The following is a 144,179-nucleotide window of genomic DNA, read 5'->3' on the forward strand; positions in this document are numbered from 1 at the left end:
TGATTTGATCAGGCCAAAATCCAAAGCTCACCAGAATCAGTGTTTAGTGATCGTACCATTATTTCTAACTCTTGAACCTGCATCTGTCTATTGTAAATTCCATCATTGTTTTACCGCAGGAGCGGGATTCTGCCCTGTCCCGGCATGGTCGATGTATTTAAATTTATGGTATTGTATTCTTTTGTAAAGTATGAATTTCATTTTGAGTGGACTGTGCTGCTCCTCACGATCAATTGTTCACAGATCACTCTTACCTCACTTTGACACCACGAGATCCTCGCTTTGAATATGATCGATTTCATTTCATTTTCTGTTCTACTATCAATAGTATTGGCAGAAAATTTTCACAAGTTTTATGACATTATAGGTTACAAAAGTGGAATTTAAAATTAAATGAAAAAAATAATTTCTCTTCTAATTATCTGCACTATATTCTTTAACATATATGAAAACTCATATATATATAGATAGATATATATCTACTGGTCACCGTAACACATTATTTCAGCTAATTGTATACAACTTTGAAATTCAATTGCGTCATACAACACAAGCATGATTTACCATTTTCAATTCATAAAATAGATTTATCATTCAGCCATGGTTAAAAATTGTTATCCTACAATCCTATCTGCATCAATCATATGCACCATTGTTCTTCAAATTGACCTTTACGAATCTATTCAGCCATGGTTAAAAATTGTTATCCTACAATCCTATCTACATCAATCATATGCACCATTGTTCTTCAAATTGACCTTTACGACACCACCGAGGATATTAACCTTATATATTTGAAATACCATGGTATTTAATTTTACATTTACAATTTCATTAGTCAATGTTTTAAATGTTACTTTTTTATTTAAGTTTAATCAATCTTAATATAATTTTAATTTATGATTTGAGTATGTCTTAAAAATGTTTTTGTTTGGTTAAAAGTTCATTTTTTTTAAATGTAAAGAAACAACTTAACCGTTTAAAACTGTTTCTTTCGTGACTAAAAACCTGTATCTTTATGGACCACTGGGAATGTCCTCAAACTATCTTGGCACCCTATTTGAAGTAGAACAAATTTAATATTAACACATAAGAGTCCAAAGTATTAAAAAAATAGAAAGAGTATTACACCAAATATAAGTAAGGAAATATCATTCTGAAATATAATAGTAATCATTAGGGATTATATTTAAGACTCCTTAAAATATATATATATATATATATATATATATATATATATATCATTATATTTTATTTTTTAATACATATATACATTTTTCTTTTTATCTTACAAAACAAAATGCATCCTTTATTTATTGTAATACATTTTTTATTTATAAAAAAAACTTGCTCCATACAATACTCTAAATTAGAGATAAGTTAACTTGACATCACTAAAATTTGGCAAAGCTAAACTATAAAGAAATCTCATTAAAAAAACCAGATCTACAAAAAAAAAAAGGTGGCTTCTTACCCGATTAGAAGTAATTTGATAGTGGATTATAAAAGATCTCTAAAAAACAAACAAGAGCAAATTTGCGGTCCACGTTGTGATACCATGTAAAAGTGCAAAAAACAACTAAAGACCAAACTACTAAACTTAGAAGACCTTCTATGAAGAAGAGAAATGATTGAAGAACAAAAGAGAAATCACTTCATTGTTTTTCAAAAAATATAATTTATAAACCCGTTGGAAACTTACAACAATAGCTAAAAAAAACAACACATAAAACTTCTTTAATAGAACTCTAACAAGGTTATGATTACTAACAATGTAAAATTAAACATAGAGTATGATTGCATACTCTACAGTATGAAATCATACTCTAATTTGGAGTATTGAAAGGAGCAAGTTTTTTTTTGTTTTTTTTGGCTTTTTTTTTTTGTTTTTTTTTTTATAAATAAAAAATGTATTGCAATAAATAAATGATACATTTTGTTTTCTAAGATACAAAGAAAAATTAGTTTATATATATTTTTAGGAGTCTTAAATGTAATCTCTAATCATTACTATTATATTTCGGAATGGTATTTCCTTACTTATATTTGGTGTATTTGTATTTTTTGTTGTTGTATTTTTTAATAATTTAGACTCTTATATGTTAATATTAAATTTGTTCTACTTCAAATAGGGTGACAAGATAGTGCGAGGACATTCTCAGTGGTAGCACATGTAGCATGACCTTGTAGTCCACTAACTGTAGGAATAGATAATGAAGGTTATAAAAGGGCTCTTTAAAATTGACCATCGACCACTATTAGTTTAATATTGTCCAATGAAATTTACAATATTTATTTTTCAAAACCAAATATTTTTTCAATATTTAAAAAAAATTAAATTTTAAATTAACATTTTTATAAAAGTACATCCCATATAGTCAGGCCCCTTAGCACACTAGACCTTTTAAGAGGTACCTGACCTTTGAACCCCTTCGACCAATCAATCCCTCACCTCTAATTAGACATTAGAAACCCTTCTATTTCAAATGCTATTGTATATATTTTCGGATGGTAAAACAAAACCTAAAACACCTCTTATAGATGTAGAGTTGGTGAAGAGTGGGGACTTGATGAGTTCATGGATTAAGCAAAGCATAATTATAGAAAATCAATGCGATATGGTGCATGTCAACATTTCCATATATGTCTTCTTCTACTTTCGTCTCACTATTTCAAAAAATTTAATTTCTAAGCCTTTACTTGCTTGATTCATTGTCTTCCCTATTAGTTTGTGGCTATCTCTACCTCCTCATTGCTTCTATGAAGGCATTTGATTGCCTCAACAAACTCCTAAGATTGAGATAACCCACCCATGTCCCACATGCAACCCTCTACTTTACCAATTCCTTTCCATTCCCCCCACCCCTTGTCTCCTAATTCCTCATGCCTTCCACTTCCACATCCTTGTTTCCTATAGTGCTACTTTTGCATTACTCTACATCCATCTACACTTCTATCGACATGTGTTTACCCCCTTTTGGTGCAAATGCTAGTATATAAAGCAGAGATATAAATACGATATATGGCCTACGATATACTCAATATGGATACATAAAACAGATTGAGGGCGCACTCTAGTGCATCAACAACAACAAACGTGTAGAAATTTCTCAATAGATCAACTAGCTCTGATACCATGTAGAAATTCTGACTGTAGATTAACCTGATTGTGCAATATAACTAAAGCAAAATACTTAATCTACTTCTACAATCAAACTTGCGGAAGCTTAATCGATTTGAGCAAGATCAAGCGGAACACATATAACCAGAAGAAGAATCAATGCACATGAAACACAGAAGAATACTCAGGGGAAAGCCTCAGCTAAAAACCCCACTATCTGTATTATCATACAAGGTGGAAATACATCAAGATTACACAAAGCTTTAGCTCTCACAGCTAGCCAGCTCTGAGTACAATCCTACTGTATGCTTACAGGCTAACAAGGCTTCTCACAAACCTTCTCCTCAACCCTCCAAGCCTCCTATTTCCTTGCGCTGTTTCTCCTGGGTGATCCTACTATTACCAAGTGTAACACTGATCACTCACACTGATCTCACACCCTGTAAAACTGTGCAATCCTCAAGGAACCTTGTTCCTTCTGCATGGATGAGTTTCCTTTATAGGAAAATTCCTCCAACTGATAGTACACTGTCCCTATCTTTAATCTCAACTGGGTCTTTGTCTGAAATAACATGCATGAGTTATTTATGAAAGAATCTTTAGTTATCTGGAGTACACTAGTTGCATGCATGCATGCATTAACTGATTGAACTCACAATTAGTTCCTCAAACTGTTTGGAACTAATTTAATTAGACTTAACTCAGTTAACTAAGCTAACTAATTACAACTCAATTATAACTCATCCTTATCTCCTTAATTAAGGGATAATCTCCCCAATCAAAGGAATACCTGTTGCATGACTTCACAAAGACTTCTAGCTTGAAATTCTCCAACTAATTAACTCAAGATGAATTGATTAATTATTTTTCCAAGCAGCTGGTGATACTAAATTCGAATTTTAATTCAAGGACAAACTAAATTGGAATATACTAAATGCTATTTTTAACATTTATATTTTTAGAATTTCTTGTTGCTATTCTCAACACTTCCTCTCAACAAGAAAGGAATTCAACTTGATCCTGAACCTAAACCTTTGGAATGTTCTACATGCAACACTTCTCTCTAGTGTTGTTGCTCTAGAACCTCAGAAACAAAAAAAATATATCTAACCTAAATCAGTATGATGCATCTGTCATCAAGGTCTCTGACTGCTGTTGCCTTTGTCAACTAAAAACTCCGCGCCTCTGCTGACTCAACCTTTCTGCACTATTGTCAATCCTTCTCTGCACTCTTCAGTGTTTGACTGCTCTAGCCTCTGTCACTTTTATCTCTGACTGCATCAATCCCATTGATTCCTCCCGCTACTATGTACTTTGGGCTCCCATAGCAAGTTACAATCCATGAGATAAAACCTCTCAATGGACCCTGCCCAATTTCAGCCTTCATGGGACTATCACTTCACATCACCCCACCTCACACCTAGAGGGATGGCTGCATGTGATCCCTTTGTTGACTTTTCCAATTGTGGCTCCTCCACAATTGTTTGAGACTTCTTCTGGCATTGCATGTTGAGAGGTAATTTACTCTCCCCCTCAACCACCAAGTCTCTAACATTTGCCTTGCTCCTCAATGCTTTGCATGCATCTTGAACCTTAAGAGAATACATGTTCTTAACTCGTGAACCGATCTATTTCACCTGTCCCGTGGTGATGTGTCTAAGGAAAACATTTCCCTTACTAAAAACAACATCGTAGCCTTCGTCCTCCAACATCGCGATCGATACCAAATTCTTCTTCAGTCCATGCACATACTTCACATCTATCAAGGTGATAAGAGCTCCATGCTCCCTCTGAAAAGCAACCGTGCCCACTTCTGAAACATTATACCTTTCATCGTCACCCATCTTTATGCACATCTTGAGGTCTTTCTCCTCCAAGGTATTGAATAAACTTTTATCGTCGGTCATGTGGAATGAGGCTCCACTGTCAAGATACCAACCACAACCCATCATCGATGACACCATGCATGCGATGAGGGTAAAGTCCATTTCGAATTGAGAGGCTAATGCCTCACCTTCAGATCCTTTCGAGGATCCCTTCTTGGACTTCTTCGATGGGAAATTAGTCGCATAATGATCCATCTCGTGACAATTAAAGCATCTCACTTTAGACTTGTCAACCTTCTTCCCTCCATTAGAAGAATTTGATTTGGAATGAGAATCCTTCTCCTTCCCTTTCCTTGCCTTAGCTTCTAAGGCCAAATTTTCTTCATCATCCTTGGATGAAGAACCATTTCGTGTGCTCCTCCTGCATGAGATCTGCCATAGTCGTTCCCAATCAGACAATTTCTCCCTTCCATTCATAGAGTCCTGGTAGCTATTCCAGCTCTTTGAAAGGCTGAGGAGAGCGAGGCTTACCATATCTTCATCAGCAGTAGTTATTCCCACACTTCCAAGCTCATCTCTATAGGTGGTGATCTTGTTTAGATATGTGGAAATAGTATCGCCGTTCTCCATCTTGATTCTCTGAAGCTTATCCTTGAGCGCCAGTTTTCTCTGGTCGCTATTGTTCTGGTAGAGGTCCTTCAATGTCTTCCACATTGAATATGGAGTATCCTTCCCATGGAGACTCGAGACAATATGGTCTTGAACTCCCTCAAGGATGATTCGTCTCGCCCTCGCCACACACCCACTTAGCCAACTCTTGTGCATTAGTTTAAGCTGGCTTTGGGATTTCTCGATCAATGAAATCCTTCAAGCCGTTGTCTTCTAATACATCCTCCATGCAATATTTCCATGCTATGTAATTCGAGCTGCCATCCAAGGCATACTTGAGTCTCAAGCCATAGAACGCCATTGACCAACTTGAAGTATGGGATGAATTCTATTTGTACCTGCAACCTCGTACTTCAAACTTCGAATTCTCTTCTCAGTATACTATTCATAGCTCTGATAAACTCAGCTCCGATACCATGTAGAAATTTCTCAATAGATCAACTAGCTCTGATACCATATAGAAATTCTGACTGTAGATTAACCTGATCATGCAATATAACTAAAGCAAAATACTTAATCTACTTCTACAATCAAACTTGTGGAAGCTTAATCGATTTGAGCAAGATCAAGCGGAACACATATAACCAGAAGAAGAATCAATGCACATGAAACACAGAAGAATACTCAGGGGAAAGCCTCAACTAAAAACCCTACTATCTGTATTATCATACAAGGTGGAAATACATCAAGATTACATAAAGCTTTAGCTCTCACAGCTAGCCAGCTCTAAGTACAATGCTACTAGATGCTTACAGGCTAACAAGGCTTCTCACAAACCTTCTCCTTAGCCCTCCAAGCCTCCTATTTCCTTGCGCTGTTTCTCCTGGGTGATCCTACTGTTACCAAGTGTAACACTGATCACTTACACTGATCTCACACCCTGTAAAACTGCACAATCCTCAAGGAACCTTGTTCCTTCTGCATGGATGAGTTTCTTTTATAGGAAAATTCCTCCAACTGATATACACTGTCCCTGTCTTTAATCTCAACCGGGTCTTTGTATAAACTGACATGCATGAGTTATTTATGAGAGAATCTTCAGTTATTTGGAGTACATGAGTTGCATGCATGCATTCATTAACTGACTGAACTCACAATTAGTTCCTCAAACTGTTTGGAACTAATTTAACTGGACTTAACTCAGTTAATTGAGCTAACTAATTACAACTCAATTATAACTCATCCTTATCTCCTTAATTAAGGGATAATCTCCTCAATCAAAGGAATAACTGTTACATGACTTTACAAAGACTTCTAGCTTGAATTTCTCCAACTAATTAACTCAAGATTAATTAATTAATTATTTTTCCAAGCAGCTGGTGAGGCTAAATTCGAATTTTAATTCTCAATTTTAATTCAAGGACAAACTAAAATTGGAATATACTGAATGCTATTTTTAGCATTTCTTGTTGCTATTCTCAACAAAACGTACCAAAAATATTAGCGGCCAAGATTAAATATGGGTGGGAGGGGGGGGGTGTCCCGCTATTGCAGTTCCACCTAACCTTGGCAAGGTTCCATAACTCATCATTCGAAGCCATGCTCAACCCACCTTCGCAGCCTCACATCGCCATACTATCCCGACTACGCAACTATGCCACCATGGTCATCGTGGTTGTCATCGATCTATGGCTTTGAGGGCTCGTGATTCATGACCTATGACCCAATGTGTGCCATGTGCACAATATACAGTGATGTGTGGTGAGACGGTTGGGTTCATTGGGTGAAACCCACGAGGTCAGGGTTCAAATCACATTAAGTATATTGTCCTCCTATGGTGTGCGGCTCAAGGAGTAGAGTCCCCCCTAGCGTGAGTCTCAACTCTTGTCAAAATAATAAGAAATTAGTATATCTGGCTTGCAAGTTGTTGAATGTACTCTTGGTGTTATAGTGGCAGCTACGAGAATTGATCCTGGATCTTCCTTAGATTAAGTCTGGCAATTACCGATTCACCACGTTGTTAAAAAGAAAAAGATTCCCAATATAAATAACTATGATTTTTAAAACTCCACTATATGTACCGTTGTAACTCCCTTTCACATTACATTCATTCCATATGAAACATCCCATGTGAAATGGATAAGGTGCTTTATAAAACATTATCGTGGACGTATATGTATTACACCATATATAAACCTTAGCATAACTTTCATATGTAAATACACCTTCGCCCTCATTCATATATATATATAAGTACTTGATTTGAAGGTGGAAGGTATATGGAATATGTAAACACTATATCACATGAACATTACCCTTTTAAAACAATTGATAATATAAAACACATCATGTATAAACATATAAATTATTGTGTATACATCGATCACCACTGGCATGGTCGCATAATGTTGTTAATGGAGTTTGACGTAACATAACACCATTTATCTAAAATACGTCACATATATACAACATTTAATTTAATCCGCTTCTTTAACGATATTCCCTGCCGTTTATATATATTAATGTGTATACACACTTGATGGAGAGGATGGATATAAAACAATATATTACCAAAAAAAAAACATGAAACGCTAGCTCATACTTGTCACGACCCTTAGCACCTCACACCAAATTTCGCCCGAATTTCCATGCTCCCGCTCTAACCTATGCACTTGCGCAGATAGCTAATTATAATTATCTTTTTGATTAGTGTTTATAAGAAAATGAACATTGCAAAGATAAGAACTAATTTTCATGAGCTAGAGTGAAATTGGGCGTTAGTCTATTCCCAAAACACCTTGGGACAAAAGAATATGTTCCCTTTGCGATACTAAGAGAGTTGAAGATGAAAAGAGCTTTCTCTTGGATTGACCAACCCTTACTCACATCCTCTCCCATTTTCAAAACTTTTGCCACACTACCAACCTTATTGACTTGTTAAGTAAAAAAATCTGCAATGATCTCAGAACGCTTCTCTCCCTTCTTTTTTATCATAGAACTACACTATTAAAGAGTCCTGATTGATCACTTACCTTCTTATGATCCAATAGACTATATTGATCTTTGATAATGTTAACCATCATCATATATACACCTCCTCCCTCATATATATAAATTGCTTGATTTTTTCTTACATATAAATTATAATTTCATGTCATTTCATATATTTTCCATATATTATCCTGCCCATTACATAAATGTAGAATCATCATTCCTGGCGACCTGACCTCATTTCTAACTAGTACGAAGAGATCTCAAAGCATACTTTAAAACAAGGGCAGTCAACACATCCTGTTGCCCCATATAAGGCTCAAAGATTAAGACATAGTGTTCTCTCTATCCAACCAATACAATTTTAGAAAAATATTAAAAAAAAATTATACATAACTTTAACTCTAGAACTTAAAAAAAAAAAATATTGTATTGTAAAATTAATCTACCAAGATAGATGTTATTTGTGCTAGGGACATAATAAAGTATTTAAAACTGATAAAAAGAGGAAGAGAAATAGAATAAAAACTAATTAAAATTTAAAGGGACTAAAAGTGCAATAAAAGGGGGATAGTAAAGAATGTAAATGTGATTAAATCACAGGTTCAAGGGAGATAGAATGAAAGGTAATAAATGAGAAGTAAAGGGAAAATTAAATATATGATTGGAATAGGATCTAATAAATCTAATCTAATATAATATAATACAATAAAACAATGTTAGAATAATATATAATTAGATTATAAAATAAAAAATCTAAATAGAATGCGAAAAAAGTAAAATTAAAGGATTGTGGATAGAATTAGAAAAGAAAAAGAGGGGAAAATAAAGGAAATGATTAATGAGGATTAGATTAGAAAAGAGAAAAAAGGTGGAGGGTGGCAGTAAAATAGAATGGATAAAGATAAGATAAAAAAATATCCGGGAAATTTTTGTGAGTGCTTTTAAACAAAAATCTCCATTATACAAGACCTTTTACTGACGCTTATTTTCATGTGAAATCATGAGCAATGTGAATTATTAAACAACACTTCAAAGAACCATCAACATGAAGCAAGAAATGAATAAGAAGCAATCATAAATGCACAACCATAATTGAATGATATGATAACGAAGTTCATCTAGTTTGGACTACGTCTCGAAGGTCGATGTCAAGAGTGGGGAGGCTACTTCATTAATTGTTGCAAGATGATGATGAGTACATGATGTATTATTTCTAAATATAATGATGAACCCCTTTTACTAGAGTGGCATGTCACTCCAAGAGACGTTCTTCTATAAGAATTCTCACTCATGAAAGCTCTCATTCAACATGAAAAAATAATTGTCTCTCACATAAAGTGGCATTCAAGGATCCTCTCACAAAGTGGCATATGTGGATCATAGAATCGAATCATCATCTCAACAAAATCAAATGAAGATATGGCAACAATGCATCTTATACCTCCAAGTCTGGGGACAACCTGAAAATCGGCTACTCAGATGAAGGAATTGTCTACTCCATTGCGTTCCTTGTGAAAAACTATGAAATTCGATTGTAAAATCAACCCCTTTCTAACTCGGTCAAATATGGGCTCCCCAAAAAACTTTTAGATTCCTCATAAGATTTTCTTCTATATATGGGTGAAAAAATTGCCACTTCGATTAAGAAACGGACTACACCATTAGACTTACGGAAAAAAACCGGTTCAAATAAGTATAAACATGGCATAATTGTAACACTTTCAAAAATCAGCCCCCAGAAAATCTTTAAGATTCCTTAATGATTCTTAATAAAAATGTTTCTTAAAATATTCTAGCGCACATTCCTCTGGAATATATCGTCTCAAAAAACATGCCCTGCCTAGGTGCGGTTCCCTTTATTGTTGGTTCCGCTCCTTTTCCTCTCAACTCTATTGTTCATGCCCCACTGAATGAAATGAATACATTTTAAAAAATCTTGGCCGTTGTTCGGTCCCTATACTACTAGTTTAGCCCCTTATTGTTATTAGTAGAACCCCTTATTATATTGTTGTGCCCATGTAGTCCCCATATTGTTATTATTGTGCCTCATAGAACCCCACTATTGTTATTATTGTGTCCTTACATTATTATTGTTATGTTAGCTCTGATTATATTATGTCCCCTTAGACTCCTATATATAGAAAGGATGTCTTGTCATTTGTATCATCCAAGAATTATTCATTTATGTAATGTAAAGGAGGTTGCCCCCTCGAAGAGGCTGATTTCTAAGGCGTTTATCTATCTTTTCTATCTTTTTGTGAGTTGGTTTCATAACATTTGGTATCAGAGCTTTGGATTCTAGGGTTTCGCTGCTCCAAATAGGTCATCGTGGAATTTTCATAATAACTGTTTTGTTGCAAAGTTTCAGAAGCTAAATAAAAAACCCATTTGACAAGAAATCGGTATGAACCTCAGGTCCGAATTTCAGATCTTGTCTCACTATATTTTCGGAGATATGATATGAGAAAGTTAGGGTTTTGCAAGCTCCAGAATTTCATCTCAAACAAGTCATCGTGGAATTGTCGCTATAAATTCTTTTCTACGAGGGTTCAGAATTTGAAATTAAAACCCATTTGATCTGAAATCGTGGTGAAGCTCGGGCCCAAATTTCAAATTTTTGTTCGATATATTTTTGGAGATACGGTCCAAGAAATTTAGGCTTTTTGCAAGCCCCCAAATTACATCCCAAATAGGTGACCTTGGAAAAAGTGTCATAACTCTCTCTCTGAGCATCTGACTCAAATTTTGTAAAAAGTGACAAAGCTCAGACAGGCTGTAGTTTGTTGGGTATCATTTTCAGAACCTAAGGTCAAAACAGTGATAAGTGACACGTCGTACAAGTTTGCTCTACTGAACAAGTCTATAATCATGTCATCATGGGAGATTTGACATAAATCTTCGTTGGAGAATAAAATGTTGATTAGACTTATGGGTTTAGAAAAAGGACTCAGAGGGCTACCACAGGACACAATTTCAGACCTTAGAGATCCACAATTTCAGAGATACAACAGATTCAAGATCGAGGTCCTAAAAGCATGAAAATGAATGACTCAAATCAAGAAAATATAAACACCTAGTAATCAAAATTGGATGGATGATTTGAAGAATGCAATCGAAGCTAAGATAAATATTTTTATCTATTCCATGGAAGCTGATATTGATGATATGAAATCATATTGGAAGAAAGGCATGGAATATTTGAAGAAAGACATGGAAGGTTTGAAGGAAGGTGGGACAAAGCTGCTACAAGAAAGGCCTCCTAATGGCGAAAAGGTAGTAGAGGAAACTCATGATGAGAAAAAAAGTAATGTTAATCATGATTTCATAGAATCTAATGTTGGATTGAAGACCCAGCATATTCCAAAGGTAGATATGAGGAAGTTTGATGGCAAGGATCCCGTAACATGGATACTACATATGGAGAAATATTTTGATCTACATAATGTGCAAAACACAAAAAAGGTACATATTGCATCTTTATATTTAGAATCGAATCAATTTGTATGGTATAGAGGGATTTGTTCTCGTAAACAACTTGTCACCTGGTCAATTTTCATGGAGGAAATGATAGCACATTATGAGGATACAAAGAGCAACACCTTCTTTAGCCAAATGATAAATCTCAAACAAAAGGGTTCAATGGTAGAGCACATTGAGGACTTCCAAAAATTGAATATAAGGGTAAATGATATTCCAGAGAAGCATAGGATTGAAGTCTTCATAGGGACTGTAAATGATAACATCCAACATGAGGCTCGCCTTTGGGAACCTAATTCATTGGCGAAGGCTTACAGGTTGGCAAGAAAAATTATGGCAACAAGGAAGCCTACCACTCATAACTATAAAGATAGAACTGTTGTTGCTCTTATCCTTTCACCACCTACAAGGTTGACACCAAAAAAATTGGAAGAAAAAAGAGCAAAAGGGCTTTGTTATAATTGTGATAGAAAATACACTAAAGGTCATAAGTGTGCTGTGAAGAAATTAATTTACATAGATGGGGAAGAGGAGCAAGAAAAGGAACAAGAAACATCAAAAGAAGAGGATATACACCAGGAACCAATCTCTGAGAAAGATGAAATGAATCTAGCCATATATTGTAATGCATTGACAGGAATTACCACTCCTCAAACTCTCAAGATAGAAGGGCATATCAAGAAGAAAAAGGTAATAGTGTTGATTGATTCCGATAGTACCCATAATTTTGTTCATTGTAAGATAGCCAAGGAATTGAATTGATTCCTATATCCAACACCAGAGTGCCAAGTGATGGTTGCAAGTGGAGGAACCATAAATTTCTCTGGAAAGTGCCATAATATCAAGTTATCCATGGGAGAATATGTATTGAATAGCCCAATGCTTTCCATTCCAATGGGTGGTGCTAATGTTGTATTAGGAGTCCAATGGCTACAATCCTTGGGTACAATAGCTTTTAATTTTCAAGAATGTTTCATGAAATTTTATTTGGAAGGAAATGAAGTTGGATTAAGGGGTATCACAGGGAAATAGGGAAAGATAATCAACTCTAACGAAATGACAAAGCTTCTAAAGAAAGAACAACAAGGCGTAATTGCACAATTATGTTTGCTAGAGGTTACCACATTGAAATCATATATTTCTCCATATCTCCAAAAAGTCTTGGACAATCATTCCAAGGTATTTGAGACTCCCAAAGGCCTCCAACCTATTCGTGATAATGATCATGCTATTCATTTGATTCCAGGAAGTGTTCCTACAAACAACAGGCCTTATAGATATCCATATGCCCAAAGGAGTGAAATGGAACGTATGGTTGCAAAAATTCTAGAGGTTGGTATAATTATCCAACCAAATTCGATAAATGAAGCAAGGGATGAATGGAAGAATGAAGAAGCAAGGTGGGAACTCATTCAAAAGTTGCAGAAGATCCCATATCAAACAGTATTGCGAGAACTTGACAAGGATGGAAAAATCATATTGGAACCTTAAGCAGTCACAGAACCGAGAAATCAACAGCTATGAAATAGATCAATTTCAGAGTATCTCATAAAGTGGAATAACTTACCTGCTGAAGATTCCACATGGGAGGACGAGAATTTTATATAGAATCATCCAGAACTAATCAAGCATTAAGGACAACACTTTTTGAAGGAGAGGGGCATGTTAGGTCCCTATACTACTAGTGTAGCCCCTTATTGTTATTAGTACAACCCCCTTATTATATTATTGTGCCCATTTAGTCCCCATATTGTTATTATTGTGCCCCATAGAAGCCCACTATTGTTATTATTGTGCCCTTACATTATTATCGTTATGTCGAATCTGATTATACTATGTCCCCTTAGACTCCTATATATAGAAAGGAGGTCTTGTTATTTGTATCATCCAAGAATTGTTCATCTGTGTAATGTAAAGGAGGTTGCCCCCTCGAAGATGCTGATTTCTAAGGCGTTCATCTATCTTTTCTATCTTTTTGTGAGCTGGTTTCATAACACCGTAGAGTTTTAAAAACCCATGTGAAACCCGCTCCGTTATTTCCATGTTGTATTTGCTATAGTAGTGCTCTCGGGGTTTATAACCATATATTGTTTTATACCATTGTATAACTGTTCGTTATTTTATTTTGACATATAACATGTTTTAATATGGTTATGTCAACCATATAACAATCTCACCCCATATGGTTACAAACCATTTAATATATAGTTATAACCCATAACAAATATGCTCAACCAAATGGATTCATTGAACCATATTTTGTTTTATGTGCCCCATATATATATATATATTTTTAACCATTTTTCCTAATGGTATATGGTTATATTTTTTTTTAGTATATTTGTTTTTATGTGATTTTTTTAATTATGTTTTTTTTTTGTCTTTTCTGTAGGGCAAGGAGGCCAATTTTGGAGTGCCACGTGTCATTGGCTAGTTGGCCAATTAGTCGCCACATAAGCTTAGTGGAACCTACTTCTCTGTATAACTTTCAAACTTTTGTCGATAATAAGTTGGTCATATAGACTCATATTTGAGTGTCGTTTGTGCCACTGGATTCAAAACGATGAGATCTACAACTTGGACTTAGTTTCACTGAGAGTTGAAGACTTTGGTTTTTGAGCCTTTCTAGAGCCACTTGGATCAAAAAAGGAAGAAGATAATAAAGGAAAGGGAAAGAGGAAATCTGGTGATGAGAGAAGGTGGAGTGGGGTTAACATCAATGTTAGGAGAATTAGGTTTAGAGGAAAAAAAATGGATAGTAGGCTTCCAAGAAAGGCTAATTTGATATCCATCTTCATGATTAAAGTTGTTAGGGTGATTTTTGATTTCAAGCACTTCCCTAGTGATGTGATTCGAGTGCAAGGGGGCAGAGACCATGACTTTGGTTTTATCAAAACAAATTAAATTCTTGATATTGTGGGAGTTCTTGAGGATGGTGGATTAGTGACAATAGTAGGTGTCAACTATATGTTCTTTAAGGTGGGCTTTGAAGGATCTCCTTGTTTGTCCTATGTAAGACATACCATAGGAGCAGGGGATCTCATAGACACCGAGGTTGAGCATAGGGTCATTCTTGTTTTTGGCTGACCTGAAGAGATGGCTAAGGGTTTTGGGGGTTTGAACAAAGCTTGAATGTTCTTTTTAAAAAGGAATTTGAAGATATACTCCTTAAATTTAGGGAAGGGAGACTTTGGTTAGGGGCAGAATGCTAGGAAGGTTTTTAGGTTTAGAGTCTAGAGTGAAGTGGAAGGAGAAGCTCCCATCATCAAGTATGAGTTTATATCAAAGTATTCACTTCACTTAAAATATATGTTGGAAAACAATGAGATTATATGCCATTATTTTTTCATTTAAATAATATATGGAAAAAGAATGAACTTGTCTAAGTTTCAAAAATGAGACGATGACGCATATAAGTTTTATTTTCACATCAATTGTGTACATGGGGTAAAACAATATCCATGTCTTGGAAGCACTAAAATGGCATATTAAAAATAATGAGGTTATGTGTAACCTTTATCTCTAGCTAAATAACATGTTAAAAAGGGAGGAGACCATATGAAACGGTTAGCTCCACCTAAAGTACATGTTAAAAAGGGTAACATTGCATAAGTTGGCAGGCCTTTCAATTATTTCCTCGCTACTTAGTAGATAATTGAGAAGTTATACATTTAATTGTCAATTTGGTGTTTATATGGAACTTGAGAATTATCGTGCATCATATATGCTACTACAATTTTTTAAGTACTAATGTGGTTGTAGTACTAACTAATTATGATGGGGATTAATGTTGATGTTCTATCACAAGTCACCAAGTAAAGAAAACCACTCTTTCAGGAATTGAAATTCCACACCTCACACTTACAAGAATTGAAACTTTTTGTAGGGTTTCCACAAAATTCTCCTTGCACTCCATGCTTTCATTCTAAGCTACTCCCTAGTAGACCCGAGGGGTGCCATTTTGACCTATAACACTCACATCTCTCTTGAAGAAAATATGATTTTAATGGAATGAAGAGGATACTTTATCATTCTCACATTTAAAATATGTTATGATGTCTACACCACTTTTGGCAACCTTTAATTTTGGTAAAATATTCATAGTGTTTATAGATGTATTAATACAAGGAATTAGAGTAGTTTTTATGCAAGAAGGGGACCATTGACTTTTGAAAGTTAACGACTTAAGGAAAAAGATTTGGTGGAATCCACTTCAGGAAAAAAAACAAAAAATAACTACTTTATATGCAATCAACAAATGGTGACAATAGTTCAATGCAATGAATTTTAAAGTCAAGATAGAACATAATAGTGTTAAGTACTTTTTGGAGAAAAGGTTGTCTTTAGGGAACAACAAAAATGGGAAGCTAAAATGCAAAAGTTTGAATTTAAAATACTCTACATAAAAGGGAAGGAGAATGTGGTTGTAGATTTCATCCAAAATAGAGAAAGCATTCAACAAGAAGGAAAATAAAATGTATAAAAGAATGGAGAACTCTTTGGAACATTGGGATTGTAAGAGAGACACCCCTTAGTACGATGCTAAAATATTTATGTCTTCATCAAAGTTTAATAACCGAGTATTGAGTTTCATAACTCTCCCATGGCATGACATTCATGATTTCTTAAAACATATCAAGTGTGAAAAAGAATTTTGGGAAGGAATGAAGAAATATGAACAAGTAATTTGTAAGAGAATGATATATATGCCAAAAAAAATAAAGCAAATATTATCGAGACTCTAATGTTACTTCACCCCTCACCCCTCACACATACTTAAACAAAGATGGGAATAGATATCGATAGAATTTACTGTTGGTTTTCTACAATCAAAAGCTAAGGATCACATTTTTATGCCCTTGGATAGAATCACAAAATATGAACATTTTTTTGCAATTCAAAGTGTACATATACTGCAAGCCAAGCAACAAATTTTTTCCTGAAATAAATTCATATCTTTCATGGATTTCGTAAAGTAATAGTAAGTGATAGAGATCCAAAATACATAAATAAATTTTGGAAAGAATTATGGAAAATGACACGTGAAACATTAATCACAAGTTAAACATATCATCGATAAACAAATGGTTAAGAAAAATAGTGAATAAATGTGGAGAGGGTTATCTTCATTTCTATTCTTCAAGAAACCCCAATGGGCCAAGTGGCTTCCTCTGGTAGGATGGTGGTACACTATGACCTATCACACAACTACTAAGATGTCTCCATTTCAAGCTCTTTATGGATATCTAGGTCCTAGCATCACATCCTTTTTGTAGGACTAATCCAAAGTACAAGCAATTTACTCACCTATTGAATAAACTAAATTTTTTTTTACAAATAATTAAAGAAAATCTTCAAATGGCCCAAAACAATTTGAAGCAACAAACATATCAACATCAAAGTGAAAGAGACTTTGAGGTGGGAAATTGAGTATATCTAAAACTCCAACCATATAAGCAATCCACTCTCAAACAAAAGAAGAATCAGAACCATTTCTAAAATTTTATGGACCTACAAGATCCTTTGCAATATCGGAGAGGTTGTTTATGAGTTAGATCTTCCTTCTTCATGCATTCATAAGGGTTCCCTTGTTTCCTTCCTAAATAAAGTTATAGGACAAAATGTGCCAATACTATTGAACTTCCAAAAATAGATGTAAAAGTAAAAGTGATTCTTAAACTAGAGAAAGTTATAGATCAACATTATCTTTATCCTTAGAGTAAAACCTTTATGGCCCTACCTAATAAGGTGGAAGAATGAGTTTCCATAAGAAGCTATATCGACAAATCGACTATTTATGTAAAAATACCCTCAATTGCAAACTTGAAGAACAATAATTTTTAAAACATGGGGCTATGTAAGTGTCCTATTGTAGCATGTACAACAACCCTCCATTATGATGTGAATTATCCCTTCAATTTTTTTTTTCTTTTTTCTATATATTTATACTTATTTTGTAACTTTTACGATTATTATATTAATTTGTTTAATGAATTTTCCCGAAAACAAGCTACTCATTTAATCTATGGTTTATTGTGTGGAATATCATAAATTATAAGGAAAATGCCTTTTTAAATGCAATCTTATTTCATGGTTTAATGGGATAATAGTACTAGATATCGAATGCCCAAATGTGGGTAATCTAGATTTGGATTGAATAATGTTAAATTATATTAAAAAAAGACTGAACGTTGGAAATTTTTGTTTTCATCTAGTTCCGGGTACATTTCAAACATCATTGGTTAGGTCGAGGTAAACATTGAATTAATTATATTTGAATATGAATGGAACTTGATAATTTCATGAGAAATCCTTCGAAATCCAGGATACTGTATGATGATTTTGCAACTTTTTCCTTAATTTTTATTAGACATGGTATTTTGTCATATTTTTTTAGTTTTATGTATAAATTCGATGATATTTCATTCCACGTGGCACTTGCTCACCAAATTTCAATGATGTGTCTAGTCATATGTATTGGTGAAGTGTCATCAAAGGAAATTTTATCTAGATCTAGAACAAACCATGTAGAACTCATATTGAACTCCTTCAAATGCCTGGATGTCCAAATTACATTTTCAATGAGCAATTAACCCAACATTCGAAGTTTATATTCCTCTCTTAGAAGAACTACATTGGAGATCTGTTGAACAGCTTTGGCATGGCCAAGTGTAATCCTTTAACTACTCCAATAGAACAAAATTTAAAGCTCACATCCATTGAGGGAAAATAATTTGAGGATGAAACAAAGTACAAACAACTCGTAGGAAGTCTCAACTACTTCACTACTACTAGACCAAACATTCCACTTGTTGTTGGAATCCTCTCCAGTTTTATGAAAAATCCTTGTGAGGGTCATTGTCCGCTGCAAAAAGAGATAAAGTACTTGAAGGGAACTCAATACTTTGGACTTGAATATACATAGGTGGGTGACTCCAGCTTGATTAGATACACTCATTCATATTTTCATGGAGATAAATAAACTGAAGTATCTACTTCAGGTTATGTTACAAGTCTTGGATCAGGAGTTGCTTCCTGTAGGTCATGCAAACAATCATTTCTAGCAAATTCCACCATAGAGGCAGAATATGTGGCAGCGGCTAAAGAAACAAAGGAAATTGTGTGGCTCAGGAAAATTCTAGAAGATTTGCAAGAGAAACAAGCACATTCAACTCCTCTTTTGAATTATAACACTTCTGTAATAAAGTTGGCCAAGAACCCAGATTTCCATGATTGAACCAAGCACATCAATACAAAGTATCATCTAATTCGACATCATGTTGAGGCCAAGACAATTTGATTCATGGAGTTACTCCCCTGGCCTGACATTATTACTACTTTATAATATGCTTCGATTGTGGAGAGAGAAACTGTGGGATGCTTATTAACACTCCAAACAATTGTTCTTGAACCCATACTAAATGAATACCCTAAAGTTGATTTATCATCATCCATGTAACTTTCCAATCTGAATCTATATAACCAATCAACTTGAAATCCCCTATAGATATGTATACTAAGCCATAAACAACTATACCATGCAAATATCTCAAAATTATTTTAGTTTCCATCCAATGCAATTCCTTAGGTTTTGACATAAATCTAGATAACATGTTAATTTCATATATCTAATTGAGTTGTAGTTAGGTACATCATACTTCCAATCAATTGAAAATATAGAGTAACATTCATTAGATTGGAGTCATCATTGTTGTATAACTTCAACCCGACTTCCAAAGGAGTTGTTGCTTGACTTGGGACATAAAAATACCATATTGATTTTGTCATATTTCAATACCCAATAAATAATTCAATTCACTAAGATCTGTGATTTCAAATTCTACAATGATATGTGACCTAAAATTTTGATATAATTCAAAATTGTTCCTTGTGTAGATCAAAACATCAACATAAAGTGCAATGATAAGAATGTCTTGACTTGTAGTATATAAATATTAGGTTCATATGAACTCTTGGCTAGACCACGATCTTGGAAATATTTATCAGTCCTTGAATACCAAGCCCTCATTGCTTGTTTAAGACCATAAAAATCTTTCTTTAACCTGCACAAACAATATTCTTTTCCTCAAAGCTCACAACCTTTAGGTTGCTCAACATAGATCTATTCATCTACATAACCATTCAAGAATGTTGATTTAACATCCATTTAACAAATTATCCACTTATATTATGCAACAAAAGTAAGAACCATCCTGATTGTGTTGTTCTTGGCTATTGGAGCAAATGACTTTATATAATTAATCCCTTATTTTTTAGCATAAATTTTGGCAACTAAATGAGATTTATGTTTATCAATTGAACTATATGATTTATACTTAGTCTTATACACCCATTTAGTACTAATTACATCCTTTCCTTGAGGTATTTTGACTAAGTCCTAAGTATCATTGTTTACCAAAGCATTGAATTATGCTTCCATGGGTTTGTTCTACTCTTTCTTCTTTGATGCTTCTGCATAGTTATATGGATCATCCATCTTCATTATTTTAGCCACAACTACAAAATTTACAACGACTTGAAAATAATCCTCTTCGAGGGGGAAACCTCCTTTTACATCACATAAATGAACAATTATTGGATGATTCAAATGACAAGACCCTCTTGGTATATATAGGAGTCTAAAGGGTCAAAATATAATTAGGGCCTACATAACAATAATAATGTAAGGGCTCAAAAATAACATTAGTTGGCTTCTATGGGGCACAACAATAACAGTATGGGGGCTACACTAGTATTATAGGAAACTAACATGGGCACAATAATAACAATATGGGCATACACTAGTATTATGGGGACCTAACCTATCCCTATCCTTCAAAAAAGTGTTGTCCTCAACACTTGAGTAGTTTTGGATGCTTCTGTACGAAATGCTCATCCTCTCATGTGGAATCTTCAACAGGTAAGTTCTTCCACTTTATATGATAATCTGAAATTGATTGATTCTGTAGTCGTAAAATTCTTGTTTATGTGATTGATTCAGGGTCCAATATGATTTTCCTTCCTTGTTAAGCTCTAGAAATATAGTTTGAACTGGGAGCTTGTCACCTATAACCTTCTTTAAGCATGAAACATGGAAAACTGGGTGTATTCTCGAAGATGCAAGCAACTCCAATTTGTATGCCATAGTATCGATCTTTTGCAACACCTTATAAGGGCCATAATACCTAGGTGATAATTTATTATCATTCCTAGATTTATTGAGGGACATTTGTTTATATGGTTGTAGCTATAAAAAGGCCCAATCACCCACATGAAAAATTCTTTCACTATGATGTTGATATTCTTGTTGTTTCATTTGATTATGTGACAAAGTCAGATTATCCTTTAAGAGTTGGAGAACTTGTTGTGATCTTCCACTTCTTGAACCTTAGAATTGTCTCTTAAAGACGATGTGATGTACAGTGGATGACATCCATAAAGAGCCATAAATGGGGTCATTTTTGCTACAGTATGGAAGGAATTGTTATACCATCATTTTACCAGAGGTAACCATTGAACCATTGTGTTTGTTTATCAGATACAAAGTAACGAAGATATCCTTCCAAACATTTGTTCACTATCTCAATTTTCCCATCAGATTGAGGACGATAAGATGAGTTATGAGATAATTGAGTACTAAGACAAGAAAATAATTATGTCCAAAATTTTCTAGTGAAAATGGGATCTCTGTCAATTACAATAATCTTTTGGTTTCCATGTAGATTTTGAATTGTTTCCACAAACATAGTAGCAATTGTACTGGCCTTGACAGTATGTGATAATGCAAAAAAGTGTGCATACTTGGTAAGTCTATCAACAACCACCATGATGACACTCTTTCCTTCGAACTTGGGTAAACCAATGATAAAATCCATTGAGGCCTCCTCCCAATGCTCATTTGGAATGGCTAATGGTTGTAAAAGATTTGGGCTCTTAATTGTCTCAACATTATTTTATTGACAAACCAAACATTTTTCCACAAAATTCTGAATACCAAATTTAAGGTCATCCAAAAAAAAAATCTTGACCTTGTGGTAAGTTTTTAAAAATCTTGAGTGCCCTCCTATATGAGAGGTGTGTAATTCCAAAAAGAATGTTTTGTTTGAGTTGGGAGTTCTTACATATATATAAACGACCATACCTATTTGTATTTCTTCCATTCATCCCTTGCTTCAGTTATCCAATAAGGTTGGATAATAGAAATGAAACAGAGCGATGCTTCCACATCCTCATCCCTTCTTGAGAGTGCATCTATAACAACATTTTGCTTCCTTTTTTTGTAGATGATTTCAGATTCATAACCCAACATCTTTGTGACCTATTTTTGTTGCTCTTTTGAAGATAATATTTGTTCCAAAATATATTTAAGATTATCATGAATTCTTTTCACCTTGAAATGTCTTCCTTCTTGCATTAAAACAACATCAATGTCATTTTGTGAGGCATCACATTCCACAATAAAAGTTTTTGTGAAGTTTGTTGTATCTAAGACTAGAGCTCGACACATTTCCTTTTAAAGATGTTCAAAGGCCTTAGTTTCTTTTGGAGTCCAAAAAAATTCATCTTTATTTTGTAATGTTGTTAGTGGTGTTTCTATTTTCCCATAATTCTTAATAAACTTGCGATAATACCCTGTAAACCCGAGAAATTCTAGAAGATGCTTTAAGGAAGTGGGAATTTTCCATTCCTTTATGGCTTTGATTTTGTTAGGGTCTACCTTAACACCCTCATGAGATACAATATGACCCAATTTTTTTTTTACAAGAACGGTTATGGGATTTCATTAACTGATTGGCTAAAAGCCCCAAATTTGGTTACAAAAGGAGAAGCAGATTTCTGCATAGCTTTCCAACAAGAGGAATATAACGCCTACTCTAATCAGGTTCCTCTTTTTACATTTAATATAATGCACTTCTGCTGCTAATTTCCCGAGCTGAAAGATACAGAAAAACTGTTGCAAAATAATGCAATAAAACATGGCTCTTTAGGGGATTGGTTCCCAAAGGATTTCCTTATCTCTGAGAATAGTACCGGCAGCTAAATGGACTGCCTTGTTTGCCTCAATGTCTGCTTCTCTGTTATTGGTTCTCAAAACATGAAAATATTTCAGATTTAGGGACTTTGCCATGCCTTTGATCCTTGTAATTATCCTTGCTAACTGTAGGTCTGTTGGATTAGAATTGGTCACCACTGCTTTGTTGATAACCTGGGAGTCCCCAAAGACATTTGCCTCCTCCAGGCCCAACACTGTGAGGAGTTTGATTCCTTGAAAAAGGGCCATCGCTTCAGCTTGTATGCTTGAGGAATGGCCTAATCCCCAAGCAAATCTGTGCGAAGATGTGTCATCTGGGTTTATGATGAGCCCTCCAGCTCCAGCAATTCCTGGATTCCCTTTGGCTGCCCCATCAAAGAAGAGAGAGGGAATTGATTGATTGGACAACCAAGAATGAAAATCTTCTTCGTTTTTCCTGATTTGCCATTCTTTGAGGGTTGGCGGAGAGTTGTTCAATTTTTGGAACTTGAAATTGAGGGCAATACCCAAATCTATGTCCTGTTGGCTTAGATTTGAATCATCCCTGTTGGCTTAGATTTGAATCATCTCCTTTGTCTTCCAGCCACTCAACTAGCTGAGATTTCACTAGAATATCCTTCTGTTCCTTTCTATCCAGACTTGCCAGCTAATTAATTTTGGCAGAGCACTCCACGCTGTCCTGATTGTTTTATTTTTAGGAACTGAACCTGGATATCTGGCCATCCAACCCGCGAATAGATCTGAAACTGAGGAGGGGAAGATGAACTTGTAATTCCAGGAAACAAGAAGCTCCTGCCATATAGAAGCTGCGAACTTGCACTCGATCATGAGATGGAAGGCGGATTCTGAGTTTTCCTTGCACAACGTGCATCTAGAAGGCCCATAGAAGCCCCGTTTCTGAAGCCTGTCTTCAGTGAGAATCTTTTGATGGCAGAGAAGCCAACAAAAGTGGTCAACTTTAGGAATAGAAGGGATTTTCCATATGCCTATCCAGGGGGCAGGGTTGGGAGGCACGTAGGGTCGCTCTAGACATTTAACGTATCCCTGAGCTACCATGTAGCCTACCCAATTTGTGCCCCAACCTCTCACGTCCTGCCTGCGCGCATGGATAGGAGCCAACCCGTGCATCTTCAAGGTGAGCGTTTCCAGCTCTGATCGCAATTCAGGAGGAATTGAAAGCTGTTTCCAGCCCGTCCAAGCATTGTCCTTCCAGTTTGAGAGGTCCCACAGTGTGTTGATGCTAGCATCTGACATCCAACGTTTCAGCTCTGTCATGTCTCTCGATTCTGCCAGCGGAGGTCTATTCAGGATACTGTCGTTCCACAGGTAGATATGTTTTCCATTTCCTGGTATCCAGAAGGAGTGATTTCTTATCAGTGGCCCAATTCTGTTGATGAACATGCTGAAAGGAGTTCTGAGTTTATTTTTGGGCTGATCCAGGCATCTTAGTCTCGTTCCTCTGAAGTATTTCCTCCACAGTGCAACTTGTACCCAACTTGGATTAGGAGCTATTATTTTCTAGATCAATTTGGCTCCCATGGAAAGGTTTTGAGCACTGATATCTTTGAAGTTCAGTCCTCCCTCCTGTATTGGTCTGGTGACTGTTTCCCAATTGACTAGTGAAATTCTCTTCTCGTTTTGTTTGCCTCCTTTCCAGAAGAACTGTCTGATTTGCTCCTCCATCTTTTTTATGATTCCCACAGGCGCCAGGAGAACAAAGAATTTGAATAACGGAAGGCTGCTGAGCACTACTTTAATGAGGATTGATTTTCCGGCAATGTTGAGCCAAGAGGAACCCCAGGCTTGCATTTTTTCTTTGAACTTGTCTAGCTGAGGATACCAGTCTTTGCTCAAGGCCCTCTTGTGAAAGATAGGCATACCAAGATATTTAAATGAGGACCAAGAAGTTGAGGCTGCAAATATGAGGCATCTGGAAATGGAGCTAGCAGTTGAAGCATGAATATTCCAACAGTAGATGTGGCATTTTCCATTGTTTAATACGCTGATTGAGACCTTACAGTAGTCTTCCAGTACTTCTTTGAATTTAATAGCTGAATGAAGAGAATCAGCGCCCCAGCAGCAATGTATCATCAGTGAAGAGGGCATGGTTGATGCTTTTTACCCCTCTTACAATGCTTAGGCCAACGATGTCTTGATCTTGCTGCTTTTTATCTAGATAAAAGTTGAGGACCGAGGTTTGAAGGACAAAAAGGAGGGGTGAAAGGGGACACCCCTGCCTCAGCCCTCTAGAGGCTTTGAAAAATTCAACAGCCCTACCGTTCACCAGGGGGACAATCCAAGGCTCTGAAATACATGCTCTGATCCACTTGATGAAATTTTGACCGAACCCCAGTTTTTGCAACACATCAAACAAAAACCTATGTCTAACATGATCAAAAGCATTTGCTAGATCTAATTTAATAACCATACCTTTTTCCTTTCGGTGTAGGCTAGAATGAATCGCCTCTTGAACTAGAACGAAGTTGTCCACCAGCTGCCTACCATGAATAAATCCACCTTGATTATCCGGGATGATTTTGGGGAGAATTCTTTTCAACCTGTTAGCTATCACTTTGGTTATCACTTTGTACCCAATATTGCATAAGGAGATTGGGCGAAATCTGCTGAAAGAGTTTTCTCCTTTCTCTTTGGGAATGAGGGCGAGAAAGGCTGAATTTGTGCAGCCTCCAATCTTCTGATAGTCTTGGGATTTCTGAATCATTTTGAAGAACTCCTTCTCAACAATCTGCCAACAGGTCTGAAGAAATCTAGGTGTAAAACCGTCCGGTCCCGGAGCTTTGTCGGGATCCATTGCAAAAAGGGCCTCCTTGACTTCCTTTTGCGTGATTTTGCTTTCAAGTGCCTGGTTCATCTTGGAGGTGATAAGACTAAGGACAGCGTCCAACTGAATGTCATTTTTCCCAGCTCCTAGATCTTCCCTATACAGCTTCTTAAAGTGCTCTGAGGCTGCCTTTTTTATTCTTGCAAAGTCCTTCAGTATGCAGTTGTCTTCTTTTATTTTAGTGATGGAATTGCGGCCTTTCCTGGCTTGGGCTTATTTATGGAAAAAGGAGGAGTTTCTATCGCCGGATTTGAGCCAAAGACTTCTGGACTTGAGCCTCCAATACTCTTCTTCTGCTAGGCAAGCCTTATGGAAACTTTGTTGAAGCTTGGCCTCCTTATCCAACTCGTCTTTAGTGATTTCAGCTGCTTCAAGATGTAGATGCTGACTTTCTAGAGCGATTTGTATTTTTTTCCTTTCCGCAGTAGGGTTGGGCAGGGTCTTAGCCCAATTTTTTAGCATGGCTTTAACCCTTCTGAGTTTTTCCTCCCAAACAAAAAAAGTTGATCCCTTGACTGGATCTTTCCAGCAGTCTCTGCCCTTTCCCGTGAAATCTGTCTCTTTGGTCCAGAGAGAGCTGAATCTGAAAGGAATAGGCCCTATATCCTTGGGGGGCAGCAGCTCTAGGCTAATAGTCTTGTGATCATATACACTGTTGTGACGGATGAGCATTCTAGCTTCTAGTCCAAGAAGTAGAAAGGAGCTTTGCACCAAAAATCTGTCAAGTGTTGCCGCTATGTAACCCAAGCCGACTCTCTTATTTGACCACGTAAACTTGCCAGTAGTCGGCTTAATGTCTATCAGATCCCAATCTTGCATGAGATCTTCCGCTAATTCTCTTGCCGGATCCCTGACGATACTGCCTCCTCTTTTTTCTGACGAGAGGAGGGTGAGGTTGAGGTCTCCGGCTATGATTATATTCTCTAGATTCTCTAGATCTACCAAGTTTTTGATGGAGTCCCAGCGTAATTTTTTCTCACTTGCATTTTTAGGAGCATATACATTGAACAGACAAATAATTTCCTTAGATTATAAGTGCTGCATTTTTAACAAAATCCAATGAGTGTTCAGGGACTCAGAGATTAATGAGAACTTATTTTGATTCCAGAGCGACCCAAGTCCTCCCGATGCTCCACGGGCAGAGGTTGCTTGCGCTCCATCTTTTTTCCAAAATTTTTTGCTTGCGTGGAGGAAGGCTGAATCCTCCAATTTAGTCTCCTGGATGAGAAGAATGTCTGGCGTTTCCAGTCTTATTAAACTATTCATTGCTTCTTCCTTAGCTTTAGTGCCCATTCCCCTACAGTTCCAGGAGACTATCTTCATCATTTACTTTTGTTGTGATGAGCTCCTTTGGAGCTCTGGGTTTGGATCCTCTTCATCTTTGGGGTTTTTGCTAGGAGTTTCTCTAGCGTTGGCTGGCTGCCCTGGAGCTTGTCCTTGTAAGTTTCTTGGTCTCTTTTTTCCTTTGCTGACATGCGCCCTCTTGTAGATCTTCTAGGGGTAGACTGTGATTCGCCTATTTCCCCTTCTTCCTCCGATTCCTCAGATTCTTGGGTTTCCTCTTCTTCTTCTGACATCCTCCCTTTGGATCTTTCTGGTACACTTTTGGATTTAGATGGAGAGATCTCCTTCGAGGCTTCTGTCTCTTGCGTGTTCATGATTTCTGATCCAAGGATCTCAAATTTATTTCCTTGGCTTTCCATGGATGGTTTTTGAGCAAGGCCCGCTTGGGGAGCTTTTGCAGATGCATTAACATTCTTCCTGTGTAAAGTTTTGGGTCGCTTTGCCTGATTCCATCCTTCTTCCTTCCGTTTTTCTTCTACCCCTTTGGACGGGCAGTCTTTGGCGAAGTGTCCGTAGACGTGACACTTCCAACATTTGAATGACAGCTGCTCGTCTAGTTTCTGTACATGCGTCCAGGGACCTACAATTATTTTGATGGCTTATGGTAGTTCGACCTCCAGATATACCTCCACACAAATTCTGGCGCAATCGTACTAATCTTTGCTATTGGCCTTGTCTATAAATTTCCCAAGAGAGTTTCCTATATGTTTCAAAGAGTCCCAGTTCCAGCAGGGGACGAGAAGATTGGGGAGTCTTACCCACACTAGGACCGTTGAAGGCACATCCACTGCCAGATCGAAGTCTGGCATCCATTTATTTAGATACAGACCTTGAGGGCCCATGAAGTAGGGGCCATTCCTGAAAATGAGATCCGTGTCCTCTTTTTCAGAAAATTCAAATAAGAAATATCCTCTTCCGAGGAAATAAGAGGTTACCTTGTTTTTATCCGAGGAGCCCAGTTCCTAGCGACCCAGTTTTCCGTTGATTTCGGGGAAGGCCAAAGACCTATAAATTGACCGACCAGAGCACGATCTGCCAGGGATAAGGCTACCTGAATCGGACCTTCAGGCAGAAGGGCGATCTCGGGGATATCTTCTAGCTTTTTCACGAACTTAGCAGCTTCCACGCATTTCTTCTTGGGCAGAGAGGCCAGTAAGGATCTGAAGGCCTCAGCGGCGGAAGGCAGAGGAGGGGAGGAAGACCCCTGGGGGGGAGTCGGCTCCTCCATGAAGGGCCAGCAGGTCCAACCAAAACAGCTGCAGCTTGAAGCGAAGCCCTCGGCGGACACGCCTGAAGGGATCAGAGTTCGCAGAGAGTGGGCGCGCTCACAGTCTTCAGATCGTGCAGAATGCGGATCTCGCCTACAGTATGACCCAAATATTACACTTCTTGTACCCCAAAGAAACATTTGGAGGGTTTTGCATACAATTGTTTCTCCTCCAATAGTTTGAGCACCCTATCAACATGTTGAACACAATCTTTCCAATACTTGTTGTAGATTAGTATATCATCAAAAAATACTAACACAATTTTTTTAAGGGTTTAAAAATGGAATTCATCAAATCTTGAAATGTGGAAGGTGCATTAGTAAGGCCAAAAGGCATGACCAAAAATTCATAATGACCTTCATGAGTTCTAAATGTTGTTTTTGGAATGTCTTCTATGTTCATTCTGATTTGATGATATCTTGAGCAAAGGTCCATCTTGGTGAAACAAATTGCTCCATGTAGTTCATCCAACAATTCATCAATGACAAGAATGAGAAATTTATCCTTAATAGTGAGCTTATTGAGCTCTTTATAATATGGAAACATATGCCATGATCCATCCTTCTTGTGCACCGATATTACTAGAGAAGAGAAAGAACTTTGGCTAGGTTGAATTATACCTGCCTCAAGCATTTCTAAAACCATACGTTCAATTTCACTCTTCTGGGCATAGCGATATTTGTAAGGTTTGATGTTTGGATGAACACTTCCTAGAATCAAGTGAATAACATGATCATGATCATGAATAGGTGAGAGACTGTTGGGAGTCTCAAATACTTTAGAATAATTGTTAAGGACTCTTTGGAGATCTAGAGAAATGGATGACTTAGATGTTTGAACATCCAAAGAACATAATTGTGAAATTACCCCTCATTGTTCTATCTTCAAAAGCTTCATCATGCCATTAGAGCTTATTATATTACAAGGTTTCCCTGTGTTACCCTTTAATTCAATTTCCTTTCCTTCTGAGAAAAAAATAAAGAAAAGTTCTTGAAAATTAGAAGCTATCATCCCCAAAGATTGTAACCACTCGTCTCTTAATAGAAATCCACACCACCCATTGGAATGGAAAGCATTCGAATATTCAATACATATTCCCCCATGGTTAGATTGATATTATGGCACTTCCCTGAGCTATTTATAGTTCCTCCAATTGCAACCATCACTTGACTCTCTAATGTTGGATATAGAAATCAATTCAAATCCTTGGCTATTTTACAATGAATAAAATTATGAGTACTACCTAAATCAATTAACATTATTACCATTTTCTTCTTGATATTGTAACAACTTTGGGTTAAAGTTTCATGTAATAAAAGGTATTAAAGGCAAAAGTAAAACCAAGGTCAAAGGACATGTATTCCAAGCTGAATGTTGGGAAGACATTATAGTGGGCATCACTTGTTTTTTATTAATAATTAGGAAATTGGCAAAGGCAAAGAGGCAATAAATGTTTAATTATGAAAATAAAGGAAAATGGAAGCAAAGGAAGGTGAAGAGACACAAATTTGCATGCGAGGGAAATTAGAGGAAAAATGAAGAAAAATGAGACATCAATGATAAAAAGACATCAGAGAAACAATTCACAACTTTTTGGTCAGTTTTGGATTGGATCAGTTTCAGAGAGAGAGAGATAGATAGAGAGAGAGAGCAAGCAAAGGAATAACACAGGAAGAAAATAAGACAAGAAAAGGAAAGCAAGGGAGCACAAGGAGAAAGTTGGATCAACAACTACAGTGGGAAGATCTTGTAGGTAACAGGTTTCATGTGTAATTTCCTTGTTGGGATGTGAATGCACGATACATGCATTTGATTATTTGGTTCATTTGTTGTCATTAGAATGGGTTTTTCCTATATTGACAGTGGTTTCAGCCTTGCATTTCCATTCCCGGATAGTAATGGTGTGATGGGATTCATTCTTGGTTGAGCTTTGGATTGATGGAAGATTTTGGATCCGGTTGAGGTGATCTCAAGAAAATCCCAAGGGTTGGGGGTGGATATGGTTTTCTCCGGGAAGCCCTCGACAAGTGGGTGGAGACAAGAAAATTCCTTTGGGTATGGTGAAGGAATTCTGAGGCATCCAAGCCTATTTTAGTTTTGTGATCTCAAGAATGGTTTAGGTCAGATCACGGTAGCTTGAGGGTGGAGGTTGTTTAACCTCTAGAGTACTGATTTGCTTATGTCTTGGTTTATCCGATGAGATCCCACATTCATGCTTGGAATATGGCACGGGGGTGATTAGCTGAAAGAGAGATTTCATTCATCCCAATCTATGGTTTGGTGGTACGTGGAAGACCTTAATTTGGTTGGCATTTTCATAAATATGAGTTATTTTCCTATTGTGATCTATGAGCACTTGTACTGGTTATTATGGTGATCTTACGGCTGATTTGTCATGGGTTCTATTCTAGTTATATGTTGGTTATATGCATGGTTCTATTATGTGATCTAGTTATGGATCTTGATCATGATTTGATAAGTTACTGGATGGTTGATGAATGCATGGGCTAACAAGTGTTGTTGCAAATATCTTGAGAGGAAATTGAGCCTTCTTGGTGATTCTCAGATCAAGTACAAAATTTTATGATCAAATATGTATTCACGACTTGTAGCATCTATGTTTATCACATGTTTTATGAAATGTCTATCGTGTATTAAGCATGTCTAGGTCAAGATCTTACTTAAGTTTTGATTGTTTAGCATTGTTACCATCATTGTCATGATTCTAGAAAGTTACAGACACTTCTGGGCAGTGGTCTGGATGCTAGCGTGAAAAAGTGGCAAAGACCTTGCGATTGCATGCACAAAACAGGGGATTTTGGGTCATAACCGCATGGAGACAGGTTTGTGGGTGCAGCTATAGCCTTCCAATCACATGCATGAAGTGTTATAGGTGCAGTTGGGGAGTAAGCCTAGTGAAAAAGAGTTCCAACTCAGGGATTGATCACCTGGGGTGGTTGGTAGGTTCCTAAGTGATCTGTAGTCCCTAAGGGATGACGATTTACTTCTGATTTTCAAGCCCCACATCCATAACTGGAACTTGGAGGTAAGGTCATATCATAGCGACACTCAACTAATTTTTACCCCAGAGAGCTTGTAAAAGCAGGTAAATGTGGGAGGGGGCGTTACAAGGTGGTATCAAAGTGGGTTTCATTCTATTTGGGTGATATCTGATACCACAAGGTGTTATCAAAGCTTTCTGGTTCAAACACTTGGGCTAGATGGGCTAAATGCATAGTGTTGCGTGCACATTGTGATGGTTATGGTTATCATGCATGTGGTTATTATTGCAGTTTTGTGTTATCATGTATGATGTTGATATGTTTGTCATTATATATCTATATATATAGCCTCCCCGTATGTTTGTAGGAAGTATAAGATTAGAGATGAAGAGCATAATGGTGGACTACAGTTCACATGACTCACTTTATAGGCCTGAGGTTAATTCTATGGAATGGGAAAGGTCAGTGAGGTAGCAAGGAGAATAGTATTCTCCTGATTTAGCAAATACACTGAGGAGTTTAAGAGTAAAGATCCTAAGTTTCAAGGTAGATAATAACAATTTGATTGAGATTGAAACTTGGTGAATGTTAGAAATTAAATTCTAAATTTCTATAAACTGTAATAATACACCAGATTTCTGAATGTAATATATTAATTATTAATTGATAAAATTTTAATGATGCTTACAACGCTGAGGCAATGCTACTTAAATAGGAGTTGACTGGCCATGCCTAATCAGATAGACATGTCCCTTGGGGACTGATGTCTCTTCATTTAACTAATTATTTGCTAACTAATTTATTATAATTAATAATTTATTTATTTAAATAATATTTTAATATTTATTTAATTGTTATGACTTAAAGTTCATAACATTTCCTTCCCCTTAAGATGCTTTGTCCTCAAAGCATAGGTAGGCTGGGTGTTGATGCACAAAACGTTATGATTCCCAAGACGAATCTTCCTCTGGTAACCTCTTCCATTTGATGAGGTATTCCTTTATAGTCTTAGATCGTAAAACCTTTTCTCGGGTAGCGAGTATACCTTCAAGTTCAAGGACTATTCTTCCTTCTTCATCGGTCTCTGGTATTTCTGTTTGTGCTATTTGGTTTTTCCCTAATACTCTTTTGAGACTTGATATGTGAAAGGTATTATGGATTTGGCAGTTGTCCGGTAACTTTGTTAAGTTTAGGTATGTTCTATGCTTAGAGCAATTTATTTCAATTTTCATAGTTAGCTCAATATTTTTTCCAGATTAGCGATCGCATCAACATTAAAGTAAACTGCAGATAGAACATAAACATAAATCACAGAAGACAAGCTAAGACAAGAGGACGCAAGATGTGGCGCTAGCCAGGGACAAACCCCAATGTGGGGAAACCCTTGATCAATTCTTCTTATATGGTCTTCAATAGTTCAGCAAAAAGAGAGAGAGATAGTACATATACAACAAAAGTCAACACTTTAACTTATTTAAATAAGAGCATAGATCATCTCTAAGTAGATGATACATGAGGTAGTTGAACTCAGTTGAAGACATGTTGCTTCAACTAATTCTCCCCGGTGACGCCATCACCATGCAGCACCTATCATTGTGCTGCTCCTCATCATCATGTTGCACCTCATTGTGCTGCACCATGCTACTGTCCCAATTTTGTAGCACCATGCTTTTTGTCCCAATTTGCAGCACCATTCTTGCTGCCCCAATGTAGCATTGTTACTGTTGTCCCAATGTGCTTTCGCTACCACATGTCATTGCTATACCAATTACCATGTTGTTGTCCCTTGCATCACCATGTTGTTGTCCCACTTTTTAGCATGACTAGCCCTCTAGTGCTGCGGCCATGCCTAGGAGAGGCTCCTTCATACCACGTTGACCTCTTGAGGGTCTATCCATCTCAATGCAGCCGTAGATTAATTCCAACAGCTTGCTATGGCCTATGGCCTAGCTTGCTATAGCTTTTGGTCTCCTCAACGTGCCCAAACAGTCACTTAATTTCCAACGTATAGTTCCTCATCTACTCGGCCTTGCAGCCTGCCCTCTCAGCCCTAAATCCTTGGCCCTCCATCCAATAATTCAGTCACTTGAAGTGGCCTGCAGCTAGGGAAGGATAGACCAGCATTTAGGGCAGAATGAATAGGCTTTAGATCAGCCAGGTTAGGGTAGTGTATGAGGGTTTTCTTTACCATGCTATGTCTCTCCTTTAGACAACGTTGAGGGCAGGTTGGACAGCGTATAGAAGTAGGGGTCTCCTCCCTTGGATTGTGGTTGGATCATCCTCCTTAGGACTGCATTAGGGCATACTCCCTTAGATTTCTCTTCCACTAAAACTTAGAACAAGTGGAGAGAAATCAAGAGTGAAGTGTGTGTGAAATGACTCTCAAGTCATCTCCTTTTATACTAAAACGTTGAGCACACATGGGGGTTATTTGGTTGCTGGCCAACCTTGACGAACTGTCTTATAACACAAATAAATTCATAATTTCGTGAATACTTATCGGAATCGGATGATCTTTGGATCAATCCTGCACCTCTCGGTGAGAGGAATCTAAGAAAAATATCAACTGCCATAAATAAGATGACCCACATGGAGTTTGGCCCTAGTTGCCAATTTTAACAAACTTTAACCCATAAGCTACACTACTTAGCTTTTTTATTATCTAATACGGTCCATAATATTTAGGTGACAATTTATTCTTCCCTTGTTGTTTTAGTGATAGTTTCTTATCCAATGTCCCTCCTCAAACTCTCTTTCAGAGCGGTGTTGGTCGACTTGTTGTTTCATTCTATTACGAGCCATGGTTAGATTTTCTTTTAGTAAGTTGATGATATTTTGACTTTCTCCTAAGTGGTCTTTAACTGTCGGTACCCTAGAATCAAGGAGTGCAAAGTCCTTCCACCTGGGTGGCTCGTAACCATATAAGGCTTGGAAGGGTTTCATCTTGGCTGACCCGTGGTATGCGGTATTATACCACCATTCTGCCAGGTGTAGCCACTGTGTCCATATGTTTTGTTTGTCTGTAACGAAACAACGAAGATATGTTTCCAAGAGTTTATTAATGATTTCGGTTTGCCTATCTATTTGGGGGTGATAGGCCGAACTCATATTGAGGGATATTCCTGCTTGATGGCAAAATTCCTTCTAAAATTTTCCTTTAAACCTTACATCTCTATCGTTGACTATGACCTTAGGAAACCCATGTAATTTGTAAATATTTTTACAAAACACATCAGCAATTTGTTTACTTGTGTCAGTCTTTTTAATAGCCATAAAGTGCATATTTAGTGAGCCTGTCAACTACTAAAAATATTTTATCCTTTCCATCAGATGCAGGCAGTCCTTCAATAAAATCCATTGAAATCTCCTCCCACTTCTGATTTGGAATGTGTAGTGGATGTAGCAATCCTGGAGTTGGAACATTTTCGCTCTTGCTTCTTTGACAAATATCACATTCTGCAACATATTTCTAAATTTCCTTTCTCATACCCTTCCAATAGAATGGTTGTCGGATGTTGTAGTAAGTCTTGTAGAATCCGACATGTCTGGTTACTAGCAAATTATGAGACTCCTTTAGTATTTTCACCTTAAATTTGGATGCGAGTGTTAGGTAAATTCTACCCTTGTACCATAAGATGTCATTTTTCCACTTGAAGTTGGTATACTGACTGATATTGTTAATCATGGAGTCACAATCCTTATCCTTGGCATATTCGGCTTGTATTTCATCTAACCATTCCAGAACAACTATCATGGCACACATGTTGTGTGATCATCATCTTTACGTAGGAGTGCATCAACTACGACATTCTCCTTTCCCTTCTTGTGTAATATTTCTAAATCGAAAGCTAACAACTTCTCCATCCACTTTTGTTGTTCTGTTGATAATGTATTTTGCTGAAGTAAGAATTGAAGACTATTGTGGTCAGTTCGGATTGAAAATTTACTTCCAAGAAAATATTGGCGCCACTTCATCAAAGCGTGTATGATGGCGAGCATCTCCTTTTGGTATGTTGATTTTAAGCCTTCTCGTTTATTAAGTTTCCTGCTCTCAAATGCTATAGGGTGGTTGTCCTGCATTAATACAGCTCCAATTCTAAACCCAGAAGAATCACATTCGACTACGAATGGTTTGGAGAAGTCAGGAGTTGCTAGTATTGGTGTGGTTGACATCACTTCCTTTAATTTCTCAAAACACTTGTCTGCTTGGTCATCCCACTTAAAAGCATTTTTCTTTAACAAATTCGTCAAGGGTGTTATCATATGTGCATAGTTTTTTATAAATCTTCTGTAATACCCTGTTAAACCTAAAAATCCCCTCAACTTAGATATGTTCTTGGGTTTGGGCCATTCTTTGATTGCCTTGATTTTGTTGGGATCCACTTGGACTCCTTCCCTCGATATAATATGTCCTAGGTATTCAACTTCCTTTTGCCCAAACGTGCATTTTAATAGCTTGGCTTAAAACTGGTTCTTTTCCAAAATAGACAACACTTCTTCTAGATCTTTAAGATGTTCCTTCCACGTCTTACTGTAGACTAGAATATCATCGAAGAAAACTAATACAAACTTTTGAAGATAAGGGTGAAAGAGCTCATTCATGGTTGCTTGGAAGGTGGCTGGTGCATTTGTTAATCCAGATGGCATGACCTTGAACTCATAATGCCCTTCATGAGTCCTGACTGTTGTCTTTTCGACATCTTCTAACCTTAATCGTATTTGGTAGTAGCCTGATCTTAGATCTAACTTGGAAAAATATTATGCGTCGTGTAATTCATCTAACATTTCATCAATGAACGGAATCAGAAACTTATGTTTAATAGTGATTTTGTTTAAGCCTCTGTAATCTATACATAATCGGGAATATTCGTCCTTCTTTCTGACTAATACTACAGGTGCAACGTATGGACTTCTACTCTTCGTAATGATTTCATGCTTCAGCAAGTCTTGTATTAAGCGTTCTATTTTTGTCCTGTGGTGATGGGGATAACGATATGGCTTAACATTAACTGGTGTTAATTCTGGTTTTACTTCGATAATGTGTTTAATTTGCATTTCTGGGGGTAACTACATTGGTAGATCTTAGAAAACCTTCTTGTATTTCTGGATCAAGGATGAAATCTCTTATGGTTGATGAGCCCCTTCTGTCGATAATAATTCCAAGTGCTGACATTATGCAACAAATGTTGGTGCTCCTTTGCGAATAAGCTTCTTCATTTGTTGAGTGGAGATGACCTACGTTGGTGGTTCCTAAAACCCGAACAACTAATATTTCCTTCCATCCCATTTGAATCTAATGAGCTGTTTTATGTGATTTGTTGAATATGTGCCTAGTGTTCTTAATCACTGTACCCCCAAATCAACATCTACTCCTCCTAGGGGAACCTGAATAAACCCCTGGATAACGTCGAGAAGTCAGTTAGTAAGCAGGATCAAATGGCCAACGATATATCTTACTTTAAAAACTTAATGAGTCGGCGCTTCGAAGATACTGATCCACCTTTAGCTACACAGAGTCCCAAGACTCCAGAAGGGGAGACTTCTCTAGAGCATGAGTTCCTGAGGCGTGAGAAGCAACAAATACCCCAAATTCACTTCGAAGGAAGCCAATATTATACTCAATCTTCTGGACAGAACCATCTTAAAATCAAAAATGAATTACCTAAGTATGATGGTAAGAACTGTAAAGGCGTTGTTGTATGGGTAAATAAGATAGATGCAATTTTTTAGCAAACCCTCCACTCGGCGAACAAGAAAAAGTCATGATTGTATCCAGCTACTTAGAAGAAGAAGCATACAACTGGTTTCTGTGGTGGTCGTCTAAATGCACAAGTTGCTCGTTCAATTGGAAAAACTTTAAAAACACTATGTTAAAAAGGTTTCATGAGGAGGAGGATGATGATGTCTACGAGAAATTTGTTCACCTGAAGCAAGAAGGATCAGTGACTGAATACACCCATGAATGGGAAGTATTAACATTAAGGCAAAGAGGGTTTTCAGATGAGAAGCTGCTAAAAATGTATCATTGTGGCCTTAGAGATTACATTCGCGAAGAATTAAAATTGCATAAACCCAACACCATTGAGGAGGCAAGACACGCAACCATAATTATCGAGTGGAAATATAAACTTCACAAAGCACCATATGCCAGTGATGACAGAACTAACAGCGATTCCAAGGGGAAGGCAGGTAAAACCTCATCAGAAAATACTAGTAAGTACATTCCACAACCATTGCGAAGTGATGGAAAACAAAAATCTAATGTCGAAAGGAAAAAGGATGGCAAATGTTGGAAGTGCGGAGACAAGTATTACGCAGGACACAAGTGCACAACACAAAATTGTACAACTGTGAAGCTGAACAAGAAGAGGAATCTTCAGAAGACAGCTCTGACGAAGAGGAAAATGAAGAAAATGCAAACCCTAGTCCAAAATCAGAAGACGATATGCTACAAATCTCTAGTGTTTTATAAATTTTAGGAACTGCTCATGGATAATATCTAAAATAAAATGGCTAAAATTATAAACGACAAAGGATTTTTTACCAAATGAAAACACTGACAGAAATTCGAGGATGACTTCATCGACCTAAGAAAAAAACCATAGAAAGAACTTGTTTGAACATTTCAGGAAAGATTGTTGAAGAATATGGTGGATTGGTTCAAGGCAATTTTGAACCTTCAGGCAAAAATTACTCAAAAATATGGGCTCGCTGCTGAAAAGTGAGTTTTTGATAAATTTCCATTAAGGAATCAACTGAGAAGGGGTGAAGATAACTTTGAGGGTTTATCTGTAGGGCTTGGCAAATGTATTATGGAGTTATGGACAACATAATTTCATTATTTTGGGCAACTATGGCTCTTTGACTTGGTAGATAACGACTTTCACACCAGATAATGAATTCAAGCCAATGATGATTTTGGGGGAAGACCAATTGGCATAACATGGATTCCTAGAGGTTGAATTCCTCACTTACATCTTCAAACTTCTGAAATTCCCAAATATGTAGCTCATATAGGTCAAATTCGTACTTGGTTTCTATGATTTTGAACTGGGTGTCTAACAGGGAGAATTCATCTAAATTAAGGATGGGGGGAGCATAGGATTTTCAATAGAGATCTTAGATTTCCCTTTGTGACTTGCCATTTTAAACTTAAATGAAAACAAGAAGCTGAATTTACTCGGTGATATGCTGGTTGATAGAGGTGTTTGACTGTTCAATCTGGAGATTTGGTGTCACTGAGTACTTTTACGAACACTAGCGAGATGAAGAATAATGCAATTGATGGAAGGAAATTTAGATTTATAAATGAGTTTGAATAGCCTTTATTGGTGTTAATGCTCCGCACGTCATCAATTTAATATTGGAACTTTCGCAGGAAGGAATAAATAACTGCAACAGTAAATTTACTAACTTTATCTGAAAAAATAGCGGGGGTCATTTTGGCGGTTACGATGGCGGAAGTGTTAAGTTGGCAGAGGTGATAGCGATGGGAGAAAGTGGGTGGAAGGTGGTTTGTGACAGGGGTAGCGGCGGTAAGTGGTATATGAGGGGGGTCGCGGAATGCTTAAGAACATGACACATCTGGTGGGTGGTTTGTATAAATATGTTTTGCGGATCGAAAGAAGGATGAATTAACATTAAGCCATATGTAAGCCACTTCCATATCTTTACTAGTGTAACATGGGCTCACATTTCTGATAAAAAAATGAAAGCTTTGTAGCCTCAAAGTGAGAAGTGTACTTTTGTTGGATATTTTAAAGATGTAAAATGTTACATAATTTTTTAACCTCACTTCAATGAAATAATCATTAGAAGATATGTTAAATTTGATGAAAATATCTTACCCTGCGAGCCTAATTTGACAATTGTGTCCTCTTCGATCTATGAGCTATCTTCAACGTCTATACCACCTTCTCTTCCTATTATAGTTTCTTCTTCAAATGATGACACTAAGGATGAGAATTCATCTCCCCCTGCTCATATCCCTACAAATGTGTCCATTGAACATGAACCTACACCACAACTTCCCAAATGGATTCGTTAAAAACATGAAGCAATTGGTGATCATGTCATTGGTCACCACCTTCTCTTCCTATTATAGTTTCTTCTTCAAATGATGACACTAAGGATGAGAATTCATCACCCCCTACTCATATCCCTACAGATGTGTCCATTGAACATGAACTTGCACCACAACTTCCCAAATGGATTCGTTAAACACATGAAGCAACTGGTGATCATGTCATTGATCCTATATATCAACATCGTACTTTTTCACAGTTCTAGGGAGCTTCCTTTCTTTTGGCTCAAGTTTCATAGACATGATCTTGAAACATTTGCAAAAACTAGGTCCATCCAAATTGGGAAACATCAATAAATGAAGACTATTGTTCCTTGATGGCACAAGATACTTGAGAACTTGTACCTCTTCCAAAAAGAAGAAAACTTGTCAAATATAAATGGGTATACATAACTAAGTATGCAACAAATGGTTGTTTTCAAAGACATAAGGCTCGATTAGTTGCTACAAGATTCTCTCAAGTTGAACATATTGACTACAATGAAGCATTTTCCTTGTTTCTAAAATGAATTACATCCTCCTTATTCTAGCCCTTATTATCTCCCATGGATGGGAAATCCATCATATGGATGTTAAATCTACCTTCTTGCATGGGGATCTACAAGAAATCTACATGGAACAACCTCTTGGCTATGTTTAGAGTGACTCCTACCTTGTTTGTTTCCTTAATAAATCTTGATATGGTCTTAAACAAACTCCTCCAGCTTGGAATGCAAAAAATGGATAGCTTTCTTCTTCACATCGACTTCTCTAGATGTCATTTTGACCCCAATGTCTACACCAAGAAAATAAGAAGCTATCTCATAATCCTTGTTCTTTGTGTTAATGACCTTTGACACTAAAATTTTAACCCATGTAAAGTCGAGTCTTACGGAGAAGTTTGAAATGATAGACTTACGATATTTGCACAATTTCCTTGGCCTCCAAGTATTCCAATCCAAGGAAGGGATTTCTCTTTCCCAATCTAGTATGCATGTAACCTTCTTCATTGTTTTCACATGGAAGATTGTAAAACAACCCCTTCTCCACTTCAGTCTGCGATCAAACTTACTACCACTTGCATTACAACCAAAGTAGATACCACTTTGTACCATCAGATAGTCAGTGGCCTTTTTGATCTAAAATTGGAGGAAAGCTCCTCCTATAAAATTGATCGTCCTTTGACACTTTGCAAGTTAACAAAATGGGTCTTTAAAGGGAAAATAAGTTTCACAACCTCTTCAATATGGTGAGTTAAGTTTTCACATGAACTTAAAAGATAAACAAATTCACATAATATCAATATGATAAACATGAAAAAAGAAACCAGAATTTGATAACCGAGTTCATCCCTCCCAGGCTACGTCTCCAGGCCTGCTCCAATAGCTAGATCGCTATATTGATTTCAGCATCAACTGAGTACATTACAACTTGTTGACACTAGAGTGGCTTGTTTCTCCTACAAAGAATGACTCCCTACAGCGAGTCATGAAAATGTCAACATAAAAAATGACTTCCACAATAGGTCCTTGTACTCCATCTGAAATCAAAAGCATAAACATACAATTCTTTCACAATGAAAAGTTGAAAAGGGCTTCTCTCCTAAACACATTGACAAAAGGCTAAAAAGAGTTGCTCTACAAAAGTAACAACTACTACAGTTGAAACTCGAACGCTGCAAAACCTCTAACTACAACATGTGTTTGATAAAAGGTGTGAAAAACTCTTCTCATGTACTCAAACAAATAGTATAATTCTAAAGTGGGATTTCCCTTATACAAAATCTACTGGTGCACCTAGGGTCGATACGAAGATTACGACAAATTGGTTAAATTTTTATAAATTCTTGAAATGTCAAAAATTCTTATCAGTGAAATAAAAGGCAGGCCTCATTAGATGAATGGATCATTAGTATATAGATGTATTCTCATTGCCAATAGGCATCTTTTAAACCAGGTCTGTTGTGGAGTGGGTTGTGTAACTAAGAACACCCCTGGCCCTAAATAAGCGGAATAAACCCAAAATAGGTAGAATCAACAATGAATGATGAAACTCTTCAATTAAGGTTGTTTGAAAATTCAGATCATGGCTTTTGAAGTCTTATTGGTAGTGTGGCACGATCACTCTCATGCTCAAGCGGTGGACGTCAACATTTGATGTCAAGACCGAGTAAATTGACATAGTCCCAACTTGCATGGAATTGCTGAGGCCCCCATTGGTCATCTGAGGATGTGTTCTGAGCGATTGGAAACTGCCTTCAGAACCACTAGTTCTATGGCATAGCTCATTGCCCTGGAAAGGTTATAGATGCTCATTGCCCTGGAAAAGTCAAATCGGTTTCTCCAAATGATTTCGTTTTGATGATTAGCAACAGAAAGAAACAATGCATTCAAACCTTCTTCTGGCGGATCGCGTTAATCGTAGCTTTTGTTCATCTGTTGCATTCTCTAACCAACAATAATTCATCATTACATATCCACTGGATGCTAGAATCACAACAATCAACCTAGTTAGTGTCCAGAACGAGTGAGCTGCCCCTTATTATAATAATACAAGGTCGAATCAGTGGGATAAATTTCCTACACAATTCAATCAAGCCAACCAGACTGTGCACCGTTGGCAAATAACAAAACCTTGCTGGTATGAAGTTGCTTCACGTAACAAAACCCTCAGTCAAGCAAGAGATAAATGGACACATTTAAAAATATGGTCAAGCAATAGAGAGCTTGCAGTAGAGATTCCTCATTGATGAAGTCATAACCTTAAGAATCAAGAGAATTGGGGATCTGTCAGTAAATATTTCTATTTATGATACCACCGTGGAGTTTAAAATTCACCAAAGTCCATGTGGCCTTTATCCATGTGAAGAAAAATTCAGATCCCCATTAACTCCCAATAAGAGATAAATATAGCCCAGAGACAATGAAATGGTCACATATGGAGAATCGCTAAGCACATTCACATTGTTTTCATCTACAGTCTGCACCGCACAGAGAGAAGACCACAAAACTCATGGTCAGGAAGGCCCCACACCCGTGGCTCACAAGCTGCTCTGTCAAGCAGGGACACACTTGGCTTGATAAGTGAAAAATTAGATGTCAGTGCAACACTGGCTCGTCGCTTCGAATAACGTGAAAGAGCAAGCGCAGGTACCAAACGTCGACAAGGAAAACCTTCCACAACTCCGATATTGCTGGAAACTATCAAGAATGAGAAGACCGAGATAAAATCCTCCACCGCAAAACAACGAGAGAAAAGAGCCTCCACGGACTGGATCAGTTCAGCGCAACACCTTTTAACTGTCTCTTCAAGAATGCCAATGGTCAGAAAACCAAAGCCACATGACTTTCCAGTTTCGTTGCCCATAATGATATTGACCTCCAAGAATTTTCGGTAGCCCTTAGGTTGCCTTCTAAGTGTGGGGAATACTCACCAAAATAGACAATGCTTTATTATTCAAATAGTACATATATTAATACATACATTTCCGGTGATTAATGGATTCAGTTTTCAAAGTCTTTTGGACTCCTAGTACTGCCCCGTGATTATTCACGTTTCTCCACATCAATTTTAACTGATTAAGTCTCCAAAATTATCCCTCTTAATCCAAACGAGTGTGTATGAGTAAAAAAAAAAAAAAAAAAAGTTGAAATACACAGAGGGAATCTACTGAAGATGGCGACTTTATGGGGTAATGCATTTTGGATGTCTCGTTGCAGATTCAAAGTAAGTCTTTGATACGTAAATATTGTTCGATGAGGTTCTCTTCTCCACACATTTGGGTCTCTAAATTGTTTCGGGTTATGTAGAAGGGTGCAAGAGTTTACAGAAATTTAAAAGCATAAGCAAATTGGCAAGAGGAAACAGGTACCAAAAGGAGCGAATGAAAGGACAAAGATAACCAATGTCATGACGCTCATGACCCGGAAGAAATGAATGGAGAACCACTAAATGTGAAATCCAAGATGAAAGGAAGAAGGTAAATCGATGCTTCAAAAAGAAAAATGATTAGTGAATAAGTCCCAATTTAGCATAGATTTCATCCATTTGGCACTTATTTCTCACTGCAACGACAATGATAATACCAGTACATGTCACTTCCACGTGTACAGCCGCATGTAAATGTGGTTGAAAATAAAGGAATTCCTAGTAAGCACACCTAACATGCAATCAAGCGAGGTGGAATCAACTAAAGAAACTCCTGGTCGCAAAGCAAGGATAATTGACATCAAATGGAGGGGGCTTCTGCATGCATAAGATTCATGGACACAAATGTGGTCAGAAATCTAACATGATGGGAGTTGACAAGCCAGGATGGAAGGAAGGCCCAGAGACGTTGGCAATGGGGCTACAGTTAGGTTGGCTCTTATACCAGTGCAGGAAACAAACACAAAGACAACAAATTGATAATCACGAGATGCCTTATTACTCAAATGCTACCCATATTTATACATTCCCACTTACTCTTGGATTCAACTTCTAAAGCATCTTGGACAAAGACAACAAATTGATAATCACGAGATGCCTTATTACTCAAATGCTACCCATATTTATACATTCCCACTTACTCTTGGATTCAACTTCTAAATCATCTTGGACTCCCCATGATTGTTCACATTCATCCCCACCAACCCTACGGATTAGATGTCCAATAGATCGTTTAAGCATGATGTGTCACCTTCAAAAGATTGCTCATTATCCAATTATATCTCCATATCCATTCGACTTCACACTGAGTATTAAAGAGTCTCTAAACAAATTCCATAATTTGCCTAAAAAGCAACGCTCATTTATCCAAACCTATGCACCAACCCCAATAGATTAGATGTCCAACAAATCATTTAAGGATGATGTGTCACTTTCAAAAGATTGTTGATTATCCAATTATATCTCTATATCCATTCAACCTCACACTGAGTATTAAAAAGTTTCTAAACAAATTTCATAATTTGTCTTAAAAGCAACCCTCATCTATCCAAACCTCTACAAGTCTGCGACCATTCAAGCTCTGTTAATAAGAAAAAATATGCCCACTACCTATAATCCACTAAGAATCAATCTAGAGACCAAAATATGCCACCAAAATGCTATACAAATAAGATGCCAAAGCCTATAATCCACTAAAAATCAATCTAGAGACCAAAATATGCCACCAAAATGCTATAAAAATAAGATGCCAAATTCTTCATAAAATTTTATAAGATGCCAAATTCTTCATAAAATTTTATAAGATGCCAAATTCTTCATAAAATCACAATAATATGTGAAGATGATTTGTTAAACTTTTACTTTAAAAAATTGATTTAATGAAGCTAAAGAGTCAACCACCTTGTGAAATCACATAATTAGAAATTATTAAATTAAATGAGATCAATGTGCAATACTATGCTGTTTTATAAAGTAGATCAAACATTTCTTATAATAATTAATAATGTTAATTATTATTACAATTAATGTTATTTACTAATTTTGGATTTTATATAGACACATTATTTTTTAAAATAATTAAAATATTTTCCAAATAACATTTTATTTAACTTGTAGTTCATATATAATTAATATTTTTTGAGATAACTATTTCAAAGCATGCCAGATAAAATCTATGATTGTCTCTTTAAATTATACAAAAAAATTATGATAGTGATGGTTATAATGCATAGTCATAGCAAAGAAGGGATATATTTGCACAAATCAACGAGTATCATCAATAAAATTGTTTAAATCATAATGACCTTTTGATCATACCAAATATAATCAAAAAACCTGCTTGAACAAAAAGGAAAAACAATATTTCTATAGTTAATTTGATTAAAGAAATTGTCTCCAATCCTCAACCAATTTTATGTAAACCCCTTCCTTTCTACTTACATTGTTAATTATGGGGTATGGGTTTACTCTATTTAGAAAGAAAGGAAAGGAAAGTGTTCCATATACAAATATATGATGTTAGGCAAAGTCAATTTACTGTTCACATGCATTGTTGGCTATGATGCATATTAATTTAGAAAACAACAATGGTCTAGACCACATAAACATTCCATTAAAATTTCATAATTTAAAATATATGATGATATGATTAAGGATAATGAAATTTCAAAATTTAAAACAATTAATAATTATATGATTAAGGAAAACATGGTTGGATATGTTTAAATACATGGAAAAGGCAAGGTCCTCTATCAAAGGAACTTTGCAAAAGGAAGTAATGAATGCTATGTAGACAAATGGTGAGAAATTACAAGATATTTCTTTGTATAATTTCAATATAAATGTGAGAAATATTTCCTTGTGTCGATGTTGTTTTGGAGATATGGGTACAAAATGTTTTAGAAGTATCCACTGGAACATAGGAAAGCCTTTCATCGAATCTTGCCGGTCTCTTTGGCTTGAAGAACTTATGGACAAAAACCTATCTCTTTCATGTTTTGTCTATAGTCAAACTAAACTCCTCACTTGTAGTAGGAGCTCTTTCATGTTTTATTTGTAACCAACCTAACCTCTTCAATTTTAGTCCATAGGGGAATCACTAGTATTATAGGGACCTAACATGCCCCTCCTTCAAAAAAGTGTTGTCCTCAACGCTTGAGTAGTTCTTGATACTTCTGTATAAAATTCTCACCCCCATGTGGAATCTTCAACGGGTAAGTTCTTCCACTTGATGAGATATTGGAAGATTGATCAATTTCGTAGTTGTCGAGTTCTTGTTTATGTGACTACTTCAAGTTCCAATATGATTTTTTCTTCCTCCTCATGTTCTGGCAATATTGTTTGAATTGGAAGTTTGTTACCTATAACCTTCTTTAAGCATGAAACATGGAAAATTGAGTGCACTCAAAAAGATGCAAGAAGCTCCAATTTGTATTCCATAATACCAATCTTTTGCAATACCTTGTACGAATCACAATACTTTGGTGATGATTTATTATCCTTCCTAGTTTGCTTGAGGGACATTTGTTTATATGGTTGTAGACACAGGAATACCCAGTCACCTACATCAAAACTTCTTTCATTGTGATGTTGATATGTCTATTGTTTCATTTTATTCTGCGCCAAAGTGAGATTGTCCTTTAAGAGTTGGAGAACTTGTTGTTGATGTTCGATGTGATCTTCCACTGCTTGAACCTTAGAATTTTCTCTTAAATATGATGTGATAGAAAGTGGATGATATCCATAAAGTGCTATAAAATGGAATCATTTTTGTTACAGTATGGAAGGAAGTGTTATACCACCATTCAACCAGAGGCAACCATTTGACCCATTGTGTATGTTTATCATATACAAAGCAACGAAGATATCCTTGCAAACATTTGTTTACCATCTCAGTTTTCCCATCAGATTGACGATGATAAGATGAGCTATCAGCTAACTAAGTGCCAAGACAAGAAAATAATTTTGTCCAAAAATTTCCAGTGAAAATGGGATCTCTATCGCTTACAGTGATCTTTGGGTTTTCATGTAGCATTTGAATTGTTTCCATAAATATAGTTGAAATTGTACTCGCTTTAAATGGATGCGATAATGTACAAAAGTGTGCATACTCGACAAGTTTGACAACTACCACCATGATGACACTCTTTCCTTCGAACTTGGGTAAGCTTATGATAAAATTCATTGAAACCTCCTCCCAATGTTCGCTTGAAATGGATAAAAGATTTAATAGACCTAGAGTCTTAATTGTTTCAACTTTATTTTGTTGGCAAACCAAACATTCTGCCACAAACTTTTGGAATATTCGATTTAAGGTCATCCCAAAAAAAACTTTCTTAATCATGTGGTAAGTTATTAAAAATCTTGAGTGCCCTCCTAAGGGAGAGGTGTGCAATTCCATAAGAATCTTTTCTTTGAGTTGGGAATTCTTACATAGGTATAAGCGATCTTTGCACCATAACAAATCATTTTTTCAGCTAAATGTATCAAATGTATTGGGATCTTGTTGTAACTTTTGAATGAGTGCCCACACTTCTTCGTCATCTTCCATTCATCCCTTGCTTCATTTATCCAATCTGGTTGGATAATAAAAATGACACAAAGCAATGCTTCCACATCATCATTCTTTCTTGAGAGTGCATTTGCCACAACATTTTGCTTCCATTTTTTTGTAGATGATTTCAAAGTCATAACACAACATCTTTATGACCCATTTTTGTTGCTCTTCTGAAGATAATCTTTGTTCTAAAAAGTATTTAAGACTATCATGATCTGTTTTTAATTGGACGATTTTTGAAAGCAATGGGTCTTTCATCTTGCATTAAAATAGAACCAATTCCACTCACTAAGGCATCACATTCCATAATAAAGGTTTTTGTGCAGTCCGACGTAGCTAAGATCGGTGTTTGGCACATTGTCTCTTTAAGATGTTTAAAGGCTTTCATTGCTTCTAGAGTTCATGAAAATGCATCTTTTTTCAATAATGTTGTTAGAAGTATTTGCCCATAATTCTTAACAAACTTGCAATAATACACTGTCAACCTGAGAAATCCTCGCAGATGCTTTATGGATGTAGAGATTTTTCATTCCTTAATGGCATTAATTTTGCTAGGGTCTACCTTCACACCCTCATGAGATACAATATGACCCAGATATTCCACCTCTTATACTCCAAAGAAACATTTGGAGTTTTTTGCATATAATTGTTTCTCTTCCAATAGTTTGAGCACCCTGTCAACATGTTGAACATGATCCTTCCAAGACTTGTTGTAGATTAGTATATCATCAAAAAATACAAACACAAATTTTCTAAGGAACCGTTTGAAAATGGAATTCATCAAACTTTGAAATGTAGAAGGTGCATTGATAAGGCCAAAAGGCATGACCAAAAATTCATAATGACCCTCATGAGTTCTAAATGTTGTTTTTGGAATGTCTTCGGTCTTCATTCTGATTTGATGATATCCTGAACGAACATCCAACTTGGTGAAGTAAATCGATCCATGCAATTTATCCAATAATTCATCAATGACATGAATGGAAAATTTATCTTTAATAGTGAGCTTGTTGAGCTCCCTATAATCCAAACACATGCGCCATGACCCATCCTTCTTGTGCATCAATACTACTGGAGCAGAGAAAGAACTTTGACTAGGTTGAATTATACCAGCCTCTAACATTTCTGTAACCATACGTTCAATTTCACCCTTTTGGGCATAGGGATATCTGTAAAGTCTGATGTTTGGAGGAACACTTCCTAGAATCAAATGAATAGCATGATTATGATCATGAAGAGGTGGGAGGCCTTTGGGAGTCTCAAATACCTTGGAATGATTGTCCAAGACTTTTTGGAGATCTAAAGAAATAGATGATTTTGATGTGGGAACCTCTAGCGAACATAATTTTGCAATTACACCTCGTTCTTCATTTAGAAACTTTGTTAATCTGTTAGAGTTGATTATATTTCCTGGTTTCCCTGTGATACCCCTTAATTCAACTTCCTTTCCTTACAAAGAAATTTCATGAAAAGCTCTTAAAATTAAAATCTATTGTACCCAAGGATTGTAGCCATTGGACTCATAGTACAACATCATCACCACCCATTGGAATGGAAAGCATTGGGCTATTCAATACATATTCTCCCATGGATAGCTTGATATTATGGCGATTTCCAGAGCAATTTATGGTTCCTCCACTTACAACCATTACTTGACACTGATACTGGATATAGGAATCAATTCAATCCCTTGGCTATATCTTACAATGAATAAAATTATGGATACTTCCTGAATCAATCAACACTATTACCTTTTTGTTCTTGATATGTCCTTTTATCTTGATAGTTTGAAGCGTGGTAATTCCAGCCAATGCTCTTCCATGTTTTGTCTGTAGCCAACCTAAACTCCTCACTTCTAGTAGGAGCTTTGACAAAAAGGATGTCCAACAATGCTAGAACAATGACATGGTCATCCCCTTGTTAGATCTTATGCCAAGCAAGTTCAAGGCTCTCCGCACATGAACCAGAATAAAATTAACATTGACTCCATTTGTCCTACATAGTCCAAAAATAAGCATGTTATAGTCAACAATAAAACAAAACTACATAATCATTTGAATTTAGATTATGTACACTATCAACGTGGACATGTTCAGCATCTTGACTCAATACCCTTGACAATCCAGCACCAATATTTGTATCTTGTGGCAGTGGAAGTGGCCAGATGAATCATTTGAATTTAGATCATGTACACTCTCAACGTGGACATGTTCATGACTCAATGCCCTTGAAAATCCAACACTAATATTTGTATCTTGTGGCAGTGGAAGTGGCCAAAGTCATCCGGATCATGTCCATTCACAACAGAAGGGTGCCATCATTAAATGGTCAAAGCTGGGTAGTAGGATAGTGTTTTGGTTTTTGGAGGGAAAGGAGACACCAAAACACAAAACTGATCAAATGGGACAACAACACCAGTGAATTCCATTTCGGGAGCCTGATTTTGATAAAAACCTTTCGAAGAACACGAGATCTTTACTTGCATATAATTTAATTGTGCAAACTAACGTATTTAAAAATGAAAATTAACAAAACTAACGTAGGGAAAAGCGTCCCAAGATGTAGGAACAGTGACCTATTCTGTCTTTTTAATAAGATTGTCTTTGTTTAAAATCTATAGGAAATTGTGAAGCCAAAGCAAAACTTGCATTAACACCTACTTCAACACAGAAATACCATAGACTTTACCAGTTTCCTTGCGTTATTACCCCTTCTATATTTCATTTTTCAAATTTTCTCTAATGTCTCGTTGCTAAAATTGACGAAGTTTTCTAGCTCTTACTCCTCCTCCTTGTAACGGAAATCAAGTTACCCCTTTTATATTTCATTTTTCAAATTTTCTCTACTGTCTCGTTGCTAAAATTGACAAAGTTTTCTAGCTCTTACTCCTTGTCCTTGTAACGGAGATCAAGTTACAGTGGACGAGCTATCTAAAATTGACAAAGCTTTCTAACTCTTATTTCGTGTCCTTGTAACGGAAATCAAGTTACTGTGGACGAGCTATCTAAAATTGGCAAAGCTTTCTAACTCTTACTCCGTGTCCTTGTAACGGAAATCAAGTTACAGTGGACGAGCTATCGCTCCCTGGAAAACAGTTCCGGCAGACATCGCAAAGAAAATACTCTTACCGCAAGGACCTATCAGTATATGATATTTAAGAAAGGAATATGCTGCTACCTGTTGATCGAGGGTTACCATTGGAAATTTATACAGCCTGTCCCAGCGAGCGAGTGTCAAGAAAAGAAATTAATATCAAAATCTCTCCCACACCCAATAACAAGAGTAACAGATATTGTCTACATACGAGATCAAAAAGATGGTAGCTCCAACGGGAACCAGTAAATTTCTTTGAAGCCAAATGTTTTGAATGAATTCATTACCAATGCCATCAATCCTAAACCAAAATCAAAAGATAATGAAAATAACAAGCAGATGTGCCCAAACAGGCCTAACGACTTGATGCCATTAATAGAATTTCCTTACGCAAAATCCCTCAAATCAAAGACCTCACTAAAAATAAATAAGCATATGCACTGGCATTCCTCTTCAATTGGAATTTAATTCTGACGTCGGCAGAAATAACACATGATGCCTTCGGGGATTACAGCAATGAATTCATTACCAATGCCATTAATAATAAACCAAAATTAAAACATAAGGAAAATAACAAGCCAATGTGTCCAAACAGGCCTAACAACTTGATTCCATTAATAGAATTTCCTTACGCAAAATCCCTCAAATCCAAGACCTCACTAAAAATAACTAAGCATATGCACTGCCAATTCCTCTTCAATTGGAATTTAATTCTGTCGTCGGCAGAAATAACACATGATGTCTTCCGGGATTACAGCAGTGAATTTCATGATAAATTACCAGAAGTTTTGCATATTTGAGTTACAAATGGGAAGAAGTAAAGACCAAAAAAAATTTAAGCGAAAAAGTAACCTGATGCTATAAAAACATAGGGTACTTTGCAAGCTATCTGGGAAAGTAGGCATGCTGCAAAAGGCAGATTTGAAACTGATCCTGGTCACCAATGGTGTTGTTTAACTATTAGACGTTTTGGAGTTTTTGACCGCAATCCAGCAAAAAAGAAATTGGTCAAATCTTGATTTTTGTTATTTAAACTGGGATTTTGACAGTATATATGGATTCAGCACCCTGGAAAAACCCTAAGCACTAGGATTGTAGAGAGTTCACAAATCAAACTTGTGATTCAAACAAAACATATCCTAATTAAAAAAAATAACAACATATATTCTAATTTAAAAAAATACTAGGGCAATGAAATAATGAAAGTAATAAACAACTACTACTTTTTGGCAGAGGACTTAATGGGAGACCTTTATGATGTTTTGATAGTCGTAGTGAATGTTTTGGACTGTGTACCTATTATTTTTATTACATGACGGACTTTCTGGAGGGGTACTGAATGAATACACAATATATGATCTTATAGAGCTTAGCGACTCTTCTGAAATGCGAGTCTCAGTATGTATCTATGTAAAATATATTTTTGTCATCATATAATACAATTACGATTTTTTTTCTGAGCCAACTAAAAAGAGATAGTAACAAGAAAATATTTTACTAAAATATTCATATATTTCCGTCCCAAACTTCTTTGAAAAGGCCGTTCCCTACACTTTAACTCCTAAATTTTGATAAGGTCCTAGAGAGGAAGAATATTAAATTAACACTAATAACGTATAGATTGAGTGTAAAACATCATTTCCTAAATGAGCATTATACTTTTAGCACATATGGTTGAATGCCCATTGAATCAGCCCGCCAACTTGGCATCTTGTTGAAATGCTAAGCACACTCCGAGACCTGACTGTTTCAAGTTTTAAAGCTGTATCAGCAGTTGCAAGGTCAAGGATGTCGGTCTTGAACAGAACCACAAAACCAAACCTGCAAAACTTAAAACTGCCACTAGGTTCATTTATTATATTCCTGCTTCTCCAATCCAGTAGAGCACTTGACAGAACCAGAAGCTGCATTCAGACTTTGTCTAGTCATGATTTGATCATTGATGCACAGACCATTGCCTTCTCTTCCGACCCTGCAAATTTACAAAATCATTACTGAACGATAAAAATTGAATAACACAATGAACGCCAAACAAGGGTGACCAATATATGACCATGCCAGTCAAAAGCTATTAAAAGGTAAATTGACCCGCCCCCTAAAAGTTAATGGCCCAGCTCATGCAGAACTCACATCTGCCATGTGACAGGAGGTGATTACCAATGTTGCACATTGTGACTCAGACTAATCAATGCCATGGCACCAACCACAGAGTCTAGCATAGTTTGTGCAACAGGCTTCAGATATGATTAATGCAATTAAAAAAAAGATAATAATGCCATGTGTTTATAGGTGATCAATTATATAAATCATTTTTAAAGATTAGCTTGAAGCAGTACAACTCCAAAAAAGAAACACTACTAATGAATGCAACCAATGTGTCAGGAATTAGAACATTTTTACCTCAGAACACTTCAATGTGTTCACAACGAAATGAAGATTAAAATCTGGAAAAGGAAGGATGGTCACCGCTGATGGTTATGTAGACAGGCTGTGCCATTTAGCAGATAGATCATGAAATGCACACGTAACAGACAGCTGGACAAGAAGAAAACACAAGGACAATTAAAAGAGACCACATCCAAAATAATAATGACACATATACATTATAATAAACTCATTTTTTTAATTTGAAGCAATCTTTTGGATAACTTACCCTGAACTGATAAAAACTAGGATGCAAACGGCCATAAACCATGGCTAGTAATCCATATAGGCTTCTACACTGGCCTTAAAAAGAGGAAATTCCTGTAATGAAAAAGCTCAAGTTAAACCTCAATTGTTTTTTCATTTGCAACACAACAGCCAAAGCTACCATAAAATGATTCCTAAAATTCCAAACACTGATAATTTTATGCATCTAAATAAGAAAATATCTAGCTGAAATTCAAATTTCCACACTTGTATTTAACATCCTTGTACAATTTGATGTTTAATTTGCACAATATTTTTCCCTCATCTAACACTCTGAACTTGCACTCCTATCTGCCAAGTAAGCATTGATGCAAAGAGTATCAACCAGCTTTTGAGAAGACAGATATGAATTGAAAGCGACCATTACTTATAAGTTATAGCTAATCAGAAGAGGCATGGAGGATTGCTTCAAGTTAAGCTGCACATTTCTGTGGATTGTCGCTTTCTTGAGTCAATTGAAGGTCAAGTGGGAAGTTTATCAGCAGCAGAGACTGGTGCTGTCAAATTCTTAGCACTGCTCATTAATAGTTAGTAGATGACTTTTAATTCACTTGGAAGATAACATATCAGAGTGTCAAATCTCATGTTTATCAAGCATCTTGTTTATTGCTATCACATTGCTGGAAATTTTCTTTTTTTAATTGTAAATTCCTTGCTCTCCAAGTTGCAAAGACGCAACAAGCTCATATTTTCATCCCTACCCATCATCTATTTTCAGATATCATTCATGTTTAAGTAATCATCCAGTTTTTAATATACAAGTGCAAAGTCAGCCTACAAAAGTCAAGTCAGCTTGCTCCATAGACACACCCATTTGAATCATCTTGATGACTATAAATAGACCTCACTTGTCCTCCTTTGAGTGTAATTTGATCACTCACTCGTATCTGATCTGATCTCCAATGCGACAGACTACATGGAAGGGCGTAAGGGCATATCAAGGCAAGAAGCCTTTGTTTTATCTCTCCAAGATCTGATCCAGTCCAAGTTGGAGGCCGGAGTTCTGTAGCTTCTCTTGGAGGGTCCAAAGTCCAAGTTCTATGATCACTACAGTCTGCTCCTTGTCTGAGATAATTGTCATCCGAGTTCTGCTTCTAGGCCATGTTCTAGAAGGGTGTATCAAAGTACTTTCTGAGGTCCGAAAGCCTTGACTGCTGAAGGTTGGTCTCTAGGCCAAGTCCTAGAAAGGCATAATATATGTATTGTCCTGTGATCTGTAACAATAGTCCGGGATCTGGAAGGAGGTCCGAATCTGCCCTAGTCCGAGATCACTGACTGTCGGCCTCTAGGCCGAGGCCTAGAGAAGTATCATTTGTGTGTTGTTCTGTGATCTGATCTTCTGTTTAGTCTAAGTTTGAGGTTTCCTCAGATCTACAACTAGGCCGAGACCTGAGATGAGATCTGAGCCATTTAAAGACTGTAATGGTCCGAGTAGTGTGTTTCCTCAGGACTGTACTCTATCAGAAATCTGAGCTTCAGAAGGAAAGTGTTATCCAAGCTTCGGTACAGTATCATGGTAAGAAGATCAGCCTCTTGAAGTTGATTTTTGGGATCGTGTTAGACTACTTGTTGACATTGTATTGGAGACATTTTGCATTGATGACTTAGCACTTGTGGAAGCATTCTTGTGGTCAGAATAGTCCATGTCTTGATATATTGTTGAAAGATCTCTCTAAGGAAAGAATTTGTTGGGTTTTCCCATTAGTGGGGTTTTTGCCCTGGTCTCTGACCTAAGCATTGGAGTCTCTTGTTATTGTGTTCTGTGAGCTCTTCTTTCTCCTTACTGTTATTGATTGACTTTCTGAGGTGTAATTATTTGATGAAGAGAAAGTAATTGCAAAGAAAACCTAATATATTTACAAATAATTATCACAAGTTCAGAAATCTCGCTTATACACATTGTACTTGGATTTTCAACATCAACGTCTTATATATTGTGATCCCCCTAACTCCAGCTCCAATTCCTCCCATTCTACCGTTATCAATTTTCTTGCTGACATCTCAGAGATACTTCAAATGGTTGATCCCCTTAATCCTCAACCATTTCCCCCATAACTGTCCAGCACATTTAATAGCTATTTATCAAGCCATTTTCATCCACCTGCAACACATGACTCATTTGCCATTTTCATCCACCTGTGGCACTTGACTGATTTATGCCAAAGATGTCACAAATCTGCAGTAGCCACTATAAAGAAACTCAAAACTATGGAGAACAAGTTAAATTAATCATGCCAGATAAAAATCAACCTTTAGTTTGAACAAAATGGATAACTACATGTCAACTTGAATAGAAGGTTTAGGTATTTCTTTTTGCAGGCCCCCGTCATAGATATTGGGATCCCCTTAGCTCCAGCTCCAATCCCTCCCATTCTGGAAGAGAAGGGTAACAAATCCAATCTTAGCCTTATCTTTTTCAGGAACAGCTTCAGAGATATTAAGAAAAGCAACCCTCACTCACTAATAGCCCTTTGGAAGGACTTCACCTATATTCAGGAAACCTTGTCACTCCGTAGTAGCCCTTTGCACTTGACAATATCTTTCCACTATCACCAATCTTGTCATGGACATCTTAATAATCCTTCAATTGGTTGATCCTCTTACTGCTCAACTTCCTCACCCTGTAACTGTCAAACATATCCAATGCGATTTTTTATCAAGCCATTTTCCACTTGTACCGCGAGTGACTTACCATTTTCATTCACTTGCAACACTAGAGTGATTTACCACATTCATCCAAATTTACCATTTTTATCCATTTGCAACACTTCAGTGATTTATGCCAACAACATAAAGGAGCTCAAAACTATGAAAAACAAACTAAATTAATCATGCCAGAAGTCAAACTATAGTTTGACCAGAATGGAGAACTGTGTGTCAACTTAAATAGAAGGTTTAACAATCTTCTTCTGTAAGCCCCGTGTGTTATACATTGTGATCCCCCTAACTCCAATGCTAATCCCACCCATTATTCAAGGGAGGGCTAACAAATCCAATCTTGGTCTTATCTTTTTTGGGAACAACTTCAGAGGTATCAATCATCACTCAGTAACAGCCCTATGGAAAGATTTCAGATATATACAAAAAAAGCAACTTTGTCACTGCCTAATACTAAAGCCCTTTTCTCTTGACTATATCATTTCACTGGCACCAATCTTGTTATGGACATCTCAAAGATCATTCAAATGGTTAATCCCCTTAATGCTCAACAACTTCCCCCATACCTTGACCAGTTTACCCAGTGACATTGGTATCAAGCATCCACTTGCAACACTTGAATGATCTTTCATTTTCATCCAATTGCAACAATTTAGTGATTTACACCAAAGACATCACAAATATACAGTAGCAACCATAAAGAAGCTCAAAACAATGGTGAAGAAGCCAAGTTATTCATGTTGGATCAAAGTGAACCTTTAGTTTGTCCAAAATGGTGAACTACATGTCCCATCAGTACAAGTGGAGCACAATTGCGTGGGGATTCCTTCAAGACCTGTGTAGTTCCTGTTACACCAAGAGAACTTAAATGCTATGGCCCTCTCGCCCCTGAAAATGCAAGTTCTTTCGCATTTTCTGAGTCATTCTTCTCAACGACATTGTACAAAGGAGGCATGAGAATTGGAGAGGTTGATATGAGCCATTAGTTCAAGCATCGCCTTGATTACATACATTGGGAATATAGTAAAAGAGATCCATGTGATTACCTTTTCATTCACATTATTAAAGGTTGTCGCATATTTGGAGGTTTGTTTGATTGTTGAATTCAAACTTCATATATTTGGAAGCACTATTGTCAATATGGTGGCATCTCACCATTGAGGCACTCATCTACATATTTTGGTGCAAGTTTTCCCTTTGAAGAAATATTTGTGGGTGTTTTCATAGTTCTCAAGGCATAATCTTTGAGGCAATGTGAACCCCTTGGCATGACCCATTAGTGAGATTACACAAATGAAGAACACTACCCCCCACCTTTAAGTTAATGTATTAACGTTTCACGGCATAATTAGGATCAAGTGCATAAGAGAAGAGGAGCGCTTCACATAAGAAGAGCATCCAAAGCACTTTTCAAAGGTAGAGATTTTACATTTTCGTAAAGCATTCCAATTTGAAATGAATAATGTCATATTTCATGGAAGACATGGTCAAAAATGGTCCTAAGACCTCCACAACCCTACTCAAAGCACACACTAGATGTGGAGACTAACATGATGGCACAAAAGAAGGAAGAAGGGCCCACAATAAGAGGATGCTTTTATTTGAGAGATGTTTTTGGCATTTCCTATGCGAAAACACAGTCCAACACACAAAAAAAATGGTAAACTAGAAGAAAACCCTTCCTTGGAGAAATATATAATGGCTTGGTGATCATCCTAAAATCCCTAGAACATGGATATGTAAATTTCTAATGCCAGCAAGATTTATTTTCTCACGGCAATTTAATTTATCCCTGGAAATTTATTTATTTACCCAAATAAATATTGAATCACCAAAAAATTAAATCACTGGTATTATTAACTTCTAGAATTAAATATATGTAGGGTAAATAACCCAAAGAGATCAATCACAAATTGCAAAATTACATCACCCACAACAATTCTCAGTCGTTTATTTATCTAGAAAATCTAAGTTTTCCGACCCACAGAGATACAAGAAAAAATACAAAATTGAAACCTTTAACACGGCTCCATCGAATGAATTTGGCCCAAGGAACTCGACCTCTAGGAAATCAACCTCTAGATGAAATTAGCCTGAAGAACTCGGCCTCTAGGAAATCAACCTCTGGACGAAATTACCCTGAAGAACTCGGCCCAAATACTCATCCAACAACTTCACCTACGCGCTCTTTGTGTGCCACTGATGCGCATTAGGAAAAACTCAACCCTCCAGCAACTCGGCCTCCTCCAAATAAAATCAATCTCCCTCTAGCAACTTGGCCCTGCAATCTCCTTCACTCAGCCTCCTAGAATCGCCCCGATCCACTCGCACTTCTCCTTCTCTACGCTTTTGGTCCACACAGCCACTTGCACTTAGAGAAAATCACTCTCTCTGAATGATGACTCAATCACTTCACTTGTGTCTTCACTTCCTTGCTAGGCTCCCTTTATAATATTCATTAAGTCCAAATCCCTAACTCCAATCTCCCTTCTAGAATCATCTTAGAGATTGGCGATTGAGATTATTTCTTAGCCACTTGCATAGTTAAATTATTTATCCTTAGAAAATGACTCAAGAGTCGACAATAATTAACTGAGTTTAATTATTGTACTTTCCCTAAGGTAGACTTAGGAAAGAAGATATAAATCACTTACTCCACCAAGCAAGCATCTAGAAGAGGCAATAAATCATCTTTCGCATGCTAAGACACCAAGCCTATGCGGAATACTTTGAAGCTACCACTAGCTTCAACAAGATATAGCTCAAGAGTAGAGGAACAATCCACCTTAGGGATGTTTGTTAATTACATAAAAAAGTTAGATCCTACTTAGTGTCAAAACCCTAAATAGGGTTACATCGTTGAGCATGAGAGAGATTACATAATATAATTAATACTACAAATAGTCGATGAATATGCACCTCTCTTATGAAGAGTTTGAGAGGTCTTATTTGTCCAAAACCATAAAAGCTAATAATAACAAAAACCCCTAACTTTTTATAGCCCTCCAACAACTCAGCCTCCTCCAGATAAAATCAAACTCCGTCCAACAACTCGGCCCGACAATCTCCTTCACTCAGCGTCCTAGAATCGCCCTGATCCACTCGCACTTTTCCTTCTCTACACTCTTGGTCCACAGAGCCACCTCGCACTTAGAGAAAATCACTCTCTTAATGATGACTCAATCACTTAAACTTGTGTCTTCACCTCCTCGCTAGGCTCCCTTTATAATATTCATTAAGTCCAAATCCCTAACCCAATATCCATTCTAGAATCATGTTAAAGATTAGCAATTGAGATTATTTCTGAGTCACTTGAATAATTAAATTATTTATTCTTAGAAAATGACATAATGGTCCACAATAATTAATTGAGTTTAATTATTGTGTTTTTCGTAAGTTAGACTTTGGAAATAAGATATTAATCACTTACTCAACCAAGCAAGCACCTAGAAGAGGCAATAAATCATCTTTCACGTGCTAAAACATCAAGCCTATGCAGAAGACCTTCTGAAGCTACCACTAGCTTGAACAGGATATAGCTCAAGAGTAGAGGAACACTCCACCTTAGGGATTGTTGACCACTTCATGTCAACGACCCATAGCAGTACACCCCCTTTCTCCCGCAAAAGAGATAGTGCTTGATCGATGTGTTCGTGCCGTCTAACTATCATCATCAGCTTGATCATCATCTTATAATACAAACCCAGTCTGCATTTGTATAATGTAAATAATCTCAGCAGATCTGTGTCGTGTATGTAATTACCTAGGTAAACCTATTTTTCTGGTGACGATTTACATTCCGGGTGGTTTTTTGTCTCACCGATCCATTCTCAAATGGTCGACAGAGTTTTCCTTCAGCGTTACCAAAAAGCCGGAATGGATTTTGTCTCTGGGATCTTAGGGGAGCCCTAGTGTTCTAGATCGAGTCTATGTAAAAGTGATTTGGGAATAATCCTAACTATTTGGTTAGGTTATTTTATTACAAATTATTTGATCTGCTATATTATATTTTGTGTCGCAGATCTGGGTAGTCTGTGAGGGACTTTTGCAAATGGGTCTTCCTCCTTGAGATGTAAAAATGTAAAAATCATGATATAAAGTGTCTTGGGGGTTAGAAAAATAATTTATCCCCTCATAGGTTAATTAATTAAATTTTCTAGCCAAAATTAATTAAAATCCTAAGCCAAAAATTTAATTAATTCTAGGTCTTAGGTAAATTTAAATTATTTGTTGGTCCTTAAAAATTAAATTTTAAGAGGTCCAGGAACTAAGGTAAATTGATTATTTTGCTAACTTTTAAGCCTTTGGTCCCTGAGGTTAAGTCAAAGTAAAAATTTTGAGGAAATTAATTCAAAAAATTTAATTTTTGAATTAATTAAAATGCATTTAGTTGAAAATTTTGATTTCCTCAATAATTTAAAATTTCAACAGATGATATTAAAAGAAATTTTGATCCTCATCAACGGTCGAGATTGCTTTGACGAGGATCCCTCGAACTAACCGTTGGAGGATTTATCTTTAAATAGGAGTTCGTTTGTCAGTCAAATGATCCGATCTCTGGATCGTGTACTAAGCTCTCAAGCTCTCTTGTATACTTTTTTGAATTAATGCAAAAGTCTTTCAGGTTTCAACGTGTTGTAGTGTTCCTCTTCATGAATTTATGATAACATTGTTTTAATTTCTGCTTAATATTATGTGAAAAATATCAATCAGTAGCTCTCTTAGAATAATCTGAATACAGGTATCTTATTCAGTTCGTTGGATCTAGGGTAACATTTTTAATTTTGATTGAAGTAGCAGATGTCTCTATTTCTTCAGAATTTTGTTGTTTTATTTCTCTACTTGATTTGATGGTTGATCTAGTGTTTGCATAAGATCTATTAGGTTCTCATTGAGCGTTTGGGGATAGTTCTCGGTTGGACCAGCCAACTCTCAACACATATTTTCTGAAGACCCTACTTCATATTTTCTGCAAGGTGTTTTTGGGCTAGTACCTTTCTAAAATTTCAAAATCTTTTAAATATTTTGTGGAAATTTTGATAAATTTGGCTATTAAGAGGCTTAGATTATCAGATTTGGGAGCGGAATTGGGGACTCATACTTCTCAAATCTGATAGATCTGTAAATTATTTGTATAAATCTATAAATTATTTGCGTAGATCCGTTATTTACTTGTGTAGATCTGAAATTTTGTAACATAATTTTAAATTTTAACACTTGGGTTTTTTGGGATTTTCTATATTTTCGTACATATTGGGTAAAAGTTTTTCTCTTTTCACTCGTGCAGAAATAGATCTAAGAAATCAGCCAAGAAAATCTTCAGATCTAAGCTATATCTAGCCCCTGGAGGGCAAGATCTAGGCTCAAAGATTGTTTGCAAGAATAGGTCTGAGAAATCAGCCAAGAAAATCTTCAAATCTGAGCTAAATCTAGACCCTGGAGGGCAAGATCTGGGCTCAAAGATTGTTTGCAGGAATAGATCTGAGAAATCAGCCAAGTAAATCCTTAGAACTGAGATTTTTCAAGCAGATCTGGGGGTTTTGAGATAGATCTAAGCCGTGGAGGGCAAGCTCTGGGCTCAAAGATTGTTTGCAGGAATAGATTTGAGTAATCAGCCAAGTAAATCTTCATATCTGAGCTAGATCTAGACCTGGAGGGCAAGATTTGGGCTCAAAAATTGTTTGCAGGAATAGATCTGAAAATCAACGAAGTAAATCTTCAAATTTGAGAATTTTCAAGCAGATATGAGGGTTTTGAAACAGATCTAGGCCCTGGAGGGCAACAATATCTTATCCCAAATCTTTTTACAAGACCAACCATTAAAGGTTTTGCAATAAATCTAAAGATCTGAAGCAAAATAATGTTTTTCAGAACAAGGGTTTCAAGTTTTGGGCTCCTAAACCCAGATCTGCTTTCTCCTAGCCCAACGTTAGTTCTATTGGGCCTAGTGATAGCTTTCATTGGCCCTAGATTCCCTTGCTCCATTTCTGATTTGAATATTTGATTTTTTGAAGCTAATCATTGGTGGGTTTTTCCCAGAAAATTTAATAAAAAATTTGTGTTTCAGATTTTGAAATTTTTTTGGCAACTTGGGCAAGTCATCTTCAAGGTCGAGGGCCTAAGGGTTTAATCTTTAAACCATCTTTTTCCTCATTGTTTGATACAATAGTCATATACCTTTCTAATAGTGGAGAAAAACACATCCAAGTCGTTTGAAATTAACTAAAAAATTGCTAAATACATTAATAAATCATTTATGTTTGATGTGTATCAAGAATTTGGCCTAGATCTACATTTTGGGTCACTGTTATCTCTGAATAATTATGTTTCTGAAGTCTAAATATAACAGTGGAAAATTTTCATGTGGGTTAGGACTAAAATCAGTTCCTAAGTTGTCTAATTGTTCTAATTTTCATGTTCTAATTGTTGGTTGTAATAAGTATATCAGATCTGATATAATTCCGGAAATCACATCACAACAAGTTGAAAATTTTTGATAATTCATGTAGGCAAATTTCAAAAAACTTCGGTAAATTTTTGGCATAAAGATATCATTGATAGCTTACTGTTTTCATTGTCATATTGTTGTTGTCATAAAGTTTTTCTTACAGATGTCCTAAAAATTAATTTCTAAAAATTAAGTACTCTGTCATGGAATTGTGATAAAATGCATATCCTTTGTTTCATAAACTGAGTATTTTTTTCAGCATTTTTTAACATTGATATCGAATTGCAAAGTTGTTTTTGTTCTCTTTGAGCTAAATTGTATCAAGAAGATTTGAAATACGTTGGTATTTTAACTATAGTATCTTCAAGAGTTTATTTTTCAAGTCTTCATCTAAAAAAAGGGCAAACATTTCAATTAGGTAATTTAGGGCTTTTGCGGCATAAGTGTTTTCCCATTCTCGAGTCTAACTTCATCTTATCTTCCAGTGCGTTTGCATATAAGTTAAATTTGCATAGATATAATTTACTTCCAAGCATAAGCTTAATCGATAGACAGATAGATCTCCATTTGTCTTTTCTTGAGAAGCCTGTTTTAATAGTACTTAAAACGGTGACCTTGCAGTGATCAGAACCACTCTCTGCAGCGTCGGAGGCACCGAGCATGTTAGAATTTCAGGAGAGGCATCGTTAATCATACCTTAGTGTGCTTCTCCCGATCTTCTCTCTGCCAATTACTACAAAATCAGGCTCAACACAGAAAGGATTGAAGGGTTCACATTTAAATAGGCATTTAACTAAAATTAACCAAGATTCTTGCATCTCACATTAGTTTTAGGATCTGCATTTCATATAAAATAGTCATTCATCTAAGCAACAGTTGCTAATCGATTACTCGGTCTTAATTTCCCTAGCAAGATCATTGACTCCATAAGGCACAGGTATCAATCATTTAAAATCTAATCAAATCCTATAACTCTTGTTAAATCTTAATCAAGTACTTGATCGCTTCACTATGTCTCCCGAACTGGTTGGTTCCCAACTATGAAAGACAGCGAAGAGACAAGAGACGCAAATTTTGGTCAATGATGTTAAAATTGGATACCTCTCAACAAGAGGTGTAGGATTGATCTAAAGATCATCCAATTCCGAAAAGTATTCATGGAGTTATGAATTTATTTGTGTTATAAGACAATTCGTCAAGGTCGGCTAGCAACTAAATAACACCCACATGTGCTCAACGTTTTAGTATAAAAAGAGGTGGCTTGCTAGTCATTTGTATACACTCTTCTTGTGATCTCTTCCTCTCCACTTGTCTTTGGGTTTTGGTGGGAGGATAGATCCTAAGAGATATGCTACCCTAAGAAGAGTTGCCTTACATGTTGGAAATAATATTGAGAGGGGGGGTGAATCAGTGTTAGTCAAGTCAATAATCTTTTTCTTTTCATACTCAATTTCATATGCACTACTTCAATGAAGGTAACCGGCGTGTGCATGCAACTGTGTTTAAAGAAACAAGCGTACATATCCAGCAAACTAATGATTCAGTTAATTCATCATATGTTGATCTTTACTATGTGCATCAGTACTTTATTAAACATTAAACAGTAACCATGTGCAGTTAATAACATAAAGAACCATCACACATAAACAACACACATGAACGCCAAGATGTAAGGTGGAAACCCAATGTGCGTAAAAACCACCTGCTGTTGTAGTCTCTGTCTTCTTTTAATAATAAGAAAATCTGTTTACAACATTATACTGGTGTAGACTCATACCAGTACGCAAACTTCTACCTGCAGAAAGCTACAACCTTCTCTTGTTCTCCAGCTTCTACTGGAAGGGAGCTACAACCCCTTAGCTCTTGTAATAGCCGATATGTTTACTAGTATGTAGGCGCCGACCTACAGAAGGCTACAACCTTCTCTCTTCCTCTAGGGACCACATTTCATAAATTTTCAGACTGGATACTCCTGGAACAACATCATAATCTGAAGGCCACGTTTCATCCAATTTTCATACTGGACCCATCAACAACATTGAAGCTCAAAATCAATCACCACTGTAATACGACCATCAAATACATCTGCATCAACTAATCACTGAAACTCAATCATCACTTTCTGAATCAACCACAGCTGAATCAATCAATCTATGAATCTCTAACACAACTGAATCATACTTTAATCAACTTCAACAAATCAACTGGAACAGAGAGATCACCAGTACGCTGATTTGTACCCAGAACACTGTATCATCATTCAGAACCTTCTATAACCTCAAAACCATACATCAGAGTGTATACGCAACTTGGAAGAGCCAAACCAGCGTGTATACACAACTTCATCAAAGCGAACCAGCATATAGGTCTACAAATACTTACTTATAACTTCGTTGCACTTCCCACTTCAGACATACCCAGATCATCACATATAAAGGATAATACATGTGTTAGCAACCAGATCTAGTCCATCAAATCACATAATGATAAATCATTATGATCCTGATCCATTATTAGATCTCATCCATCATCACTGAAACAAATCACACTCAATCAATCTAAACATTGTCACCAGAATGCAGTTACTAGAACATAAAGCAAAACCCAGAACTCTGCATCAACAACCAAAACCCACTGTAACTTCAAACATCATAGTTCATAAGGTATCGCTACTTCGATGTGTCTAACCTACGTGTATACACTCTTTTACCAAAGTCAACCAGCGTATACGTCTGTAAATATTCATTCATAATTTTGTAGCTATTCCAAACTTCAATTATACCCAGATCATAATATTTACAAAACAACACATGCGTCAGTATACAAATCTAGAATAAACATGATCAAACCATATAAGATAATTCATTCCAAGCCTTAAGATCCTGATCCATCATTAAATCTTATACTCCATCAACCGCTAAGGTTCTTGCTTTGCTCGGATCACGCAGAGCATCATAAACCCATAACCTACATATTGGATCTCACACTTCATCAAATATTTGATACTTCTACTTTGGCCTAATGATCTTCTCCTCCTTATATAGTTTTAGGCCTTTCTCAGTACCATCGGCCAAAACCACTGAGGACCAATACCTTGGATCAAATACCTAGGGTCAATACCTCAGACCAAATACCATGGACCAATACCATGGATCAAAATACTATGGACCAAATACTTCGGACCAGAAACTTAGTTTTCCAAGGTATACGCGCTTTTCCTTCTGTGAAAATGCATGTGTACGTTATACGCTTCTTTTGTTTTGTTAACCTGCGTGTATACGCAGCTTGGTCAAGGTGAACCTGCATATACCTCTCTTTCTTCATTCTTTGTAGTCCAAACTATAATTCTTTGTTGTTTCCCTGCTATACTGTGATCTTTCATCTGAGTAAGTTTCCTTCTGAACCGACTCCTTGAAACTGTCTTGCATTTCATCATATCTGTAAACATTATTGTTATGCATTCTGTCACATGCATCATAATGCCAACACTAGTTGTTGCCATGGAGAAGAAGGATCTACGCAGCGCCTAGAAGATGATGCCCTAGTTCTATGTGCCCTAGATTTAGGGCTGCCCAAGTGCCCTAACCAGAACAATTAGGAACAACAAAGTGACACGCAGATTTGGAGCAGTGTTAGAGGTGCGTTGGGTCAAGGATATTGACCAGATTTGGATCAAATTCAGAGCAGCCTGTGGGAGCCACGTGTTAGGTTAACATGGAGTGTTGAATACCCCAAAGGCATCATAATGCCAACACTAGAAGCTGCCATGGAGAAGAAGGATCTACGCAGCTCCTAGAAGATGATGCCCTAGTTCTCTGTGCCCTAGATTTAGGGCTGCCCAAGTGCCCTAACTAGAACAATTTGGAACAGCAAAGTGACAAGCAGATTTGGAGCAGTGTTAGAGGTGCGTTGGGTCAAGGATATTGACCAGATTTGGATCAGATTCCGAGCAACCTGTGGGAGCCATGTGTTGGGTTAACATGGAGTGTTGAATACCCCAAAGGAGTGTAGCATGATGTGATGGATGCAATAGTATGGTGTATTGCAGCAGCATGGTGCAGTAAGGTGCATGGAACAACATGTTTAGATGCAACAGTTGGAAAACAGCAAGCAATGCAAGTGACAACAAGCTAATACATGGGACAGCTGCAAGCATGGTGAAGCATGGACAACAGCAAGAAGCTTAGGACAGCTGCAAGCATGGTGAAGCATGGACAATAGCAGCATGGTAAAGCATGGACAGCAGCAAGCACAATGCTACAAGTACATTAGGACAGCAGTATAGTACTTGGTGTAGCAAGGACACAAAGACAACATGGTGCAGCCGTGACACTAGGTACAACAGTGCTAAACACTGGGACAACAACAGCATGAGGTCCAGCATTGTGATGATGGGTGCAGCATGGTGTAGCACGGTGAGGCGCAACATGATGACGAGATGTAGCACAATGATAGGTGAAGGAGTCACCTTAGAGAATCAGTAGAAGCAGCGTATCTTCAACTGATCTCACATATCATCTTCCTAGAGATGATCTATGCTCTTATCTAGATAAGTTAAAGTGTCAACTTCTGTTATAAATGTACTATCTCTCTCTCTTTGTTGAACTATTGAAGAACATATAAGAAGAATTGATCAAGGGTTTCCCCACATTGGGGTTTGTCCCTGGCTAGCGCCACATCTTATGTCCTCTTGTCTTGGCTTGTCTTCTGCGATTTATATTTATGTTCTATCCGCAATTTACTTTAATGCTGATGTGATTGCTAGTCTGGAAAAGATATTGAGCTAATTGTCAAAATTGAAATAAATTGCTCTGGCATAAAACATACCTAAAATTAACAAATGACCAAGGTAAAACCCCACTGGGGGGAAAACCCTCGTAAATCTTCTTCTATTAGATTGTCTTCAAATGTTTGGCAAAGAGAGAACATCATCCAAGAGTCAAAGTCAAACTTTGAATAGCCAATATCTAATGTCAATATCCAATATGAAAACAACTATCCAAACCAGAGACAAAAAGATGAAGTCAACAATGGTCAAATATGATCTTCCTTTAATCTGTCCAAGTCAACAACAGTGTATAGCAACGCGGTCAGCCCTAACCAATTTGTTGCCAACAATCAACACATTTCTTTAGGAGCTCAGTCTCCTTCAGTCAAACTCAACCTCAAATGCTAGTCAAAATCTACCCAAAACAGTGCTCAAAACCTCAAGTCAAACTCGGTCAAAAGAGAGAAAGTTTGTTGTCACAATCTGCAATTTTCTACGATCAATCATGAAAGTCAATGTCAGTCAAACTACTCAAGATTCCTCGATTTTTGTGTCCTTCAATGCGACCTGCAGAAAACTTTTCCACCCAAAAACACAGTCAAATGAGGTCAACCTTCACACTAGTCAATGCTAGACAACGCCCTGCAACTCGGCCCAATCATAAACATCCACCTGTCCTTCGCATGTGTGAGAGAAATCCTTCCAATCCGAGTTTGATGAACCAATAGGGATAGGAGAGAGAAGACGTGATGTGAGGTGATGAAGTGCCAAATGAGGTTTCAGGTCTCTTGAATTTATATGAATCGATGAGGGTGAAAAGACATGTCATTTGGGCTTCATGAACCTACATGATGTTGAAGTCAACCTTGATAATTTGCATATGATATGGTTTTAATTCAAAAACACACTTCTCCTTGTCTGATTTGAGTGATCTTTAGGTCGATTTTTGTCCTCTTGAAAAGAGGAATTCAATGTAATAATTCTCTCATCAAATGCGTTGTCCAAAGTTGAATTTGACTCTAGTTGCATAATTTAACAGTCCCTCTCAACTAGGGAGAATTCCACCTGTCAATATCTATCCATTGATCATCATGTCATCTTGTCTCTACTCATCTCATGCTGAACATTCTCAAATCTGAAGAAGAAGAAATATTGCAGGGGAGCTCCAGCAACCACATTGTCTCTATCACCATAAGGGAGACTCGGCTACCACCCGAATCATCATCGTAGTCGGGGAGCCATGGCTACCAACCAAAACCAAAGACAATGGGCGAGACCAACCTACCCCAAGCGGTGGGATCACACTCTATCCCAACATCCCTGACAACAGGTGAGATCAAATGTAAGGATCACACTCTACCCTATTGTCCCTGATCATCCATCTTAACCCTGAAAATTAGATGGTAGAACACATGCATCTACCAACTTGGGCAAGATCCACCTACTACAAGGGGTAGGGATCACACTCTATCCCAAGTCCCTCAACCCATTGGATAGATCAAAGAGGTTATCCCACGGAGTGGGCAGGACGCTAACTGGGGCATACTCTGACTAGGGGTGATCCCCGGTCTCAACATCCTATCAGTTAGAGGTCTCTCATCCCCAGGAGCCCTATAGCTCCATACGACACCCTGGGAGCTCAACCAAGGGGGAAGAGCACTGTTGAGTGTTCCTAATCAACTTGGACCCTTATTCGAAAGGGTCATCTCAACCAGTCCAAGTTGCTCTCTGATGACCAAGAACTTCCCTTTCGGAAAAGCCTTGGTGACGATATCAGCCATCTGCTCATCTGTCAAAATGTGGAGTCTCACGGCGCCTCTTTGCACCATGTCTCAAATAAAATGATATTTGATCTCTATATGCTTGGACTTGTCATGAAACATGGGATTCTCTGACAGATGAATCCCACTCTTATTGTCGCAATAGATGATTGTCGTATCCATAAACTGCTCAAATAGCTCTCCAAAGAGCTTCCTCAACCAAACTGCTTCACAACTCATCAGGGTGGCTACAATATACTCAGCCTCAACAATGCTATGGGCTACGAATTTCTACTTCTTGCTTATCCAAGATATCATGGCAAATCCTAAACTATATTAGCATCTAGAAGTACTCTTCTTGTCAACAACCTTGCCAACCCAATCTGCATCAGTATATCCATGTAGTATAACATCACCAACGGCATATCTCAATCCAAGATTAATAGTCCCATGTAGATATCTCAATACATGCTTAGCAGCGACCCAATTTACATGGTGACGCTTGGTCATAAACTGGCTCAAAGTGTTAACTGCGAAGCATATGTCAGGGCAAGTGTTCACAAGAAACATCAGAGCACCAACCAATTGTCTATACTCAAAAGGGTTTGCTAGTTCTGGTCCAGTAGCCTCTCCACACAGCTTCTTGAAATTCATCTCCATATGTGTAGGCAAGGACTTGCACTCAACCATCACAACATATTTTCCTTGTGGAAGGAAAATCTCGCCCAGCTTTTGCCATACTTCTAATCCAAAGAAATAGTGCATCAGACCCAGGTCTTTCATCTCGCATTCGAAAACCAACTTCCTCTTACATTCTAGAATGAGAGGGTCTACACCTATCATGAATAAGTCATCGACATATAATACGAAAATGAGAGGCATACCTTGGATTGTTTTGAAGTACAAGTTTGGATTAGCATTGCTCCTTGTGAATCCCAGCTTTATCAAGTAATTGTCAATCCGAGCATACTAGGCATGAGGGGCTTGCTTCAATCCATAGAGAGCTTTTTTCAATCAGCATACATGGGTCTTCCTGTCATGAACTTCAAATCCTTGAAGTTATTCAACGTACACTTCTTGAAGCAAACCATGTAAGAAAGCAGTCTTCACATCCATTTGGTGGAAAGTCCATCCCTGACTTGCAACAAGGGCTATTATCGAACAAATGGTTGTATATTGGGCCACTGGAGCAAATATATCATTGTAATCTTCTCCCTCTTTTTGAGAGAATCCACGGGCTACGAACCTTGCCTTGTATGCTTCCATCAACCCCATGCTTGATCTTATAGAGCCATTTGGAGGTTACCACAAATCTTCCCTTCAGTGTCTGCACAATATCCCATACGTCATTTTTCATAATAGACTCATATTCTTCAGCTATTGCATCCTTCTAGACTTGTCCCTTCACGACCTCTTCAAAGGTACTAGGTTCAGCTTGGATCATATTGCTCATAGCTAATATTGTAACTTTTTCTAACACCTTTAAAAGCTACAATTTTTTTTTTTTAATTTGCCACCTTTCTTCAATCTTATCCTTACCTTGGCAAATGTCTTCCTTTAAATATCAATTCATCTAACCCTTTCATTGCTAAAGGATGAATTGTCTCTGAGGTTTTTATAAATGTTTCTGAGTTGTTTTTATAAATGTTTCCGAGTTGTTTTTAATAGTTTTGATTTTAAATAAAATTTAATTTTATAAAATATATATAATTATATTTTTTATAAATTTATTTATTTAAATTATTAAACTTACGTTAAAAATATCGAGTCAGCGCAATCTCTAAGTATGAGAACCACAATTGTTACCATGTATTACGGGTGATTAAAAAGTCAAAATCAATGAATCAAATCAAACCTATGTCCCCACGCCGCATTTCACACATTAAAATACCATTATATAAATTAGCTCAAGATGTGTGAAGCAATAAATCTATGGTTTGCGGGGGGCTGCCTATCCAACCTTTAACCTACCCCCCTCCACAAAGTTGTTTCACTTTTACTGCCTTTTACACATGTTCCCATCTCATGTATTGTGAACCTCTCCCACCCCTCCTAAACCATTTACCACATACTCCCCCCACCCATGGCAATATCGTTGACATACCATATGGATTTGAATTTATAAATGGAGCATGGAGAATTTAAATTTTCATGGAAGGCGATAATGGAGGGAAGATTTTTATAATCGTATTTTTCTCGAATGAGCTCATCGGTGGAAAGCTTGAGGAAAGTCAACTATTGAAAAATATTTTTGGGCGAAGATACACGTTCCAGAAGTACATTTGAATACAAGTTTCCAAATACATTTCAATACAAGTTTCCAATGTTATAAAGAAATATTTCCTCCCTATGGAATCATTTTACAAAGTAGACAAATGAATGTTTTTAGCTATATATATAAGGAGGAAAATAATTATAAAGAGGAAAATGCTTGTGAAGAGAAAATTTGGATAATTTCTTATCCAAAGTTTTTACAGAAGTAAAAAAGGGAGTTGAAAACATATTTTCATAATTTACCAAACATGGTTGGAGACATGGTTTTCAAAACCATGGGAAGCAAAACAGTAGATGGTTTTCACAGAAAAAGGAGAATTATTTATGAAGTTTCATTTATTCATAAGTATACCAAAAGTGGGCAAAACTAAATATGAAAACAGTGAATGATTTGGGTAAATCATGTTTAATTTCATTTATGAAATTCGTAAACAAATAAATGCTACAATACAGAAGTATTACAAGACATGGTTTTCAAAACCACGGATGGTTTTACAAGAGCAAAGATTATTTAAGGAAATATTTACAGGCAATAATTATTTTCTTTTATGGAAATATGATTTTTATATATTTTGGGAAATATTTTCATTAAAATATCTTATTCCCAAAAACTTAAAATTAATATTTTTAAAACTAAAGAGTGACAAAAATCAATGATTTCCAAATCATGTTCAAATTTCTCAACAGTGGTTAAGCACTTAAGCACCTGAAGAATAATTAAGATAAATTGAATCGTCAAATGATTTTATCAAAAGAAAGGGGATTAATCAATTCTATAAAAAGGATCGGTCAACCAGATTATTGCATATTATAACTAGATGTATGGACAGATAACAAATTCTTAAACAACAACTTCAGTCGCTCCAAATTTGAGGGAACAAAATCAACAGTCAAGCAATCATTTCCAAATTTACAGAGCAGAATCTTAAACAAATTCAGATTTCTTAGCAAAACAATCATAAACTAAAGGATCACTCCCAGCAGAATTAAAGACAGCGATTTCCATATTTTTTGCAGCATATTGTATTTTTAGTTTATTTGATAGGGTTTGTTTCTTATAGACTAGTGACAGTTTGAGGAAGATGTTTTCTTATGTATTGTTTCATTTTCATTGTAAAAGGGTTGGCTTTTGATGCCATAACCCTGCCATTTTTGTAAAGACTTTTATTACATAAATTTTAATTGAAGTATTCTGCCTTTAGTTTCATGATAGAAATTGTTTCTCATGTATTTCTTTCCTTGTTATTTCATAATTTGTTTCTACATATGTTCAAGGTAACATAGGAGTTAGGGCAAGGCTAGGTTTGAGTATCAACCTCCCTAATAGCCCGCTGCAAAGTTATCATCTACGCTGAGATTAGCTAATTGAACAGTTTGTTTAAATTAGCTCATCTGCATAATTTAATTCCTACCTCGTGTCATCTCTTGAATGTATATTTGTTTGGCTGTTGAATTCTTCTACACACATCTACTAAATCTAAAGGATTGAGTATTCAATTTGGATACTTAATTATCTTATTTCTCTTTTAAAACTCTACCAAACTCTCTAAAGTATGTTATTCTGTTAAAGTTAGATGTTGGCACTTTGATCAAGTTTCTGCAAGAGGGATTTATTTATGAGCAGAGATTGGATAATCATCAGCGACCCCTTAAACAAATCATAGATCTAGCCGTTGTGCTTCGTAGGCTATTGTCTAGTGACAGTGAACAACGTTAAAAAATCCTCATAACACTTGAGGGAGCCCCCTCTTGTTCGAGAGTCAGCTTGAACCTAAAGTTTGGTCGGGTTGGTTTCTCGGCGCAGTTTCTCAGCCAAGAACTGCATTCAAGAAACAAATACAACATTTGGCATCATTGTCGAGGAGCGAAATAATGAAGAAATATTTCCCCAAAGAACGATCAAGAATAGATCTATTCTTTACTTATGAACAAGCAGTAGGCATTTAATATTGGTTGCAATTCCTTCACCTCGCGGCTCCACTTTGTTTATATGGCAATTCCAATGGCTTATTGATTCCCTTGGTTCAAAACAACAACTGCATCTCTTGCTATGATAATGGCATGTCGCTGCATGTTTTCTTCCTCATGGCAATGGCAAGAAGTTTCAGATCTTTTAAAAGGATGCAACCTTCAAATTTTAGTTGTAAGTATCAGTTACCTATGGAGTTTGTCTTTCATATTGTGAATATATTTCATATATTCAACTGCATGCAAAGTGATCTGCCACTTAATCCACTTCCCACATGGTTACACTGGAAATTTCACTACACCTAATAGTACATATTTTCAGCTCAATTAGATAGAGGTGTGTGGAATTGAAGCAGTAGATCATTCAGTTTTGGTGTGCAGTTTATAAATGGGTTTTATTTTCAGCAGTTGCTTCAATTTGGATTCCAATTGCAATATGTAGTTTATTTTGCTTGAAGTGCAATAAGTTGCAGGAGATGGGAAAAAGAACAATTGTGGACTACTGACTCCACTATCCCAATGGATTAGGCACTAATGTACTTACTTTTACTTGCAGCAACTAATAATTTAATTTTACTCTACAAGTTCTTTGCATCCCACGGGGGGAAGCAGCCCCCAGTTGGAGCCAATGTTGTAACTTTTCCTAACACCTTTAAGATTACAAAACTTTTTGAAATTTGATAAAATTTGCCACCTTCCTTCAATTTTATCCTTGCCTTGGCAAATGCCTCCCTTTAAATATCATTCCAACTAACCCTTTCCATTGTTAAAGGATGAATTGTCTCTAAGGTTTTTATAAATGTTTCGAAGTTATATTTAACAGTTTTGATTTTTTGTTTTAATTTTGTTAGCTTGGTAGGACTACATCTTCATCACGTCCAACTTCTCACCCCGATTGGGGGGATAGTATAAGATATGAACCCAAGACTTCCGGTTCAGTGAGACTTCATTTCCACGACCATTATCAATTGAGCTACCCCAAGTAGACTAATAGTTTTGGTTTTAAATAAAATTTAATTTTATAAAGTATATGTAGTTATATTTTTATAAAACTATTTATTTAAAATATTAAATTTATGTTAAAAATATCGAGTCGGCCTAATCTCTAAGTATGAGAACCACATTTGTTACCATGTATTACGGGTGATCAAAAAATCAAAATCAATGAGTCAAATCAAACCTATGTCCCCACCCAACATTTCACACATTAAAATACAATTATATAAATTATCTCGAGATGTGTGAAGCAATAAATCTACGGTTTACGGGCGGCTGCCTATCCATCCTTTAACCTCCAGTGGCTTGGGGAATCCAAGAACCACCCTACCAAGCAAACCTACTTCAGGAGAACTCACATTGAGTCCCTGCATTGTAATTCTCTGCTTAAAGACACAATAAAACAAGGCCACCACTGAAAGCTGGACCGGAGATGTAGCCCTAGAGAATAGGCTGAACTCCTTATTAAAATTCTTGTGTCTTTGTGTTGCTTACTGTATTTCTCTTCTGTTTTTCCATTTAAAATGTCTGTGTGTTGGCAATCTGATCGATTCGTTGCTTAAATAACACAGAACACACACCAGCACATGAGTCCGTAGTACCTTTGTTTAATAAATCTTCAATTGATGTCACTCATAGGGTGATTATCAGATCAAGTGGTATCACAGCGTTAGGCTGTAAGGATAGACAAGCTTGTGTTGGTTTAGCTGTGAATGCTCACTAGATCAAAGCTCAAATTAGGAGAAGGAGAGTTGGTGGAAACTAATCCTGAGATTGGGAGAGTATATTCTCGGAAGACAATGTCAAAGGAAGGTTCTATGGGGTCAAACCTCAATTCATAGAGAGTTTCCTAGCTATAAAGTCCATGGTAGAAGAAATGTATAGGGACTTTAGAAAGCACAAGGATGAAGATTCATCAGGTTCTAAACAAGATAAAGAAGAAGATGAGTCGCATTCCCACGAACACTCAAAAAGGAAAGTGGAAAGAGAAAAGCTTTCTCACACCTCCTAATAGCCCTATGCATAATAAGAAATCATCTTTGATTAAACTAGATGTTAAATTTGATTTACCTATATATGATGGAGAGCTAAATGCTGAAAAGTTGGACAATTGAATTAGACAAATTGATGTGTATTGCACGGTACAGAACATAGACTCAGAGCAAAGTAAGATTCAGCTGGCAAGCCTACGCCTAGGAGGCACTGCCTTGGTTTTGTGGGAAGGCAGAACCCAAGCTGATATGAAAAGACATGGTAAGACCATCTCTGTCTGGAGTGAATTTGTTGCTGCAATCAAAAAGCAGTTCTATCCATTGGCCTACATGCAACAAGCCATGATGAGTTGGCAAACTCTTCGGCAGTTGAAAGGGCAAAGTGTGCAAGGGTATACTCAAGAGTTTAGAAAGAGAGCATTGATGTTGGGTATCTCATTAGACTCACCAGAGACTCTTTTAAAGTACATTGGTGGTCTACACAGCTACATGAGGCATACCATCCTCATGTTTAATCCTACTAGTATAGATGAGGTATCTATACAAGCTACTCATCTAGAAGCTGGAGGAAAAAATGGAAATCCAGAAATTGGGGGACCATCCCAACCCACTGTAAGCAAGAGCAAGGAGAAAAGAAAGCAGAAGTGGAAAGCAAGGAAGGCTAACACTGCACAAAAAGGCAAGGCTTCATGCACTCACTGTAAAAAGGAGGGGCATGATGATGAGCATTGTTGGATTCTGCATCCAGAGCTGAGACCTAAGAAGTCCGAGGGCAAGAAGAAGAAGACTGCTACAGCTATTCAGAAAGATTTGGGGTCAGACTCGGGAGATGAAACAATCATTGCAGCCACAGGTATAAAAGGTAAGAATTCTGAAGCATCTACTAGTAATTTTGTTCAATCTGTTATTGATGAAGAACATGAGAGAAAAAGACATGAGCTTTTCCATATTCGAGTTATTTCCAAAAATCAAAAGATTGATACTTTGTTTGATAGTGGCTCACAAGTAAATCTAATTTCTGAAGCAATTGTAAAGAAATTGGGATTAGCAACTACACCTCATAAGAAACCATACCCATTAGGATGGTTGAATGATAAAGCACAACTACAAGTGACAAGACAGTGCAAACTCAAGTTTTCTTTTGGGTCAGCATTTGTAGATGAGGTTGAGTTAGATATAATTCCTTTGGATATATGTGGAATTGTTTTAGCAAGCCCTTACTTGTATGATAGAAATCTTATTTTCTATAGAGCTGAGAACAAGTATCTACTTGTTAAAGATGGAATCGAATACTTTGTAAGAGCTCATAAGATCAAGAATAGTTATACTCTCATAAACTCAAGACAGATGAAAAAAATGATAAATTCATGTAAACAGTTCTTATTGATGGTTGTAAAGGAAAAGAAACCTGATAAAACCAATGTATTTGAGGGCTGTAATGATGATCAGCACGCTGATATAGAAAAGATTGCTTCAGAGTATGATGTCTTGTTTCAAGAACCTAAAGGTCTGCCACCCAAAAAGGGAATAGTACATGATATTATTTTGCAGCAAGATGTTCTATTGCCTAACATTGGGATGTACAGGTTGTCTGCTTTAGAGAACGCTGAAATCAAGAAGCAGGTGCAGGAGTTGCTCGAGAAAGGGTTCATCAGGCCTAGCACATCACCATGTGGGTCACCAATCGTTTTGGTGAAAAAGAAAGATGGATCATGGAGAATGTGCATTGACTACCGAGCACTGAATAAGATAACAATAAAAAAATCATTATCCCCTTCCTCGCATAGAAGATCTTTTAGATCAATTAAAGGAAGTTGTTTATTTCACCAAGCTGGATTTGCACAGTGGATACCATCAGGCTAGAGTTGCAGAGCAAGATGCATGGAAGATTGCTTTCAAAACAAAGCAGGGATTGTATGAATGGTTGGTTATGCCTTTTGGCTTAACTAATGCTCCTGCTACTTTCATGAGATTAATGAATGATGTACTCAGACCTTTTCTTGATGATTTTGTCATTGTGTATCTGGATGACATTCTGATTTTTAGTAAAACGTGGAAAGAACATTTAAAGCATGTTAAGCAGACATTAGATGTTTTAAATGGAGAAAAACTTTATGTTAAACTCTCAAAATGCGAATTTGGCAAAACATCTCTAAATTAGTTGGGTCATATAGTAAGGGGTGGTGAATTGAAAATAGATCCCTCTAAGGTGGCAGTCGTTGTAAACTGGCCTAAACCCAAGTCTGCTACAGAAATGAGAAGCTTCTTAGGAGCAGCACAATATTGGAGAAAGTTCATTTCTAACTTTTCCTCAATTGCAGCTCCCTTACATGCTTTGACAGGATTGAACAAGGTGTTTCAATGGGGAGGCAAACATCATAAAGCCTTCGACACCTTGAAATAAAATATTAGTACAACACCTGTATTAGCACTGCCAAATCTACAAAGACCATTTGAGATCCAAACTGATGCCAGTGACTATGCCATGGGAGCGGTGTTCACACAGCACGGTAAACCCATATGTTATCATTCTGAGACTTTTAATCCTGCAGTAGTTAACTATCATACATATAATACAGAATTGTATGCATTAGTTCAGAGTGTGAAAAAGTGAAAACATTACTTAATGGGCAAAGAGACAGTAATACACACTGACCATCAACCACTTCAATACCCACACTCCCAAACTAAGTTGCAGCAATCAAGACATTACAGATGGATGGGTTTTTCTACAACAGTTTCATTTAGTCATCAGATATAAAAAGGGCATACATAACAAGGTTGCAGACATGTTATCTAGACCTATTATAAATGCATCTACCATACTTAAGCATAATTATGTGCTACATGAGAGCTACATAGAACAATATGCTCAAGATATGGACTTTAAAGATGTATATGCAACTTTGAGTCAAGGCAAAAGAGTAGAAGAATTGGACTATCATGTGAAGGACCGACTCTTATACCATTGTGGGAAACTCTACATTCCACAAACTGAGAGGATAAAGATAATTAGGGAAGCACACACTTCTCTGATATCAGGTCACTTTGGGGTAAGTAAAACAGTTGCACAGCTGCAAAGGTTCTGCTATTGGCCGAAAATGAATGAGACAGTTTCTAGATATGTAAGAGGGTGTGCCATGTGTGCCAAAAGCAAGCCCAGCAATAGAAAATTAGGCTTGTACACTCCATTGTCAGTTCCTTCTCACCCTTGGGAAAGTGTTTCCATGGAATTTGTTGGAGGACTGCCTAGGTCTAAGAAAGCTCATGATTATCTATATGTTATTGTAAATAGGTTCAGTTGTAGTAAACAGATTACAGCTGAACAAACTGCAAAATTGTTCTTTGAACATATATGGATTCATTTTGGATTACCCACTTCCATTATATCTGATCGAGACACCCGATTTGTGGGGAAGTTCTGGTCGAGTCTGTGGGAACTGATGGACACCAAATTAAATAAAAGCACAGATTTTCATCCACAAACAGATGGCCAGACAGAAGTAGTTAACAGGACAGTGATCCAGTTACTGAGAGGATATTGCAACAAACATCCTAAGCTTTGGGATGAACACTTGTGTTATGTGCAGCATGCTTACAACAGAGCCAAACACTCTTCTACACAAAGATCTCCTTTTGAGACCTATTTCGGTTTCACACCAAGGTCTCCTTTGGATTGTCTTTGGTAATGATACCATGGTTGATGGACATAGTGATGTGGACAAGGCAACTAGGTTCACTGAACAGATCCAGGAGATCCACCAGGCAGTACAGGAACAGCTGGAAAAGAGCCAGGCCAAGTACAAGGCTAGGCATGATAAGCATCGGATGGAGCATAGTTTTCAAGTTGGAGACCAAGTCTGGCTGTATATTAGCAAGGACAGGATGCAAGGTGAAGGTAAAAAGCTAAAACCTATCAGGTATGGACCCTTCAACATACTTGAGAAGATTGGTGAAAATATTTTTCGCCTTGATCTACCAGCTTACATGCACATCTACTCAGTCGTAAATGCAGATTGCTTGAGGTTGTTTGAACCTTCAGTGATTGAGGACCCTAAAGAGCAGAGTCAACTGCCTTCTGTTGATGACCTGCTACCTGAATATCTTAATGAATTGCAGGAAGACACAGTGCTGGATAGGAAGGTAAGGACGACGCGCAAGGGAGATGTGGAATACCTCAGGATTGGGCTCAGAGGTTCAAAGCCGAGCAGTGTGAAGTGGATTGAGATTGGACAAGTGAGAAAGCAATACCCTCACTTAGTCGATGCTTGAAAACCAACTTTTGGTGGTCCAAAATCTTTTTCAGTGGGAAGGTCGTGATCCGAATTGGATCCATAAAGAACTGTCAAAAAACCATGACTGTATCAGGTCGGGACAAAACATTAAAGAATTTCAATACAGAGATCAAAAACACCCCGAACCAGTGGCAATGGCAGCCAGCGTGGAACGACAAGGACCTCAATCAAAGCGCGCTGACCGAGGCCCATGGAGACTGCGCAGGAGGCCGAATTAGCCCCTGGGAGCCCCGGATCGGGAAAATAAGGAGGTTTTTTATTGTTGGGCAAACAAGGCCGAAATGGGGGAAGCCCGAGCAATCGGACGCATGGCGAACCGGAGAACTGCGGGGGAAAAAGGCATAAAGCGCTAAACGTGCAAAGGCAGGACCCGCACTTTGGAAACTAGCGGTATTGATCGGGGCGCCCTCAAACGGTAAGAGGTTTTGGACGAAAGCAGAGCGATCCTACTCAACGATCGACACGTGGCCGGCAGAGGTGAGAGGAAACCGTCGTTGATCGCGCGCTATCGGTCGAGCAAGTCAACCGCGCGAGACGTGCGTATGACGTTGGATCTGGGGGACCCAGATCGGACGGCTAAGTTCACGCTCAATGGAGGAAGCAAAATCGACGAAGGAATACGCCGCGTTTTAGAAGGATTTGAAATCCGTTTGATCAACACATTGGAGGAAAGACTTCATCCATGACGTAACTGAAGAAATGAACCTACGAAGCAGGCTGGCGCTATTTAGATGAGGACATGTGGCCACTCCCTGAACGTTCATGATGATGCCGAACAGGGAACTCCAAGCACAGCTGCAGAAGGTGAATCGACAGTGGCGGAAGAGGAACCGAACAGGCATGGGAACGAATGGCTAAAAGCCATGAACAGATACAAAATACACAATTTTTTTTAGTTTTTGGAGTTAGTCAGAGTGAATCCCGAGAGGAGAACTGAACACTGAGAGACAGAAACCAAAGAAGAAGGCAGTAAATCAAAAGCAGAAAGCGACAGAGGGTCGAGCTGACCAACGGCAGCATCGAGCACTAGAGGCTTGAGAGATCCAAGCCATCCCGTAGAGAGGTCTGTTAGGACTGAGCACCACATTTGGCTCTTTCCACTGTAGACCAGAAGGTCACAGAGCTGGTAGGAAGAAGAAGAGTATGTGTACTCCATTGGCTTGGGGAATCCAAGAACCACCTTGCCAAGCAAACCTGCTTCAGGAGAACTCACATTGAGTCCCTGCATTGTAATTCTCTGCTTAAAGACACAATAAAACAAGGCCACCATTGAAAGCTGGACCGGAAATGTAGCCCTGGAGAATAGGGTGAACTCCTTATTAAAATTCTTGTGTCTTTGTGTTGCTTATTGTATTTCTCTGTTGTTTTTCCATTTAAAATGTCTGTGTGTTGGCAATTTGATCGATCCATTGCTTAAATAACACAGAACACACACCAGCGCATGAGTCTGTAATACCTTTGTTTAATAAATCTTCAACTGATATCACTCATAGGGTGATTATCAGATCAATAATCTTATACAGCTTCAGATTTCTTAGCAGAAGAATCAGAAACAAAAGGACCACTCCCAAATTTAAAGGCAGAAGACTTTCTACCATTTCTAGATTTTCTGCAGCATATTGTATTTTTAGTTTATTTGATAGGATTTGTTTCTTATAGACTAGTGACAGTTTGAGGAAGATCTTTTCCTATATATTGTTTTATTTTCATCTTAAAAGGGTTGCCTTTTGATGCCAAAACCCTACCATTTTTTTAAAGACTTTTATTACAAAAATTTTAATTGAAGTATTCTAGCTTTAGTTTCATGACAAAAATTGTTTCTCATGTATGTCTTTCCATGTTATTCCATAAATTTTTTATGCATATGTTCAAGGTAACATAGGAGTTAGGGCAAGGCTAGGTTTTAGTATCAACCTCCCTAACAACTCGCTACAAAGTTATCATCCACACTAAGATTAGGAATAGTTTGTTTAAATTAGCTCATCTGCATCATTTAATTGTTGCCTTTTGTCATCTCTTGAATGTATATTTGTTTGGTTGTAGAATTCTTTTACACACATCTACTAAATCTGAATGATCGAGTATTCAGTATGGATTCCTCAAAGTTGGACGTTGGCATTTTGATCAAGTTTCTGCAAGAGAAGGATTTATTTCGACGTAGAGATTGGATAATCATCAGCAACCGCTTATACAAATCACATATCTAGTCATTGTGCTTCATAGATTGTTGCCTAGTGACAGTGAACAGTGTTAAAAATATCCCATATCATCACTCTTGTCTTTAGGAGGAGGGGAGGGGAGCTCCCTTGCTTTTCTAAGAGAAACATATTCATCGAATGTTACATCCTTTCTAGCTTCAACCTTCCTTTGACCAAAAATATATATTCTAAATGCTTTAGAATCTTCATTATATCCAACAAACGTACCTTTCTTTCTTGTAGCCTCTAGCTTGTTACTTTTGTCCTTCAGCACATCGAAGTATACGGGGTAGCCAAAAAACCGGAGATAACCAATATCAGGCTTGACCCCTATGAATACTTCCTCGAGAGTCTTGTTGTCCAAAGCTTGATGAGGCAACCTATTTTGAACATATACCATTGTGTTTCTTGCTTTAGCCCAAAGGAATTTTGGCAACTTTTGATCATGGAGCATGGCTCGGGAAGCTTCTACAATGGACCTATTCTTTCTCTCAGCAACTCCATTTTGTTCGAGGCTGTAGGGTACAATGGTCTCCTTCTTAATTCTTTCCTTCTTGCAAAAGTCTGTAAATTCATTTGAGATGTATTCCTCGCCGTTATCGAACCTAAAGATCTTTATTTTCTTCCTTGTATGATTTTCAACCAAAGAGTTGAACTCTTTGAATATTTCGAATGCCTCATCCTTATGCTTCAAATAGCATATCCATGTCTTCCTTGAGAAATCGTTGATTAAGGTGATGTAATAAAGATGACCCCCAAGTGAATGCATCGGCATTGGACCACATATATCAAAATGAATGAGATGAAGGATGTCTGATGTCTTGTTTTCGCTAGAGGGGAATCGTCCCCTTGTCTTCTTTCCACTTGCACACCAAGGGCATACTCCATCATATTGAGCTCGAACATCGGGGATCCCAGAGACCAACTTCAATTTTGGAAGTGCATCGTAGTGTAGATGGACCAGCCTTCAGTGTCACAGCTTGCTTTGAAGATTTTTATTATGGACCATAGTTAAAAGAGGTCTTCCAGTGACTCTATAGAGTCCTTCAAACCTAGTTCCCAATGTGAAGGCATTTCTCATGTAGAATTCAGCAGGCCAAGTAAGCATTTCTTATGGTTTATCAATTGTTGTAAAGTGTTCTGCGTCAGTAGTTTTCCTCGATTTTTGTGCTTTCAGTTAACATTCAACTCATTAATGGCTAATCAATGCTACATCAGTTTTTAGTATATGGTCAAATCAAATCACATAGCTCCATATAATTTGCAACATTCTTACTCATTGCTAGTCTACAATACATCCTTAAGAGAACAATGCAATAAATGATGAAACATTGCATTGAAGTGAAACATCACACATGTTATAGGATTGTCATGAGTACTTAATGTTGTCATCTTCATGAATATAATGGTCTTTAGCATAATGTGAAAGACACACTTAATAACAATCCATATCTAATCCTTGAACATGTTAATAATTTGCGATAGCATATCCTTGAATGGTATCTTTTCAATGGTTAATATGATATATTATATCATGTGTTGTCACACTTTTACATCACATCTTAATGATAATTAGTGATTAAAGTAGGAATTGCACTTGATAATTATATAAAATCAAAATCTACCATTGTTGAATGTTAAAACCCTCCTCTTTAGTGTTGATGTCATCATTTATTTGTTGTTTATGGATGACAACCAAAAAACTCTAATCAAAACCCTAGATCATTGTTATTTATTTGAAGGTCATGTCCTAAGTCACCAGACCCAAGGTCACAGGATGCGCAAATTCAAGCATCCAATGCAGGACACGTACTAATAGACATACTGATACATCTAGATTCTACATTATAAATTTGTAACATTATGCATACAAATACAATTGTGACAGTTTCATCAATGATCCAATACGAGAAAGACAAGAAATTAACAATAAAGTGCAATTTTCTCATTAAGTCATCAAAATCAAAATGTGTTACATATGTATTGAGTCCTAAGGACTCGTGACTAGGAATGCTAATGGCAAATAGAACTAGCAAATACAAAACAATTACAAGGTAGTAGGTAGCTCATCAATCATCATCATCAAAATCAGCATCACTGTCACAGTCCCCACTGCTCTCCTTTGCATCCTTCTCCTTTGTATCAATGTAATCTCTACATCTATTGGTGTGGAGGATGACCCATCAAGAGTACACCATCATCAAAAGTGACAGGCTTGAATCACCTCCAAAAGACTCCTAAACCCTTTGCTACTCACTCCCACACACCCACAGCACAAGAGACGCATTACAATGAAGAGAAAGAGGCCCAAATTGGGCTTTTAAAGAGCTGCGATATGCTTTTCGAGAGTGACACATGTCCCAAAATTGTGACACGTTGCTCAGGTGAATCAAATTTGCTAGGTCCACGAATCCCTCATGTTCGGACACGCTAGACCCACGAATCAAACATGTGTCCCTCAACAATCGTGTTTGAGACGCGGGATTCGAGACACATGGGGTGGGGCAAATCTGGTTACTTAGGTCAAACACCACTAAAGAGTAGGACAAAGGTGTCTAAAGGTGGCAGTGGCAATCCTTTCTATTATTGCCCTAACATTTATTTCTACCAAGTGGGGCTTTACACTAGGGTTGCTAGATTTTGCAATAATAGTCTTGACTCTTGATCCACAGACTAGATTCATTAATTCACTAACGTAAAAACCTTTACCTTTCATTAATTTAAACTCACCTTTATAAAAAGCACTTCACTTTAATAATTCCTTTAATTAAAGTAAATTTACTAAGGTTAAGACTTTGGACAACTTCTACACGTTTTGACACTTACACTTGTACGGGAGTAACTATCTGAGCTACAAACATCAATAGTTTCATGCCAAATTGGAAAACATTTCTTTTGTTTTAGGTTGGGAATCTCTTGCAACTTTGGAAATGGGTATCTTTGCCTCAAGTTGGAAGCAATATTCTCTGCCTACATAGGCTTCAAGTTGGAAGGATAGCAAACTCCAAGTTGAGACGAGAAATTCATTGGTGTGAATGGTACAACAACTATGCTAAAGAATGCCTTTCCATATATGTTTGGAAGAGGAAGCACTAGAGGAAAGACTAGGAACATGAAAAAGGAAATTGCAAGTGATTCAAAGGCTAATGAACACTACAAAGGCTCAAGTAGATAAACTAAAATGCAAGCACATCTAGTTAAATGAAAGAGAGAAAATAAATACTAATGGATTAGAGGAAGTTGAAAAGAAAGTTGAGTGCCACGGGATAGATTTCTAAAATTGGAAGTGATGTAATGACCAAGCTATGAGTTAAGAAAATCAAGGACCCCTACTCTCTCAGCAAGCTCTCTTAATTCTAACCAAATGGAAGCTATGTAAGAAGACATTGTCAGTGGAATGTCAAGCAAGCAAGAAAGCAAATCTAAGACAATCTCTCCTCAAGGCAAGCAACAAGCAAAATACCCCTAGCAAGTATGGCCCCAAAAAGTCTTTCAATTTGTATTATGTTTTGCAAGATGGTATTTTTGTTAGGACAATATGTAAGGCTATATACAAACCACATAATCAGTTCTACAAAAAGAACTTTAAGAATAGTGCAAACTCAAGTATTTTTGATGAAATCCTAAAAAGATTTGTAGTCTTCAAGACAGTTTCACAAATTAAATTTTGTATAATGTGTTGGACAATTTAGTTTCAACCCCCATTAATACAAAAGTAATTGTTTATGTTAAAAGAAAGAAAAATAAAAATAAAAAATGACCATGCATCACATGAGAGAGAAACAAAAAGCTACAAAACGAATATTTTATTGATGATGGAGATTCAGGGGCATTAGCATTAATACTCTTTTATTTGGTTCATGGTTAGTTGCTCAACCCAACTATCTGTTCTTAATTACACCTATTATGATTAATGTCTATCATCGTTAAATATTAAAGCCACTAATATAGCATGCCTTTATTACATTTCATTATATAGTACATGTTTAGTGTTACATGTGGACATGTTCCTAAGTGCAGGGGATGTGCCCACAAGACATGGGTACACCAAGGTGGGCATTGGGTGCAGTATGGAATATCACCCTCAAAAATGAGACATCCTAATTGTTGAATGGTGTTTTCATTGATGCCAACATTGGTCCTTGAACGCTCTTAATATTCGTCCAGTTGGCATTGATTGGAAGCTCCAAATGAGAATCCTTGAAAGAAGGGAAGCCCTAGATGCCCCCCACTAGTTGAAGAATTTAAGGACAAGTAGTGAAATTGCTTGCATGCCCATCGCTATCTTGTTTTCATTGTCATGGCGATTCCAACAGTAGGTGGCACGCATTATTATGCTTAATGTCTATCATCGTTAAATATTAAAGCCACTAATATAGCATGCCTTTATTATATTTCATTATAGTACATGTTTAGTGTTACATGTGGGCATGTTCCTCAGTGCAAGGGATGTGCCCCCAAGACATGGGTACACCAAGGTGGGCATTGGGTGCAGCATGGAATATCACCCTCAAAAATGAGACACTCCTAATTATTGAATAGTGTTGTTAGTGATGCCAACATCGGTCCTTGAACGCTCTTAATATTTGTCCAGTTGGCATTGATTGGAAGCTCCAAATGAGAATCCTTGAAAGAAGGGAAGCCCTAGATGCCCCCCACTAGTTGAAGAATTTAAGGACGAGGAGTAATGAAATTGCTTGCATGCCCATCGCTATTGTGTTTTCATTTTCATAGCGATTCCAACAATAGTTGGCACGCCATATAATTCCTCACAGTTGAGGAAATACGTGTTATTAAAGATTGAAGCCCCATCTCAAGGTTAAAAGCCCAAAAGAAGTTTCAACAAGCATCTTATTAATGGCCCTTTTTTAGAAAATTAAATTAATCTATGATGGGCTTATATTAGTCAAATTTGTTTGAAAAAAAAAAATCATTGTCAAAGGCAATAGTATTATTCAAAATGAGGTCAGCCTACACAAACAAATTATTTTTGACTCCTAAATATTTCAAAATTTGAATTTCATTTTCAAATTTTGGAGGGGCAACTTCCTTCCTTTTTGGACAAGTAGGCTCCACTATGAAGACCCCTTTTATCTCTATATATAGTGGCTCATCTTCATCACAAGTTAATCAAATCTACGGATATTCATTCATAGAAACTTTGCGGCCCTGAGTAGTCACGAGCATTTGGAGGAGCAAGTCGAGGTTGAAGTTTGAAGACTATCTTGTTATGATTCTTCAATGAGGTTGATTGTTTTCTGATGTTGTCCAAATCTTTTAAGAGAGGCCAAGTGTGAAGAAGGTTTGTGGTTAAAACTTTACATCTTTCCACTGTGGTTTTTCACTAGGGTATTGAGCACATTTTGAGGCTTACTCAACCCTTTTTGGTAGACATCTGTGATATTTTATGAGGCTCCTCTTCGTGGATTTTACTATGGCATCTGTGGTGCGTTTTCAGCCCTCCGAGGTCTCTCTTTTGAGACATTATCCTGAGGTTATTTTGCTATCATTAAGCTGCAAACCCTAAGGCCATAGCTTAGCCCTAGAGCAAGAGAAATTACACATTGTCTGTGGTTATTCACTGATTTTCTTAACTCTGGGACTGTGATTTTTTAAGGTTCTTGTGACTGCGTATTGAAGTATGTTCGGCATTTATTTTTGGCACACCCTTCTTGAGACACATCTGAAATCTACAATGGCATTTTTGCAAGGTTATCTTTGGCAAATCCTGAAGCAAGTTTCTGGTGTAATCTAAGCCATTTGTTGCAGAGACATAGGCCCTTTATTTCGGCCCTGAAAAGTGAATTGTCAAATGATTTGAGGCAGTATTTTGCTAGACCTAATGCACTATTAACCTATCCCTAGTTCGAGCCATAATCAAATGCATGTTTGTATAAGGTTCAATTCTGAGGTGGATTCGTTTTATTTGAGGCATATTGGAGGCTTATTCAGGAGCATCTATGTTAATCTCTACAGCGTAATAGGCCTCCTAAGGCTTAAACTTCGACCCTTCCCTTTGAGGCCTAGTGTTAAAATATGGGCAGCTTCGGGATGAATTCTCATAGAATCCCTATTGCCCCAAAGGAAAGTCCATTATACCCCCAAGCAAGATTCAAATTTGGTCAAAAGAATTATTTAATTAATATGGTCAACGAAAATATATTTTACAAGCAAATTTGAATTCAAAATGTTTTCCCTCCAAAATTTGACAAGTCGGCTTGACTTTTATTGGATTGATCCTTCTTGAAGAAGGCTATAAAAGGAGATCGATACTTCTCTCCAAATCAAGGAATTCGGTTCTTTGCATGTCTATGGTAATCTTTATGAAGGCTCGACTAATGTTTCGATATGGTTTATTATGGGTATGGCTCACACACAATAGCTCGTATCATCAGTTTTGATGTCTCGCATGGCAAAAAATAGATGGCTCGGTTTTGCTCATGGACTCACACTATTTGGTAACCTATGTTGCAAGAAACGCTAGTCCTAAGGGCATTTCTGGGCTGAAACAAAACGGAAATGCAGAAACATGTTTGGTACAGCACGTTTCCAAGTCGCACCGCCAAGTTTCATGTGGGGGAAACGTGGCCCAATACCGCCTGAAACGCGTTTCCAAGTCATACAGCCACATTTCAATGATAAAGTGACTTTTTCAGTTTTTTTTTAGATTTTTCGTTTTTATTTTTGCTCCCTGCCAATTCAGGAGTGATAGAGGGAGCTATTAAAGATTAGAAACAAAAAAATTTGAGTGGGAAGCCTAATGTTCAAGCTTATGGCCCTAGTGTTGATATGCAGTTCATGGTAATGTTAAATTCTTAAGGTAAAAGTGACATTCTCCTTTATCTTTCATTTTCATCATTTTACTTAAATTTTTAACATTGCCATGAAATGACTCAGGATGTTTGAGAGTTGTTTCGCCCTCATTGGATTTCACATGGAGAAAGTTAAATTTTAGATCTCACTCAAAATCCAACAGACTTATCTGTTTTTCAAGATTTCAAGATTGGGGGGATTGCAATGTTTCCATTTGATTTTATCATGTATTAGAGTATGCAACTTGTATTTACTCAAGAGAACCAAGCCCTCCATGCAGGGGAGACTCCCAATAATCAAGAGCACCTAGGGTACTAGGGTATGGAACTTGTATTTAATCAATAGCACTAAGGTCGTTCGACTATGCAGGAGGAGACTCCCAATCAAGCACGAGACAAGAAATTAGAAATTTCTCGTCATTGATTTTGGATATTTCTATTTTCATTATGTGATCATTCATGAGTAAATGTGATGTAAATTTAGATACTTATAGAGTATGCATTGACATTGGACAATTTAAACATAATATAATAAATTAGAATGTATCATGCATGCTTTTTTATTGTACATATTTCTTAAATGTTCATCGGATGTGTGTGTGTGTTTTAAAACTCCCACTCGAGTTCAGGACCGACCGAGGGTCGACTCCGACTCCGACTCGGTATCAACTAGGCCTATTTGATATCAATGACTTGGTCATTGTAAAAAACACATTAAATATTTAATTTTTTTATGAAAAAAACGTAATTTTAAAGATTTTCATTCATTTTTCCAAACACAAAGCGCACTAGAATTGAAAGAAGACAACATATGTTCAAAGTAGGCTCATGAATACATCCATTATATCAAAATGGCACCTAGTGCATTGTCCAATACATACATGATATAGAGATCAGAACAAAAACACATAACCAAGGAGGCTTTAAATCGCCTCTACAACAAAAGTAAAACATCTAAGCCTCTACAACCCTCTAGGCTCTAGCCTCCTCAATGTTGCTCCAACAAACCAACTCCTCAATGTTGCTCCAATCACTGCCCAAGAAGCTATTCACTGTTGCTCCAATGATTTCCCAAGACTCCTCATTGTTGCTCCAAAAACCAACTCCACAACTCTTCACAAACTCCTCACAAATGCTCACACAAATGCAATGAAACACCTGTGAGGAAATGTGAGCTCTCTTTCCCTCCAGTTTCCATCGTTGACCGGGTTTGATTGGCTCGGTCGGTTTAAGTCGGACTGAGTTGAGTTGATCAGTCTGCTACCAAACCGGCCGAGTCGATGACTGGCTCGGCCAATTCGGTAACAGACCGGTTTTTGTACCGAGCCGACTCGGGCAAGGGTCTAGCTCGATCAGCTCGACTGATTCCAAAGCAAGTGGAGCATGTCCATAATCAATGTGTTGACCATGTGGAGAGCCTTTCTGTTAAGTTTGGCAACTAGGGTCAAACTTCACATTGGACAACGCATATGAGGCAGCTCATATTTTTATTGGATTCCTCTCTCCGAGAGATGTAGGATTGATCTAAAGATCATCCCATTCTGACATCTACAAATGGAATTATGAATTTATTTTGATTATGGACAAATTCTCAAGGTCGGCCAACAAACTCATGTGAGCCCAGAAGCCCAACAATCATGTCTATTCATCCTTAACGTTTGCATATAGATACATGGGCACGGAATGTGAAGCAATTTGACCTTTGTTTGACCAACATTGACTGTGTTAAGGTTTGTTGTAGCATTGAGTTTTGTTGACCAATTTTGACTACAATTTTTCGGACTGTTCTTGGGATGATTGGACTTGTTGTTGGAGGCCAAAGTTGACTAGGTTTGACCGAGCTGAATTGGAGGAAGAATTATTCCTTGTTGACCAGGGTTGACTTTCTAGTTAGATCTTTCTGTTTCTATTGTTTGACTGATTAGGTTTTCACTTTAATTAGGCAAGTGAATATTGTAAATTGTACTCTCTTTGTTGAACTTTTGAAGAATTATAAGAAGAATTGATCAAGGTTTCCCCACATTAGGGTTTGTCCCTGGTTGGTGCCACATCTTGTGTCCTCTTGTCTTGGCTAGTTTTCTACTATTATTGTTTATGTTCCATCTGCATTTTACTATCATGATGATGTGATTGTTGAACTGGATATTGATATTGGGCTAATAAAGACATTTTAGTAAAATTGCTCTAAGCATAGAACATACCATTGTCATAAAAAATTAACATGGTATCAGAGGTGAGGTGAAGACAAGCCCAAGCAAGAGTGAGAAGAGCAATCATTAAGAGGAGTTATCACTGATCAAAGACAAGATTCAATGGCCTCCACATCCTACTTCAAGTCTGATGATAAGCTTCATGATAACTCTGATTATCATGCATGGAATATGTCCCTTGATTTGACATTAGAAGAGCAAGATGTTATGGATCATGTGCAAGGAAAGATTTCGAAACCTCCTTCAAATGCATTGGCTGCTACTAAGACAAAGTACAAGAAGGGTGAAGTCAAATCCCAGAAGATCATCAGGAATTCTATTCATAAGCATTTAGTTGCTTACATCTTCGATTTGAACACATCAAAGGAGATATATGAGAGGTTGGTTAGCATGTTCAAATCTAGCAATGCAAACCAAATTATCTTCCTCAAGAACAAGCTGAAGGATATAAAGAAAGGAAGAAATGAAGATATTCAATCCTACTTCATGAGGATTACTAAGATTAAAAAATCATCTTCTTTTGATTGGAGAAGTTATTGTTGATAAGGAGCTTACTCTCATTGCGCTTGGATGACTCCCATGTGAATGGCACATGTTCAACACTACTATTCTTAACAACGACGGGATTCTAGGTTTTGAAGAATTGCTGACTAGATGTTCTCAAGAAAAAACAAGGATGATGGAACTAGATATGTCTTCAAATAGGAATGATCCTACTAAATTCTCTGCTCATGCTAAAAAGAACAATGCAGGTTCAAAGAAGAAATGTCAAGGAAGGTCGGGTTTCAAAAATTAAAGGAAGGAAAAATGCTTCATTTGCAACAAGTTTGGTCACTATACTAGGGAATGTCCTAATAGAAGGGATACACCTCATGATGATGACAACCACAACAACAATTTCAGGGGCAACAACAATCAAAGGCATGGCAGATTCAACATCCAAGGAAAAAGGAATGTTCCCGCTCCTCATCAAGGAAATAGTTGCCCTCCCAAGATATCAAGAAACAACAAGTATGATGAACCTTAATATTGTTGATAACAAGCGAAAAGAATTCTATCTTATATCTTCCCTTTCTACTGCATCTCCTTCGGACACTTGTAGGAAATTGGTTGATTGATAGTGGTGCTTCAAGGCACTTCACTGGGTATAAGGAAGCTCTTTCAAATCTAATTGAAAAAGGATACAAATTTGGAAATTACCCTTGGAGACAATGCCACCTATCCCGTAAAGGGAGTTGGGAATGTTACTCTTCAATTGAATCAAGGTAACACCATTCATCTACAAGAAGTACTATATGTACCCGATCTAAAGAAAAACCTGGTATCTATCTCAGTGATGGAGGACAAAGGATTCAAGGTGGCATTCATCAATGGAAAGGTACGTGTGTGGAATAAAAATTTCAAAGATGCATTTACACTTGGCTTCAGGGTTGATAGCCTATATCAAGTTGGAGGAAGCCCATTGGGAGCTATGTCTTGCGACGCATCACTTCAATCCGAATTATGGCATCGGAGGTTTGCTCATCTACATTATAAGGCTCTACCCGATGTGAGGAAGATGGTGACAGATATGCTCGAAATTAAAGTAGAAGATGAAGGTGTTTGTCAAGGGTGTGCCGAAGGAAAGCATACAAGGGGACCATTCCCCTTAAGTGATAGCAAGACTACTGACATATTGAAATTGATTCATTCTGATCTATTTGGTGCAATGCCCATGAACTCATTGGGAGGATATTTATATTATGTTATCTTTATGGATTATTTCTCTCGGAGGACTTGGATATATTTCTTGAAGAAGAAGGACGAAGTATTCTCATGGTTTCGTTCTTTCAAAGCCTTGGTCAAAAATCAAACCGAGAAGAAGATCAAAATATTGAGAACCGATAATGGAACCGAATATGAATCAAATGAGTTCAAAGATTATTGTAGAGAAGCTGGCATTAAGAGGGAGACTACTACCGCATATACTCCTGAGCAAAACGGTGTTACTGCAAGGAAGAATTGTTCTATCATAGAAGCCACTCATGCGATGCTTCATGATCAAAGCCTTATGAAGTTCTTATGGGTCGAAGCTGCAAACATCGTCATGTAGGTTCAAAATAGATGCCCTCATCAAGCGTTGGATTCCAAAAACCCGAAGAAGTTTTCACCGGTAAGAAACCTGATGTTTCTCACTTTAGAATTTTTGGTGGTCTTGTATATTTTCATGTACTGAAAGAAAAGAGAAGCAAATTGGATGCTTCTGGGAAGAAATGAACATTTGTGAGCTACAACGAAACTTCTAAGGCATATAGAATCTATGTGACTGGTCAAAGAGAAGTAGAGATAAATCATGATGTCACCTTCAATGAGGATGTTGCCCTTTGGAAGATTACTAACCTCCCTCTTCCAAGGAAGGACAAAGAAGCAAATTCAAGAAAGCAAGGAGAACCACAGGATGAGCCGATCCCAATGCTGAAGGACCAATGGATCCCACTGATCCACCCCCTCATATGAGTCGTCCTCCTCGAAAAGGAGACCCTCGAAGATGTTGAGAGACGTGTTGCACCTAAGGGGGCATTACGTGAAAGAAAGACGCTGAATAGGTATCAAGGGTGCTTCACTACAATGAGCACCATTGTTCAATCTGAGCTTTGCACATTCGAAGAAGCTGCCAAACACCAAGTTCGGAAGGATGCAATGAACAAAGAGTATGAGTCGATTATGAAGAATGATGTCTAGGATGTGGTCCCTAGACCCAAGGACAAATCTGTGTCACCTCGAAATGGCTCTTCAAGATCAAGCATAGAGCTGATGGAAATGTTGAAAAGTTCAAGGCTGGATTCGTTGCTCGAGGCTTCTCTCAAAAGGAAGGTGTTGATTATGATGAGATATTTGCACTGACTGCCCACTACACCACCATCCATTTGATTATAGCCCTTGCTACCTCGCAAGGATGGAATCTACATCAGATGGATGTCAAGACTACCTTCTTGCATGGTTCACTTAAGGAGGAAGTCTGTGTAAAGCAACCTGAGGGGTTTGAAGTTCAAGATCGTCAGAAACATGTACGCAAGCTGAAGAAAGCCCTCTATAGGTTGAAGTAAGCACCCGGGCTTGGTATGAGAGGATCGGTAGCTATCTAATGAAGCTAGGATTTACGAGAAGTGAAGTTGATCCAAACCTTTACTTTAAGGTTGAGAATGATAGACCTCTCATCTTGGTACTCTATGTGGACGATCTTTTTCTGACAAAAGGGTTGGAGGTCTAGTAAAAGCAATGTGAGATTTTCCTTTCTCAGGGAAAATATATTGTAAAAATACTTGAAATATTTGGGATGGTGGACTACAAGTTCATGACTACTCCAATGGGACTTAACTTCAAAAAGTTATGCGGAAGTGTTGCTGGGCCTGATTTGGGAAATCCTTCTAAGTATCGTCAACTCGTGGGGGCCCTGATGTTCTTCGTAAACTCCCGTTTAGACATATGTTTCGCGGTGAATACATTAAGTCAGTTTATGGTCGAGCCTCATCACATACACTGGATTACTGCCAAGAATCTCTTGAGGTATCTTCGGGGCATAATCACTTATGGACCGCGATACACTATTGGGAATGTGAGGCTTCTTGGTTACTCTAATGCACACTGGGCTAGCAATGTGTTGGATCGTAAAAGCACATCTGATGTTGCTTCTCTCTAGGTTCTGCTTCAATATCATGGATGGGAAAGAGGCAGAATTCGGTTGCCTTGAGCACTGCTGAGGCTGAATACATTGTTGCTAATTTGGCCTCTTGTGAAGTTGTTTGGTTGAGGAAACTCTTTAGTGAGTTGTTTGGACATATGTTAGATACCACCGTGATCTTCTGCGACAACCAGAGTGGGATTCGTCTTTCGGAGAATCCTATGTTTCATGACCGCTCCAAGCATATTGATATCAAATACCACTTTATCTGGGATATGGTACAACGAGGAGCAATAAGGCTCCAACACAATGGGACTGATGATCAGGTCGTCAATATTCTTACGAAGCCCCTGGGGAAGGTCAAATTCTTAACCTTCCGTGAACGACTTGGAGTCGTGGAGAAACCCTCTTATGAGGTTCCCTTATGAGATGGATGTTAAGCTCTGGGAGCTCTGGGGTCTTGGGGTACTTCTGGGAGCAATGAGCGACAATAGGGTGAGTGGTTCACCTTCCCATAATAGTAAGCGATGTACAGGGTGAGTGGTTCACCTTCCCCTATGATACCCCATGATGACATATGCATAGGTTGAGTGGTTCACCTTCTCCTATGACATATGAGCAAGATGAGTGGTTCACATTCTCCTGTCGGCACATCCTTCCCATGCAGTCTGAGACTCATGGGAAGTACCTCTCATCTAGCCAATGAATAGGGAAATGAGGATAAAGACCATAGTACTACCGATGGATGCATCATGTACTACAATACTCCCTATGCTAGGATATTGATATTGATATTGATCTGGGATCAATGGAAATTGTTGATTTGGGGTAGCATCGGATGTGCTCTAGCCACGAAAATTGGTGGAGACGCTAAGGTAGATGAAATCTCTAATACCCAGAAGGGTTTGGGCAGATTCTAAACAATTTGGGAGATATTAAAATAATTAATATTTTTTATGGAGTCCCTAAGTCTAACTTAAGGGAAAATAAAATATTAATGTGAATTAATATAAAACTATGTTAGAATGGTCCAAAAGTCATGGATCAAGCCAGATCTAATCTTATCCGTTGATTAGGGACTTAATCTCGACTGTTGATTTGTCAACGAGAAAAGTATAAGGGAAGGCTTGAGGGTCACTTGGAGAACATACCAAGAGATCAAGATTTCGACTTTCTGAGGCTGGGTTTGCCGAGAAAGTTGAAAGAGTGATCGAAATCGCAGCTGAGGGGCAGTGAATACAAAAGCAGAGAGGCAGAGATAGTGTCGCGAGGATCAACAGAGCAGCCGAGAAAGCTGACGTAGAGGGCAGAAGCTGGAACTGCCGGGAACTGTTAGACACCGGGAAAGTTGATGTAGAGGGCAAAAGCCAAAACTGTCGGGAAGAACCAGAACTGCCAAGAAAGCTGGCGCAGAAGGAAGAAGTCAAAACTGTGAGGAACAACCAAAACTGTCGGGAACTGTCGAAACTGCCGGGAAAGCTGGCGTAGAGGGCAGAAGCTGGAACTGCCGAGAAAACTGATGTAGAGGGCAGAAGAGGTTGACGTTGGGGTTTCTCGTGGGGCAGATTGGAGCTGAGGAGCTGCCGAAGTGTTTATCCGAGGTTTTAGCCAGAGCATCTGTCTTTGAAGGAGAGGTACTACTGCCGAGAGTTTTCTCTGTTGGGTATGCCGAATTTGGCACCCAGATTGTCTTTTGAAACTGCTTAATAAATTAGACCCTTAGATAGATGCATCGGTTTTCCCACATTGGGTTTTTCTGGGGACATTAGTCCAAAAACAACCATGTCACTTGTGTGCTTGTTTTTATTTCCTTCAGTTGATGATCTCTAATGTGTTGAGCATGTACTTGTATTTATTTCCAGTATTTACATGGTAAATAACTTGTTAATTAACAAAACAAGTAGGTAGGAATAAATCAGTAAAGTGCATGAAGGGTTTCTAACGTGTCAGACTTAGAAATTCCAACATGGTATCAGAGCGTGGTTGCAGATCACAGGAGAACTGAGGACATCAACCGAGCAAAGCAGCAGCAACAGAAAACAGTTATCCCGAGTGACAGAAGTCGTTCCTAGTAGAGTAACAGCAAGGAAGGGGTGACACAGTTCCTGCGTCATCAAGACTAAGCCAAGAAGAGGCAGCTCAGAGGTTGAGGGAGGCAAAGGCAAGCTCACGCAGAGGCCAGGAGGGCTGATGCAATTGCTTGAGAAGGCTAATTTGCCAGTGCCAGGATTGCACAAGCCTAGGAGTTCTAACATTCAGTTTGTTGGGGTTTAGGAGGTTATGGGTAAGTTACAGAGTGGAATTGGTGGGGTACTACATTCAAAACGGTATCTAACAGGGCAAGGCCAAGGTGGAGGGAGTTGCTGCCGAGGCGGATCTCTAGCCAACGAATCTGGATCAGTGTTGCAGTTGCACAGACGATTGGAGAGGGGCATCTTGACATTGGCAAAAGGATTTCCAGGAGGGAAGTCGAGGCTCAGAGGGAGTCACATCGAGAACCTCCAAAGGGAAGTTGAAGAGCGGCGAAATGGCACTACACGGAGAAAGAGACCAAGACACACTGGATGGAGCCTCAAACTTCGTAGTCTGGAAGGACAAAATCTTATCCGTGCTTGACAGAAATCGTGTCAAGCACTTCGCCTTGAAGACGATAGCAGTCCCCCAATTGACCCAGCTGACAATGATAGGTATGAGGAAGCAACGGCAAGGGCCAAGAGTATCATTCTTGACAGGGTCAAAGATCATATAGTACCACATATTGCCGAGAAGAATACAGCACGAAATGTGAGAGGCCCTGACCAAGTTGTATTAGCATACTTTCGTGCAGTGGAAGATGATCCTAGAAAATCAGCTGCAATCATACCAAATACAAAAGGGAGAACAGATCGACACCTTCCTCAGTCGATTGAAGGAGATTCGAGATCAGCTGACTTCCATAGGGGCCACACAAGATCCAGAGTTGATGGTAAGTACAGCCCTAAATGCAGTCTCAGAAGACTGGGAGGTGTTTGTCCATAGCATACTGGGCAGGGCGATGCTTCCAGATTGGGAGGAAATGTGGGCGGATCTTCACCAAGACGAGATCAGGAGGGTGACCAAGACGGGAAGCAGCAACAAAGGGATCAGAATCAAAAAGGAAGAGGAGGAGGATATTGCCCTAACATCTGAGGGTAAGCAAGAAAAGTGGAAGAAGAAGGACCTCTCCAAGGTCAAATGCTTCCACTATGGGGAGTTGGGTCATTATGCGACCCAATGTCCAAGGAAGACGAGAAAGGGAGAGGCTTCCGAGACCAAGGCAACGCCAGCAAGGGCAGGAAGGAAGTGGAGACAGACGATGACTGTGCCATGAGTGCACACACCACTTGAGTGAAAGTGGGGAGACATCATGTTGTAGTCAAGAGGACTACAAAAGATGAGGGACAGCATCCTCGACATACCCAACCTCTTGGATTATACCTGGCTACGGGAGCCCCGAAGAGGAGTAGCAGGACTGGTGGATGTTGGTAGAGACGGATGCGGATGGAGCAATAGAGGAAGCTACAGTGCAGGATTCCTAGGACAGCGCGAGGCTAGCAGGCTGCAACAGTGTGAGAGGCACGAGAGTGTTGCACCAATGCAGAATGGCACAGAGAGGTGTGCAACGGTGTGAGATGCACAGAGTTGTTGCAACAACGCAGAGGTCAGAGAGGGAGCACTTGTCAGTGACAAAGGGAGATTCTACATCAGGAGTGTTTCTAGCCTGACGGAGATGTCAAAGTGGGAGATCAGTTACTTACTTTTCCATAACTGAGTTGCAGTGCAACAGTTAGCAGTGGTAGTACTATGGGCAGCACGATATAGCATGATGGGAAGGAATTGCAGTACAAATGCAGCAATGGCAGCGGCAGGGCCATGGGTAGCAGTACAGGATGCAACAATACAGAGGATGTTGAGTAGCAGGCCTAGCATCAACATAGGGACCGATGTCGGATGATCAAAGTGATGCTCAGTGAGGAGTATTACTAAAGCACAGTCCTTTGCTAAGAAGGAGTGTTGATTTGGGGTAGCATCAGATATGCTCTAGCCACGAAAATTGGTGGAGAGGCTAAGGCACATGAGATCTCCAATACCCAGAAAGGGTTTGGGCAGATTCTAAACAATTAGGGAGATACTAAAATAATTAATATTTTTAATGGAGTCCCTAAGTCTAACTTAGGGAAAATAAAATATTGATGTGAATTAATATAAAATTGTGTTAGAATGGTCCAAAAGTCATGGATCAAGCGAGATCTAATCTTAGCCGTTGATTAGGGACTTAATCTCGATCGTTGATTTGTCAATGAGAAAAGTACAAGGGAAGGCTTGAGGGTCACTTGGAGAACATACCAAGAGATCAAGATTTCAACTTTTTGGCGCTAGGTTTGCCGAGAAAGTTGAGAGTGATCGAAATTGCAGCTGAAGGGCAATGAATACAAAAGCAAAGAGGCAAAGATAGTGTCGGGAGAATCAACGCAGCAGTCGGGAACGTTGACGTAGAGGGCAGAAGCTGGAACTGCCGGGAACAACCAGAACTGCTGAGAAAGCTGACACAGAGGGCAGAAACCAGAACTGCCAGGAACAACAGGAATTGTGGGAACTGCCGAGAACAACCAAAATTGTCGGGAACTATTGGGAACAACCGGAATTGTCGAGAACTGTTGGGAACAACCAGAATTGTCGGGAACTGCTGGGAACAACCAGAATTGTCGGGAACTGCCAGAACTGTCAGGAATGCATCTGTCGAGAACTGTCAGAACTGCCGAAATTGTCAGGAAAACTGACGCAGAGGGCACAAGCCAAAACTGCCAGGAACAACCGGAATTGTCGGGAACTGCCAAAACTGCCAGGAAAGTTAACGCAGAGGTCAGAAGCCAGAACTGTCGGGAAAGCTGACGCAAAGGGCAAAAGAAGCTGAAGCAGTCCCTAGAGGCTGACACTGGGATTTTTCGTGGGGCAGATTGGAGTTAAGGAGTTGTCGGAGTGTTTATCCAGGGTTTTAGCCAAAGCATCTGTCTCCGAAGGAGAGGTACTACTGCCTAGAGTTTTCTCTGTTGGCTATCCCAGATTTGGAACCCAGATTGTATTCTGCTGCACTGGTTTTCCCGCATTGGGTTTTTCCGGGGAAATTAGTCCAAAAACAACGGTGTCACTTGTGTTCTTGCTTCTATTTCCTTCATTTGATGATCTGTAATGTGTTGAACATGTACTTATATTTATTTCCAGTATTTACATGGTAAATAACTTGTTAATTAACAGAACAAGTAGGTAGGAATAAATCAATAAAGTGCATGAAGGGTTTCTAACGTGTCAAACTTAGAAAATTCCAACAAAAACTGACTCCGAGTCAGTTAAGAGTGGTATGACACACTATCTATTATTGGGGACTGACTTCAGGGCAACAGAGAATGGTATGATACATTCTCAATCATTTCTTCTTTCTTCATGGTTTAGCAGAGCAAACGCAAGGATGGTACAGATTGTCACACAGTTTGGCGGGTGAAGTTCTCCCTAGTTGAGAGGGAGTATTAAATTTGGCAACTAGGGCCAAACTTCACATTGGACAGCTCATATAAGGTAACTCATATTTTTATTGGATTCCTCTCTCTGAAAAGTGTAGGATTGAACTAAAGCATCTCATTCTAACATGTACAAATGGAATTATGAATTTATTTTGATTATGGACAAATTCTCAAGGTTGGCCAACAAACTCATGTAGGCTCAAAAGCCCAACAGTCACATCTATTAATTCTCAACGTTTGCATATAAATACATGGTGCCTCCTCATTTGAACACTTCACTCACTCACAATCTCCTCTCCCTTTCATTGATTGGGTACAAATTCAGAGGCAGCTCTCAACACGTGCAAAGAAGGGGAAGGGTTTTTTGTTCCGGCCGTTGACCGGAGTTGATGGAAATTGCAAGAGGTTGATTTGACCATAGTTGACCATGTGTTGACCTGTTTTGAGTGCGGTTTTGGGTGGAGGATTTCTGATTGAGCAGGCTGCAGTTCTGGGCATGGAATCCAAGGCAGTTTGAACTCTGTTTGACCAGCATTGACTATGCTAGGGTTTGCTGCAGCATTGACTTTTGTTGAACAGTTTTGACTAGACATTTTCAGACTGTTCTTGGGATGATTGGACTTGCTGTTGGAGGCCAAAGTTGACTGGATTTGACTGTGCTGAATTGGAGGAAAAATTCTTCCCTGTTGACCAGCATTGACTTTCTGGTTAGGGCTTTCTGTCTCTGCTGTTTGACTGATCAGATCTTCACTGTAATTGGGCAAGTGAATATTGTAAGTTGTACTCTCTCTGCTGAACTTTTGAAGGATTATAATAAAAATTGATCAAAGGTTTCCCCACGTTGGGGTTTGTCACTGGCTGGTGCCACATCTTGTGTCCTCTTGTCTTGGACAGTCTTCTACTGTTATTGTTTATGTTCTATCTGCATTTTACTATCATGATGATGTGATTGCTGAACTGGGTATTGATATTGGACTAATAAAGAAATTGAAGTAAAATTGCTCTAAGCATAGAACATACCATTGTTATAAAAAATTAACACTTTCAAACCCCCTTTGAGCATCTGTCACAGTTAGTAACAGATTCTTTTATTATTTCCTAGCTTTTTTATGACATAAGCTTATCGCTATCACTACTATTCATTTTTCTCATCTTTACAAAATCAACAATAGTTCTTTGTCCAGATGTTCCTTTGTCCTGATGATTGGTAGGGGAAGCATTTAATAAAATTCCATGCTCAACTACTAAAATATGTTCCAAAAGGATATCCAGGTTTTTTCAGAATGTGGCATTAATATATCTGAATTGGCTTTAAAAGGAAACAATGTCAAAAATAAAAATCAATAAAGAAGTGAATCACTAAAACTTAAGGAAAACACCATTGTATACTAATTTAAAATGAGTTCACTGAGACAACAAATGTACTCCATCTTTACCATTTACTGCAAACAATAATGAGGTGTCAACTTCCAGCTAGAGAATATGCAGTAATACTTCCTGCAAAACAAGAAAGATCAAATCAGAAGACCAACCAATAATTAATTGGTGCTAGTACTTCAATGCATATCATACGAAAAGCTAACTATAAATCTTGCAATAATTGGGTCTATCCTACACCTACTGCCAGTAATCAGTAATGTTGTCTCCTACCTTGTGTTAATGCCAATGTTGCATTTACAGACATTGCAGATATGGCACGAACAGGCTCACTGAGAAACATTGCTTGGTCAACTGCCACAACACCCAATACAAATCTTAGTGAATACATATGCCATCTTTTCCAACAGAATATCTTTAGCCTCTGTAGCACCATTTGAGAACTTTGAATGGCCTCCAAAGAAATAAAACATCAAATTAGCATTGGTGAGGAAATGCATTTCAAGCTTCTTCTCTCTATTGAAAATCATATTGTCTTATCCATCATTCCTGGAAATGAAAGAAAATGTTTTCTTACCACCATCCCAAACATTTAACTCAATGGCATCAGTCAGCTCTAAAACTGAATGTGTTCTCTATGAAAATTTAACTCGATTCATAGATGCATTGAAATATACAGAACTGGCATTTTAACTAAGATATTAAGACTCTGGCTACAATAATTTTCTTCAAAAAAAAGAACCAATATCACCTTAGTCACTGAGTTTGTACAGACAAACCTGAGAGCTGTAGGGACTTCTTGTCAGCAATATCCTTGTCAGCCTCACAATGAGACACATCCACTTCAGGAAATGACAGTAAGTGAATGGAATGGCGACCGTCTGATACCCAGAGCTTTTGCGATGCTGAAACAATTTCATCAGGAATGTAAGTGATGGTACTAGTATGTTATTGCTAGATTTGATGGAAAGGGTAACAGTAGTAGCACGTACCAAATGATGACACCTCCGGAAAAACTGCAAGCATGTTAACTTTCATGGGGCACTTCAGATGTCTCAAACAACTATCTACAGCAACATCACGATCTTGTTCTTTCTGACCCTCCCCAATAGATACCAGATTGTGCAGGCTCAGAATATGTATGTCTCCCATTGAATCCAATACCACAAACCTTGTTTGGCTCAAAGCATGGATGGAGACTGCCCTTAATGGCCTCCTTAATTGTTGGGACAATATGTCACCTTCCCTGTTTGCATCCTTGAAAGGCACAAAAAAAGAACTTCCCTTTCCCAAGGTATCCCTCACTTTTAAGGACGATCTACTCTTAGTGGGCAAAGAGGAGACGGGAGAATAAATAGTCCCTTCTATGGGCTGGTTGCTTCCCATAACTGATGGAAAATTACTAGATGAGGAAGCTGAAGCAGAACCTGACACTGAAAGAGGAGCAAGTGGCCCAGATAATGATGATGACGCTGAGGAGGATGAGAGTGACATATATGACAGCTGTGAAAGCTGCTGTTGAGCATGCCACTCATCTAAGGCGGGCCTACCTTGACATATTTGGCCATTCCTCCTTTTAGATGCAAGCAACTTTGCTTCACACTCATGCAAAGAACTATTTACGAGGTTTCCTGCTCAAAAACATCACATATCAGAATTATTTACTCACAATACAGCTATTCCCAACACTGAACTGTCACCTGATATGAAAGCAATCAGTAAAGTCGTATTGCCTTTGGGATTTAAGTGATGCAAATACAAAGAGAGATACTTATATACCTGTGAGACTGCATCTTCATAATTCTTAAGGTAAGCCCAACAATTGTACAAAACATACAGGAAATATCTATTGTGACTCTTCTTTTGGTTGAATCTTTATAACAGTCTAGTGATTAGGGATCAGGGAAATCATATACTAATCTGACAAAAAGATTTTACAGAGTAGTTATTAGGGATCAGGTAATTCATGCACTAATTAAATAAAAATATTTTACATGGTTTGCCACAAAATCACCATAGCTAAGAATATTGTGTGGAATTACAGGATTGCAGAGTTCTTTGAGCATGGTTTGATGTTGATAGAATATCCTATCTGTTGCCCCACCTTGTTGGAAAGGCATCTTTTTTAAGGATAAATGGCTGATCCAGCAGGCAGGAAGCAATGTCGGGCATTCTAAGGAAAAGATGGTGCATAGCAAACATTCACAACGTTGCCGCTAATCCATTCCAATTGTGAAAACTAATAACTTTTTAGATCAAATTTGGCTATGCAGATCTTAGCCAGAATGGCTATCTTTAGGAGAGACAGATTCCCTTGAGACCAGAGCCAAACCAGGCATGATTGTCTTCTCAGAAGGGGGACCATTTGATTGCCCTGTGGCTCCACGATTTCTAAGCATGCACTACCCAAAGGTTTATTTTCATCAAGCTTCCATTTGGACATTAAAAAGAACAAAACAACACGACAGAAGCATTTAATAAATTAATATAACTACATCCATCCAACAATCACGATAAAGTAAATTTTAATTGAATTTGAACAATTTTTAACCTTGCACAATACAGGACAAAATTGCAGATCCATTTGATCACCATAAACAGAACAATTCCAAAGAAACCAACTTCAATTCGTCTCCAGAGTGGAAATGAACCGAGACAATATTAAATATTTGACAGCAAAAGAAGGAAATATGGAGGTCAATTCGATTTCCACGAAAGGAGCAATCTTAGACTTACCGACTTCAATTCCCCTTTCCGTGGTTCCATTGCTGTGCATATTAGAAAAGGCCTCTGTTCCTTGGACCAAACCTGTATACGCAACTTTAGAATTGGTGCAGTTGCATCTAATACCATCCACCCAATTGGCTATAGCGTCTACATATCCTTTACCACCAGATGCCAAGATCCCCCGCTGTATTGACTCCTGATGTAAAACACCAACTGTTTCTCCATTGCAACGGGCCCCTGCAGAATTTGACCATATTTCGCCATTGTTTTTTAAAACAACGCTTCCATTGACACTCCTTATCACTCCATTTCTAGGATGCCCCTTGAAATCTGGCCCTCTTTCACCATCATCAAGTCCCCTGACCAAACTGTTCTTTGGATGATCTGCAGACGCTGAACCGTTGATCTCTTTTTTGCAGGCTTTGCTAAAGTCTACGCCTTTTACAATATCAGCAACAGCCATTTCACCGCCATTGCACCGGCCACTCGACAAAATTGTATCATCCCAAACACTATCCACTTTTTTCAGAACAACTTCCCCTTGCAATTCAGTGGCTTTGGTCTCGCCCTTGATGCTCTTTGTCACAATTTCCGCAGAAATCAACTGCGAATTGCTCTGATCCAAATCCCCAGCTCTGCCCCCATTCATCGACACTTCATCTATGCTCCTTTCGCACATGGAAACCCTGTCATGGACAGTTTTCTTCTGCTTGCCCTTGACCAGAGGCCGCAGAGGCCAAACCCTGACCCCATTGTCCTGCCCCAACAACATATGTTGAAGCGAAAGCCGAATTGAGTAAACGGGGCCATTGCAATCAACGACACAACACTTAATCAAACTAATACATACCAGATTCCTAGGTTCAAAACCCTCGCCCTTCAATTTCGAAGTCCCTTGCTCGTCCTTGAGCTTGGCAGCCATGACCCATATTTTCCCTTCAGAAGCCGAGTACAGAGACAACACATTCACCGACGCCGCGATCTTCACTGCAAATCCGTGTACCAAGTCCAAAATCCCAAGTTTTGCCAAACCCTCAGAGCCTTTCGAAGCCCTCACCTCGATACTCGCCCGGCTAAAACCCGAGCTCGAACCCGGATTTGAAGCCGAGCTCTGTCGCACCAGCCAGGCCTTCAGAACCGTGCGGGATCCAGCGCGATCGGGCATTGCGGATATAAAAACGACGGCTCCCGCGGCTTTTTTTGGCCTGTTGGCCGGCCTGGGCTTTATCAGACGCAGAAAACACGCGTCTGAGGTGGGAGCCGGGATTTGGGTTGCTGTAGAAGACGGGGACTTCAAAGAATACAGAAGGCATGATGAATCTGAAAGCATTAAGGCTAGGGATTCTGAGTTCGGATCTAACCACACCTTGACCACCTGTGATGGGTGGGTTGCCTCAGCTAGGGTCAGCTTGCTCGCCTGCATAACATCCCTGCAATCTATTCGCCTGCTCTTGCAATTGCGAGGACCATCGGTTCGAGGGCTTCTGAGGGATCTTCTTCTTCGTCTTATGCCCGATTTCTGAAATATGTCGTCGCGCGAATTTCTGGGTATTTTTCCTCTTCTGTCGTTGAAATACAGACCCGATGAAGAGGCGACGAAGGAGCAAAGCCGTGCGCGCGGATCGGCGGGACGTCACACGGAAGTCGATCGCAGCGCGACGGTCGTATGTCATTTGATCTCGAGCGCTTATCACGACTCACGGCCGAAGAGTTTAAGCGACTTGCATGCTCGTAGAACACCAAAAATAATTTGATAAGGAGCTAAAAAGGGTACCCTATTTGAATGGATTAGCTCGTGATTCCATGGATTACTTATTTTAGCAAACCCACGATCGGACAATTGGGCGGTGCTTTGAATTTTTCATTCAATTAATTGTATTGTCTTTCTTAATTATTATTATTTTATTGTTATGAGTGTATTTTGGGAATGGACCAATGAGATTAGTGAAAGCTATCATGGTATTATGTATTTTAATTAATATTTTACAGTTATTTGTGTGTTTTGGAAATGATGGCCGGAAAGTATAAAGTATGAGTAGGATTTTGACAAATCTTAAAACATTAATTGCGGGATTACTTAATTTGACATATTTAAAATATTAAAAAGTGAAATCAAATTATTTCAAAATATTTCTTATCTTATTCATTTTAACTTTTATAAGTTTTTTTTTTTCTTTTAACATAGTCGTTAGCTCGTTATATTCCAAAAAGATTTGGGAGGCTAAGCTCCTGAATTACATGATTGAGGCTCATATGTTGAGTTTGGAGGAGGATTGAGTTACAAAATTCTCCTAATTTATTGTCATTTCTGACTTGTAGGAAATAAATGCAAGTGTAGAGTTTGACAAATTGAGATAAAAGAAGACAGAATTTGCAGTACATCCTAGTGTATATTGATGCGATTAATCTAGCGAGTCGTTGACTCATCCGGTTTACTGTCCACTTCGGCAATCTTGAAGCTGGATGAGCTACTGTTGGGTGCATTACGTTTCTCCAGCATGTATTTAAGTATTTCAATTGACTCTTGAGCGTGGGCGCACCGATTGGATAGATTGTTGAACTACTCCTGGAGAGAGGAGACCCTATGGAGAAAAAGGTTGAGATCAGCTTCATATTTTTCGCTGGTCATCTGAGCATTTGAGTCGATTTTCGCATCCAGGATTTTTTGGTGCGCTCTGATCTGTTCCAACTCTGCCTAGAGGTCTGCAAAATGTAAACAATCTTCACTTCGAGCCATCTTTGATTCCTTAGAACTGTCTTGTTGCTGAGAGTAGAGTAGGGGCCTGCTACAATGAGAAGGCATTGCTTCTTTAGTTAAAACATAGATGGAATCGGGACTACAGTCAAGCAGAAAATAGGGAAGAGGGAGAGGTAAACTTTCAGGGGGAGAGAGGAGTGCTAGGAGGACTGTCACTGCAGGGGGCACGAATAGAGGGAGCTGAAGAGCAGCTGGAGAAAAGGGAGATAGCAGAGGCAACAGAGAACTTTCTACTGGACAGAAGACAAAAATTAAGCGCAGGAGTTCTGGACCTCAACTGCTGATTTCTAAAATGCAAAAGGGGCTGGGGTATAATGAAAAGCGAATTGATGAAACGCAGAATAGAAAGCAATGACCAGCTACGAAAAGGAGGAGAAGAATTCACGATTAGAGCATAGATGGGATCGAGACAAACAATAATCAGTAAAACAAGGAGGCAGAGGTAACCTTTCATAGATAAAGCGTGAGAGCGAGGGGGTCTAGCACTATAGGAGGCACTAAAAGCAAAAGCTGAGGAGCAGCTGTGGAAGAGAAATATTGCAGGGGCGACAGAGAATTTTCTATTGAACAAGAGAGCAGAGGGACGAGGCCTAAGCATCCGGACACTGAGATGCAGGTGAAGAAGAGGATTTATGGAGAGCAAGCCACAAAAGGGGAAGGACAAGATCACGCGGAGAAGGAGGGAAAGGTCACGGAGGTCACGAGGGCGACCAGAAATCGAGAGGGCAGAGGGGGCAGCAGGTTTAAGGGGCAAGAAATTCGATGGCAGACAATTGACAGCGTTGGGATTGTATTAGATCCTGTCAGGATACTCCTTGAGGTTGCTGCAGGGGTCAGATTTGGGAGGACTGTCACAAGTCATGAGAAAATTCAAGGAAGATGATGATGGTGTTCCACATTGTTGCAAAGGATATTCCCTTTGGATCTGTTGCACGCTTGGTTGGCAAATTTATCCGCTTTTTTTTTAAGGTGCAGAGAACATGGAAGAATCGAAGGTCCCAATTTTGGCAGATTAAGGCTTGGCATTTGCTTAGAGTTTGTTGGATGAAAATATTGGAAGTTTTACGCTTGTTGATCATAAGGCTGATAATGGCAACAAAATCTCTGAAACCAACACGTTCCTGATACCAAGTTCTTGGAGCTGGATAAGACTTTAATATAGAGCAAGTGCTTCTACTCTATTATTAGATAGAATTCCCAGTCCCCACTCAAAGGATGTGATGGGATCTCCATTGGGGTTATAAATAACACCCCCTGCCCTTGCCACTCTCGTATTAGATTTGGAAGCTCCATCAAAGAAGAGGGAGCGAGAATTGCTGTTCCGAAGCCATTATGAGAATTCATCCTGTTTAACTTTGATTTTCCAACTGTGACTGGGAATGCTGAAATGGTGGTTGTAGATGTTTGTTGTTTGTAGGCCCCTGTTGTTGTCTATCAAGCTACTGATAAAGTCTCTTTCTTCTACATAAAGGCTAGCTGTATCAATTTTCTTTGTGTTCTTAGCAGTAATGGTTTCTAATGCCAGACTTTTGGCTTTGCTGCATAATTGCCTAGTGATGGTCTCCTGATCTCTAAAAATCTTGTGATTCCTAGCGAGCCAAATTTTCCATAGGAGGGCATAGGGGAGAGCATCCCACACCCTTTTAGCTATGTTGTTTTTCTTATGCTGCCAGGGGTAGCTCTTCTTCCATTTGTTTAGGATCTCACCAATGGAATGCTGAGGGTTCCAAGTGAGGGGGCCAGAAGGGGAGATACCATTCCAACAAGAGATTGCAAAGGGGCATGAAATGAATAGGTGTTGGATAGTTTCTTCTGCCCCTTGGCAATTTGGGCATCGGGAGGGCCCAACGATACCCCTCTTTTGCAAATTGTCTGAGGTGAGGATTTTCCCTTTTAGGAGGGTCCATATGAAAAATTGTACTTTGGGGATGGCCTCAGATTTCCAGATGGTTTTCCAGTACATCCAAGGAGGAACAGGATAGTCCCTACTGCACAAATAGTGATGGCCAGCTTGAATTGTGTAACTAGAACTTGTGGGGTCCCATCGAAAGCCATCAATGCCATTTTTAATGATTGGAGCAATGTTGTGAAGATGAACCTGAAGACTGTCAATGCTCTCTTTGAGGTTTCTAGGGATGGGAGGGAAACTCCATCCCTTCCAGGGCTGTGTATCAATGTCCCATTGTGAAATTTGATCCAAATGATGTATTCCTTTGTTGTGAAGGAAAAGGAGAATTTGGTCCGTGCTTGGCTGACCGCTGATTGGCTGGCTTCCCATAATCTTGTCTGCTCCAATGTTGATTTTGTTGCCACCTTTGGGAACCTTAGAGATATTTTGTGCCATGAAGGGGATAACTTTTCTGCAAAGTTTCCAAACTTTCGTGCTGCTTCTGGCGGGTATTTCGCTTACTAGAAGTTGCTGCCTTGGGCTGCTGAGATATTTGGCTTCAAGAACCCTTTTCCACCAAGCTTGTTGTTCATCAATTAATCTCCATACTATCTTGCCTCCAAAGGCTAAGTTTGTAAGTTTAGGAGATCTGATTCCAAGTCCTCCGCTTTCCTGGCGTTGGATAACTTGCTTCCAGCTAACCAAGTTAAATTTTTTCTTTTCATTTTTCCCTCCTTTCCAGAGGAAATGCCTGAGGATACTTTCCATTTTGTGGTGAAAAGTGGTTGGAGCCTGTATAAGAGTGAATTGATAAAGTGGGAGAGAAGAGAGACCAGATTTGAGGAGAACCAATTGACCTGCCGAATTAAGCCAAGTGGATCCCCATTGCTGAACTTTTCTTTTTAATTTATCAAGTGTTATATCCCAGATTTCAGCTCTTGTGGGTCCTATACTCACTGGCATTCCCAAATAGTTGAAATGATCCCAATTTAGTTTGCAAGGCACCCCAAAGATGTTGGCTATGTTTTGAAGTGTTTGGGCTGAGGCATGCCAACCATATATGCAGCTTTTTAGATGATTTATCATGCCTCCAGAATATCTCATGTATTTATCCAGAAGAGCTTTGAATCTTCGAGCAATAATTACAGACGCTCCTCCTATTAACAAGGTGTCATCAGCAAATTGGGAATGGTTGATGTTTTTGACTCCATCTTCATATTTTATGCCAGTAATGAGACCAGCCCGCCGCTTGTGGTCAAGGGCGCAACTGAAGGATTCAACCATCAGGATAAACAGGTAGGGGGAAAGAGGACAGCCTTGCCTCAGTCCTCTTGAAGATTGAAAAGATGGTCCGGGCCTGCCATTAACAAGGGGGGCTATCCAAGGTCCAGTGATACAAGCTCTAATGAGATCAAGAAATGGAGTAGCAAAGCCCATTTTTTGAAGAACAACAATCAGAAAAGAATGTCTGACCCTATCAAAGGCATTCACCAAATCTAACTTCAGGATGAATCCCTTTCGTTTCTAGTATGGCTAGAGTGAATTGCTTCTTGCACAAGGAGGATGGAGTCTGAAATTTGCCTATTTGCCATGAAACCACCTTGGTTTTCAGATATGACCATTGACAGCAAGGGCTTAAGGCGGGCTACTAGGATTTTAGTAAAGATTTTATATGAGGAGTTGCAAAGCGATATGGGACGGAAACAGGAGAAGTTGGTGGGTCGGTTCTCCTTGGGTATGAGGGCTAGATGGGTTGAGTTTGTGTATCCTCCCATTTCTTTTTTTGCGTTGAATCCATTTCACCAGTTTGATGAGGTCTTTTTTAACAATTTCCCAATGCTCTCTATAGAAGAAAATTCGGAAGCCATCTGATCCTGGTGGTTTGTCTGGCTAAAGAGCCCAAATGGCTCCTTTGATTTCTTCTTCCTCTATCTCTTTGTTCAAGCTTTCATTTATTTCAGCAGTGATCTTTTTTGGCAGATGTTGTAAAAGGTCTGCATAATCTTCTTCTTCTCCTTTTTTCAATTAGGAGTTCTTTATAGTGTTCTAAAGCGGCTTGTTTGATGTCAGCTTGGCTAATTTGTTGGTTGCCTTTACTATCTATGATGGATGTTACGCTATTTCTAATTTTTCGAACTGTGGCTTGCTTGTGGAAAAAAGTCGTGTTTCTGTCCCCGCCCTTCAACCATAGCTGTCTCGATTTAATCTACCATTTCTGTTCCTCTTCTCTTCTGATGCTATAAAGCTGGCTGTAGAGGTTATCTTCCTGATTTTTGTCTACCTGTTGGTATTCTTGATTTTCCATTGTGTTATGGAGTTCTTCTAGCTTAGCTTTTGCTTCTCTTTTCTTCATTTCTGGTTCTTTGTAGTGGGTTTTTGCCCAATCCTTAAGAGCATGTTTTACATTTTTGAGTTTACTTTCCCAAATGAAACTTGGAGAACCTTCAATGTGTTGTCGCCAGGTTTGCTGAATAAGATCTTTGGCTGCTGCATTGTCGTTCCATAAAGAACTGTATTTGAAGGGAAGAGGGCCCAGAGGGCAATGGGATTCGAGGGTCAATGTGGTCGGGTAATGGTCAGAGGTTGCAAAAGGTAGAATGGAGGCATGAACAACAAAGAAGGTGGATAGAAGGGTTACATTCACCAGAATTCAGTCTAATCTTTCTATGATATTATTTTTTCCCAACCTACAATTATTCCATGTGAATTTGCGGTTCTTTGGTATTACATCTACAAGATCACCATACTGCATTATATTCTCCAGTTGATTTCTAGAAGGATCTGGGGAGAAGCTGCCTCCTCGTTTTTCATTAGCATGCAAAATGAGGTTTAAATCTCCCCCCAGAATAATGTTGCTATTATCTTCTTCCACTATATTTGTGCTGAGAGAATCCCAGCATTGCTCCTTGTCTCTATAATGATTTGGAGCATAGACATTGTAAATAACTAGCTGTTGGTTGCTCGAGTTGTTCTTCAAGACAATCTTTATCCAATGTTGATTTACTATTTCTGTTGTGTTGCTCCAATTAGTTTGATGCCAGAGCGTAGCAATTCCCCCAGAGGCTCCTCTAGAATCACAAACACTTTCTTTATACTGCTTATGTTGTGCAATAATTTTGTTCATTTCTAGTTGTCCCAACTTTGTTTCTTGAATTAAAACAATATCTAATTTCTCTTGATTTATTAGGTCTTTTAGGGCATTTTCTTTGGAGGGGTGCCCTAGTCCCCTACTATTCCATGAGAGGACTTTCATCATTTCAAATGAGGGTTGTGAGGAGTTGCTCTCCCTCCCTGGTCCTTGTTTACTAATTCCTTGTCTATTTGTCCTAAGATATAGGACTCTATAGGGTTCTGGATACCCATTGCTATATCTTTCTAGGAATTTTCATCTTTGTGTTGTTTTGTTGACTTCATTCCAGGCTTCTTTTGATTGTCAAGAGTAGCACCATGCTCCTTAGAATTGCTTCTGGTGATTTTAGGCATAGGTGGATTAGGTGGGAAGGAGGAAGCTTTGAATAGAGGGAGAAGGGATTCTAAAGGATCGGATTGGATCGCGGGAGTAGGAGTATCTTCAAGAGGGGAGATGTCACGCCCCTACACCTGCGGTAGTCTTTCAACCACTTATAGCGAGGTGCGGCACTACCAATCGTTTTCTTTTCACCAATACTTACGATTGTAGACTACGCCTAACATCCCATACTTAGTCTTATTTTCGTTACCAAGTATTATTAATGTCCCTTTATACAAGTGAAAGCCCATAACATTCACATAAACAGCGTTATACAAGAGAAATGCACAACAGTATAAAGGGAGGGGCAACTCCCTACAATATGAGTCTGCCCGAATCAATATATTATACAATCTTCAATTTTACAAAGATTTACAGGTTAAATCTTGGGAAACCCCAAATTTACACTTAGTCAATTTTCAAACTTCGGCAAACTTGATTTCCCAGCTCGTCGGTGCCTCCGCATGGTTGTCGCACGACTCACCAACCCTTCGTTCACCTCGTCACACGATCGTGTTGTTTGCCCAACTTGGGCACGTCTCGTCGTAACCAAGTCACCACACAAGGGCGCCTCCGCACGAGTCACACCTTCGTTCACAATCTCAACACTTCACCGTTTCCTCCGTTTCGTCGTGCACGGCATGCCCTACCCGAGTCGCCCGTCTGCACGATTCTTCGTTCCGGCGTGCACGGCGCGCCCGGCCGCACTTCTACCCGTTCACCCAACTTCATTCACCCGAGTTGCCACACGCCTTCACCCGAGTCGCCACACGACTTCACCCGGTTCGCCCGAACGACCTCACCCAGGTCGCCACACGACTTCGCCCGGGTCGCCCGAACGACCTCACCCGGGTCGCCACACGACCTCACCCGGGTCGCCACACGACCTCACCCGGGTCGCCACACGACCTCGCCCAGGTCGCCCGAACGACCTCGCCCAAGTTCTACCTGAACGACCTTCCTAAACGACCTTCCCGAACGATTTTCCCAAACGATTTTTCGGAACGACTGTCCGAACAACTTTCACGAACGACTGTCCGAACGATTTTCTCGAACCACTGTCCGAACGATTTTCCCGAACGACTATCTAAACGACTTTCTCGAACGACTGTCCGAACGATTGTCTGAATTACTTTCCCGAACGACTTTTCTGAACGAGTTTACACTCGAGTTCCGCCCGTCGTGCGGGCTCATCCACGCACTGCAGAACTCCTTATTTGAACTCATGTTGATCGAATGATGGTCATTTTCCTCCAACCGACCTCCAATATATATGTGCAGGTGGCGGGTTGTGTCACCCGGCCGACCCACACCAAACGCCCAAGCCGACTCATTCAACATGTGTTATTTCGCCCAAGAGGATGGTCGGCCCACCTAACTCATGGGACCGCCCCCTCAACTCGCCCAACACCTTATAAACTCAGTTCTTGGCTCGTTTCATTTCATATTTTGCACGCACTTCGCACGGTGGAGTTGCCCTGCCCGTTGCACGGATTGCAGATCCTAACATCCTCCCCCACTGGAAGTCATTGTCGTCCTTGACAATATCTCATCCCGGAAACCATCTGTCACCAAGATCACCATACCAAGGTATACACCCCATCGGTATGTCATACATCGGAAATCATCTCAATCCATGATCATCAACCACCCTGTCACAATCTCCACATGCTGCTCCCCATCGTGGAAGGTTGGTCCCCCCATCTCAAGCTACATGCTTCCTGCAACATATCGTGTCGACCTCATCATGTATCGTCCTCATGTGAACTACTACCATGATACTCCAACACAATGCTAACACATCTCTGTACACCGGATCCCCTCATGTCTGAACTAATCGGGTAGCTAATCCAACTGTCACGCTCAAACCATGAGAATGCACATCCGCATGCCACCATCAATCGTTTCTCAGAACATCCCGTCACATCCTCAACTCGATTAAGAATCCATCCCCATATAAGCCATGCTCAGGTCCATGAAGTAGTCCTCATCCCATCTACAACATGTTGTCCATGATGTTTTCTATCCAACATCATCATCCATAAAACATCCATCTCCTCAATATGAAGAGACCATCTCATCAATCTCCGACTCTCGATGTGCCACATCCAGGTCCATGAAGCAACCTCCATCATATCTGCAATGTGCCATCCCTCAAGTCTGCCATAGAAACAAGTATATACGTGTCTCATCTATCCATGTGATGCCTATGATCATAGATCAATCAGCTCTCATGTGTCAAAAGTGGTTGAGTCTCAGCTCAACCCATGCCCAAGTGTTGCCACCAAGGCATCATCATCGTTGTAACTCCATCAATCCAAAGTGTCTCATATCGATCCTCCACATCTAGCCACTCTTCCAAGCCATTCCCATACGTGTACTTGAAAGTATGCACCCCATCCTGCATCAAAGTCTCTGACCTCAGCTCCTCAATGCATCAGATCCTCTATATGAAGTCCCTAAAAGTCACAACAATCTCATGTCATCATGAGCTCCATAAGTCATCTCCAACCAACATCTCAGCAAGCATACAAATCTCGGCCCAAAGGCCTCTGCAAGATGCCTCAGCTCTCCATGTAGTAGGAATGCTGCATAGCCTGCTCACAACTCCATCCAAGTCCATGTCCTTGTTGTACATAAGTGCACAACCTCTCCATCGGCTCATAAGTAAACCATCCCCATGTCACACCAGCAAATCTAGTTGCACAACATCCCTGCCTTGGCACTCCTCATTGGATGCCCATAAGTGACACCTCTACAAGTGCTCTTGCACAATGTCCATGCATAAGACTGCCATGCTCCATGTTTCCAACCTGATGTCCATGATTAAGTTGCCCATGTAGTCAAACCAAGTAGACTCATCACAACAATTGGTCATCCTCATCCAAGTCTGCAATCTTCGGTCTAGTGAACTCGGTCACCCAACCATATCATCATCATCACGAGTCCCTTCCATCATAGCTCCCCCACTGAAGGTTCCACCAAGACTTGCTCTTGGTCTCGGCCATGAGAAGTCCACCCAAGTAACATCATACCTCAAGTGTGTGCCCTCCTCCAATCTGTCCATGAGTCATGCCAGGCACTTAGCCAATTCTCCATGTGGCTAAAGCATGACCCAATCCTTCGCAACGATCATCATGTTCCTCCCTTGTCACGGGCCTTTGTACCTTCTACCATAAGGTCACAAACAACCCCAACAAGTCCTGCAACAATCAACAATCCTTGCTTCTCCATACAAGATCTCATCATAGACATCCATGGTAAGATGCTCCCCTGCATCGAAAAACTGACTTTGCCCTTCCCTGCATATGGTCCATCTAGCAAATGCTCAAGTGAAACACAAGTATCAATAGTACTTACATCATCATGAGGCTCCTCCATGTGAGTACCCTCATCCATCCATGTCTGTAAACTGCACGATCCTGGTCCAACTTGGTCAATCTCAAGTTCATCCTCCATTGTTGTCACATCTGCAACATCTTCAAACATCATGGATTCCTCTTCCTTGTCAGCACAATTTGCAACTTCATCCTGCTCCATTGTCCAACCAAGTTGAAGAAGTTCGTCTTCAACATTCTTTTCCAAGACTTCAAGTTCCTTTAGAATCTGGGGGTTCTCTTCTTTCATCCGCTTCAACTTGTATAAGGTAAGCAAGAGCTTCCCTTCGCATTCTTCCAAACCTGCCATGTCTTGTCGTTCAGCTTGGTCCAAGCACTAAGCTTCACCTCTGCTAAACCTGTTTCACCATTCACTTGAATCACCCTGATATTCCACCTGTTACCTGCAAAGCTTGAACTTCCTTTCAAGTCTTCGGTCTTCGTAGAATTAGCTCCTTGATTCAGTTCAGCAGCTCTGATACCACCTGTCACGCCCCTACACCTGCGGTAGTCTTTCAACCGCTTATAGTGAGGTGCGGCACTACCAATCGTTTTCTTTTCACCAATACTTACAATTGTAGACTACACCTCACATCCCATACTTAGTCTTATTTTCGTTACCAAGTATTATTAATGTTCCTTTATACAAGTGAAATCCCATAACATTCACATAAACAACATTATACAAGAGAAATGCACAACACTATAAAGGGAGGGGCAACTCCCTGCAATATGAGTCTGCCTGAATCAATATATTATACAATCTTCAATTTTATAAAGATTTACAAGTTAAATCTTGGGAAACCCCAAATTTATACTTAGCCAATTTTCAAACTTCAGCAAACTCGGTTGCCCAGCTCGTCGGCGCCTCCGCACGGTCGCCACACAACTCACCAACCCTTCGTTCACCTCGTCGCACGATCGTGTTGTTTGCCCAACTTGGGCGCGTCTCGTCGTAACCAAGTCGCCACACACGGGCGCCTCCGCACGAGTCACACCTTCATTCACAATCTCAACACTTCACCGTTTCCTCTGTTTCGTCATGCACGGCGCACCCTACCCGAGTCACCCGTCCGCACGATTCTTCGTTCCGGCGTGCACAGTGCGCCCTCGCCCGGCCGCCCGTCCACACGTCTACCTGTTCACCCAACTTCGTTCACCCAAATCGCCACACGCCTTCACCCGAGTCGCCACATGACTTCACCCGGTTCGCCCGAACGACCTCACCTAGGTCACCACTTGACTTCGCCCGAACGACCTCACCCGGGTTGCTACACAACCTCGCTTGAACGACCTCACCCGAGTTCTGCCTGAACGACCTTCCCTAACGATTTTCCCGAACAACTGTCCGAACGACTATCCCAAATGACTATCCGAAAGATTTTCCCGAACGACTGTCCAAACGACTTTCCCGAAGGACTGTCCGAACGACTTTTCTGAACGAGTTTACACCTGAGTTATGCCTGTCGTGCGGGCTCATCCACGCACTGCAAAACTCCTTATTCGAACTCGTGTTGATCGAATGATGGTCGTTTGCCTCCAACCGACCTCCAATATATACGTGCGGGTGGTGGGTTGTGTCACCCGGCCGACCCACATCAAACGCCCAAGCCGGCTCGTTCAACATGTGTTGTTTCGCCCAAGAGGATGGTCGGCCCACCCAACTCATGGGATTGTCCCCTCAACTCGCCCAACACCTTATAAACTCGGTTCTTGGCTCGTTTCGTTTCATATTTTGCACGCACTTCGCACGGTGGAGTTTCCCTGCCTGTCGCACGAACCGCAGGTCCTAACAGGAGAGGATGTGGAAGGGTTGGAGGAAGGAGAGGAGGGATGAGGATCAGGCTGGCGATTAGGGTTAAGAGAAGGGAGGGATGAGGAGGATGGAGTATTGGGGGGAGGACAAGAAGAAGGACCAGTTTTAGGATATGGATTGGGTTTGGGGTTAGGGGCAGCTTTTTTTTTTAGTTTCCCATTGCTCTTCTTGCGGAGTGTTTTCTACATCAAGTAGTTTAGTACAACGATTAGCAAAATGGCAATGTTCATGACATACCTTGCACTTGAATGGAATTTTATCATAGTCTAGCCGCTGAATGTGAGTCTAATCATCTACCTTGAGCTTGATGGCTTCTGGCAGTCATTTGCCTAGATCAACTTCTACACAGATGCGAGCAAAAGCATGCATATTGTCCTTAGGTTCACTTCGATCAATGTATTTTCCTACAGCATTTCCAATAATGAACTGATTCATCTCCCCAGCAGTGAAGGGGAAGGTGAGGTAGTCGAACCCAAATAGGAACAGCACTAGATATGTCCAACTCTTGATGAAAGTCCGGAGTCCATTTGTTGAGATATAATCCTCTTGAATCCATGAAATATGGCCCATTTCGGAAGATTAAGTCCTTATCTTCTTTTGTTTCAAAATGAAAAGTAAAATACCCTTTCCCACAAAATTTGATGGAGATTTTCCCTTGTGTTTTGCCAGACCAGTTCCTTTCCACCCATCTCTGCACTGTTTTTGGTGATGGCCAGAGGTCAGTAAATTGCCCAATGAGTCCTCATTCTGCTAAAGCAAGGGCAGCCATGCGAGGCAAGGTTGGAGGTAAGTTTACTCCCTGCAAACCATCAATTTTTTTCACAAATTTAGAGACTGAAGGGCGAGGTCTTTGAGGCGGAAATGATCGGACCAAGGCAAAAAAAGCCTGCTGAAGAGCGGCCTCCTCCGGTGGAGCCTCCGGAGGGGCCATGCCAAGGGGCCGAAGGTCGTAGCATAAAACGCAATCAGAGGAAACTTAGCAGGGCATGCACTCGTTACAAGGTATTGCAAAGTTCTTATTTTAATTTTTATAAGTTATTAAGTGGTTCAAATTATGATTATTTTAATTTTATTATAAAAATAAAATATTAAATGATGATGAACCACACTTGTTGGTTCGAAACACACCGGCCAAAAAAATTCTCTCTTATGATTTTTACCAAAAAAATTGTTTAACTAAAATGAATTATTTAATTTTTCTATTTTTCTATTTTCTATTTTATATTTTAAAATTAATATAATTAATAACTTTTAAGATAAATGTTCTATTCAATATTTCAAAATAAATGAGAACACATATGGACATGATATTTTTCAAAAGTGAAAGTTTTCATCTTTTTATCTCTGCAAACATTATTAGATCGCCTTAACATTAAATATATATTTTCTCTCAATTATCTAAGCACTTATTTGTACTTCTCCACATCAAAAATGACAAATGTATTATTGCATGGCTTGGCTTGTGCACAAACAAAGATAACTAAACTTTCAATTGTTTTCTTACCAAATAAATTGCATATTGTTTTAAAATTAATAAACATGCTAAATATTGTGATTAGTTGGAAGTTGTATCCATGGTCAAGATGAAGTTATTCTTCTCGACTCCATAAAAAAAATTTGTGAATGGAAGTACTTCATATTCATATCAAAACAGGTGATTTATATTGATAGCTTAAACATCAAGTTCATATATTTCCAAAAGCATCAGTTTTTCCAATAACCATAAGAGAACCACAAAAACACTATTACAACAATAACATAGTCTCCTTTCAACAACAACTAAAGATTTGCATCAGGAGTTTATGCACCTCATAAAATGAGACAATTCTGGAGAAAGACTGCACATAAACTGAAAATGAATGCGCTTCAGTAATAGTTCCCTTGAAAATGAAAAGAAAAGAGATCTTTAAACCTAGAAAATAGTGTCCTTTGATAGAGGGAAACATTAGTAAATTAATCCATAGTCTTCATGAGTGTTGCCTACATAAAACCATGCCTTTCATCTAGCATGAAAAGAGTGACCACTTTCTCAGAGGCGAACATACGCGTCCTCCCCGAAATAAGCCAAGTTGAAAGCATATGTTGAAATAGGCTTCAATTGGCAAAATACAAGTTACAAGTGCCCATAAAATGAGAGGAAACACAATATAATCTGATGTTAGCACCAAATCCCAAGGGTCATGAAAACATAAACATAAACTGCCAACAAAAGACCAGGTAAGCATAATATTGACGACAATAATGGGAATCCTCCACTTCTAGAGCATGTACAACGAGACCAAATGAAGAGTCACTCTAGATACTCTTTCCACCATCGACAAAAACATAAATATTTATACAATCTCGTACATGTGACAATAAAACATGATTTCCATGCTTGAACTCTACGAAACATGTCAATAAAAGTGGACTAACATACTATATGTAGACATGAGCCATTTAAACCAAATATAACATCAAAAACTTTGAATGCTACCAACCATAATCCTGATTAGAGGAAACAATGACAAGAGTTTGTCCATGATAAATTGGAGGATCAGTAAGGTCCCTATAGGTCGAGTCACTAACTAGAAAACCTTCAACACAAGCCAATTAGGAGTCCACATTGTCGATACAATATCGGAAGTTGCAAAGCATTCTTTTGACATCTTCAAGGGAAGAAAATAGATTATAGGTCTCAACTTGTTTATCTTAAAGTACTAGGTGAAACAAAGTAGTCATTTGTTGGTGTAAGGCTAGCGAGTTGAGATATAACAAAGTTGTTTCTTCTAAGATTTGCTAGGGTCTCGAATCCATTTCAAACCCTCCCCCATCACCTCAGAATCTGAGTTATAAGGGCGACCCTCAATCTCTTTACTTTCCAACAATAAAATTTATTTTCAAACTTCCAAAGGAATTGCATCGAAGAAAGTGGCCACTGAGTCATGGGCGAAAGGACAACATATCTTTGTGTCAACATTGCTTCCTCTACCCTACTGCAGATCATCCTTTGTCGAGGAGGCATGAGAGCAGCTGCCAACGAACACTATGAACAAGAAAAACAAGAACCCCTTCCTCCAAAACCAGAAAAGGGGCAAAATATACCTCCCTGAAAACCCGACCTAAGTACTAACACATCATCACCTAAAGACCATACAGCAGGGGGACAATTTTGGTAAATTTGCAATCTCACAACAACTCGGGGACATGATAAAACCCCTCTAGCAAGAGGTAAACACTACAAAGCATTAACCAAATATAAAGAGACTATGACAACCTCAAAATCCTTTTTACTTTCTAGATAAAGAGCAAGAAAATCAAACCAAAGTAGGGTAAATAACCAAAACTCCAACTCATAAATTACTATCACAACCACTATTGAAGGGCAAACATCATGAGGCGAAGGACAAAGAAAACACAATTCGACCAACTACTAAAGGGGCCAAATAGCTAATTGACCAAAACAAACTAAGACAATGAGCCAATACTCCAACACAGTAACCATGATTCCAACCACTATTAGAAAGCTAGGATCTTGACTAAAATTACAAAGAAACCACAAAACTAGAGATGACTAGAGAGACAAAGAAAATGATATAAGACCTTCAATGAGCCAGACAATGAAAGGAATAAGATTAGCTTACAAGATTCATATCGCCATTCAATACCATGACTAGAGAAGAGCTTGACAACTTTCAGTAGCAACACCTAAACAGGATTGCGCCCACACTTCCAACAAACAATGGCATACCACTCTAAGCAACTAAGAATGAACAAAAGTCTCAGCAACTCGTAACACATGAGGGAGGACGAGGAAAAGACCTCACCTCCAGTCATACCAACCTCATACCATAGCCAACCTTTCCACATAACTTCCTATTTAAAGTCACAGACTCAGCTGGTAACATACACTACCTCCACAACGATCACCTACCACATTGTTGACGGTGTTGGACCCACCAACATTCAGGGTATCTCCCATATGAAGTTCCAACTAGACCTCAAACCATTTGGAGTAGGAGTCCCAATAATGGGTGGTAGTGTAATGCCTTGACCGCGGTAGCGCGCAGAGGTAAGTATGATAACTTTGGGTGAGAGCAAGTGTCTCGCTCTGTGAAGAGTCAAGTGTGATACATGAAGGTTCTAACACATGGAGGGGAAAAGGAAGCATGCCCCTTAGAAACCTGTAATAGTACGCATTTTGAAAGGGACACACAAGCGGAATGACATCGCAAGCTAAGATGCAAAATAGTCCACAAATTAAAGTGATGAGTTAATCCAACAAAGCACATTCAACAAGATTTGTACAATTGCATACAAAGTAGTCCATAAGCAAATGCGTAAGTTAAACAACATACATTGCCAAGGCAACCATAATAGTTCAACTACATTAACAACATATGCATGAAAGCATGTTGGCTCTGATATTATTATTTTAAGTGCAAGTTCCATACATACATACACCATTGACGACCACTAGCCCCAATAGTGGAACATTACAGTCAAGAACACCTGGTCCTCCAAAGAAGTATACTTGCTCTACGTTATGGAGAAACCAAGGCTCTTCACAATCCTCCTAAGCCTTTTCTAAGCCTAGGCCTAGCCAAAAGCTTAGCTCCCAAAAGCTTGTTCTATGAGTGATGAGGTTCTATTTATAACAAAGGATGGGGTGACCCTTGACATTCCCCTTTGTGACTCTTTGACTACCCTCATGACTCTTCAACTTCTTTAAAAGTAACTAATTACACAACATGATGACCTTTCACATTCCACTAATGACACTTGGAATTTCACTTATAACATATTTACAAATAATATTACATTTTCCACATGTACCCATGTGAGACAAAATATGTTAGAGACAGCCTAACAAGACAAAACACTACGATTCTGATGTTTGGGGAAAGACCATCTCGATAACCTCCACTAGGTGCTTCTCGGTCACATATTGATGCCAAGCTTAGTACTACATGATGGTGTCTTTCCGAAAGTGGACTCTTGCCTCCATGACATCTGGATATATGGTCTTGGAACATGTATCCAACTCGTTCTGAAGCATGTGAAGCATGGTGTTGACCTTGACAGTACCACCGATGTACTTCTGCATTTTATGTGCGTTCAACTCCAAGTCTTCCCTGGTGGCCTCTCGTCTTAGTTGCTCCATGTACTCATCAATCTCTAGTTGAACTTGTTTCTTGGGTCTAGCATCTGTGAGGGAACCGATTGATGGTATCCTTTGTTTTCTCACCTTGACATCCAAACTATTGTATAACCGCACATATGACTCATGTATGCTGCTAATGAATGGGGTGAGTTGCTCATAGTTATGGATCAACATCCAAAACTTTGCTTTCTCCAGCTTTTCCTGTGGCTTCATCTTCTTAACTAAGTCAAGCGAGGCCCCTTTGTACTGCATTGTCCACTCTTGTACATGGGTGATGGCAGCATGTACGTTCTTGAGAGTTTGAACAAACTCTTTGCTCTGTTGTTGTAGGCCATGCACACTGACAACTGCTTTATGCACGGTGACAAATCCGTCATAGATCTTTCGCATGGTACCCTCAAGTGTTGATATTTTAGCGAGTATCTCTTTCCTCATCTCCCCCATTGCGGAAATTACATTTTGCGTTGACGCTCGAAGTTGTTCTTCCTCTTGCTTGGCAACCTACAAGTTCTTTGCTAGTTTTTCATTCTCGGTCGTCAAGTACTTAACATTTGAGCTTGTTGCTCATGTATAGGCCAAGTTGGCTTTGACAAGGACAGTTGGATGCTTCTGGGTGTCTGCCACTATCACCCTTTCCCTAATGAATGCAAGTGATGCGTGATCATCTAGAAAGTGCTTCCTCCGCGCCTGTACAATCTTCTTTTGCAGCTCATCAAATGATAGATTGTACACATCCATGACTGGATCATCATCAAGGAGAGCAACTTCTCCTTGCTCGCTTAGGACTGGTTCTGACACTAGAGGTGGTGGAGACTGAGTGATGACATGTGGTGCTCTCAGCATCAAGTCAGTGTCTTCATTTTGTGGCTATTGTTATAACTCCATGTCTGTCACTTCAATCAGTTACTCAATTTGTTGAGCAAGCTCCCGATCTTGCATATGTTCACCCTCTTCCTTAGCTGCTAGTTGTTTGACTCTATCAACCTATATGGACGTTGTCTACTCAATCATCGCCCCTTGCCTTTCTTCCTCTTCCTCTTTCTACTTCTCTTATCTTTCTCTCCTCCTCAACTCTTGTTCCTCCTTCAGGGTCTTCTCTGTCTCTTGCAGCTTCAGTTCTGCTTCCTGCAGCCTCTACTTTCTCTCTTCCTTCGCTTTGCTCTCTTTATCCGCTACTCCCTCTTTTTTTCCGTTGCCGAAGTTGCCTTCTCCAAGATAGGATATGCCTTCATCTTGCACTTTTTCTCTCCCTCTGGGTCCTCAAAAACCTTCCTCTTTCCCTTGTCTTTCACTGGATTGTTGCCTATTTTTGTTGTTGTTGTTGCTTTTGGGGTTGTTGTTGTCTGTAGAGCAGCCTTCCAACTTGTTGCTATACTAACCGACTCATGGAATTTAGAGACATTGTAACAATACCTCCAAGGGTCCTCCTATGGCTAATGACATTCCCTGTGGATCCATGGAAAGTACATTCTTGCACAGTGGTCCTTACAAATACCGTGGGGATCATATGGATTAAAGTCCTAGGTGTCGAACTCGAATATCACTATCTCCTTAACATCAACATCTGCATCCCTCAAGCTCTTAATCTCGTATAATCTGATCTGCAAAGGAAGAGTGGGCCATGGTGCTTTCTTCTTCCTATGTAGTCTTACTGACAACCCTGCGGAGAAGTGATATGAAACCTCTTACATGATCATATTGTCAGTGGCATACCTTGGCAGAACATGCGGAGGCTTATCTCCGCCAAACACTTTGATGAAGGTGCCACCTGGTGAGGCATACCAATCTGCAATTTTTATTATTGCCTCCATTTCTTCTCGGGACATGCAAGGTGGATCTTGCTCAAAGATATGCTTGTACAACGAGATGATAAAATGGTCAGTTAACCTTGCCATCACTCCTCAATCGTTGTAGTCAGAAAGTAACTAGCAATAGATGTTAATGGCAATCTCTTTTGGTATCCATGTCCAGCTCATGCTAGGGAACTGTTTTTGGGTACAAATTGCATCCAGTAAGTATGCGGACATGTAAAACCTTGCTTGTTCATTCTTGGGCGGATTCTAAGTGTTAGTCACATGGATCTTCAACTGATGAGCCAACAAATCTGACTAGTTGAATGGATTCCCATCACTCGCCAACTGGTCCAATACGACTACCCACCCTTCAAGAAAGGTTTTTGTGTTCTCTTGACCATATATTCTACATGCAAAGGTGATAAAGAACTAATAAGCCCTCCTGAGGGACTTTGTCTTATAAATATGAGTGGGTGTTTGTCTAAACTTTGACGGCTCTTTCACCCAATGCTTAACGATATCTCTAGTGTTCACAAAGCTATGGGTGGTATAAAAAATGAGTCCATGCGCTTCACCGGCTCGGGTAAATGATACATCTACTGAAAGTTCTCTACCCTGAAGGTGGCAAGCTCTCTCCCGCTGGCACTGCTCAATGTCATAGTCTATTCATCTGTGTGTGAGACAATCCAGCTGATAATGTCCACACATGGGAAGGCGGGGTACCTGCATGCAACCTTGTATAAGCCTGATCGTTGGATACTAAGATAAACCTGTCGATCCTCTAAGTCTTTCCTGAAGTTTTCTGCGAAAGTATCTTTGATTTGTTGCCTTGTCAGTGTTGAACTCTTCTTAATGAATAGTTGAGTATCTGCATAAACTGGTAGATCAACCGATATCTGCTCAATTGTTTCCCCAGTACTGCTCTCGGTGGTTTCCTTTGATGCAGCTCTCTTGGATGCCATGTTAACTGTAACTGGTATAGAGATGCTCAACAATTGTTGTACTTGTGGGACAAAGAGGACAGTCATGGCAAGTAAATGTCATCTTAAAAACCAAAGCAATTTCAAGACAAGATCAAGCAATAAGTCAAGCTCATGATGGGAAGGATTGTGCAATTCTGGCTGGCAGAGTTCATTGGCTGACTGTGGGAACTGCACAATACGCAGTCCCAATAGTCAGCTGGTAATTTTGATGATTGGAATTGTGTAATGTACAGTTTAGTGTTGGGCAGTCTCAATGGCCAAGCTGGGAGGCTAGCTCCTGGAACTGTGCAGTGCGTAGTTTGAGCCAGCCCAGGATAGGCTCTATGCACTTTCAAAAGCCAAGGTAGAGGCCTTAAAATCCCAGATTACACAGTGCAAGCAGTGAAGTGTGAGATCCGGGCAAGGGGACCCAGATCTGCCCAAGGGGAGTGTGAAAATCAAACAGATCTGAAGGATGGTGTGATTTTGAGTACAAATCTGACTAAGTGTTGATGCATGTAAGTGAAACAAGTGCAAGAATCGATTAAACTGAAGGAAAACGAAGCATGTGAAGAGAGTATCCGCAACGATGATTGTTGGTGCAAAAAAGGGGAAAACACATGCAACAATTGGGAAAGGAAATCTAAAGCTTGAAACAACACTTCTACAAGTTAAACAAGTTAAAATACCAACAGTCGTTCAAAGAAACAAGTGAAACAACACTCTCACAATCTAAACAACAAAAAGTGACAAAACAAGCTGCAAAAGACTAGAACAGCAAAACTCACCTGGAAAAGCAACGATGATCGCATTGAAGGTTCCTTGATCTCCTCGAGAATGCCAAATCTCCAAGATCAAATGTGAAAATGAGCTCTAACAGTGTATATTAAATAGATTTGATCAAGTTAGGGTTTATGACACACGTGCCTAAAATCAAGGAAAAACCGACACTTGGCGGTAGTTTTCAAAATAACTCAAGTGCCCTCTTCGGGTTGCGAAAATAGATCCCTATTTTTAGGTATGTTTTTTTCTTTTTCTTTTTTTAGCAAAAGCTATCATGCATTGCCCAGAGAGATTGCGGAGTTCTATAAAGGACTAAACAACTCTATGGCTTGTGCACTGAGCAATTTCTTAGCATAGTGGGTTCTGCGCAATTTCTGGGCTAAGTGGCTCTAGTCTGCCTCTCATGTCAATGCAATTTTCCAACTCAAGGTTGGTTTTCATCTAGTACTGCACATTTCCTGAGCTTAAGGCTCACTGGCAGTCAGGACTGTGCAATTCCCAAGAGCAAGGCCAGTTGCCCTCAAGAATTGCGTAGTTCTCTAAGGCAAGCCCGAAACTGTCAAAGGACGAAGTCAAGAGATCGACTTGCGGGTTAGAAAAAAAGCTAAGTGAACAACACAATCTAGGATGAAAATAATACAGCTTAGTCGAAGCACAAGTACCTGGATTAGTGCAAGATGAGCTATTGTGATTTAGAAGGGAGGCTCAAAAACGAAGTACAGGCAAAATTTTGGAGGGTGGTTGTAGCCACTACAACACACAACATTTAACCAGAGATGACACTTGCAACAAATGGCACACCTCCCAAATATCCACCCATGTCTAGAATATCACCCCCATAAGGGTCCCTCTTATCTACCTCTAACAATATTTGGAGAGAAATAGAATCAAACTCCAAGTTAGAAGGGGGACAACTCTCATTCAGAACAAGATCACGAGATTTACAACCCCAGTTCACTAAAACGTATGCAACCTTATTATCATCCCTTCTGGAATGTTGAATAACCATATATTCCAGTTGATCGAGCAACATATTAATTATTTCAACTACTCCTTCCAATCTCAAACTCTTCACTAATTTTCTAGGGGGTTGACCATTCAACAGCCTTTGGTAACACTCTATCACCACTTGTGAATCACCTGCAACTTGTAACAAAACAAATTGATCACAAATAGCAATTCGAATGTCTGCTTCTAAAGCCAATTTTTTTTCCATGTTATTACTAGTAATCCCTCCACTTGATGCAAAAATTAGAATAGGAGATGAGCTACAGTCGCGAAAACACCTCCAAAACCAGCTATGCCAGGACTACGCATTCGATGCCCCATCAAATTCAACTTAATGAAACCTTTAGGAGGAGATTAAAAAGACACCTCTGAAGAGACAATTAGGGTCAGTTGTGCCTTAAGAAAGCCCATTTGTTGGTTCAAATCTATTTTTTGCAGGATCGCAGCCTCCTCATCACTAACATTTGAATCTTTAGTAGCCCAAGGAATGGAAAGGATCGTTTCTTTGATATTTTGCAGGATCATTTCTTTAATCATGTCTACCCTCCTCTTATTATCTCTAAAAACCCTTGCATTCTTCTCCTTCCATATATTCCAAAGAAGAAAACCTTTAGCCAATATCCAATCTCTATGTACAATGGGGTTCTTGAACATAATAAAAATTTTGTTGTGCAATCAATTTTGCCAAATTATCTTTACTCTAGATAACCATACCAAAGGTAAAAGATAGGAGACCCCAAACTTCCTCTGCAAATAAACAATCAATAAATAAACGATCAATCATTTCTTCTACCCTGTTACATAAAAAAATAGAGAGATGGCCCCTCAAAACCCCTCCTCCTAATGTGATCCCAGGTGAGAAGCATGCGCCTCCCTAGCAACCAAAGGAAAAAAAAAATGGGTAATGAATACCAGACCATATTTTTTTCCAAACAGTGTCTCTCTCCAAAGCTGGGAGATCTCCTAGATAAGTGTAAACTTCCTTCATTGTGAACTTCCCACTAGGTTTTAAACCCCAGCGCAAGATATCATTTTCCTATGGTACTTTAATTTTCTAATCCAAGAGCTCTTGTTGAAGGTTATCCTAGGGCAATTCCTGAGGTGGGGGAGGCTAGTATGTTCTATCTTTCAACTATTGCTCGATTGAAGAAATTGAATCCACCTTCCAAAAATATTTTACCCTTCATGCTCCCAAACTTGACATAAATGTTTTTAAAGTACTAAAATCCCCTTTTCCTTTAAACACGACAATTATTATCAAGCCTCCTCCTAGAACAAAGTCAAATTCCCCTTGTTTAACTTCCCAGAAGGCGTATTTTCTCATAAGCTCTCAATTCTCCTATGCCTAAAGCCATGTGCTGGAATCTGCAATGGTGAAATTAAAACGAAATCGATCCTCTTGGGACACAAGCGGCGCATACTTCCTCATCCATATTTTTTTCCATAATTAATGACCTCCTAATACCCAATACCACCAAATTTTCACTCCAAAATTTGCACTCAACATTTTCGAGCCGTGCAAGTTAAGACCCTTTGCTAATTTAAACTTTATACTAAAGACCATTGTTTCTCTTTGTTCTATACTCCATAATTAACCTATGCATCTTTCTTCATTTACTCTCTCTCTTTCTCCATTTCTTATGTTTCAAGAATATCTACTATTTACAAGAGAAAATAATAATAATAATAGTATTAAAAAAAAAAATCATATTTTAGTCTCATCTAGTAAATCAACAATATATAATGGGTTTTTCACAGTGCACATTGACTTATTGTAATCAATTGAAATTGTATTCATGGAAGCACACAAGTTAAACTATGTTATTCATTTCAAGATTTCATTCATAATTATATAAAACTTGATCCTTATAATTAAAACATAGTATATTTAAACATATGTACATTGTTTAATTTGACGAACCTTTCCTCCTTGAACTCTTAAGCAAAGAATACTAGTTATAGAAAAATAACTTCTTTGTTATTATTTATTAAAATTTTCATTGAAATTCTTGTATATACATGACTAAAGGAAATATCATAAACTTTCAAATGAGAATGTCTTTCATATTAATCACATCATAGAGGCCATCAATGTCGTAAATCAGATCACTAACAATGACACTGCCAAATTTGTTGGCCTATGCCTTACCTCTACTTTCTTCAGTTTCCAAGGCAATTTCTATGAACAAACTTGTGGGATTGCGATGGGTTCTCCTCTTTCCCCTATAGTTGTTAACTTTTCCATGGAAGATTTTGAGACTAAGGCTTTAGCCTTTGCTCAATTCCTCCCCAAAATATGAAAGAGACCATATTTTTTTCCAAACAGTGTCTCTCTCCAAAGCTGGGAGATCTCCAGTGTAAACTTCCTTCATTGTGAACTTCCCACTAGGTTTTAAACCCCAGCGCAAGATATCATTTTCCTATGGTACTTTAATTTTCTAATCCAAGAGCTCTTGTTGAAGGTTATCCTAGGGCAATTCCTGAGGTGGGGGAGGCTAGTATGTTCTATCTTTCAACTATTGCTCGATTGAAGAAATTGAATCCACCTTCCAAAAATATTTTACCCTTCATGCTCCCAAACTTGACATAAATGTTTTTAAAGTACTAAAATCCCCTTTTCCTTTAAACACGACAATTATTATCAAGCCTCCTCCTAGAACAAAGTCAAATTCCCCTTGTTTAACTTCCCAGAAGGCGTATTTTCTCATAAGCTCTCAATTCTCCTATGCCTAAAGCCATGTGCTAGAATCTGCAATGGTGAAATTAAAACGAAATCGATCCTCTTGGGACACAAGCGGCGCATACTTCCTCATCCATATTTTTTTCCATAATTAATGACCTCCTAATACCCAATACCACCAAATTTTCACTCCAAAATTTGCACTCAACATTTTCGAGCCGTGCAAGTTAAGACCCTTTGCTAATTTAAACTTTATACTAAAGACCATTGTTTCTCTTTGTTCTATACTCCATAATTAACCTATGCATCTTTCTTCATTTACTCTCTCTCTTTCTCCATTTCTTATGTTTCAAGAATATCTACTATTTACAAGAGAAAATAATAATAATAATAGTATTAAAAAAAAAAAAATCATATTTTAGTCTCATCTAGTAAATCAACAATATATAATGGGTTTTTCACAGTGCACATTGACTTATTGTAATCAATTGAAATTGTATTCATGGAAGCACACAAATTAAACTATGTTATTCATTTCAAGATTTCATTCATAATTATATAAAACTTGATCCTTATAATTAAAACATAGTATATTTAAACATATGTACATTGTTTAATTTGACGAACCTTTCCTCCTTGAACTCTTAAGCAAAGAATACTAGTTATAGAAAAATAACTTCTTTGTTATTATTTATTAAAATTTTCATTGAAATTCTTGTATATACATGACTAAAGGAAATATCATAAACTTTCAAATGAGAATGTCTTTCATATTAATCACATCATAGAGGCCATCAATGTCGTAAATCAGATCACTAACAATGACACTGCCAAATTTGTTGGCCTATGCCTTACCTCTACTTTCTTCAGTTTCCAAGGCAATTTCTATGAACAAACTTGTGGGATTGCGATGGGTTCTCCTCTTTCCCCTATAGTTGTTAACTTTTCCATGGAAGATTTCGAGACTAAGGCTTTAGCCTTTGCTCAATTCCTCCCCAAAATATGAAAGAGGTTTGTTGATGATACATGTGTCATTTGGCCCCATGGTCGCAAGAAATTAGAATTGTTTCTTGACCATCTTAATTCCCAATCACACTCCATCAAATTCATGACGGGGTTTGAGGTAAACGGGTGCCTTCCTTTCTTTGACATCCTCCTCTACAGAATGAATGATGGTTCCATTTCTCACCAATTTATCTCCGTGCCAGTTCTCATCATTTTTTGGTGCCAAAATTGGGGTCCTTACCACTCTTGCCACCCGTGCTCAGAGAATTTCTTATGAGAATCACCTGGAGAAGGAAAAAATTCATCTTCTAAAAGTTTTTGAAAATAATGGCTATAGCAAAACTCAAGGCTTCAAGGCTTTTCAAAGAGCTTGTAAAGAATCAAGGGTTAAGCCTCTAAGGTGCAACTTCTGTTTATCCAAGGGACCACTGACAGGATTCCCATATTCTTAAAAAGAATAGAGTTTTTTCTTCGTTCAAAACTCTTAATACCATTAGAAATTCTCTTAGATTTATTAAGGACCCTGTAGACCTTCAAGACGTGAAAGGCGTCTACTCGATCCCTTATTCCAGTGGGATCCCCTACATTGGAGAAATTGGTCGCTCCATTAACCAGAGAATCCAAGAGCATGCAACAGACATTAGGCACAAACGTTCCCGCTCATCATATCTAGCTTAACACACGGAGAAATCCAAACACCATTTTTGCATTGAGGATTTCAGAGTCATTGCTAGGGTTGATCACTTCCACCATAGGAAGCTAAGAGAGGCTATTGAGATTGAGAAGCATGCAATCAATCTCAACAAGGATGATGGTTGGAAATTAAGTAGGATTTGGATTTCGGTCCTCTCCTGTTTATTTCACCCCTCTATTCCCCCTTATTTATAAAAAAATACTATTAATTAAAAATTACATAAATTCTTAATATGATTTTATATTTTAATTAATTCAATTTATTTTATTTAAATTCAATTTATTAGGAATATTAAGCTTATTTTAATGAATTTTCTTATTCTAAATACTTAAATTAATTTTTAAATTTTTAATTACTTAATTCATTTTTTTTTGTAAGTCAGTAGATTTATATTAATTCATCAAATACATAATATACAAAATGGTTTGCATGCACAAACATAACTAAGACTACCTTGCTTGCTCGAAATGTCTATGAGCCACAAAAATATGATTTCCTGAGACCAAGGCCGACCACGCAGGATTGCCTAGAGAAGGGCTTTACAACAGCAAAACATTTCATCACACTGGTAGACTGCATAGTGGTATTAGACGACATAAAGAAGACCAGGATGCTTTTCTCAGTAACAATAGACAAATGGTCTAGAAGCCAGTAACAAAACATGCTAAAACGAGATGAGAAAACCGAACCAGAGAAGCCGTTACATCTTTAGGACAACATAATCTTTGCTGGGACTGCTTGGTCCTGCCTTTGTAGTTCCTTTCTCAGACTGAGGATTAAGTTGATGCATGGTTTGCTTTCCCTGACTGGTGTCAGTTTCTTCCTTCCTGCTCCCCATCACAGTTGATGAACCCTGATGAATAGAATTCCTGAGAAGACCAATGAGGACCGTCATTTTCTTCGAAAGAACACCGACTTCCTGAGACAAGGCACTTAGAGTGAATTCCACTGCATCCAGCCGAGCCATGTGTTCTATTGAACCGCAGGAGGCTGATTGCTAGACTTTTTTTATTTCTTCGCCTTGCATTCTTAGCGCCTTGGCTAGCATGGTTTTCATTCTCCAAAATTCAGCCTTAGTGTGAACAAATTGGGTTGCTCTGGTGGTAGTTGTACTAGGGTCATGAAGCCATTCAATTTCTTTCTCCAGATCTTGCTCTTCCAATTGTTCTTCCTCCTCTACTACCTCCACTTTTATCTCCTCGATTTTCCGCTTTTCTCTTTGGGTAGTCCTGGTCTCATAGGCCTCCCTTGCCTTTAACAAGTCCCTGTTCGCTGACCCATTTCGACTACCTTCTTGCACCATACTGCTGTTGCAGGACACTAAGACACTAAAACTTCTGCTAGCACCGTGAATGTTATGTTGCAAGATGTGAGGGGACTGAGTGTCGTTCCTGTGGCGGGAGACTGTAGATATAGTAGATGGCATCCAAGTCTGAGGCTTTCCACTTCGTTGTCGAAATGGTGCTGCTCCTCCCATAATAATTGTTGCAGTAAATTCTCAATTTCTGTTCATCATTAGTATCCTACGACTTGACTCTGCCATGGTCGAACCTATTAGCTGAGTGCCATTTGTCCTGCCTTTTGTTTTTCCGACGACTCTGATAATATTTTTTTATGGTTGTTCGCCTCGGTTCATGGGTTATGTTCGTGTGGATGATTTCCCACTTCTCCTTACGTCCTTCATGGGTCTGACGCTTGATGTCCCTTCGATTAGTTATCTTCATTCTTAATTAATGCAAAAATCTTCGTACTCCAACACCACTTCTTTTGTTAACTTATGTCTTGTCTCGAAAGAAGTGAGCACTTACTTCGTAGTTCGGTGCATGTGACCTCATGCCAACATGTGTCCAGGTAGGTAGAGTGGTTTTTGATCCCGTAGTTGGCCAGATGATCCGCTACTGTATTTTCCTTTCTCTTCACTGCCTGTAGTATGATTCTGTCAAGGCAGGAGAGGTGCTCTGCTATGAGCTCTGTCACTTTGGCCAGTCTCCGGTGCTTCGTGACCTTGCTTGGTTGCACCCCTGCCTGCATTCTCCTTGCTGCTGTGATGACCAATTGCGAATCACCTTCCACCACGGTGGCTCCTATTTTTAGGTGCCTGAGAATTCTTAATCCTTGCTTTAATGCTGCAAATTCCATTTCATTATTAGTTCCTTCCCCCAGTGCTTGGCTGAAAATGTGTTGAATTTCGCCGTTGTGATTCCGCAGAACCCCGCCTATACCTGCAGGTCCCAGATTCCCCCGAGAAACCCGATCAAAATTGAGTTTTAGAAATCCTAATGGTGGAGGAATCCAGGCATTTATGATTGTGCCTTGTTGTCGTAGCTGGTTTGAAGATGCAGTCATGGTTTCTATCTCAATGCCAAACGCCTTCAGAATCTGCAAGTCATCAACTGAGAAATCCTTGTTCTGTTCAGCTTTCCCTTTGGTAAGAACTGTTTCTCTTACATTATGCAGAATTGTTCCTTTAAGAAGTTCAACATTGTTGGTTTCATTTTGGAATACTCTTCTGTTTCTCTCTTTCCATGTCGTCCAAATGATAAACCCTGGTATGAGTCTCCAAATTGCATTAACCATGTGGGTTTTGGAAATATTGCCTCTCCAATTCTCTATACTCTCCTGAATTGAGATTCTTACCCTATACATCCTTTTAAATATGGATTCAATCCAATTCCAGAGGCTATTTGTCCACTTGCAAGTATTGAGGAGGTGATTCATGGTTTCCTCCTCAATTCCACAAAGAGGACATCTCGAGGGGGCTATGAACCCTTTTTTCCTAAGGTTCTCCCAGGTAAGCGTTCTTCGGTGCATCAAGAGATAGAGGAAAGTTTTAATATTCGGCCAAAGTAGTGCACCCCAAACCTTACTGTGCCACTTGATTGTTTCCTTATGTTCGTTTCCTTCTATGTAGCCTCTTGCTTCTTTGAGTGAGAAGTTGCCCCCCTCGAGTTTTCCCCAACGTAGTGTATCAACATCCAGTGCGTTTCTTATTTTTCTTTTGTCCAGCTCTGTTTTTAGAGCTCTTATGTTGTTATTTTCCTATTCTGATGTTTCTGTATCATTGAATAACCACATTCTCCATGCTTGGTCATTCTCAATCGGTTTCCATTAATGGTTTACTGTTATTCTCCCTAGCTCCTTGCTTCTTCTTTGAATGTTGAAAAATTCAGGGCTTTCCAGCTTAGGTAATTGTTGCCACGCATCTTCCCATAATAGGGCCTACTTTCCATCTCAGATTTCCTAGAACTTTGTTCCTGTATTATGTGCCGATTAGATCTAGCAAGGTTCCAAATTGGAGATCCGTCAGGGGTTTCTTGCATCCTAATCAAATTTTGCATACTGTAGTTATTTGCATACTTAGCTTTCCAATGCTTGGCCCAGGGCAAATTGGGTTCCTTTAGCCACCTCCACCATAATTTGGCTCCACATGCATGGTTGATTGTCAGGGGGTCTTGCAAATTTAACCTACCCAGGTGTTTGGGTTTACATATCTTATCCCATGCCATTAGAGCCCACTTCCTCTTCCCTGAATTTCCTGACCAAAGAAACTCTCTTTGGATGCATCAGATTCGTTGAAGAACACCTTTAGGTGCTGGGAGAATTGAGAGCATGTAATGCGGGACAGCCTAAAGGACGGATTTGGTGAGGATTAGACAACCTGCAAAGTTAAGGGCTCTGTGCGTCCAATGTTGACATCTTTTCTCTAGGCTAGCAATATTTTTTCCCAATGCAGTTTTTGCTGTTAGAAAATTATATATTACAGAGCAATGGAACACATAAAATATTGCAGAAATATAAACACAGAAAACGCACAAAACAAGAGAGACACAAATATACGTGGTTCACCCAGTTTGGGCTACGTCCGCCCCGAACAGCCAGTCCTTCCTTTCTATTATTCAGCAAAATGAAGAGACACAACCTACAACAAATCCGCTGTAATATCCTCTGTTTTCTCTCACAGTCTCACCTCTATGTTTCTCGCTCAGTGAATACACATCTATCACACAGCCTCAAATACAATACCCTCATACAAAGAGAGGGGTTGCCTTCTAGGGCAAAAAACCCTAAACTAAACATAAGTTCTACCGTCAGATCATCCGCCTAATGAACGGCCCAGATTGACTAGAAATTACTATACTTTTACAAGGAAATTTTACAGCTGTTTTTAGCTTCGGGGCGCTGCCCCCGAAACCCCCCGCCAGGGGGGGGGCTCCCAAAGGTCGCAGTCGCCCCACCTTGGACCCCCCCTGCAGCGAATATTTTACAGGCGGCGTTGCCGCCCCCATTTCGAACTGGGGTCCTATGTGGCGATACCTTTGAATATAGAAGATAATCAGGCTCCACACCCAACATTTGTTAGGGCTTGTCTGTTAATGGAATGTCGAGGTATCTTGAAGGTAGATTGCATCTTTTGAAACCAAGGATGTTAGAGAGATTCTTTTGCATTGCAAGGTGTGTATTGAAAAAGAAAATAGAAGATTTAGCTAAATTGAGTTCCATACCTGAGGCCAAACTAAAGCAATTGAGAATATTTTTGAAACCGTGAGCTTCTTTAACTGATGGCATCCCATGCAGCATTGTGTCATCGAAAAACTGTTGATGCATAGTAGCAGGGCTTGAGGGCAGGGGTTAGAGTCCCTGAATAATTCCTTCCTCTTTTGCTCTCCTGATTAGTCGGCTTAGCCCTTCCATGAGTATTACAAACAAAAAGGGAGAGAGGGGATCTCCTTGTTGCAGACCTCGAGAAGGAGTAAATTGGGTTGTTGAAGCTCCATTAACCAGGATTGAAAATCTGGTAGATTTAACCAAGGTTAAGATCCAGACCACCCATTGTTTTCCAAAGCCAAAGGCTTTAAGAATAGCCTCCAATTCCAGTTCACTTTATCATAAGCCTTTGATAGGTCCAACTGCATTAACATGCTTGCTTTTTTCTAAGTTTGGAGAGTGTGAATCATCTCTTGGGCGAGCAAGATGTTATCCATTATCTGTCTCCCTTCTACATAGCCTAATTGTTCTTCCGAAATAATTCTAGGAAGAATTGGTTTTAGTCTATTGGCTATGACTTTAGAAATAATCTTCTACAATACATTGCACAATGCAATTGGTTGAAACTTCGCTGGAGTATTGGCTTCCTCCTCCTTGGGAATTAGGCTTAGGAAAGTCAAATTGAGGGATTTGAGGATGGAAGAGGAGCGACGTGAATCCTCTACCACTTCCCAAACCTTTGACTTAATGATTTCCCAACAAGCTTTATAGAAGTCAATGGTGAAGCCATCCGGTCCCGGTGCCTTACCATTTGGCATTTCTTTCACTGCCTCTTCTACTTCTTCGATAGTGATTTCTCGATTTAAAGCCTTGTTTTGCTCATCATTGATGAGCTTGGGGATAGCAGTTACCATTTCCTTTATAGCTGCCTCTCTGTTAATCTTCGGTTCCCTAGCAATCTAGCTGAAATGATTTATTAGAAGGCTTGAGATCTCTTGATGAGTCTGAACTGTTGTTCCCTGTCCGTCTTTGATGCTTAATATTCTATTAGCCCCTCTGTAATCAATGGTCGATCTGTGGAAAAATTTAGCGTTTTGTTCACCTTCCTTAAGCCATTGTATCCTGGACTTTTGTTTCCATAACACTTCCTCCTGTTGGCATCTAGCCTGCCAGTCTTGCATTAGTTTTTGTTCTATATTCATTGATTCTTGGGTAATACTTCCTTGAATCCAATCCTTGTGAATTTGTTCCATTTACTCCTCCAGTTTCTTATTTTCTTTAAATATGTTACCAAAGACTTCCTGATTCCATGCTTTTAATTTAACTTTGGTGTGTTTGAGTTTAGCTTGTAGAATGAACATCTTTGTTCCTCTAAAGCCTAATGGTTCATTCCACCATTGTTCAATTTTCGGAATGAAATCCGGATGACTGAGCCAAAACTTCTCAAATCTAAAAGGCTTATTCCTAGGTGTGCCTTGGATAGCCGCCATCATCGTTATGGGCTAGTGGTCCGAACCTCCACTCGGCATTATGTCCGATTCTATAATGATCCCTTCCAGGAGAATGGTTTCTATTACTAAGAATCTATCTAGTCGAGAGGCTATTTGCCTGTCACCTCCTCTTTTGTTGTTCCACGTAAAGGCTCCACTTTTGGGGAGGATATCTACCAGCTTGGCTGAGTTAATGAAGTCATTGAAAGCTTCAGCATCCCTGTTGAGCCCTCTCACACCTCCTTCTTTTCTTTTTTTTTTTTTTGTGAGCGAGGTGATCATGTTAAAATCTCCTCCGAAGATAGCTTTTGCCTAAGGATATCTTAGCTGCAAATTGGATAGAGTGCTAAGCCATAGCAATTTGGCCTCTAGTTTCCGAGGGCCATAGACATTAGTGCATAAATATGTTTCCGGATTCCCTATTATTTGGACTTCTATTGCAATATGAGATCTGGTTGCTTCAGTAGAAACGAGCTGTATAACCTGTGGATTCCAAAGAATGGCCATGCCTCCTTCCCATCCGTTACTTGTTGTTTCTATATGGTCCATTCGTTTCCCCATTTTTTACTAATGTTGGTCATTGTTTGGCTGGAACATTTGGTTTCTTGCAGAAATATTATGTCTGGTTGTTCCTTTTGGATTTTCTTTTTTAATAACGTTGTTTTTTTAGGCTATTGAGCCCTCTAGCATTCCATGATTCATAATAAATACAATTTAGGAGGTTCAAGTGAAAGCCTCAAGGGCTTTCATCTTACCTGAATTTAGAAGCATTTGTCTCAGTTCTTGTAACACCTCATTGTTAGTCCTTCTTCCTCTTTTTTTGCGATGCTTTGAGTTGGCAGAGGTTTGATGTAGTCCCTGCATTCTTACCTCTAGCCCTTTTGCTAAGCTCTTTCTTTGCAACTCCAGCTCTGCTTGTTGTCTTGCTATGAATAAGTTGTTGATTCTGTTAACCTCCTCTTCCGAAATATGTTCCATACCTTTCTTTTTGCATTCTTCTACCATGTTTGGTAGATCCATGCCTTCTTGTTCAAGCATGTCACTTAATTCCATATCCTCAAGCCTTATTTCGCTGGTTATCATCTTCGAATCTTCTTCTAAACCTTCTGTTGGCCCCTGGGTGTGTGGTGTGTTGCTTGTTGGCTTAGAAATAGGTTCTTCTATTCCTGTTGTGGCTTTGGATTGACCTTCTTTCAGTATCTCCCTCTCTGTGTTGCTGTTCTCTGACTCCGTGTCTGATTCTAGTACCACAAACGCGTTGCTGGTGTTTTCGAGGGAAGTGGTTGCCCTGTTTAGTCATTTTTTATTTGCTCTTTGTCTTGCATTCGGTCGCACAAAGGCTTCCTTATTCTTATCTCCTTTGTTCTCCTTGGTATTTTCCGCCATTTTATTCTCAGGGAATTCTCTGATCAAATGACCATGCTCATGACACTTCCTGCAGTGGAATGGGATCTGTTCATAGTCTATAGTTTGAAAATAAGCTTCGTCTCTGTATTCCAACCATAGGCCCTCATGCAGTGCTCCCCAGACATCCATTTCCACACAGATTCTAGCACAGGAGGTATATCTTTTCTGTAGTGTAGCTTCTGAGGCTTTGATGAAGGTTCCTAGTTTGTTGCCAATCTGTTCCAGTGCTGCATCTCCCCAATAGTCTATCGGTAGGGAGAATAAGCGAATCCAGACCAGTACCTATTTAAAGGTTTCTTGTTCAGGCGCGAAGTTGGGTTTCCATGGTCTCATGTAGAGACCTGCTGAGGCAAAGAAATACGGACCTCCATCAAATATTCGATCCTTGTCTTCTAAATTAGAAAAAACCACTGTAAAGAATCCTTTGGCCCCTAAGTGTAGCCTTACATCTCCTTTTGGTTTCCATTGTTGCTTTATCCATAAGTATAATGCTCGTTCTGTTGGCCAAAAGCCCATGAATCTGCAAATAACTGCATGTTCTGCCATATGGTCACGGTACACCTGAAGTTTCGGATCATAAATTGTTACCCTTAGGGTGTCAGTGGCTTTGGGCTTGCATGGTCCTTCATTTTCTTTCTTCTTAGTTGCTGCCGCTGTTCCTTCCTATCCTCCTTTGGCTTGGTTTGGATCCTCGTTTTCTTTCGATTGTGCCTCCTCCGGATCCTTTTCTTGTGTAACCTGTGCCAAGACAGGGTTTGTGCTCTCTCTGTTCGCTATACTGTTGCTTCCTATGATTCCTTTCAATTTCTTGGTGTTTATATTCTCTTTGTTTCTCTTTCCTTTGTTAGTCGCATCTTCCTTTCCTGACTTCTTAGAACCTAATATTTGCACTACTTCCGATGCAGTTTTCTCTTTGTTCATTATTACATGTTTGTATGATGGGGTCCCTATGGACCCCACCTTTTTCCATTTGCAAGGTTAGAATCTGCCCTCTTATGCAAAGCTCTACCGCTCTGGCTCTGTCTTCCTCCAGAGTTTGTACGCAGGTTGTCGTACGAATAGATTTCCTTCAAACCCTAGTTTTTTCTTCAGAGCTCCTCGCCCTCCCCATCCTTCTTATTACACTTCTCAATTAATTCATTCATTTTAATATGAATAAGAATATTAAATTTATTCTAATTAATATTCTTATTCTTTTTCCTTCGTTCTAATACGTTCTATACAATTTAACCCTTTATAATATTATTGATTTTATTTAATTAATTCTTATAATAATATATTATATATATCTCGGCTAATTCCGAACAACTAGTTTATAACTAAAAATTATTTTAATTAATTTAATAACTAATTCTTAACTGCTAACTCTGGGTCGTGATACATCCTTGCTATTTATTTTTTAGGATTGATTGTTTTTTTCACCTTTGTCATGAGGATGAACCACATTAGTTGGTTCGAAACGTCGAGCAAATCCTAATGATGTGATTAATCCGAAAGATATTCTCATTTGCAATATGGATCACAAAAGTCTAAGATCTAACATCATATATATATATATATATATATATATATATATATATATATATATATATATTTGTGTGATAACTCACAAATGAATTATATCTCATTCTTCTCATTAATCCACTCTACAATTTGTTGGTAGTTTTGTTCAAGTGAGGCAAACTAAACTATATAACTCCTCGATTCTTATTATCACAACAAGATAATGAGACCGTTTGCTTGGTGTATACAATATAAAGTGGAAATGTTTTGATATTTTATTTTATGGATATATTTATATTACAGAGAGAAAAAAATGGATATATACATCTAAAGCAAGATATTCACAATGAAATGAATGATTAACAAGTATTAAAGAAAAAAATTGAATTAACAGCGAGCTAGTGAGGGTTCAAGGCCGAAACCTTGAAATCCTTATAGAGCATAAGTTGTGAAAAGGCAATAGAAAATGCAAGAGGTATGTAAAAATACAAATTGTGTAAAACAAAAACTATTTTTATTAATATAGTTAGTCGAATCTCAAGAGCAAGTCTCTACGAAGACCTTTGACCAGTTCAAAACTTAGACCACTACAATGTATTAATCAATATACAATAACCAAGGAAATCCAATAAATGACAACATAAAAATCCTTCAAGCGATCAAAATGAGTGGCCAGCGTGCTTTCTGAAAAGAGGTCACTGTCAGCACTGATAAATGGAAATCAGAACTTCAAAACAACAATTTAAAGATAAAAAATAGACAAGATATCTTCAACATTCCTTAAATAATTAAAATAAGCCACCGAAATTGATCTCTCCTTTGGAGTTAGAATTGTTGTCACCGTTAAGATTAGCTCTTTAATTTTCAAAAAATAAAATCAGAGGGAAAGCAACAACCTAGTTTCGTTGTAGCACACCTCTCTCCACAACTTTTTTCTCCACAATCTTCATAGATATCCCTTCTTTTTAAATAAGTCACAAGTAGTTTTGACAATTTTTAGTTTTTGGCATATCAAATTAGTTATTTACCTAACCATTATGATTAGGGTTAAAGAGGGAGACTTCTAAAGGCAAAAATTAAATCAAACTTTAGACACTATTAAGTGGGACCCTGCTTATCATTCGACTAGGTTTCCTCTTTCCCTTTAATGTAAATAAATAGTCCTTATATATCATTTGTCTGTTGACTTTTCAAATCAGGCACACCATTGTTAAGCATTGTCTTAGTTTATCGGGATCTGCATCAAAATGGATGGAGATTCTTGGTCTCCTATTCCTTCTTATACCAAAATGTTGATCTCTATTCCCAGTTCCTCTGCCTTTGCCTCTTCCTCCGTTCCTATTAAAAAAAACTCATTCTACAGAAATTGAATGATTGATTACACACAAGATATTAATGATTTTGTGCCATTTGTTATTTCATGAAAGAAACATTGAGTTTCATGAAAAACTGAGGAAAAGTAATTAAAATAGGGACAAGGAAAAACATACGTACACAAAGAATCAATCAAGGTGGCGTTGATAGCGTTGGACCCACCAACATTCAAGGGGGTCTCCCCAATATGTGGTCTCAATTAGACTTCACACCCTTTCGGATAGGAGCCCCATCCAGAGTACGACCTGGTTACCATTTTCTTAAAGGTTTTCCTTGGCTCCAACTGTTAGCAAGAGAGATGAATGCATATGTGCCTTGGAAAAGCAAGTAAGTGTTCTTAGTGAGTGCTCAGTGGTAGGCGTGTCAAGATTCTTCTACTACAAAGGGAAAATGAAGTGAGTCTCTAAGAGAGAGGTAATAGTACCACCCTAGCAGAGACACACATGAATAAGAAAGATCCATCTAACATCCAGCAAAATAGTCCAAAAGATGCACTAGTCATTGTAACCTTTACACTACATTCTCAACATGATAAGCACTAAAATAATAGAAACAATTCAACTACTTTAACACAGGTGAAAACAAGCATGAATCATAAAAATTCACATAACAGTCTTATGAATATTCATAATCCATGCATGCAAAACACGCTCGCCATTAGGATTCATATATTAAATAAAAGTCCTCAAGACACATGTATACATCAAACATCACTAACTCCAACATTGAAGCATTGATGCCACTACTTGCTCCCCAAAAGAACTAGTGTGTCTCTATGATGTCTTGTGGGAGGAGCCAAAGTGAAAAGTCCTTTGCTCATACAATGAAGGTGTATATATAACCAATGGGGTGATCCTTCACCTCCCTTGTGACTGTTTGACTACCCTCATGACTATTTGACTTCCCTACGACTTTTTGACTTTACATAACTCTTCATATTCTGTACATGTCCTTTAGACTTCACTTTACAATACATTTTCGAATAAGAATTTACATAATCCACAAAAATGATGTGGCATATGATGACTCATGACATGACACTGATGACATGGATTGCATGATGACATGGCAATGTCAAGTCATTATTGTTTCTTCTTGCCACGTGTCTTCTTGAGAATGGTCTTCTGTCCACCTCCATATGGCTTAGAGATGAGGGGTCTTCAGTGTTATCAGGTCTTGAGCCATGGCCACAAATTGGTGTCCTTTGCATTCTCATGATTGATCAACTTGCATATTCAACTATATATGTGTATTCTAGCATGTTCCCCATATTCATTTCCTTCTTCATCATCTTGTCATAGTATGATAGAGTACCTTCATATGCAATTCACTCGTGACAAGACGACATTAGTTCGATAAACCCCTAGTATAAGATGTTGCATGATGATCCACTGACTGAGCCGGAAGCGGGTCGCAGGCTAAGGGAGAGGCTTAATGATTGCGCAATTGTGCAACTCCAGTAGTCAGGGGTTAGGCTTGAGCCTTGAGACTGCGCAATGCACTTTTCAAGTTGGATTGAGCATGATGATTGTGCAATTGGGGAGCTCAAGGAGCTAGGACGAGGGCTTGATGACTAAGGTTGCCCACTGTGTAGTGTTGGAAGGACAAGGAGGCTAGGTTACTGTGCAATTACGCAATTTAGGGGCTCAAGGGATGGGCTTGAGGACTGAGATTGCGCAATGTGCAGTTCAAGCTTGGTTGGAGGGAAAGATTGCGCAGTTTTGGAGCTCATGAGTCAGGCTTGAGCATTGAGACTGCGCAATTGTGAGAGGAATAAATTGCGCATTGCGTAGTGTCAAGAGGAAGGGTTGCTGCTTGAGGGCTGAGACTACTCAATGCATAGTTTAGGAGGGTTGGATGAAGCTAAGTTGCTTGGTCGAGAAGTTTTCCGAATTTGACTAAGTGTGGGATCGATGAAGTTGATGTGAACAATGATAAGACTTGACTATGATCACACACTTAGAACACTTGATGACACATCATAGATCATTCACAACACATGAAAAACATACTTCCATCAGTGCGACAACATACGACAAGTGTGACACAAAAGATACACTTTATGACGAACATGACGACACTTTTGCGACAATGCTTAAAAATTTGGAAATGAGTGCGACACATGTTTACATGGTAAGACAAACTCATTTACACAAAGGTTACCCCTTGAAACCACCAAAACAAGCTTATGTACATTGTGCAACACTTAACATGTGAAAAGTCGACACTTTGATTTTCTTGCAAATGAGACCAAAACACTTAGAGAAAACACAGTGAATAAGTCTTAATATTTACAACACCAATATACAATATTAAAGTAGGCTCTAAAATTTGGTGTAGGCCAACATTTTGGAGGCTGTTGTAGCAACGACAACACTTGGCAACACACTAGTAGAATTCCAACTTCTCTACCTAGGTTAATTCTTTTGTGTAGGGTCTGGTTCTTGGGGGAGTATTGATTCATCATGTCGATCACTTT

General features: G+C 38.6%; 1 protein-coding gene across 1 annotated transcript; it reads right to left on the bottom strand.

Annotated features, from left to right (window-relative positions):
* Positions 1-52,133: 52,133 nt before the first annotated feature.
* Positions 52,134-105,734, bottom strand: LOC149173411 (uncharacterized). Its single transcript, XM_089424591.1, has 8 exons — positions 104,036-105,734; positions 102,292-102,930; positions 102,079-102,204; positions 101,573-101,653; positions 101,359-101,419; positions 53,308-53,399; positions 53,055-53,189; positions 52,134-52,626 (listed from the first exon to the last, which is right to left on the bottom strand). Exons 1-5 carry the CDS (start codon positions 105,447-105,449, stop codon positions 101,385-101,387), a joined length of 2,295 nt encoding a protein of 764 aa, XP_089280717.1. The 5' UTR covers positions 105,450-105,734; the 3' UTR covers positions 52,134-52,626; positions 53,055-53,189; positions 53,308-53,399; positions 101,359-101,384.
* Between the last annotated feature and the right edge of the window lie 38,445 nt (positions 105,735-144,179).

The sequence above is a fragment of the Pinus tabuliformis genome, chromosome 4_2, assembly GCF_031772625.1.
Source record: "Pinus tabuliformis cultivar Carrire ecotype Pingquan chromosome 4_2, CPIR1, whole genome shotgun sequence".
In the NCBI taxonomy this organism is placed as follows: Eukaryota; Viridiplantae; Streptophyta; class Pinopsida; order Pinales; family Pinaceae; genus Pinus; species Pinus tabuliformis.

What these genes read in the sequence shown, in the direction of transcription:
- LOC149173411 (XM_089424591.1), bottom strand. Translation starts at nt 105,449, where the DNA reads ATGCAGGCGAGCAAGCTGACCCTAGCTGAGGCAACCCACCCATCACAG. An exon ending in TCCGGAGGTGTCATCATTTG is followed by an intron (nt 102,205 to 102,291) that starts GTACGTGCTACT and finishes AAATTGTTTCAG; the next exon opens with CATCGCAAAAGCTCTGGGTA. An exon ending in AACATTGGCATTAACACAAG is followed by an intron (nt 101,420 to 101,572) that starts GTAGGAGACAAC and finishes CTTGTTTTGCAG; the next exon opens with GAAGTATTACTGCATATTCT.